Source organism: Hemiscyllium ocellatum, unplaced genomic scaffold (genome assembly GCF_020745735.1).
Source record: "Hemiscyllium ocellatum isolate sHemOce1 unplaced genomic scaffold, sHemOce1.pat.X.cur. scaffold_223_pat_ctg1, whole genome shotgun sequence".
NCBI lineage: Eukaryota > Metazoa > Chordata > Chondrichthyes > Orectolobiformes > Hemiscylliidae > Hemiscyllium > Hemiscyllium ocellatum.
This window is the reverse complement of record NW_026868018.1, coordinates 836,298-942,219: the sequence shown is the minus strand read 5'-3', so window position 1 is coordinate 942,219 and position 105,922 is coordinate 836,298. Positions and strand designations below refer to the sequence as shown.

The 105,922-nt window shown below is 46.2% G+C and overlaps 2 long non-coding RNA genes across 4 annotated transcripts; one reads left to right on the top strand and one right to left on the bottom strand.

The window, feature by feature from the left end:
- Window positions 1–7,129: 7,129 nt before the first annotated feature.
- On the bottom strand, window positions 7,130–35,856 carry LOC132811602 (uncharacterized). The gene is made up of 3 exons (XR_009643300.1): window positions 35,782–35,856; window positions 34,623–34,737; window positions 7,130–7,184 (listed from the first exon to the last, which is right to left on the bottom strand). It is a non-coding gene; the product is annotated as an uncharacterized LOC132811602 (long non-coding RNA).
- A 528-nt stretch (window positions 35,857–36,384) lies between these two features.
- Window positions 36,385–93,018, top strand: LOC132811604 (uncharacterized). 3 transcript variants are annotated; one of them, XR_009643303.1, is made up of 6 exons: window positions 36,385–36,514; window positions 47,217–47,325; window positions 52,331–52,437; window positions 80,131–80,171; window positions 81,381–81,498; window positions 92,799–93,018. It is a non-coding gene; the product is annotated as an uncharacterized LOC132811604 (long non-coding RNA). The 3 variants fall into 3 exon arrangements; XR_009643302.1 differs by lacking the exon at window positions 92,799–93,018 and adding an exon at window positions 86,272–86,398; XR_009643304.1 differs by lacking the exons at window positions 36,385–36,514; window positions 92,799–93,018 and adding exons at window positions 42,831–42,887; window positions 86,272–86,398.
- The last annotated feature ends 12,904 nt before the right edge of the window (window positions 93,019–105,922 follow it).

Sequence of the window (105,922 nt, the reverse complement as noted above, 5' to 3'; positions counted from 1 at the left end):
CTATACCTTTTTACACTGATCTGAGCTTATTACACAGTTTACCAAACAGAACATACAACACAGAACAGTACAGCACAGGACCCTTCGGCCATGAAGCCATGCCCATCTTTGACCCGACGGTAAGATCAAACTAACCTACATACCCTGCATTTTGCTACCATCCATGTGCCTATCCAAGAGTCTGGTAAAATATCTCATTCTACCCACCCGCCACTCTGTGTGTAAAGGACCTACATCTGAAATCTCCCCTTACACATCCTCCAATCACCTTATAATTATGCCCCCTGGTACCATGTATGTCGTGGGATAAAGTGGTCTCTCACTGTTCATTCTATCTTTGCCTCACACCATCTTGTTGACTTCTATCAAATCACAGCACACTCTTCTTCATTCCTATGAGAAAAGCCTTAGCTCCCTCAACCTTTCTTCATAAGACATGCTCTCCAGTACAGCAGCATCCTGGTAAATCTCCTCTTTACCCTCTCTAAAACTTCCACATCCTTCCTGTAATGAAGGGATCAAAACTGAACACAATATTCTAATTGGGATCTAAACAAGGCTGTATGGAGCTGCAGCATAACCGCATGGCTTTAAAAATCAATCCCCCAGCTAATGAAAGCCGATACAACATATTCTTTCTTAACAACACTCTCAGCTTGGTGGCAAATTTGATGGATCTCTGGTCATGAAACCCAAGATTGATCTGTTCCTCCACACTATCCAGTATTCTGCCTTTTTCCCTGTATTCTGCATTCAAGTCTCACCTTCCAAAATACACCACTTCACACTTTTCCAGATTTGACTTCATCTGCCACTCTCAGCCCAGCTCTACATACTGTCAATGTCCCATTGCAATCTCCAATAGACATCCACACTATTCACCACTCCACCAACCTTCATGTCATTGAGAAACTTACTAACCCAATCTTCCACTCACACATCCAAGTCATTCATAAAATTACCAAAAGCAGACGTCCTGTAACCTCTCCGTGCAGAAAACCACTGGTCACCGAGCTCCAGGCTGAATGCATCACCCTCTGTCTTCTATGGGCCAGGAATTCTGTATCCAGACAGACAGGTTTCCATATATCCCATGCATTGTTCTTTCTCAATGAGCCATACATGTGTTTTGTCACATTCTCAAAGGATGCAATAAGATTTGTGATCATGACCTGTCCCTTACAAATGCTGACTTTCTCTAATCAAACTATGGTTCTCCAAGGAATCATATATCCTGTATCTCAGAGTCTCCAATAATCTGCACATCACAGACAGAAGACTGACAGGTCTGTAGTTCCCAGGATTATCTCTATTCCCTTTCTTGAATAACACATGGCTGATTCACCTAACCTGCACATCTTTGGGCTGTGGGTGGAAACCGGAGCACCTGTTGGACACCCACACAGACATGGGGAGAATGTGCATAACTCCACACAGACAGTCGCCCGGGGCTGGAATTGTAATCGCGTCCCTGGTGCTATGAGGCAGCAGTGCTAACGACTAAGCCACCGTGCTGGCCCATGTAACTCTCTAGAGCCCTGCTTCTGATCCTTCGTTCCTCAAACTTCGGTTTAGCTTCATTCTTCATCTTGACGAGATGTGCTACATCCCTTGGAACCTTGTCAAATGCTTTGCTGAAGTCCACGTAGACAACGCTGACTGCTCTGCCTCATCTATCTCTTGGCCACCTCCTCGAAGAGTCAATCCAGTTGTGAAATACGGTTTCCCACTCACAACGCCATGCTGAGTATCTCTAATCAGCCCTTGCCTTTGCAAATTTATGTCGCTCCTTTCTCTCCGAATCTCCTCCAACAACTTAGCTAGCACTGGCTCACTGGGCTGTTATTCTCTGGTTTTTCCCTGCAGCCCTAAAGTGATGGAATAGCATTAGGCACCCTCCACTCTTCCGGTAACTCATTGTGTCTATTGATAATATAAATATCTCTGTTAGGGACACCACAATCTCTTCCCTAGCTTCCATGAATATTCAAGGATAGACTGAATGAGCTATTGAGGATTGATCTACCTTTATTTGCTTTAAGATTCCAGCACTTTCTCTTCTCTGTTGAGGATTCTTTCCAAGACATCACTATTCATTTCCTCAAGTTCACGAGATTCCATGTCTTTCTCCACACTAAATACTGACATCACTATTTTGTCTAATACCTCAACCACCTCAAGGTAAGGTGCCCTATTTTCTACCAAGTTACTCTTTAGCCTTTATTGAAACTTGTGTAAAGGTTTCTGAAAATTCAAATAAACCGTATCCTCGGTACAACGACCCCTACACCCGTATCTACTCTGCCATTTATACTCACGCCAATAAAAATACAATCCTACAGGCTTAAAGCCACATTCTCTTTTTATTATAAGTTTTTCTGGGGGTCCAGTTATTGTTCACTGACATATCCTTTCAAACATATTTTAGCTCCCGACCTACTGTCAGGCTAACACTGTTTGGTTTCAGACTGGCAGCAAAAGGGTTATGGGGGTTCGTGTTTAACAAACTGAAAAAGGGAGCTTACAGGTTCACCAGGTAATAGATGTTTTGGAAATAAGGAAGGTCATGGGGACTGAAGGACATTATAAAAATAGGGAGTGATGTGGGGACTGTATGAGGTTATGGAGATAGTGTGTGCAGTGGTGACTGAAGAACATCATGGAGATAGGGAGTGCTGTGGGGCCTGAAAGGGGACAAAGAGATCTGCATGGCTGTTGGGCCAGAAGGAAGTTGCACAGATCAGGAGGATCATGGGAATTGAAGGAGGTTACTCTGAATGGGAGCGTCGTCAGAAATGGATGAGATTATGGAGATTGGGAGGGTCGTAGGGCCTTTTGGAGTTTATGGAGTTAGGGAGGTTTGTGGGGAAGGATTCAGGTTACATGGATAGGAAGAGTCGTGGGGACTGAAGGAGTGTATGGAGATAGGGAGGGCTGTGGGTACTGAAGGAGGTGATATAGATAGTAAGTTTATAGAGAAGCACAGGAAAGAAGAGCATGTATCGACCATTTGAACACAGAGTCGGTCCCACCATTCAATATGATCAGGGCTGATAATCTAACCCAGTACAGTGTTCCTGCTTTCACACGTACTCTGATATTATAGTGACGATGGCATTTAGTGATACAGCGGGCTGTAGTAACTGGGACGGGGGTGGTATCTTACAGAGATAGGGAGGGTTGTGGAAGTTGGGACAGGTGACAGATACAGGGCGGGTTTTAGGAATTGGAGGACTTTACAGGGATTTGGAGGAATGCAGGGATGGGACGTGGTAACAATCACAGGGAGGATTTAGGGAGCTGGATCTGAGACAGGTACGGCTGAGAACAGAAGTGAGTCAAACAGTCAGGACTGGCAGGGACTAGGTAGAGCGAATAAATTAAACTGCATTTATTTCAATGCAACAAGCCTAACAGGGAAGGCAGATGAACTCAGGACATGGTTAGGAACGTGGGACTGGGATATCATAGCAATTACAGAAACATACCTCAGGGATGGGTAGGACTGGCAGCTTAATGTTTCAGGATACAAATGCTACAGGAAGGATAGAAAGGGAGGCAAGAGAGGAGGGGGAGTGGCATTTTTGATAAGGGATAGCATTACAGCCCTGCTGAGGGAGGATATTCCCAGAAATACATCCAGGGAGGTTATTTGGGTGGAACGGAGAAATAAGAAAGGGATGATCACCTTATTAGGATTGTATTATAGATCCCCCAATAGTCAGAGGGAAATTGAGAAACAAACTTGTAAGGAGATCTCAGCTATCTGTAAGAATAATAGGGTAGTGATGGTAGGGGATTTTAACTTTCCAAACATTGACAGTGACTGCCATAGTGTTAAAGGTTTAGGTGGAGATGAATTTCTTAAGTGTGTACAAGACAATTTTCTGATTCAGTATGTGGATGTACCTACTAGAGTAGGTGCAAAACCTGACCTACTCGTAGGAAATAAGGCAGGGCAGGTGACTGAGGTGTCAGTGGGGGAACACTTTGGGGCCAGCGACATAATTCTATTTGTTTTAAAATAGTGATGGAAAAGGATAGACCAGATCTAAAAGTTGATGTTCTAAATTGGAGAAAGGCCAATTTTGACGGTATTAGGCAAGAACGTTTGAAAGCTGATTGGAGGCAGATGTTCACAGCTAAAAGGACGGCTGGAAAATGGGAAGCCTTCAGAAATGAGATAACAAGAATCCAGAGAAAGTATATTCCTATCAGGGTGAAAGGGAAGGCTGGTAGTATAGGGAATTCTGGATGACTGAACAATTGAGCGTTTGGTTCAGAAAAAGAAGGAAGCACATGTCAGGCATAGACAGGAAAGTTCGAGGGAATCCTTAGAAGAGTATAAAGGAAGTAGGAGTATACTTAAGAGGGAAATCAGGAGGGCAAAATGCGTACATGAGATAGATCTGACAAATAGAATTAAGGAGAATGCAAAGGGTTTAACAAATATATTAAGGAAAAAAGGGTAACTAGGGAGAGGATAGGGCCCCACAAAGATCAGCAAGGCTACCCTTGTGTGGAGCCAAAGAAAATGGCAGAGATATTAAATGAATATTTTGCATCAGTATTTACTGTAGAAAAGGATATGGAAGATATAGACTATACGGAAATCGATGGTGACATCTTTCAAAATGTCCAGATTACAGAGGAGGAAGTGCTGGATGTCTACAAACGGTTAAAGGTGATTAAATCCCCAGGACCTGATCAGGTGTACCCGAGAAATCTGTGAGAAGCTAGAGAAGTGATTGCTGGGCCTCTTGCTGAAATATCTGTATCCTCGATAATCACAGGTGAGGTGCCGGAAGACTGGAGGTTGGCAAACGTGGTGCCACTGTTTAACAAGGGTGGTAAGGACAAGCCAGGGAACTATAGACCAGTGAGCCTGAACTCAGTGGTGGGCAAGTTGTTGGAGGGAATCCTGAGGGACAAGATGCACATGTATTTGCAAAGGCAAGGACTGGCTTGGCTTTGTGCGTGGGAAATCATCTAGAATCCGGAATTCCTGATGAAGGGCTTGTGCCCGAAACGTCAAATTTCCTGTTCCTTGGATGCTGCCTGACCTGCTGCGCTTTAACCAGCAACACATTTTCAGTATGGGAAATCATGTCTCATAAACTTGATTGAGTTTTTTGAAGAAGTAACAAAGAATATTGAGGAGGGCAGAGTGATAGATGTGATCTATGTAGACTTCAGTGAGGCATTCAACAAGGTTCCCTATGGGAGACTGATTAGCAAGGTTAGATCTCCTGGAATACAGGGAAAACTAGCCATTTGGATACAGAACTGGCTCGAAGGTAGAAGACAGAGAGTGGTGGTGGGGGTTGTTTTTTAGGACTGGAGGCCTGTGACCAGTGGAGTGCCACAAGGGTTGGTGCTGGGTCCTCTACTTTTGTCATTTACATAAATGATTTGGATGCGAGCATAAGAGGTACAGTTAGTAAGTTTGCAAATGACACCAAAATTGGAGGTCTAGTGTTCAGCGAAGAGGGTTACAACAGGATCTGGACCAGACGGGACAATGGGCTAACTGGCAGATGGAGTTCAATTCAGATAAATGCATGTGCTGCATTTTGAGAAACCAAGTTTGAGCAGGACTTATTCACGTAATGGTAAGGTCCTACGGAGTGTTGCTGACCAAAGAGACCTTGGAGTGCAGGTTCATAGCTCCTTGAAAGTAGAGTCGCAGGTAAATAGGATAGTGAAGGTGGCATTTGGTATGCTTTTCTTTATTGGTCAGAGTATTCAGTACAGGAGATGGAAGATCATATTGCGGCTGTACAGGACATTGGTTAGGGCACTGTTGGCATATTTTATGCAACTCCAGTCTCCTTCCTATCGGAAGAATTGTTGTGAAATTTGAAAGGGTTCAGAAAAGATTTATAAGGATGTTGCCAGGGTTGGAGGATTTGAGCTACAGGGAGAGGCTGAACAGGCTGGGGTGGTTTTCCCTGGAGCATCGGAGGCTGAGGGGTGACCTTACAGAGGGTTACAAAATTATGAGGGCATGGATAGGATAGGATAAAGAGACAAAGTCTTTTCTCTGGGGTCAGGGAGACAAGAACTCGAAAGCATAGGTTTAGTGTAAGAGGGCAAAGATATAAAAGAGACCTAAGGGGCAGCTTTTTCACACAGAGATATGGAACGAGCTGCCAGAGGATGTGGTGGAGGCTGGTACAATTGCAACATTTAAGAGGCATTTGGATGGGTATATGATTAGAAGGGTTTGGAGGGATATGGGCCGGGTGCTGGCAGGTGCGACTAGACTGGGTTGGGATAACTGGTCGGCATGGACGGGTTGGACCGAAGGGTCTGTTTCCATGCCGTACGTGTCTATGACTGTATCACTCATGGAGGTTATAGAAATAAACTGTATGGTTGCGTCTGGAGGAGATTAAAGGTATAAAGGTTTGTAGTTACTGAAGGAAATTACATCAATTGGGACCAGCAGAGTTCACAGAGACTGAGTGCGTTTCAGAGACAGGAAGAGCTCATAGTCATCATTAGAAATGCAGAAACTAATTTATGAGAGAAGCAGGGTCACTCTGCTTTGTGCCCAGAGATAAGGAGGAGTCTAACAGCTGGAGGAGGTTACTAAGGTACAGAGCTTTTTTGTTGTCATGACGGGGAAGGTTACTGAGATCATGAAAGCAGTAGGAGTTCAAAAAAGTCACAAAGACAGGGAGGTTTTTCAGGTCTGGAAAGGACTACACTGACAGGGATGGCTTAAGGAACTGAGGAGTTGTTTTTCTTCAGTTAAGGAGAGATGTGACAGAACCAAGGATTAAAGGCAAAGGCAGAAACTTGGAGAGTTTTACTGATATGAGGAGCTTACAGGGATAAGCAGGATTGTAGGGGCTGATAGAGATAGGGGAAGTGGTATCAATGAAACAGACAGTGGAGAAAATGACAGACATAGGGAGGGTTCTGTGGAACAGATGAATTTACAGAGAAGGTGGTGATAATGAAGCCTGAGATTTTTCTCATGTTCCTTGCCCAGCATTGTTCCTACATCATGCCCTCAGGGACTGAATTAATGCCCATGAACCCCTCCCTGTGCTGTTTACTGTGAGTGATCTTACCGGCTGCAGGATTTACTGAAGGATCCAGATCTCACTCTCCATCTCTCTCTGGCTGACCAACCGTCTTCAATGTGGTGATGGACGAGACAGGAATTGGGAATTCTGTTGAGTCAGGGACATCAGGAATACCTACAGGAGACAGAGAAGTAGACAGAATGGGAAATTAGACTAATGCAATGAAGGTTACCCATGGAGAATGTCACTGAGTCCCACAGAGATCTGGAAAATCCCAGTCTGCATCTATGGACTGTGCAGTTGCTTCCCTCTGGAGTGGAGAATGCTGTTGGCTCAGGATCTGGAGTAACTGCAAGAGTGAGAGACACTGACCGAGGCAGCAATTAGACCCACACAGTGAGGGATATCACATGGAGAGAGACTGAGTGATATCAGCAGAGTGCTGGAAGGTGTCAGGATCACACAATGCTATCATTAGAAGTGATTCTGACCAGTGAGCACTGCTCCCAGTACTCAGGGAGGACAGAGCTATTTTATTGGGATAGGCTCCTCTGGTACCAGGATTATGCAGTGTGCTATAAACGGACACAGATGAGGAGGGGGACAGGTCTGAGGTGAATGGAAATTCCCAAGACCAAAGAGAAAGGTTGAAATATTGGAACACCATGGAGATGTGGATGAAGACCAAAAGAAAGAAACAGTAAAGGACGGAGTTTAATTAAAATACGACATTATCAAACAGATTTGTGACAGGAAATTATTGGTTAAAATAAAGTAAATGCCATTTCCGCCCCTCAGCATTCCTCATACACCACAAGTGACATCACTTCCGCCCCTCACATCATCGCTGATGTCACACACTCAATGACTTCCGCGCCCCCCACTGCCGTGTTTGCCAACACTTCTGTCCCCACCAACACCACTCACCTGCATTCTGCTGACACCACCCCCAGGTCCCACTGTCACCATCCCTGCCCCCAGAACCCTGAAAGGAGCAACACCTCTGCTCATGACTCCATCCCCATCCCCCCTAACACAACAACCACTCCAGTTACAGGCTCCGTCCCCTCCCCCAGCTCCACACCTACGCCTGGTCCCAGCTCCCAGTCCTGCCGAGTTTTCACCATCCCCCTGACCTCCCCCTCACTGACGACGAATGATCAGTCCTCAGCAAAGGCCTCACCTTTATTCCCCTCCGTCCAAACATCAATTAATTTAATATACGCCGTGACATCGAACACTTCTCCCACCGCCTCCGCCTCAGAGCTTATTTTGATAATGAAAACTCCCGCCTATTTTCTGAGAACCCCTTTTCCGGCCTCCAACACACTCCATCCACCTGGACACCCCAAGCTGGCTTATTACCTGCCTTCGATCTCTTCATTTCCAACTTTCACCGAGACATTAACCGCCTCAACCTATCTACCCCCTCACCCACTCCAACCTCTCACCCTCACAACGTGCAGCCCTCCACTCCCTCTGCTCCAATCCCGACCTAACCATCAAACCAGCAGATAAAGGGGGTGCAGTGGGAGTCTGGCGCACTGACCTCTACACCACTGAAGCCATGATGCCAAGTCAAAGACACCTCCTCCGACCACCCCCTTTACCATGACCCACCTCCCATTACCAAACCGTCATCTCCCAGAGCATACAGAACCTCATCACCTCAGGAGGAGATCTCCCACCCACAGCTTCCAACCTGATTGTCCGGGATCCCCCACTGCCCGGTTCGACCTCCTTCCCACGATCCACAAGCCTGACCACCCTGGCCGACCCATTGTCTCAGCATGCTCCTACCCGACCGAACTCATGTCTACCTACCTCGACATTGTCCTATCCTCCAGTCCAGGAACTGTCCACATTCGTTCGCGACACCACCCACACCCTCCACTCCTCCAAGACTTCCGTTTCCCTGGCCCCCAACGCCTCATCTTCACAGTGGATATCCAATCCCTCTACATCTCCAACCACCATGACCAGGACCTCCAAAGCCCTCCGTTTCTTCATCTCCCGAAGTCCACAACAGTACCCTTCCACCGATACTCTCATTCGTTTGGCTGAACTGGTCCTCACCCTTAACAATGTTTCCTTCAAATCCTCCCACTTCCTCCAGACCAAAGGGGTAACCATGGGCACCCGCATGGGCCCCAGCTATGCCTGTCTCTTTGTTGGCTACGTAGAACAGTCCGTCTCCTGGAGTTACAATGGCAACATTTCCCACGTCTTCCTCCGCAACTTTGATGACTGCATTGGCGCCACCTCGTGCTCCCGCGAGGAGGTTGAGCAATTCATCAACTTCACCAATACATTCCACCCTGACCTTAAATTTACCTGGACCATCTCTGATACCTCCTTCCCCTTCCTGGCACTCTCCATCCCCTTATGAGAACTGACTTGACACCGACATTTTTTACAAACCTACCGACTCCCACAGATGCCTAGATTACATATCTTCCCACCCCACCGCCTGCAAAATTCCCAACCCCTATTCCCAATTCCTCCATCTCCGCCGTACCTGCTCCCATGTGGGCCAGTTCCACCACAGAACACACCAGATAGCCTCCTTCTTTAGAGATCGGAATTTCCCTTCCCACATGGTAAAAGATGCCCTCCAATGCATCTCGTCCACATCCCGCACCTCCGCCTTCAAACCCCATCCCTCCAACCGTAACAAGGACAGAATGCCCCTGGTGCTCACCTTCCACCCTACCTACCTTCGCATAAACCAAATCCTCCGCCGCCATTTCCGCCACCTCCAAACGGACCCCACCACCAGTGATATATTTCCCTCCCCAATCCTCTCCACTTTATGCAAAGACCATTCCCTCATTGACTACGTGGTTAGTTCCACGCCCCCCAAAACCCACCCTTCCTTCCTGGTACCTTCTCCTGCCACCGCAGGAACTGTAAAACCTGTGCCCACACTTCCTCTCTCACCTCTTTCCAAGGCCCCAAAAGGAGCCTTCCACATCCATCAAAGTTTTACCTGCACATCCACCAATATCATTTATTGTATCCGCTGCTCCCGATGCGGTCTCCTCTACATTGGGGAGACTGGACACCTCCTAGCAGAGCGCTTTAGGGAACATCTCTGGTACACCCATTCCAATCAACCCCACCACCCTGTGGCTCAACATTTCAACTCCCCCTCCCACTCTCCGAGGACATGCAGGTCCTGTGCCTCCTTCACCGCCGCTCCCTCACCACCCAACGCCTGGAGGAAGAACGCTTCACCTTCCGCCACGGAACACTTCAACCCCAGGGCATCAATATGGACTTCACCAGTTTCCTGATTTCCCCTTCCCCATCTCACCCCACCTCCAGCCTTCCAGCTCAGCACCGCCCTCATGACCTGTCCTAATGGCTTATTTCCCTTCCCACCTATCCACTCCATCCTCATCTCTGACCTATCACCCCCATCCTCACTCACATTCACCCACTGTACTCATTGCTACCTTCCCCCATCCTCCACTCTGACCTATCACCTTCTTCTGCACCCCATTCACCTATTGTAACACCCTCTCATTTATCTCCCCACTCTGCAGGCACCCTGCCTCTGTTCCTGATGAAGGGCTTTTCAAATACATTTCAAATATGTGGAGGGGCTATTGGGAAGAGAGGAGGTTACAGAGATAGGATCTGTTACAGGAATTAAAAATTATTGAAGACACTGGACCACAAGACATGCCATAGATACACTGTTGCAGAGTAGTGAGTTTTAATATAACAGAACTTATGTTGGGGCGGTGATTGAGCCTGGGAGTGGTGTGTGTGTGTGTGTACTGTGCTCCCCTCCAACACTGTGTCTATGTCATGTTGTGTTAACAGATGTTTGGAGTCCTCTCATTGTTCTTTGCTCTGTGCACTGTGGGTGACCTTACCTCGCTACAGGATTTATTGAAGGCTCCAGATCTCCCTGCCCTTTGTCTCTCTCTGGCAGACCAACTGCGTGCAATGTGGTGATGGACGATCCACCCAGCAGCTGGGAAGGCTATTGAGGCAGGACTTTCCTGAGTATCTACAGGAGACAGAGAAATGGACAGAATGGGAAATTAAACAGATGCAGTGAGGGTTACACATGGAGAATGGCACGAAGTCCCACAGAGATCTGGAAAATGGAGCGATATGAAGTAATAGTCCCAGATTGCTGGAAGATGCCAGGATCACACAGCCATGTTGGAAGAATGGGTTTAGCTTCATGATGCCCTTGTATCAGTGCTTAGGAATGAGCACCCAGTGAGAAGGTGAAGTGATGGCCTAGTGGTATTACTGTGAGAGAATGTATCCAAAACCTCAGCTAATGTTCAGGGGAGGCAGGATTGAATCCCACCATCTGAAAAGGAGACATTTGAAATCAATAATTTGAAAATTAATTATTAACAATCCACAATTAAGTATGAAACCATTACTGATGTATAACAAACCCAAACCCTTGTCCTTTCGAGAAGGACATCTGCCCATCCTGACGTGGTCTGCACGACATACCCACAGCAAAGTGTTTGCCTCTCACTGACCCTCTGAAATGGCCGAGCAAGTTACTCAGTTCAAGGGCTTCTAGGGTTGGGCAAGAAAGGCTGGTCAGCCAGAGAAACCCACATCCCACAGCTGATTTATAAAAAATAGCTATTAGGATGGTCCCCCTGGAACTGTGCTGGGACCTGTGTCCTAGCCAGTCATATCGGTAGGTTTATGGACAGGGCATTAAACTGACAGAGAGGATGCAGGTGAAAGGAGCTTTCCAAATACAAAGGGAAAAGGTGAAGTATGGGAGCAGTATGGGAATGTGGCTGAAGACAAGCAGAAAGGAACAGGATGGGACAGAGTTTTACTAAAATTGTACATCAGCAAATAGATTTGTGACAGAAAATTGTGGAAGACAGTATATCATTTTTTTTAATGGACAACGTTACTGCAATAAGGTCGATGGATTAGTGACACAGAGATAGAAGAGATTTAGACACCAGGGAGACATGGATAAAGGGTGAACAAAAATATTCAGTGGTTCGTAATCTCGTGAAAACTCAGGCAAAATGGGCAACGTTAACAATAATGGATAACAAAGGCATTACAGAGAAAGCATTTGGCATCAGATCATGAAGTAGAGTCAGTCTGAATGTAAATTCTGGCTACTACTTGCAGAGGACACAAGCAGCAGAACAGTTTTAGCCACCAAACAGTATTTCGTTGCTCATCACTGCATTAAACAGGAAATCATTGGAATTTTTTAACAAAGGCATTGTGATCATTTTGGAAATCTTCAATATTTGTATAATCTGGGACAATCACACTGACAACATTGACATTGAAAGAGGAGTACGGTTATTTTCTTTTCAGTGTTTCTTTGAAAAACACATTGTGCAACTGTTAAGGGACATAACTATCGCAGAGCGACCATGTAATGAAACTTAGTGAATGAGTAATGTCACCTGCAGAGATCCTTCAGGAAATTGTGATAAAGTGCAGTTTAAAGAAATATAAAGTTTTAAAGTGAATCACGAAAAGGACAAGCTACAACTAGAAACAAAAATAGCCAATGACATGAGTTTGAGAGGAGAACTGACCAAGGTAAACAAGCTAAACAGACTGAAATATGTGCCTGTAAATGAACAGTGGAAAACATTTGAAGGGACAATGCAAAACACTCAACAAAAGGACATTCAATTGAAACAGTAAAAACCTCAGCAAGAAATTCCCACTGATCCCTCACTCAGGACAAAATGGATCATACTAGATTATGAGGCTGAGAAGATCACCAAAAAGTACTTCAAATCCTGAAGTGAGAGAGTGTTTTAGGAGTAAATGTTAATGGATTGCAAAGGGTCTGCTCGCAGGAGGAGGGCTGTGGGAAGGGGAACATTGACACGATACGAACAGGGAGAGGTGAAGGTGCTGGAGATGGTGAGAGTGTTACAGAGAGTGGTCAGGGTGTTACAAAGCCAGTCTGAATTGCTGCAGCTGGAGGGGTTTGCAGAGATAGGGAGGGACATAGGTATTTTTATTTATTCATTCATGGAATGTGAGTGTCACTGCCTGGAACAACGTTCTTTGACCCCACTGCTAATTACCCAGAGGGCAGCTCAGAGTCAGCCATATTGCTGTGGGTCTGGAGTCCAATGTTAGCCAGACCAGGTTAGAATATTTGATGTCCTTCCCTAAAGGAGGTCAGTGAATCAGATGTGTTATTCCCACTGATCAACGATGCTTTTATAGTGGCCTGATTAATGTCTTGTACAGATACAACATGACGTCCCAACTATTACTCTTAATGCTCTGCGCAATGAAGGTAGACATCCCAAACGCCTGCTTCACCAGCCTGCCTCCCTGTGACACCACATTCAAAGAACTGTGTACCTGCATCCCTGGGTCACTGACTGACAACACTACCCAGGGCCCGAACATTAACTGTACAAGTCCCACCCTGGTTTGTTTCACAAAAATGGAACACTTCATATCTATCTAATTAAACTCCATCTGCTATTCTTCAGCCCACTCTCCCAGCAGTACTGTTCATCCTGTTGTATCACAGATAACCTTCTTCACTGTCCACTTTATCACCAATTTCAGTGTCACCCAAAACAATTACTTACAAGGAAACCAATATTCCCATCCAAACCATTTATCCAAATGACAAACAACAGGGGACCCACTTCCCCGCTGGTCACATGTCTCCAGTCAGAAAAACAACATGTCTCCCATCACCCTCTGTCAACTACCATCAAGCAAATTTTGTATTCAGTTCACTAGCTCCTCCTGAATGCCATATCCTTTTACACTGATCTGATCTTATCACCCAGTTTATCAGACAGAACATAGAACACAGATCAGTTCAGCCCAAGACCCTTCGGCCATGATTTCATGCCAATATTTTATCCAACTGTAAGATCAAAGTCAGCTACATTCCCTTCATTTTACTATTATCCATGTGTCTGTCCAAGAGTCTATTAAATGTCCCATATGTGTCTAATTTTACTACCACCATTGGCAGTCCATCCAACCACCTACCATTCTCTATCCTCTTATCCATCCTCCAATCACCTTAAAATTATGTCGCCCTGTAATAGCCATTTATTCCACCAGAGAAAAAGTCTCTGACTATTCACTCTCTCTGGGCCTCTTATCATCTTATTCACCTCCACAAAGTCGCCCCGCCCCCTTCTTCACTCCAATGAATAAAGTCTTAGCTCCCTCAATTTTTCTTCATAAGAAATTCCCTCCATTCCAGGCAGCATCCTGGTAAATCTCCTGTGTACGGTCTCTAAAACTTGCACAGCCTTCCTGTAAACAGGGGACCAGAACTGAACACAATATTCCAAGTGTGCTCTCACCAGGATGCTAAGGAATGTCAACACAACGTATGCCTTGTTAACAACCCTACCAACGTGCGTGGCGATTTTGAGGCATTTATGAACACGGACCCCATGATCTCTCTGTTCTTCCACACTGCCAAGTATTCTTTCACCCTGTATTCTGTATTCTGTATTCAAATTCAACCTTCCAGAATGAATCACTTCATACTTTTCCAGATTTAACTCCATCTGCCACTTCCAGCCCAGCTCTGTGTCCTGTCAATGTCCCATTGCAACCTACAACAGCCCTCCACATTCCCCACCACTCCACTAACCTTCATGTTATTGGCAAACTTACTAACCCACTCTCCAACATCCACATCCAAGTCATTTATAAAAATCACAAAGAGCAGAGTCCCAGAGCAGATTGTTACAGAACACCTCTGGTCACTGAGCTCCAGGCACAATACTGTCCATCTGCTGCCATACTCTGTCTTCTCTGGGTCATCCAATCCTGTATCCAGACAGACAGATTTCCCCTGTATCCCAATTTTCCTCCTTTTCTGAATGAGCCATGAACATATTCTGCATATCCTCAAAGAATTCAATAAGGTTTGTGAGGCATGACCTGCCCCACACAAACCCATACTGACTGTCTCTAATTTAACTATGGTTTTCCAAGTAGTCATAAATCCTGTCTTTAGAGTCCTCGTCAATAATCTGCACACCACAGACATTAGAGTAAATCTGTAATTCCCAGAATTCTACCTCCGTAACATAGCCCGGACTCTACAAATCTTCCCTCCCCTGCCATGTTCCCCAGAAGGGCACTGGAGGGTGGTGGGGGTTACAGAGGTAGGGAGGGATATCAGGACAGGATAATTTTGCAGACATTAGGAGTGCCAAAAGGAGGATACAGTAATTGTGAGGTTACATGGTGATGAAGGTAGTTGAGGAGGGAGGGAGGATTGTAGAGGTTTCACAGTTTAGGTATTTTGTTCGGGCTGCAAGTGGTTACTGAGTTGGGGAGGGTGTAAGCACTGGTGGGTATTACAGAAACATGTGGTTTTGGTTGCAATGCAGGAAGTGGGTGCAGGAAGCTGGAGAGTATGGGGTCGGACCGAGGTTACACAAATGGGAAGAGTTGTCAGTAGTGGAGGTGTTTACAGAGACAGCAATGGTCTGATCTGGAGCAAAGGACCCGATTGGGAGGGATATGGGGACTGGAGGTGGTTTCACAGGGAGGGAGGACCATAGGCCCACAGGAGGTTACAGAAATGTGGAGAGCTGTAGGGCTGACAGGTGTTCATGGAGTTGGGAATGTTGGGAGGGATAGAGAAGTTTACAGGGATAAGGATGATTATAGGACAGGGCTGGACTACACAGACAGGGACTGTTTTAGGGAGCTGAGCAGATTACAAAGATAAAGGGGTTTGTATCGACTGGAGGAACAAACAGAGATATGCAGGGTAGTCGTGACTGAAGATGTTTATAGACATAGGAAGGCTTAGGTTCTGGGGGTTACAGAGGCTGTGGAATCTGGATTTCTTTTCAGAGACTGGGAAAACAATTTTGGTCAGAAACAGATTCACAGATAAGGGAGCATAGCACAAACAAGAGGAAGGTGATGTTTAAACAGATAGTGGTGTAAGGGCTGGACACGGTTATGGAGATGGGTAGATGGTGGAGACACAGAAGAAGCCTACATTGACATGGGGGTGATAGTGACTGGACGGTGTTAAATAGATAGTGGGTTTTGTAGGGACTGGATTGGGAGAGGCACAGGCATGGAGTGAGTTCAACAGATCAGGAATACTGCAGAGACCTGAGAGGATGACACTGGTAGGGATGGTGGTCGGGTCTCCACAGACTGTTGGTGTTTAGGGAATGGAAGGGAATGGAAGAGATTTGGTAGATAGGGAGGGATGCAAGAGCTGCAGGAGCTTATGGAGAGTCGAAGAGTTGGAGCAATTTGCAGAGGTAGGTTTCTCAGACAGGAGTAGGTTATAGATAGTGAGGGTCGTGTGGTCTGAGTAAGTTAAAGAGAGGGGAGTTTTCGGGTCTGGAAGATATTACACTGACAGGAACAGTTGAAGAGACTGAAGCAAAAAAGCCTGGCGAAGGTTACACAGATATGGAAGTGAGTAGGGACTGAAGGTGAATACACAAACATGGAGGTTGTATTGTTAGATGGAGCTTAGAGGGATATGGACTGGTGTAGGGATTTACACAGATAGAGAAGGTTGTGTTCTTGGAGAAGGTTACAATGATACAGACAGTGTGAGGGAGTGTTTAATGGACTTACAGAGGAGCTCAGAGGGATTGAATTCTGGGGATTGGAGGAGATTACAGACACAGAGATGGCTGTCGGTTTGAAAAGAGCTTCTCCAGATCCTCGGTGGCGTAAAGCTGGAGGGAGGTTATAACAGTGAGTGTTGCCAAGACTTAATAACTTCACTGATATAGAGCAGGTCTCAGCACGTAACTGTCAAAGGGAAATTGCGACAGTCCAGATGAGTTTTCAGAGATACAAATGTTTTTTGGGAGTTTCAATAGGGAGCAATGATTGGGAGTGCTGTACCAATTGGTAATAGTTATAGGGAGGGTTCTAAAAGCAGGAAGAGGTGACAGACATATCGGTCTTTGCAAGGACTGGAGAAGCTTACATAGGCAAGGAGTGTTTTAGCGACTGGAGGAGATTACATTGTTAAGGAGAATATTGGGGATAAGGCAAGGTGTAAGAGACAGGGATGGTTGACAGGGCTGGACAATAACCTGAATAGAATCGCCATAGTGGGGAATCAGGCCATTCGGCCCAACCAGTCCATTCCAAATCTCTGAAGAGCATCCTACCCAGACCCACCCCTCTATCTGTCCATTAAACACTGCATTTCTCATGGTGAACTTAAACCACACATTCCTGAATACCACAGTCAATTTATGATGGCCAGTTCACTGATGGTGCAAATATTGGACACACACAGCAAGGGAGCGACACGCAAACACACACAGGGAGGGAGATACCCGCAGGCACACAGCGAGGGAGGGACACACACACATACAGCGAGGGAGGTACACGGACACACACAGCGAGGGGGGGATCATGCATCCGCGCACACACACATAGACAAAGCGAGGGAAGGACACTCACACATAGTGAGGGGTGGACATGCAGACACACACACACACGAGTGCGGGACACGCACACAGCGAGGGAGGGACAAGCACATACAGCGAGGGAGGGACACGCACACATACAGGAGGGAGGGACATGCACATACAGTGAGGGAGGAACACGCACACATACAGGAGGGAGGGACATGCACATACAGCGAGGGAGGGACACGGGCACACACCGAGGGAGGGACAAACACATACACAGCTAGGGAGGGGGACACGCACAGATATGCAGCGAAGGGACACACACACACATGCACGGGAGGGACACGCACACACAGCGAGGGAGGGACACACACAACACGGGGAAGGGACACGCACACACAACATGGGGAAGGGACACGCACACACACAGCGAGGGAAGGACACGCACAGACACGCAGCGAAGGGGGACTGACACACACACACACACACACACACACACACACACACACACAGAGGGAGGAAGGGACACGGACACACACAGCGAAGGGGGGAACATGCATCCGCACACACACACACAGACACAGCGAGGGAAGGACACACACACAGTGAGGGGAGGACATGCACACACACATACACACACACACACACACACACACAGCGAGGGGGGAACACGCACAAACACACACAGCGAGGGGGGGACACACACAGCGAGGGAAGGGGGCACACACACACACAGCGAGGGGGCGCGCAAACAGCAAGGGAGGGGGACACGCACACAGCAAGGGAGGGGGACACACACAGCGAGGGAGGGGTTGCGCACACAGCGAGGGAGGGGGACACACACACACGCACACACACACACACAGTGAGGGACGGACACACACACACACACACACACACACACAGAGCGAGGGAGGGGGACACGCACACACACAGCAGGGGGTGACACACACAGCGAGGGAGGGACACACGCAGCGAGGTGGGACACACAGCGAAGGTGGGGGACACACACACAGCGAGGTAGGGACACACACACACACACGCGAGGGGGTGGAGATACACACACATCGAGGGAGGGGACACGCACACAACGAGGGAGGGGGACGCGCACACACACACACACACGCACAGTGAGGGAGCGGGACACACACAGAGCAAGGGAGGGGGGACACACTCACGTGAGGGACGGACATGCACACATACGCAATGAGGGAGGGGGACACGCACACACAGCAGGGGGGACACACACACAGCGAGGGAGGGGGACACACACACAGCGAGGGAGGGGGACACACAAAAACACAGCGAGGGAGGGGGTCACACACAGTGAGGGAGGGGGTGCGCACACAGCGAGGGAGGGTCACACACACACAACGAGGGAGGGGGACACACACACAGCGACGGAAGGGGGCACACACACACACACACACACACAGAGCGAGGGAGGGACAAACACACACACAGCGAGGGAAGGACACGCACAGACAGCGAGGGGGCGCGCAAACAGCAAGGGAGGGGGACATACACAGCGAGGGAGGGGATGCGCAACAGCAAGGGAGGGGGACACGCACACGGCGAGGGAGGGGGTCACACGCACACACACAGTGAGGGGGGGCACGCGCGCGCACGCATACACACACACACACACACACACACACACACACACAGCGAGGGAGGGACACACACACACAGCGAGGGAGGGACACGCACACACAGAGAGGGAGGACACACACACACACACAAAGCGAGGAAGGGACACGCACACACAGCGAGGGAGGGACACGCACACACAGCGAGGGAGGGACACGCACACACACAACGAGGAAGGGGACACGCACATACACAACGAGGGGGTACACGCACACAGCGAGGGAAGTGGACACGCACACACAGCGGGGGGGACACGTACACACAGCGGGGGGGACACGCACACACAGCAGGAGGGGGAACACGCACACACAACGAGGGGGGACACGCACACACAACGAGGGGAGATACGCTCACAGCGAGGGGAGGGACACGCACACAGCGAGGGGGGGACACGCATACACAGCGAGGGGGACACGCACACAGCGAGGGATGGGGGACACACTCACAGCGAGGAAGGGGGACACAATCACACACACACACACACAGCGTGCGGGTGGGACACAAACAGTGAGGAGGACAGACACACACACAGCGAGGGAGGGACACACACGCACAGCGAGGGAGGGACACGGACACGCGCACACAGCGAGGGAGGGGGCACACACACACACACACACACACAGCGAGGGAGGGGGACACACACACAGCGATTGAGGGGGGACACACCCAGCGAGGGAGGGGGACACACACAGCGAGGGAAGTGGACACGCACACACAGCGGGGGGGACACGTACACACAGCGGGGGGGGACACGCACACACAGCAGGAGGGGGAACACGCACACACAACGAGGGGGGACACGCACACACAATGAGGGGGGACACGCACACACAGCGAGGGGGGACCCACACAGCGAGGGGGGACACACAGAGCAAGGGTGTGGGACGCACACACACAGCGAGGGAGGGGAACACACACACAGTGTGGGAGGGGGTGACACGTACTCACCGAGGGGGGGACACGCACACAGCGAGGGGGACATGCACACAGCGGGGGGGTACACGCACACACAGCGAGGGAGGGACACGCACACACACAACGAGGAAGGGGACACGCACATACACAACGAGGGGGGTACACGCACACAGCGAGGGAAGTGGACACGCACACACAGCGGGGGGGACACGTACACACAGCGGGGGGGACACGCACACACAGCAGGAGGGGGAACACGCACACACAACGAGGGGGGACACGCACACACAACGAGGGGGGACACGCACACACAACGAGGGGAGATACGCTCACAGCGAGGGGAGGGACACGCACACAGCGAGGGGGGGACACGCACACAGCGAGGGATGGGGGGACACACTCACAGCGAGGAAGGGGGACACACTCACACACACACACACACAGCGAGCGGGTGGGACACAAACAGTGAGGAGGACAGACACACGCACAGCGAGGGAGGGACACGGACACGCGCACACAGCGAGGGAGGGGGCACACACACACACACACACACAGAGCGAGGGAGGGGACACACACACAGCGAGTGAGGGGGGACACACCCAGCGAGGGAGGGGGACACACACAGCGAGGGAGGGGGACACACACAGCGAGGGACACACACACACAGCGCGGGAGGGACATGCGCACACACACAGCGAGGGAGGGACATGCGCACACACACACAGCTAGGAGGCGAGCACACACAGCGAGGGGGACACACACAGCGAGGGGGGACACACAGAGCGAGGGTGTGGGACGCACACACACAGCGAGGGAGGGGAACACACACACACAGTGTGGGAGGGGGGGACACGTACACACCGAGGGGGGGACACGCACACAGCGAGGGTTGGACATGCACACAGCGGGGGGGTACACGCACACAGCGAGGGGGGTACATGCACACGGAAAGCGAGAGATGGACCCGGACACGCACACACAGCGAGGGAGGGAGACACACACACACATACACACACACACACACACACACCCATACACAGCGAGGGATGGACACATGCACACAACGAGGGCAGACACACACACACACACACACACACACACACACACATACACAGCGAGGGATGGACACATGCACAAAGCGAGGGGAGACACACACACACACACACAGCTGGGGGGACACGCATACAGCGAGGGGGGGACACACTCACAGCGAAGGGGGGACACACTCACATACACACATACACACTCACAGCGAGGGAGGGGGGCACACACACAGCGAGTGGGGGGGACACACACACAGCGAGTGAGGAGGACACACCCAGCGAGGGAGGGGGACACACACAGCGCGGGAGGGGGACACACACAGCGAGGGACACACACACACAGCGAGGGAGGGACATGTGCACACACACAGCGAGGAAGGGACATGCACACACACACACAGCTAGGGGGCGGACACACACAGCGAGGGGGGGGACACACACAGCGAGGGGGGGACACACAGAGCGAGGGTGTGGGACGCACACACACAGCGAGGGAGGGGAACACACACACACACATAGTGTGGGAGGGGGGCACATGTACACACCGAGGGGTGGACACGCACACAGCGAGGGGGGGACATGCACACGGAAAGCGAGGGATGGACCCGGACACGCACACACAGCGAGGGAGGGAGACACACACACACACACACACACACACACACAGTGAGGGAGGGACACGCACACACACACAGTGATGGACGGGGATACTCACGCACACAGCGATGGGGGGTCACGAACAGCGTGGGAGGGGACATGCGCACACACAGCAAGGGAGGGGGACACGCACACACAGCGAGGGAAGGGGACACGCACACACACAGGGAAGGAGGGGAACATGCGCACACACAGCGAGGGAAGGTCACACCCACACACACACAGCGAGGGAGGGGACACACGCACACACACACACACAAAACAAGTGAGGGGGATACACACAGCGAGGGGGGGACAAACATCGAGGGGTTGGGACGCACACACAGCGAGGGAGGCACACGTGTACACACACAGCGTGGGAGGGGGGACACACACGCAGCTAGGGGGGACACGCACACAGCGAGGGGGTACACGCACACAACGAGGGAGGGGGATACTCACACACACAGCGAGGTGGGGGTCACGCACATCGAGGGAGGGGACACACGCACACACACAGCGAGGGAAGGACACGCATACAGCGAGGGAGGGACACGCACACACACAGCAAGAAAGGGGACACACACACAGCGAGGGAGGGGGACACACACAGCGAGGGAGGGGGACACACACAGCGAGTGAGGGGGGACACACTCAGCGAGGGGGGACACACAGCGAGGGGGGGGACACACAGCGAGTGGGGTGACACACACAGCGAGGGGGGACACACAGCGAGGGTGGGACACACACAGCGAGGGGGGACACACACAGCGAGGGGGGACACACACAGCGAGGGGGACACAGTCACACACAACGAGGGAGGGGGACACGCACACAGCGAGGGAGGGGGACACACAAAAACACAGCGAGAGAGGGTGACACACACAGTGAGGGAGGGTGTGCGCACACAGCGAGGGAGGGGGACACACACACACAACGAGGGAGGGGGACACACACACAGCGAGGGAAGGGGTCATACACACGCACACACAGCGAGGGAGGGACAAACACACACACAGCGAGGGAAGGACACGCACAGACAGGCAGTGAAGGGGGACAGACACACACACACACAGAGCGAGGAAGGGACACGGACACACACAGCGAAGGGGGGAACATGCATCCGCACACACACACACACACACAGCGAGGGAAGGACACTCACACACAGTCAGGGGAGGACATGCACACACACGCGCGCACACACACACACACACACACACACAGTGAGGGACACACACACAGCAGGGAGGGACACACACAGCGAGGGGGGACACATACGCACACACACACAGCAAAGGGGACACACACACACACGCACACACACAGCGAGGGAGGCACACGCACAAACACACACAGCGAGGGGGGGACACACACAGCAAGGGGGCACGCAAACAGCAAGGGAGGGGACACACACAGCGAGGGAGGGGGACACACACAGCGAGGGAGGGGGACACGCACACAGCGAGGGAGGTGGACACACGCACACAAACAGTGAGGGAGGGACACGCGCGCGCACGCATACACACACACGCACACAGCAAGGGAGGGACATGCGCACACACACAACAAGGAAGGGGGCATACACCCGCACACACACTACGAGGGATGGGGACACACACACGCACACACACACAGTGATGGAGGGGGATACTCACGCACACAGCGAGGGGGGGTCACGAACAGCGTGGGAGGGGACACGCGCACACACAGCGAGGGAGGGGGGACACGCACACACAGCGAGGGAGGGGGACACGCGCACACACTGCGAGGGAGGGGACACGCGCACACACAGAGCGAGGGAGGGGACACACGTACACACACAGTGAGGGAGGGGAACACGCACACGGCGAGGGAGGGGGAGACGCACACAGCGAGGGGGGGACACGCACAGCGAGGGGGGACACACACAGCGAGGGAGGGGGACAAGCACACGGCGAGAGAGGGGGACACGCACAAACAGCGAGGGAGGGGGACACGCGCACACACACAGCGAGGGAGGGGACACACGCACACACACAGCGAGGGTGGGGACACACGCACACACACACACAACATGTGAGGGGGATACACACAGCGAGGGGGGACACACACAGCGAGGGAGGCACACGTGCACACACACAGCGTGGGGGGACACACACGAAAAGAGGGGGGACACGCATACAACGAGGGAGGGGGATACTCACACACACAGCGAGGTGGGGGTCATGCACAACGAGGGAGGGGACACACGCACACACACAGCGAGGGAAGGACACGCATACAGCGAGGGAGGGACACGCGCACACACAGCGAGAAAGAGGACACACACACACACACACAGCGAGGGAGGGGACACACACAGGGAGGGAGGGGACACACATAGCGAGTGAGGGGGGACACACTCAGCGAGGGGGGACACACAGCGAGGGTGGGACACACACAGCGAGGGGGGACACACACAGCGAGGGGGGGACACACACACACAACGAGGGAGGGGGACACGAACACAGCGAGGGAGGGGGACACACAAAAACACAGCGAGGGAGGGGGACACACACAGAGAGGGAGGGGGTGCGCACACAGCGAGGGAGGGGGACACACACACACAACGAAGGAGGGGGACACACACAGCGAGGGAAGGGGGCATACACACACACACACAGCGAGGGAGGGACAAACACACACACAGCGAGGGAAGGACACGCACAGACAGGCAGCGAAGGGGGACAGACACACACACACACACACACACACACACACAGAGCGAGGAAGGGACACGGACACACACAGCGAAGGGGCGACACACACAGCGAGGGGGGACACACACAGCGAGGGGGGGGACACGCACACAGCAAGGGAGGGACACACACACACACATACACAGCGGTGGGGGACACGCACACAGCGAGGGGGACATGCACACAGCGATGGGGGGACACGCACACACACACACAGCGTGGGAGGGGGGACACGTACACACCGAGGGGGGGACACGCACACAGCGATGGGGGTACATGCACACAGCGAGGGGGGTACACGCACACGGAAAGCGAGGGAGGGACCGGACACGCACACCAAGCGAGGGAGGGAGGGAGACACACACACACACACACACAGCGAGGGGGGGACACGCACACAGCGAAGGGAGACACACACACACACAGCAAGGGATGGACACACACACGCACACACAGCTGGGATGGACACACACACGCACACACAGCTGGGGTGGACACGCACACAGTGAGGGGGGACACACTCACAGCGAAGGGGGGACACACTCACAGCGAGGGGGACACACTCACAGTGAGGGATGGGGACACACTCACAACGAGGGGGGACACACTCACAGCGAGGGGGGGACACGCAGAAAAGCGAGGGATGGGGGACACACTCACAGCAAGAAAGGGACACACACACACACACACACACACACACACATACACAGTGAGGGAGGGGGGACACGCACACACAGCGAGGGAGGGACACGCACACAGCGAGGGAGGGGGACACGCACACAGCGAGGGAGACACGCACACAACGAGGAGGGGACACGCAGACAGCGAGAGAGGGGGACACACACACAGCGAGGGACGGGAGCACACACACACACACACACACACACACACACACACACACACAGTGAGGGACGAACACGCACACATACACAGTGAGGGAGGGAAACGCACACAGCGAGGGAGGGACAAACACACACACAATGAGGGAGGGGGACACGTGCACACCGCGAGGGGACACACACACACACACACACACACTCACACATACACAGCGAGGGAGGGGGACACGCACACAGCAAGGAAGGGTGACACGCACACACAGCGGGGGGAGGAACACGCACACACAGCGGGGGAGGAACACGCACACACAGCGAGGGAGGGGGACACGCACACACGAGGGGGACACGCACACAGCGAGGGGACACACACACACAACGAGGGAGGGGACACGCACATACCCAGCGAGGGGGGTACACGCACACAGCGAGGGAGGGGGACACGCACACACAGCGGGAGGAGGAACACGCACACACATCGAGGGGGCGACACGCTCACAGCGAGGGGGGGACACGCACACAGCGAGGGGACACACACACACACAGCGAGGAATGGGGGGACACACTCACAGCGAGGAAGGGGGACACACTCACGCACACACACAGCGAGCGGGTGGGACACACAGTGAGGGGGAGGGACACACACACAGCGAGGGAGGGACACACACACACGCACAGCGAGGGAGGGACACGGACACGCACACGCAGCGAGGGATGGGGCACACACACACACACAGCGAGGGAGGGGGACACACACACAGCGAGTGAGGGGGTCACACCCAGCGAGGGAGGGGGACACACACAGTGAGGGAGGGGGACACACACAGCGAGGGACACACACACAGCGAGGGAGGGACATGCACACACACACACAGCTAGGGGGCGGACACACACAGCGAGGGGGACACACACAGCGAGAGGGGACACACAGAGCGTAGGGGTGGGATGCACACACACAGTGTGGGAAGGGGGGACACGTACACACCGAGGGGGGGACACGCACACAGCAAGGGGGGGACATGCACACAGCGGGGGTGGGTACACGCACACAGCGAGGGGGGTACACGCACACGGAAAGCGAGGGATGGACCCGGACACGCACACACAGCGAGGGAGGGAGACACACACACACACACACACATACACACACACACACATACACACACACACACATACACAGCGAGGGATGGACACACACACACAGCGGGGGGGACACGCACACAGGGAGGGGAGACACACACACACACACATACACAGCGAGGGATGGACACACACACACAGCGAGGGGGGGACACGCACACAGCGAGGGGAGACACACACACACACACACACACACATACACAGCGAGGGATGGACACACACACACAGCGAGGGGGGACACGCACACAGCGAGGGGAGACACACACACACACACAGCTGGGGGGGACACGCACACAGCGAGGGGGGGCACACTCACAGCGAAGGGGACACACACTCACAGCGAGGGGGACACACTCACAGCGAGGGGGGGTCACGCACACAGCGAGGGGGGTCACGCACACAGCGAGGGATGGGGGGACACACTCACAGCGAGGAAGGGGGACACACACACACACACACACACACAGCGAGCGGTTGGGACACACACACTGACGGGGAGGGACACACACACAGCGAGGGAGGGACACACACAGCGAGGGAGGGACACACACACACACGCACGCACAGCAAGGGAGGGACACGGACATGCGCACACAGCGAGGGAGGGGTCACACACACACACATACACAGCGAGGGAGGGGGACACACACACAGTGAGTGAGGGACACACACACACAGCGAGGGAGGGACATGCGCACACACACAACAAGGGAGGGGCACACATCCGCACACACACAGCGAGGGAGGGGGACACACACACAGTGAGTGGGGGGGACACACCCAGCGAGGGAGGGGGACACACAAAGCGAGGGACACACACACACAGCGAGGGAGGGGGACACACACAGCGAGGGAGGGGGACACACACACACACAGCGTGGGAGGGGGGACACGTACACACCGAGGGGGGGACATGCACACAGCGAGAGGGGTACACGCACAAAGAAAGCGAGGGAGGGACCGGACACGCACACACAGCGAGGGAGGGAAACACACACACACACACACACAGCGAGGGGGGGACACGCACACAGCGAGGGGAGACACACACACACACAGCGAGGCTTGGACGCACACACGCACACACAGCTAGGGTGGACACGCACACAGCGAGGGGGAACACACTCACAGCGAAGGGGGGACACACTCACCGCGAAGGGGCGACACACTCACAGTGAGGGATGGGGACACACTCACAGCGGGGGTGACACGCACAAAAGCGAGGAATGGGGGGACACACTCACAGCGAGAAAGGGACACACACACACACACACACAGCGAGGGATGGGGAACACGCACACACAGCGAGGGAGGGACACGCACACACAGCGAGGGAGGGGGACACGCGCACACACACAGCGAGGGAGGGGACACGCGCACACACACAGCGAGGGAGGGGACACGCGCACACAAAGCGAGGGGGGGACAAAAGTCGAGGGGGTGGGACGCACACACAGCGAGGGAGGCACACGTGCACATACACAGCGTGGGAGGGGGGACACACGCAGCGAGGAGGGACACGCACACAGCGAGGGGGGACACGCACACAGCGAGGGAGGGACACGCACACAGCGAGGGAGGGACACGCACACACACAGCGAGGAAGGGGACACACACACACAGCGAGGAAGGGGACACACGCGCACACACACACGGCGAGGGAGGGACACACACACAGCGAGGGAGGGGACACACACACACACACACACACACACAGCGAGGGAGGGGGACACACACACACACAGCGAGGGAGGGGACACACTCGCGCACACACACACAAACACACACACACAACGAGTGAGGGGGGATACACACAGTGAGGGGGGTGGACACACAGCGAGGCGGGGGACACACAGCGAGGGGGGGACAAACATCCCATTCCGCACTGCTCTCTTACAGGATCGCCGTTGTGCTTGGAAGACAGTGGGAAATAGGAGGATTAGACAGAGCAGAGGGTGTTACAGTGATTGAGGGAGCTGTAGGGCATGGAACAGGTTATCTGGGGTGCTAGGCAAACCTGCAGTAACTAAAGAGCGTTACTGGAAGACACAGCAAGAGTTGCAGACACTGAAGAAGGCAAAAGAAATAGAGAGATGGTGGCTTGTTCATGACGGAGCTTTGTAGAGTCTAAACGGCTTCAAAGTTTGGGAGAAGATTTGTAGCTCGGGTGCTCGTTGTTGTGTTCTGTTCGCCGAGTTGGGAATTTGTGTTGCAGACGTTTCGTCCCCTGTCTAGGTGACATCTTCAGTGCTTGGGAGCCTCCTGTGAAGCGCTTCTGTGATCTTTCCTCAAGCATTTATAGTGATTTGTCTCTGCCGCTTCCGGTTGTCAGTTGCTGTCCGCTGCATTGGTCGGTATATTGGGTCCAGGTCGATGTGTTTGTTGATTGAAACTGTGGATGAGTGCCATGCCTCTAGGAATTCCCTGGCTGTTCTCTGTTTGGCTTGTCCTAAAATAGTAATGTTGTCCCAGTCGAATTCATGTTGCTTGTCATTGGAGTGTGTGGCTACTAAGGATAGCTGGCCGTGTCGTTTCGTGGCTAAATGGTGTACTTGGGTGCGGATCGTTAGCTGTCTTCCTGGTTGTCCTATATAATGTTTTGTGCAGTCCTTGCATGGGATTTTGTACACTACGTTGGTTTTGCTCATGCTGGGTATCGGGTCCTTTGTCCTCGTGAGTTGTTGTCTGAGAGTGGCTGTTGGTTTGTGTGCTGTTATGAGTCCTAGTGGTCGCAGCAGTCTGGCTGTCATTTCGGAAATGTTCTTGATGTACGGTAGTGTGGCTAATCCTTTGGGTTGTGGCATGTCCTCGTTCCATTGTCTTTCCCTGAGGCATCTGTGGATGAAATTGCGTGGTGTTTGACCCCATCCCGCAGCTCACCAGTAGGATAAACAACACACTGAGAAACCTATATAAAAAAAAGACAGATAACCAGGTTTGACCTACAGATAATGAAACCGGAAAGCAACAACACCCTCAAATTCTATGGACTACCTAAAATGCACAAACCAGACACCCCAGTCAGACCCAGAGTATCACTACCAGGGACACCATCACACAAACTGGCTAAAGAACTACAACAGAAACTGAAACACCTGATCAGCGGATCCAGACACTCTATACAGTCAACACAGGAATTCTTGGACGTCATCAGAAACATAGACAAGGAAGAAACCATGGTCTCATTCAATGTAACGGCACTGTTCACCTCTCTCGCTGTATGTGTCCCCCAACCTGCTGGACATACAGAACAGACAACAAGACGGGGAACCTATCAACAAAGACTGCAGACTCAAACTACCGATCTGTACCTCACAACACACTTCACATTCAACAACCAAATATGTGAACAAATCAACAGCACACCCATGGGCTCACCCATCTCTGGACTCATCGCAGAAGTGGTAATGCAAAGGTTAGAACAAACAGTCTTACCGCAAATTCAACCCAAACTCTGGGTAAGATATGTGGATGACACCTTTGTAATCATTAAAAACACAGAAATACAGAACACACACCGGATCATCAATGCCACACTCACAGGAATCCGATTTAGTAGAGAGGTAGCAAAGAACAACCAACTCCCATTCCTAGACGTGATGGTACAGGGAACACTGAACGGAGAATTCACTACAAAGGTGTACAGGAAAGCCACACACACAGACCAAGTCCTGAACTACGAAAGCAACCACCCCAACGCACACAAAAGAAGTTGTATCAAGACACTGTTCAAAAGGGCCACAACACACTGCAGTACACCAGAACTGCAAAAAGAGGAAGAAGAACACCTCTACAATGTATTCGCCAAAAACGGATACCTGCGCAGTTTCATTCGGGATTGTCTGTATGGATCTGCTAGACGACTGTCCTCTGATATTGATGAGGACAGTGCAGATGATTTGGTTGATATGGAGTTAATTAAGGTCTTTGACAAGGTCCCACACAGAAGGCTGGTCCAAAAAGGGAGATCCCATGGGATCCAAAGTAAGTTTGGTAAATTGGCTCCACAATTGGTGGAGGGTTGGTTTTGTGATTGAAAGCCTTTGCCCAGTGGGTGGACCACAGGGAACTGTGCAAGAGCCATTGCTGGACATTATGGACATTAATCACTCGGATGGGAAAGCAGAAGATAACATTCGTAGGTTTGTAGATAACATGAAAGGTGAGGGTGTTGTCCATAGTGAGGGGGATGGACTCAGGCTGCGGTCTGATATCGATCAGATGATGAACTGAGCAGAGTAATGGCAGACAGAGTTTACTTCTGATCACTGTGAGGGAATGCACTGTGGGAAGTCTCATAAACGAATGATATACATCATGATCGGTAGGTCCTCCTGGAGTACTGAGGAACACAGGGACCTCGGTGGGCAAGTCCCTGGATGTCTGAAGGTGTCAGCACAGGTAGACAGGGTGGGGAATACACCTGAACTGCGAGCAGGAGGGGGACCCACATCCTGGTGGGGAATGTTGCTGGAGCTGCTCGAGAGGATTTAAACTCGTCTGGCAGGGCTGTGTGACCCCAAAGAGTCGTAAGGCCAGAAGGAAATTTGAGGCTGGTACAAATGATTAAGGGAGAAATATAAATAGACAAGGCAGGCACGAACATAGCAGACAGTGAGGGAAAACTGGTGGATTAAACTGCAGTTATTTCAATGCAAAGGGCCAGACAGATAAGGCAGATGAACCCAGAGTATGGATGGGAACATGGGACTGGGATGTTGTAGGTATTACAGAAACAAAGCTGAGGGAGCAACAGGACCAGCAGCTCAATGGTCCAGGGGACAGATGCTACAGGAAGGACAGAACAGGAGGCAAAACAGGAGGAGAGCTGGTGGTTTTGAGTGGGGGGAAAAATCCCAGCAGTACCTTGAGGGAGTATTCATGTAGGATCGCCCAGTTAAGCGATATTAGTGGAACTGAGAAATAAAAAATGGCCATTAGTTTTCTATGGTCGGACTACAGCGATAGGCAATGGTAGATGAAGGAGCAAATATGTCAGGAGATCTCAGATATCTCTTAGAATAATAGGGTTGTAATGATAGTGGATCCTAACTGTTCCAAACCTGGACTGGGATTGCTACTAAGTTAAGCATGTGGATGGAAGGAATTTGTTGAGTCTGTTCTGAAAACTCTCAGTCATTATGTCAATGGCCCAACTGGAGAATGGGGCTAAAGCTGACCTCCCCTTGGGAAACAAGGTCGGGAACGGGACTGAGCTGTTAGTGGGGGAGCACTTTGGAAAGTCACCACAATTGTATTAGTTTGAAATAGCGATGGAAATGGACAGGACTGGTTCACAAGTTCAAGTTATACAATGGAGCAAGATAGTATTGGACAGGAATTTTTGAAGTAGATCTGGGGAGGCTATTTGCAGGTATGTGGATGGGTGTATGACTAGCAAAGATTTAGAGGGATATTGGCAAAATTGTGGCAAATGCGACTAGAAACGTCATGCAGGAGTTGGTCTGAAGGGCCTGTTTCCGTGCTGTACATCTCTATGACTCAACGCCTTGAAATGAGTCCACATTATAGAAAAGGAGGTGCTGGAGGGTTTAAAACACAAAGGTAGATAAATCCCCAGGACTTGATCATATGTATGTCAGGACATTGTGGGAAGCTGGTGAAGAGATTGTAGGGCCCCTAGCAGAGATATTTGTACCATAGAGAGCTATGTGTGACAGGCTGATAGACTGGAGGGCGGCGTTGTGGACAGTGAAGAAGGTTTTCTGAGATTACAAAGGGATCCTGATGAAATGCGTGAACAGCTGAAAAACTGTAGATGGAGTTCAATGTGAATAAATGTGAGGGAATGCATTTGGTACAACAAACACGGGCAGGACTTATACAATTAATGGTAGGACCTTCAGTAGTGTTGTAGAACAGAGGGACCTCGGGGTTCAGGTACATAATTCTTTGAAATTTGCAACATGGAGAGACAGGATAGTTTAAAAAAAGGTGCTTGCCTCATTTTCTTTCATTGCTCAGTCCTTTGGATATAGGAGTTGGAAGTCACAGCGAGATTATACAGGCCACTGGTCAGTCCTCTTCTGGAATGCTGTGTCCAGTTTTGGTCGACCAGTTATAGGAAGGATATTATTAAGCAGGAAAGGGTTGGGAGGAGATTTACTGGGACGTTGCTGGGTATGAAAGGCTTCAGTATAAAGAAAGGCTGGATAGGTTGGTACTTTTCACTGAAATCTGAATGTTGACAGATGACCTCATAGATGTTTATAAAATCATGAGGAGGATAGATAGAGTTAATGGGAGTTGTCTTTTCCCATGGTCAGGGGAGTTCCAAGGCAAGGCATTACATTTTTAAGTTTAGAGGAGAGACATATAAAAAAAAAGACATGAGGAGCACATTGTTACACAGAGGATGGGTTGTGTGTGGAATGAACTTCCCAAGGAAGGGGTGAATGTGCGGAAAATTACAATGTTTAAAAGACATTTGGATTAGAGCAGGAATAGGAAAGGTTTGAAAGGATGTGATCCAGGAACAGGCAAGTGGGACGAGATCCGTTTTAGAGTATGGTTAGTGTGAACCGAACAGTGTGCTATGACTCTCTGACTATGATTATAATGTTGTGTCATTAATTAAGAAAGGCTGCAAGAGGAAGCCAGGGAACTACAGACTGATGAGCCAGACATCAGGGTGGGTCAGTTGTTGGAGGTCATTCTGAGAGGTAGGCCTTATTACAGACAGCCAGCATGGCTTTGTACATGGGGTAACATGTCTCACAAACTTGACTGGAGTTTCCTCAAGATGTGACCAAAAAGAGAGACGAAGGCAGAGTAACTGACGTTGTTTCTGGCTTCCGCAAACCCCTGTTCAGGGTGAAGCATGATCCATTGGTTAGTAGCGGTAGATAACAAAGGATCAGGGAGAGCTTGCCAACTGGATACAAAATGGGATGACAGTGGGAGACAGAGGGTGGTGGGAGAGGGTTGTTGTTTAAACTGGGGCCTCTGACCAGCAGTGTGCTGTAAGGATTGGTGCTGGGGCCACTGTTGTGCACCATTTACATAAACAATCTGAGTGAAAAGAGAGCAGTCCCTGTTAGTATGTTTGTGGATACCAAGATTAGTGGAAGAGTGGGCAGGGAATATAGATATCGAAGGGAATATTAATCAACTGGGCCAGTGGGCCAAGGAATGAAAGATAGAGTTTAATTCAGGTATTGGATTTAATCAGACAAACCAGTTAATGGTTGGGCCCTGGAGAGTGTTGTAGAAAAGGGAGAGACCAAGGGGTGCAGTTACATTGTTCCTTGGACTGGCATCACAGGGGGACAGGGTGTTGAAAGTGGTAATTGGCACACTTGTCTTCATTGGTCAGAGCATTGAGTACATGATTTGGAGATATTGGTAACACTGTCGTCAATATTTCTCCTGGGCAGAGGAGGCCACGGGGTGCCCTTATAAAGGTTTATGAAACAATGTAGGGCCTAAGTACGGTGAATAGCCAAGGGTAGGTGAGTCCAAAGCTAGAGGCATAAAGGTGGGGTGAGAGAGCAAGGATTTAAAGAGGGAGCTGAGGGGCAACATTATCCACAGAAGATGGTGCATAGACGGAATGGACTGCCAGAGGAAATGGTAAAATCAAGTACAATTACAACATGGAAACGACACTTGGGCAGGTACATGGAGAGGAGAAGGTTTGAAGGGATATGGGCCAAACACAGGCAAATGTGACTCATTCCATTTAGGAAACGTCGGCCGAAGAATCATGCCGCACAGAAACAGACCCTACGTCTGCAGTTTTTGGAGGAGGAGAAGACTATCGAGACAAGGCATGTTGTAGAGATTGAAGCAAGTTACAGCGATAAGGATGGTCATCTGGACTGGAGGTTTCAAATATGTGAAATAATTGGTGAGAGGGGAGGAGATGACAGAGATAGGAACTGTGATAGGAGTTAGAATGATTGAAGACACTGGTCCTCAATACAAGCCATAGATAGTGTTGGAGAGGGAATAGGGAACAGAAAGATCCCAGATTGCATTACCATCCTCTCATGGGAGGCCTGCTTTCCCCTCAGTTGTTCTGATGCTCCCTAAGAAAGCACAGGCCTGGACTGATAACTGGGAACTCCCGATGCTGTCTCATTACAACAAAACTTGCAGCAGGTATGGTGATTGAGCCTGGGTTGTGTTTGTACTGTGCTCCCCCTCCAGCACTTTCTCTATGTCCTGTTTTGTTTGCTGATGTTTGGATCCCTCTTACTACTTTCTGCTCTGTGCACTGGAATGATCTTACCTGGCAGCAGGATTGATTGATGACTCCGACCTCCCTGACTGTGTCTTTCCGGCTGACCAACCATCGTCCCAACCAGCAATTGGCAAGTCTATTGAGTCAGGAACTCCATGAGTACCTGTAGAAGACACAGAAAGGGGCAGAATGGGAAATTAGACTAATGCTTTGAGGGTGACACATATAGAATGGCACTGAGCCCCACATAGATCTGGAAAATCCCAGTCTCCATTCCTGACCTGTGCTGCCTCATCTCTCTGGAGCGGAGAATTCTGTTGGCTCATGATCTGGAGTAGCTTCAAAAGTGAGAGACGCTGACAGAAGCAGCAATTAGACCCCCACAGTGAGGGATACCAGACGGTGAGGTACTGAGTCACTACACCAGAGCGCCGGGTCAAACAATTGTGCAGGAAGAAAGGGTTTTGATTCATGTTGCACTGGGATATACAAACTGTGAACAGGTGAAGTGATGGCCTTGGGGCATTATTGTGTGACGATTTATCCAGAAACTCAGCAAGTGTTCTCTGGACACAAGTCCAAATCCCACCATTGCAAATGATTGAATGTGAAATAAATGCTTCAAAAATGATGTAATTAAAAACATGTAAGTGAGTATTAAACAATTGCTGAGGTTAAGAAAAATCCATCGGTTGCATCCCTGTCTTTAGTGAAGTAATCTAAGATGGGACTGGGATATCACAGGGATTACAGAACAACAGCTGAGGGAGGGACAGGACAGGCAGCTCAATGCCCCAGGGGACAGATGCTGCAGGAAGGACAGAAGGGGAGCTGAGAGAGGAGGAGAGCTGCTGGTTGTGATTGGGGTGAAACATCACAGCAGGGACTGAGAGAGGAGATTCCTGCGGGACCGCCCAGTGACGCTGTGTTCATGGAATTCATCAGTAACAATGGGGCTTCCCTTTCCTCTGATTGTTCTACAGACCCCGATAGCCCCGCCCTCCCGCACCATGACCTTCTCAAAATGGCGGCCCAGAGCGCTCCCTCTTCCCTCAAACAAATGGCGGCCGTGACCCTGAGCCGCTTCCCCGATCAGAGACCGCCACCTCCTTCCCCGGGCCTGGAGGGGCTTTTTGGTTTTTTTTAACTTCTATCCGAGATTTGTGAATTCTGTCCGCTCCTTTCTCCCAGCGACGCTCCCACACACCGGCTCTGAGCGCCGCTCTCTGAAGCCGATCGCAGCCGCTGCCGGAGAATTCAGCTCCGTGTCTCTCCCTCTCCCTGTCCCGATCAGTGTGACACTGCGCATGTGCCACATAGGAACCAAACTGCGCGTGCGTCTGAGGTTTCCGGTGAGTTTATACAGATTATTCATAACTGAAGAGAATCATGGGTGAAATATTTGTCATTAACAACAGTTCTGTCGACTTACAGATATAGAGTTGGCTAGTATGAGAGTAGATTGTTCGGTCCAACTCAACCATACTGGCCAAGTATGTAAATTACCAGTCGTTCTGAGTTTGAAAACAAGTTTCTTACTCAATTTGTGCAAATCGATTGAAAATATGTACGTTATCAGATTTACATCACAACTATTTCTTAAAATCTCACATTGATTTATGACAGAGGTTTAACACTCCACTATGTAGTGAAAACGATCAATCCTGCAAAACAGTTTGCATTCTGACCAATTCTGACGCGTTCACTCCCGAGAATGCTTTGGCCCCGCCCCTCACTCACTCTGGTTGGAGGACCGGCCGCTGCTTGGTCCTCCAGTTCCGCCCCTTCCTCCCATTTGCAGAGTTGATTCGGGCGTGACTCAGCAGCTAAGCACCAGAAACATTAAGGGACAAGGGAATTTAGAGTCGATGTCTTGTGATGCGGTGAAAATATCCCGAATCTTGACCGGGAGGCCTGGGTTCAATTCACAGCGAGTGCAGGTGTGTCTAATAACAACTTTAAACAGGTTCATTCGGAAAAACAAGGGAACCGAGTAAAAACAATAGAAAATGCATACAATGTGGTGGGGTTCTCAATGCTCAGATGATTTTAGTCTTTACCAAGTGTTTCAGGGCCCCAATGGGTCCCAGTACAGACTATTCCACTCCACCTAGTGCGCAGCCAGATACCAGGATTGTGGGGCAAATTGTTGTGGTGGGATCCAGAGGTGCTTTCCCTCTATTTTGGAGGTAAAAGTAGGTGAGAAGAAGCAGGGTTTTGTATGGAGTTACCTGCTCCCCTCCTGTTGCAGCAACTTATTATTGCCCTAACTTGACCTCGTACATTTTTGGTAGCGACCAGTGACATTTCGTAAGCCAACATACAAGATCTGTCACTCTGTTTAAGACAGCAGAAATCTCTTGTAGCACAATAGTCATAGAACAATACAGCGCAGAACAGGCCCTTCAGTCCTTGATGTCACGCTGACCTGTGAACTGATTCTCACCCCTACACTATCCCAAAATCACCCATGTCCTTATCTAAGGATTGTTTAAATCTTCCTGATGTGGCTGAGTTGTCTACATTAGCAGGTAGTACGTTACCCCTCTCTGAGTAAAGAACCTGCCTCTGACATCTGTCTTAAATCTATCACTCCTCATTTGTAGTTATGCCCCCTCGTGCATACTGACATCATCATCCTAGAAAAAGACTTCCACTGTCTACCCTATCTAAGCCTCTGATCATCTTGTATGTCTCTATCAAATCCCCTCTTAGCCTTCTTGCCAAGGAGAACAGGTTCAAGTCTCTCAGCCTTTCCTTGTAAGACCTTCCCTCCAGAGTAGGCAATATCCTGGTTAATCTCCTCTGCACCATTTCCAATTCCTCCTGTCCTTCCCCAAATATGGGCACCAGAACTGCACACAGTATTCCAAATATGGCTGCACCAGCTTTTTGTATCTTTGCAGCATGATATTGCGGCTCTGGAACTCAATTACTCTATGAATGAAACCTAACACACCATATGTCACCTTAACAGTACTACCCACCTGGGTGGCAACTTTCAGGGATCTATGTACATGGACTCCGACATCCCTCTGCACATCCACACTACCAAGAATCTTTCCATTGACCTAGTACTCTGCCTTCCTGTTATTCTTCTCAAAGTGCATCACCTCACATTTAGCTGCATTGAACTACATTTGCCACCTCTCAGCCCAATTCTGCAGTTTATCCAAGTCCCCCTGCAATCTGTAACACACTTCCACACTGTCCACTACTCCACCGACTTTAGTGTCATCAGCAAATTTACTAATCCATCTACCTATGCTTGCATCTAAGTCATTTCTAAAAATGACAAACAGCAGTGGTGGTCCCAAAACAGATTTTTGTAGCACACCACTAGTAACTGGACTCCAGTTGAATATTTTCTATCAACCACCACTCGCTGCCTTCCTTTAGAAAGCCAGTGTCTAATCCAAACTGCTAAATCACCCTCATTTCCATGCCTCTGCATTTTCTCCAACAGCCTACTATGTGGAACCTTATCAAAGGCTTTACTGAAGTCCATGTATACCACGTCAACTTCCCTACCCTCATCTACATGCTTGGTCACCTTCTCAAAAACCTCAATGAGGTTTGCGAGACATGACCTGCCTTAATGAAACCATGTTGATTATCTGAAATCAAATTGTTGTTTGCAAGATGATTATAAATCTCATCTCTTATAATCCTTCCCAAAACCTTTCCTACAACAGAAGTCAGGCTCACTGGTGTATAATTACCTGGGTCATCTCTACTGCCCTTGAACAAAGGCACAACATTTGCAATCCTCCAGTCCTCTGGTACCAAACGTGTAGACAATGATGACTCAAATATGAAAGCCAAATGCTCTGCTATCTCCTCCCTAGCTTCCCAGAGAATCCTTGGATAAATCCCATCCAACCCAGGGGACTTGTCTACTTTCACTCTTTCTAGAATTGATAACACCTGTTTCTAACTAATCACGATCCTTTCTAGTCTAATATCTCATACCACATTCTTCTCCTCTACAATATTCTCCTTTCCCTGAGTGAAAACCAATGAGAAATGTTCGTTAGCACCTCTCCGATCTCCACATGGTGCACACTCAACTTCCCATTCTGTCTTTGATTGGACCTGTTCCTACCGTAATCATCATTTTATTCCTCACATACCTATAGAAAACTTTAGGGTTCTCCTTTATTCTATTTGCTAAAGACTGCTCGTGTCCTCTCTTTGCTCTTCTTAACTCTCTCTTTAAATCCTCCCTATCTGATCTGTAACTCTCCATCTCCTCATCTGAACCATCTTGTCTCATCAACACATAAGCCTCCTTCTTCTTCTTAACAAGCGATGCAATTTCTGTAATAAACCACGGATCCCTTACCTTATCACTTCCTCCCTGCCTGACAGGGACATACCTATCAAGGACGTGCAATATCTGTCCCATAAACCAGCTTCACATTTTCATTCTCTGCATCCCCTGCATTTTGCTACGCTATTCTATGCATCCCAATTCCTGCGTAATTGCATTATAATTGTCCTTGCCCCATTGATAACTCTTGCCCTGTGGCATGTACCTGTCCCTTTCCAATGCTAAACTAAACATATCTGAATTATGGTCATTCTCTCCAAAGTGCTCACCTAAAACTAAATCAAACACCTGGCCTGGTTCATTACCAATCACCAGATCCAATGTGGCCTCCCCTCTTGTTGGCCTTCGACATACTGTATCAGGAACCCCTCCTGTACACACTGGACAAAAATTGATCACCCAACATATGAGAGTTATAGCATTCCCAGTCAATGTTGGGGAAGCTAAAGTCCCCCATAAGCTCTTCAGCCACGTTCTCAAACAGACTCGCTACCTCTCTGCACAAAAGCTAAAGTCCCCCATAATGCCCACCCTGGTACTTTTGCTCTTACCCAGAATAATTTTGCTAATCCTCTCTTCAACTTCCCTGGAACTCTGTGGAGGCCTATAAAAAAAACTCTAAGCAGTGTGACCTCTCCTCTCCTGTTTCTAACCTCAGCCCACACTACCTCAGTAATAGAGTCCTCATCAAAAGTACTCTCAGCCACCGTTATAATATCCTTGACTAACATGACTTGCATGGACCCATTGCAGTGCTTCAAACTCCATGAGGCAGCCATACTCTCTATGACAGACAGACTCAGTCTGGAACCTCCTCTGTCAGTATTATTGCCAGAGCCCGTAGCCTTTGCACTACTTAGCCATTTCTTGATGTTATCCAAACTGAATCAAACTGGCTTAAAACTCGCATCTGTGATGTTGGAAACCACTGCAGAAGGATGAGATGGATCATCCCACTTTGCACTTCTGGATACAGATAGCTGCAAATGCTGTTGTCGTATCTGGTGCATGGATGTGTGAGGCCCCTCCATCAGTAAAGGTGGGGATATCTGTGATGCTTCCTCAAGTGAGTTATTTAATTGTCCATCACCATTCACAACTGGGTGTAGCAGAACTGCAGAGTTCCGATCTGTTCCATTGGATGTAGGATCACTTAGCTCTGTGGCTTGGTGCTGATGCTGTTTGAAATGCAGATGGTCCTGTTTGGTAGCTTCACCAGGTTGGCACTTCATTTTTAGGTACACCTGGTGCTGCTCTTAGCATGCCCTCCTTTCCTGTCCATTGTGATGGGTGAGAGCAGGATTTACAAACCCATTAGATTACAGATTGTGCTGGAGTACAGTTCTGCTGCTGTTGATGTCCCACAGTGCCTCAGAGATCCAGTTTGAGATTCTACATCTCTTCAAAGTCTGTCCCATTTAGAACGGTGATAGTGTCACTCAACACAATGGAGGTTTTTCTCAACTTTCAGCCAAGACTTTGTCTCCAAGAGGAATGTGTCCTGTCCGATACCGTCATGGACAGATGTATCTGCAGCTGGTCAATTCATAACAATGAGATCAAGTATGTTTTTTCCCTCTTGGTTCCCTCACCACCCATTGCAGACTCAGTTGAACAGCTGTGTCCTTTAGGACCTGACCAGCTCAGTCAGTAATTCTGTTGCAGAGCTAGTCTCGATTGTGGACATTGAAATCCTGTACCCAGAGTACGTTTGACACCATTTTACTTCCTCAGTGCTTCCTCCAAATGGTGTTCAACATGAAGGAGAAGTGATTCATCAGCCAAGGGAGGATGGTACCTAGTAATCAACAGGAGCCATGAGACTTCCTGGTGTCCGGAGTCAATGCTGAGTACTCCGAGAGCAAATCCTCCCTGTCTGTGCCACCACCTCTTCCTGGTCTGTCCTGCTGGTGGGACAGGACATATTCAGAGATTTCAGGAGAAAGTGAAGACTGCAGATGCTGGAGATCAGAGTCGAGAGTGTGGTGCTGGAAAAGCGCAGCAGGTCAGGCTGATGAAGGGCTTAGGCTCGAAACGTCGATTCTGCTGCTCCTCGGATGCTGTCTGACCTGTTGTGCTTTTCCATCACCACAATCTCAATATCTTGGGATGGTGATGGTGGTGTCTGGTCATTGTCTGTAAGGGTTGATTTCATGAGTATGAGAATGTCAGGCTGTTCCTTGATTGGTCTGTGAGACAGCTCTGCACATTTTGGCACCAAACTCCAGATGTTAGTCTGGGGGACGTTGCACCATCCAGAGGGCTGATTCTGTGGCTGTATTTTCTGGTGCCTTGTTAGATACCGAGTGGTCCACCCAGTTTCATTCCTTTGTTGAGACTTTGCAGTGATTAATACAGTGAGTAGCTGGCTGGGCCACTGTCGGGTTGGCAGGATTGTTTTTGCCATTGACAATGGTTTCATGGAGATCAGGAGATTCCTAATTCCAGTTATTTTTTTCTTGAATTCAGATTCCACCATCTGCCAAGTTGGGATTCGAACCAGGACTTCAGTCATTTGTTTTAATATTTTGGATAAAAGTTAAATATATTAGGTTTGTTTAATCACTTTAAATATCACTTACCCAGGTTTTGTTTCTTTGTGAAACACTGTCCATCCTCCTGTCTCCTCCATCCTTCCCTCCAACAAGAAGAGTTTGGAGCACATGGCGTTTCTCTGTCACTAAGACTGAGATAATCCAATCTGCTGCTTCCCTCCCTCTCACTAGCCCACAGAGCCAAACTGCCTCACATGGTGTTCCTGGTTTTTGTCCTAAACTTACATCTTCTTCCAGTCTCTTGTCAAGCCTTATCAGAACTCATCTTGACCCTTTACCCTAATTTCACTAAACTATAGACTTTCCAACTCTCTTTCCTCCTCCTTCTCATCAGTCCCCCTCACTGATTCACCAATATTGTTCCTTGTTCTGTCTTTTCTGGTTTTATCCTTCTCTCCCAAAATCCTGCTCCATCTCCACTCTCTCCCTTTCCTTTCTGAGTTCCTTGCATTTGGTGTCCTTGGCCCCTCCTGTATCTCACATACATACTGCCAGGAGGTGCCATTGTGCAAAAGCACCATGTTAGGTTTCACATGTACACTGACGATGCCCAGCTCTCCCCCCCCATCATCCCTCTCCATTACTCCACTGTTACTCAGTTATCAAACTGCTTACCACATTCCCACTACTCGATTAGGTGCAGTTTCCTCCAATGAAACATTGTAATGGTTAAACCCATTGTCTGACAAATTCCTTTCCCTTACTGCTGAGCCTCTCCCTCTCACTGGGAACGATGCAGCAGAACTACACTCTTCACAATATTACAGTTGTATCTGATGTGAAGCTGACCTTCTGATCAGACATCTACACAATCCCAAACACCAGGAATTCCAATCTCTTAAATGTTGCTTGTCTCCTCACTCCAGATCCATTGCTACTGAAACCCCTTACCCGTGTTCCCTTAAACTTGATGAATCCGAAACAGAACCCTTGATTCTGTGACTGACTCAGAATCTGGTTTCAAACTCCCCCCTCTGTATTTACCCTCAGACACATCAGTATTTATTCTGTCAAACCCCTTAAGAATCTGGTGGTGCAGTCTGATTGTAGGTTGTGGAAACGGCAGAGGATGATGTGTTGTATCTGGGTGGAAGGTAAGGACTTGGTGGGGGGAGGGGGGGTGGTCTATCCTTGTTGCAGTTGGAGGTGTGGGTTTCAAAGGCAGAGGTGCAGGAAGTGGAGGAGATATAGTGGATGGTATTGACCACATGGGAGGGGAAATTGCAGTCCTTGAAATACGGGCCATTTGGTATGTTCTGGCCTCACTGGAACACTGCAGTAAGCATGAGACAGAGACGTTGGCCAGGGAACAGGCTCGTGTGTTAAAGTGGCAGGCAGCTGGAAGCTCGGGGTCTGTTTTTGCAGCAAAACGTAGATCATCAGTCGCCATTTCCGCCACCTCCACTGAGATGCTGCCAGACACAGGTTCCTGTCCCCTCCATTAACAGCTATGCACTCTCCCAATCAGATCATAATCCACTCCTTTGTCTTTCCAAATGTTCCTGTCTCTCTTTGGGTTCTGTCCCTGCCCATTATTTACTCTTTAACCCCTATCTCCTGCAGTACAAAGATCTGCAGGTTAGTTGAATTGGCCAAGCTAAATTTCCCATAATGCTCAGGGATGTGTAGGTGAGGTGCATTATTCAGGAGAAATATACAGTAATAGGGTAGGGGAATGGGTCTGGGTGGGATACTCTTCGGAGATACGCTGTGGACTTTTATGGCCGAATGGCCTGTTTCCACACTGTCAGGATTCTAATTTTCCCAGCTCCCATCGGTCCTGAGGAAGGGCCACTGGACAGATTCCTGTTCCCAGATGCTGCCAGACCTGCTGAGCTTTCCCAGCACCTCCTGCTTGTTGTTCCTGATTGACACCATCCATCCACCTTCCGGGTTTGATTCAGGCAGGGGGAGGATCCCACCACTGACCTCACAATGGGGTCCAGCTGATTGATGGCAGCTTCGGACCAATAGGAAAAGGGGGTGGGACTGGTGGACCAAGTGGAACCAGCTGGTCATCCAAACAATGGGAGTGAATGAGGGGCGTGGCCAGTGGGATGACACGTCACCAGTAACTCTCCCTGTGCAGTGCCACGTGACTCGGCCATTGGTGAATGTGGGAGACACAAACAGAGAAGGGGAGAATGGCCTCGGAGACAGGAGATAATGAGGCACTTTAGACTGGGAAGTCTTAATTACACTCTGTGCGGAACGTTAGTCTGAATTAGAAACTCTTTCCCACCTTTGCAGCAGATGGGAAAATGGCTGCGGCCCTCAGGCGGTGAAAGGTCCTGGGATATGGCCGCCATCTTTATTGGGGGCAAGGTACAATGAGGCACATGGACATGTCCCATTCCTAGGATGGGGGGGGGTGGTTGGGGGGGGCGGAGGTGGGGTGTCATTGCACATATCACTCGTCTGGCAGGAATAGCGTGTGATTTTAGGAGAGGCATTTACACATCAAGCACATACCAAGAGAAAAGTATGTCTTTATATTCTTCCTGTACTGACTGAGTTTTGTTTTGTGAATTCATTTCATAGGATATTAAATCAGAATAATTGAGGCTGGGATCTCAAAAGCAAGTTTTTACAGTCAGTGGAGTCATCAGGATCTGAATATCATTGGCATTTAACTGTGGAAGGAGAAAGGTTTGTCTGTTCTGTTTGTGGGAAAATATCTCCGATATTTTTGTTAAGCAGAAAGATGTACAAATTTGTGGTTGGATCACCCTTTGGGTGTGTGCTCTGTTCTGGGCCCTGCAGCTGAGGAAGGAGATATTGCCCTGAGAGGGAGCACAGATTTATCCAAATTACACCTCGTCTCTTTGTAAGAACCCTCAGATTTAGACCCAGGCACCCACTTCGTGATGTTAACCCGTAAACTTCATATTTTCAATTACCTGCAAACTTCCCATTAAATGTCCTTTTGGATTCAAATTCCAGTACCTTTTCAGGTGGAATGTTCCAGCTTCTGACAACTGACTGTTCATTCAGAAACTGCTAAGGTCCATGTTGACTCTGGGGTTACAAAGGGCTGAATTGAAAGATGAGATGCTGTCCCTGAGCTCCCATTGAGATACACTGGAACAGTACAGGAGGCTGAGGGCAGTGTAGGTGTGAGCAGGCAATGACAATGACAGGGCTGCACTGTGTGTGCTACTTGGCTCAATGAGTGTTTTGGAGTTAGATGAAAACAGAGCGAGGGGAGACAGGGAGAAGGTGAAACTGAAATTCATTTTTAGTTCAGGCCGTTCAGAAATTCACATGGTCCCAATGGGAACAGCCAGTTTTTAAGTGATACCTGCGGGGTATTTGTTAACAGTTTTTAAAGTAGTTTTCCTGAGGGCAGTTGAGAGTTAACCACATTGCTGTGGGTCTGGAGTCACATGTAGGCCAGACCAGGTGAGGATGACCGTTTCCATCCCTGCAGGACATGAGTGAACCAGATGGGTTTTCTAACAATCGACAATAGTTTCATGGTCATCATTCGCCTTTTCATTCTAGATTGTATTGAATTCCGATGCCGTCATCAGCCATGCTGGGATTCTAACCCTAATCCTCGGAACATTGCACATATCACTCGTCTGGCAGGAATAGCATTAAGCCATTGCCTCCCTTTTTAGCAATGTTTAAAAGAAAGTTCCATCATTCTACGCATACAATGTGAGATAAAGTACTGCAACCTCCATGTGTCAGCCTCTCCAAAAGGTCAATCAACGGAAATTTGTTTGGGGGTGAAATATTTCACTTTTTTTTGTGGGGGGGGCGGGTGGGTGGTGTTTATTAAACAAAAACGAATCCAAATAAAAATCTGATGCCACAGACGTGTAATTTCTGAAGCCGGAGGGGGATTACAGAGACAGGGAGGGTTGTGGGGCCAGAGGGGGACTGTTGTCCAAACATCACTGTGGTGTACATGGACTGCAGCATTTCAGGGAGGCGGTTAGCCACCACTTTCTCCAAGACAAGGAAAGGTGGCCAATAAATACTGGTCTGGGCAGCAAAGGCAACCCCCAGTGAATAAAACCAAGCAGTGACCTCTCTGAGCTGACTTGCTGTGAAGTTAAAAACCTCTGGAAATGGAGTAGGCAGAGAAGAGAAACAGTGACATTTCACAGCTGCCCTCGGAGAGACCTCACCCTTGGAAGTACTCAGAGCCGGGGATCAGCTCAGTGAGTTTCAGTCTCTTCAAACATCAATCTTAGTCAGTTTTATTTTATTAAATCTACAATAGTGAGTAAAGTGAGGATTTCTTTTTAATGTCTTACGGTCTCTTGATTAAATGTTTAAGATATAAAACATAAGTTATTCTCGGGCAGTATTTATCGAGCAGTAAGACTGTGCCTTTGCCTTGGTCTGTAGATTATTAAGGCAGAGTGATGGCCTGTTGTAGAGTGGCGTGCTGTTCCTGTTGGATGTGGGAAATTAGGGAGAGTTTCAATGATCCTGATGATTATGTCTGCAGGAAGTGTGATTACAAATTCAATTGGATCGCATGGATTGGTGGAGGAGTGATTAAAGGCAGTGAGGAATTGACAGGAGCCGGGGAGTGTGATAGGTGCAGTCTCAGGATTGCAGGATACTGCAGATACAGTCAGGTAGTTGGGTTACCCCCAGGAAAGCTAGGAGGGGTAGGTAGGTACTGCAGGAGTCTTCTGTGGCTATCTCCATCTCAGACAAGTGTACTGTTTTGGAAAATGTAGTTGGTAATAGACTTTCAGGGGAATGTAGCACTGACAGCCAAGTTACTGGGACTGAGACTGGCTTCTAACATAATGTGAGGTATATCCAGTTCCACACGATCGATGGTGATAGGGGACTCTCTAGTCAGGGGCACAGTCTGCCATTTCTGCACCTGACAGTGAGGCATCAGAATGGGGTGGTGCTGCCCTGGTGCCAGTGGCAAGGATGTCTCACAGAGGGAGCAGAATATTCTCAAAAGGGAAAATAACCAGTGGGAGGACATTGTACATTGGTACCAATGGCATAGGAAGGGGAAAGCATGGGCTCCTGACGAGCAGGGAGATTTGCTAGTGCCACTCGGGAGACGTTAAACCAGTGAGGGAGTCGGGGTAATCCTAAAGAGATAGTGAGAAAAGAGGTGAGTCTGAGGCTGGTACTGTTCACCGGTCAGACTGTCAAGGCTGGCAAGAGCAAGCTACAGAATGAGGTGGGACGGACCAGTTGCACTGCATTTATTTCAGTGCAAGAGACCTGACAGGTCAGGCAGGTGGGCTCAGGGTATGGTTTTGAACATGGTACTGGGATATTACAGCAATTACAGAGGCAGCACTCAGGGATGGATAGGACTAGCAGCTTAATGTTCCAGGTATAGATGCTATAGCAAGGGGACAACAGAGCAGGGGGAGAGGTGTTTTTGATTAGGGATAACATTATGGCTGGGCTTCGGGAGGATATTCCTGGGAATACCTCCAGGCAAGTTACTTGTGTAGTACTGAGAAATAAGAAAGGGATGACCATCTTACTGGGATTGTATTATAGACTCTCTCCCAATAGTCAGCAGGGAATTGAGACAGAATTTTACCAGGAGACCTCAGTTATCTGTAAGAATAATATAGTTGCAATGATAAGGGGCTTTAACTTTACCAACATAGCCTCGGAGTGCTGTAGTGTTAAGGGCTTGGATGGAAATGTATTTGTTCAGTGTGTACGAGAACATTTCTGATTCAGTTTGTAGGATGTACCTACTAGAGAAGGAACAAAACCTGACCTGTTTCCTTTATTCATTCACAGGATGAGGCTGTCACTGGCTCGGCCAGCATTTATTGCTGCGTTTACCCAGAGGGCAGTTAAGAATCAACCACGTTGCTATAGGTCTGGAGTCCCATGCAGACCAGACCAGGTAAGGATGGCATTTTCCTTCCCTAAAGGTCATGAGTGAACCACATGGGTTTTTTCAACAATTGACAATGGATTCCTTCTCGTCACTAGATTATTTTTTCCAGATATTTATTGAATTCACGTTCCAAAATCTGCCGTGATGGGATTCAAACCCAGGTCCCCAGAACGTTATCTGGGTCTCTGGATTAACTGTCTAGTGATAATTTCACTCCATCATCACTGCCTCTTAGGAAATGAGGCAGGGTGAGTGCCTGAGGTATCAGTGGGGCAGCACATCAGCACCAAAGATCCCACAGTATTGTGGCTCAGTGGTTAGCGCTGCTTCCTCAGCAACAGAGACCTGGGTTTGATACCAGCCTCAGGCAACTGTCTGTGTTGGAGTTGGCACATTCTCCCCAGTGTTTGTGAGGGTTTCCTTCGGATATTCAAATTTACTCCCACAGTCCAAAGATGTGTAGGTTAGTTGGATGAACCATGTTAAATTTCCCATAGTGTCCAGATGCAGTATATGAGGTTTTGGGATGTGCAGGCAAATCTCTGCCTGATGTGAAAAGATCGTTTTGAGGTCCTGGACAGAGCTCAGTGACGTGTGGCTGAACGTTTTACATTTCCCGTGGCGGTAAGGGAAGGTCAAAGGTGTGGAGCATGTGTTGGTGGGGGGGTGTGGACCTAACAAGGGAGGTGCAGAGGGAATGGTCTCTGTGGAACGCAGATAGCGGTGGGGAGGGAAATATGTCTATGGTGGGGTCTGACTTTAGGTAGCAGAAATAAGAGGTTAATGCGCTGTATCTGGAGATTAGTGGGGTGGAAGATGAAGCCCGCAGGGCTGTATTCTTTATTGTGGCTGGAGGGGTGGGGTAAAGGTGGAGGTGCGGGAAGTGGAGGGTATGTGTTGGAGGGCATTGTTGATCAAGTCGGAGGAAAGTTACGGTCCTTGAAGTAGGCCTTTCTGGGATGTCCTGGAATAGAATCCAAAGAGATTAAACGAATATATCACAGACAAAAGATTAACTGGACCAGAGAATAGGACCGCTTAAAGGTCAACAAGGCTGTCTATGGAATCACAGAGGGTGTGAAATATATGCAAATATTTTACGTCATTTTTACTGGAGAAGTATATGGAAGCTCGAGAGTTTGGAGAAATAAACAGTGATAACTTGAAAAGTGTCCATGTTACAGAGGAGGTGGGACTGGATATCTTATATCGCATCAAGGTGGATAAAGCCGTGGAACCTGATCAGGTGTATCCTGGAACTTTCCGGAAATCTAGGGAAGTGATTGTTGGGCCTCTCCTGTGATATTTGTATCCTTGATAGTGACAGGTGAGGTGGGTGCCATTATTTTAAAAAGGTGGTAAGGAGAGGCCATGGAACAAGAGAACAGTGAGCCTGAAGTCAGGCAGGCAAGTTGTTCGAATGGACAGGATATCCATCTATTTGGAAAGGTAAGGAATGATCAGGGAGAGTCACTGTGGCTTTGTACATGCACAGTTGGGTCTCACTAACTTGAGTGAGTGTTTTGAAGTGACAAAGAAAATTGATTAAGCCAGGCGGTGAATGCTGTTTATATGGACATTCAACAAGGTTCCACAAAGCAGACTGGGTAGCAGGGTTAGATCACATGGAATGCAGGGAGAGCAAGCCATTACAAAACTACCTTGAATGTAGGAGACAGAGAATGATGATGGAGGGTTGCTTTGCGGATTGGAGGCCTGTGAGCAGCAGTGTGCTGCAGGGATGGATATTGGGCCCTTAAATAAATGACTTGGATGTGAATATATGAGATATGGGCAGTAGGTTTACAGAAGACACCAAAATTGGAGGTGTAGTGGACAGTGAAGAAGGTTAGTTCAGAATACAACAGGATCTTGATCAGATGGGCCATTGGAGCAAGGAATTGCAGACTGAGTTCAAATTAGATAAATGTGAGCTGTTATATTTTGGAAAGGCAAATCAGGGCAGGACTTATGCACTTAATGGTAAAGTCCTGGGGAACATTGCTGAACAATGGGACCTTGGAGTGCAGGTTCATAGTTCCCTGAAAGTAGAGTCACAGGTAGGCAGGGGAGTGAATGCAGCATTTGGTACGCTCCCCGTTATTGGTCTGTTGTGATGTCATATTGTAGCTGGACAGGGCACTGATGAAGGCCCTTCTGGAATTCTGTTTTCAGTTCCAATCTCCCTGTTCTTGGAATAATGTTGAGAAACTTGAAAGGGTTCAGAAAACATTTGCAAGGACTTTCCTGGGGTTGGACGATTTGAGCTATTGGGAAAGGCTGAATAGGCTGGGACTATTTTCCCTGGAGATTTGGAGGCTGAGAGGTGATCTTATAAAGTCATGAAGGGCATGGATAAGGTGAGCAGTCAGGGACTTTTTCCCAAGTTCGGTGGCTCCAGAACGAGAGGGTACAGGCTTAAGGTGAGAGGGAAAAGATTTAAAGGGGATTTAAGGGGTATCGTGTTTAAGTTGAGGGCATTGCAAGTATGGAATGAGCTGCCAGAGGAAGGGGTGGAGGCTAGTACAATTGCAGCATTTAAAAGGCGTCTGACTGGGTACTTGAAGAGGGAGGTTTTAGAGGGATAAGGGTGAACCGCTGGCAAATGGGACTCCATTAACGCTCTCCGTTAATGGTCAATGCATTGAATACAGAAGCTGGGACGTCATATTGTGGCTGGACAGGACGTTGATTAAGCCACTTCTGGAATTCTGTTTTCAGTTTGAATTTCCCTGTTCTGGGAAGGATGTTGTGAAATTTGAAAAGGTTTGGACAAGATTTACAAAAACGTTACCAGGATTGGAGGATTTGGGCTACAGGGAGGGGCTGAATAGGCTGGGGCTATTTTCTCTGGAGAGTCAAAGACTGAGAGGTGACTTCATTGAGATTTATAAAATCACGAGGCGCGTGGATAAGGTGAGCAGCTGGCATCCTTTTTCCTCAGGTTAGGTGGGTCCAAAACTAGAGCACATGAGTTTAAGTTGAGAGGGCAAAGATTTAAAAGGGATCGAACTGGCAACATTTTCAAGCTGAGTGTGGTGTGTGTATGGGAGGGGCTACCAGATGAAGTAGTGGAGGCTGATAAAATCACAACATTTTTAAGGCTTCCAATTGGGTACATGAATAGGAAGGGTTTTGATGGATACAGGCCAATAGATGGTAAATGGGAATTCATTAGTTTAGGATTCCTTGTTGGCACAGACGAATTGGACTGGAGTTCTGTTTCTTTGATCTTAATAAATTAAGATGCATTCCTCTCTTTTGTGCAGAGCTAGCTGAAGCACAGATTATTATCCTTGGAGCTGAGAAGGTGAAGCAGTGATTTTGACCTGGTGCCGATTTTGTTCCAAGGTCTTGAATTTGCAAAGAGAGAGAGGAATTGTTAACCCTGTCACAATTTTTAGTAACTACTTTCAAGTAATTGGCAAATAATACAAGGTGAAAATGTGAACATTATTTTACTCAGTAAGTTCTGAGCATCTGGAACAGTCTGAACGACACAGATTCAGCAGGTATTTTGAAACAGACTTGGAATTTTACTTTTTAAGGAAAGATTTGGGGGTAGTTGGGACAGATTTGCACCATCTACAGAGGGAGAGAGGACAGCTCCAATGGGCTGAATAGCCCCCAGCCCCTGTGCTCTGTGATACTGCCCCATTCACTGTGAATGATGAAGCTCATCCCAAGGCAGAGAGAGGGAGGAGCTCACCTCTCAATCGGCGCCGGCTTGATTAACGGCAGCTCCAGACCAATAGGAGGAGAGTCTGTGTGGTCCTGCAGCCAATGGGAGTGAATGAGGGGTGTGGCCAGCAAGACGACACCTGTCCATGAGCTGTGCAGGTGCAGTGTCACTGGGTGGGGGTGGGAGAGACAGCAGGGACTGGGACAGAGGCTGTTGGACCTGAATTACAAACTCCCGGTAAATTAAAACCAAAAGAACTGCGGAAGATGTAAAACAGAAACAACAACCAGGAGGGTCTGGAGAAGCTCAGCAGGTCTGGCAGCATCTGTGACGAGAAATCAGAGTTAACGTTTCAGATCCGGTGTCCCTTCCACAGAACAGATGTTACTGAGTAAAAAAAGTCCGTTTATGTGCAGAAGATAGTGTGGGGGGATGGGGGCAAGATAAAAGGAGTAAAGGTGGGGATAGAGTGAGAAGAGCGGTTGGATAAAGGAGTGGATAACGATCTGACTGGGGGAGGGTGACTAGCTGTTAATGGAGACTATTAGTGGCTAACCATAGGTAGTGTGTAATGACAGGCTGTGACATGAGGTGGCTACGACATGAGGTTGTTAACCTGTGGTTAGCCACTAACTGTCTCCATTGTAAGCTGTTGCCCACCTATATCACTGCACGATTGGAGCTGCTGAGGACACACACCTTTGGAATATCCTCCCTCACCCCCTCTGTCCGCCTTAAAGATGTATCTAAAAATCGTTCTCTTTAATCAACGTTTCCATCATCCGGGAAGCATTTTAGGAGATTTGTCAATGTGAAAGGCTACATACAATGCAGGTAGTTGTTGTTATTGTCTGACATCAGGAGAAACAGGGATGAGCCCTCTCTCTCTCTTATACCTGATGAACAGCAGCAAAAGCAGGAAGCACTGAGCATGCTCCAGCCCACAATGGGCCTCGGATAATTGATGTCAGCGCAGGACCAATAAGAGTGGGGGGACGGGGACTCGAGGACCAGGATGTGCCAGTTGGTCCTTCAACCAATCGGAGTGAATGAGGGGCGGGACAATACTCAACCACGTGATAAGCTTCACTGACAGTACAGTGTTGTTGTGGCCAAGGCATTGGAGATGTGTGAAGGTGCAGGGCAGGGGAAAGGAAAGACATAGACCAGAAAGAGAAGGAAATTTTCATGGTATGGCATGAAAGGTTTTACAGAACTTAGTGCACATTGTGAATCACAAATTTGAAAATCCCAAATTCTGCCCCATTTTCCCTCCTTATAATGCATTTTGCACTCCCTGAAATAGCAACTGTGTTTCTCCCTCCACAGATCCCAGTGATCAGTGCCAAAGCCCCATTGCCTGTGGAGAGGGTGATGTTTGATTTCCCTGTCCAGCTGCAATTCGTGTGGTGAAGGTGCTCCCACAATGTGGTTGGGTAAGAGCTGTTATAGATTATTCACTCAGCAATATTGAAGAGTTGACAATGTATGTGCAAATCAGCAACAGTTTGTTTTTTTTAATCATGTTTATAATTTCACAGAAATACTATTGAAAAATTCTGGCATAAGGCCACAGATTGAGATACTAGGTCAAGTGATCAAAAGCATTGCCAAATGAGCAGGTTTTTGAGAACACCTTAAAAGAGGAAAGCAGGTCTGAGAGGGTTCAGGTGGGAATTCCAGACAGTGTTGCCTTGGCAACAGTAGAAACAGCCAGACAGGTGAAGCAATGAATAAACACAAATGAGTTGTCAAGGTCTTGCAGGGTGTGTGGTGCAGGGAGACAGGGATGTTCACAGGGTGAGAATTTTAAATTGTTGCCTGTAAATAGGAGCCTTTCGATGGATCAACTAGTTTTGGTACAAGTGAGCACTTGGGCAGGAGGGTTTAAGATACTCTTGAGATTACATGTAAGTTGAATGTGGGAGGCTGGCCAAGAGTGTTTGGATAATTAAGTCTGGAGATAAATACTCGTCCATCCCTGCATTCAGTAAATGAGCTGAGACTAGGGTGGAGTTGGGTGATGTCACCAATGAAGAAAGTGTGTTTTTGGAGTTGGGCTCTTCCTCCACATCACCCCCACCTCCCTCCCCTCACCAAATCACAGGTATTGTTCCTTGTTCTGTCTGTCTGTCTTTTCTGGTTATGTCCTTCTCTCCCATTCTGCTACGAAGTAATATTTTGACCTCACCGTTGTTGGAAAAACCTACTCCATCCCCACTCTCCCATTCCTTTCTAAATTCCTTGTATGTGGTGTCCCTCAAGGATCGATTCTTGGTCCCTCCTGTTTCTCACCCACATACTGTCAGGAGTTGACATCGTCCAAAAGCACCGTCTGAGGGTTCACATGTACACTGACAATGCCTAGCTCTCCCTCCCCATCATCCCTCGCCATTACTCAGTTATCAAACTGCTCATCACACTCCCACTACGCGATTGGCTGCAATTTCCTGCAACGGAACATTGAAATGGTTAAACCCATTGCCTTCAGTTGCTATTACAAATTCCTTTCCCTTACTGCTGAGCCCCTCCCTCTCCCTGGGAACTGTCTGAGGCAGAACTACACTCTTCACAATATTGCTCTCATATCTGTAACCCCAAGGTGACCTTCTGATCAGGTATCTACACAATCACAAACACCAGGAATTCCAATCTCTAAAACGTTGCTTCCCCCCGCCCCCTTCACCCCAGCTCCATTGCTACTGAAACCCCTGACCCGTGTTGATGTTGCCTTAAACTTGACGAATCTAAAACAGAACCCTTGATTCCGTGACTATCCGAGTATCTGATTCCAGATCCCTCATGATGGGAAACATCCTCTCAGTATTTACCCTGTCAATCTCCTTAAGAATCCTGCATGTTACAATGAGATCACCTCTCATTCTTCCCAAATCCAGTGAGTAGAGTCCCAACATTTTCAGCTTTTTCTTAAAAGATAATCCCTACAAGCCAGGGATCATCCCAGTTAATCTTTTCTGAAATGCCTCGGATGAAATTATGTATTCCCTTAAATAAAGGGACCAAAACTTCTGTCATTACTCCAGATGTGGTCTCACTCGCACTTTGTAAAGTTACTCTCAGGTATATACTCCAAACACTTACACTGAAAACTCCTTGTAATAAGAAACAGCGTTCCATTCCCCATCCTGATTCCCTGTTGTAACTGTGTTTCCTACGCAATTACCCCTGGTCCCTTTGTGGTGCAGCTTTCGACAGTTTCCACCATTTACATAGCACTCTGTTCTTTTATTATCTCCTCCAAAATGAGCAACTTCACAATTTCCCAAATTATGCTCCATTTGCTAACTTGTTGCCCACTTCTCCAATGAATCCCTCTCTGTAAACTGTTTATAATCCTTTTGGAACTTTACCGTTCTGCCTTTTCTCAGAGATTTCCCCGCTCATTCTTCTAAACATTTCCTGGAATCACTGGGCAGTGGGAAGCAGTTGTTACCTTTTCAGAGAGACTCTTTGGAATGACTGGGAGGAGCTTGCTGCTCATGGGTCAGAATGGAGACAACTTGCTCATCGAGCTGCATGAGCCTTTCACCCCCCCCGTGTCTAATTGATGAGGCACAGCAGCAGCACGGAAGGAAAGAAAAGGAAGCACACATCCTGCTCTCCACATCGCACTGACTCTTGAAACATTGTGTCCCATGTGTCAAAGATCTGCCCTGTTCAGTCACATGAAGACCCAGTGTGGAAACTCACAGAAACCCATACAGATTTCCCCCTGAACTAACTGCTGACCCCCACAAGGGGTAATGTGTCCAGTCATCCTGGGCCAGGAGGAGGGGGTGGTGAGAGTTTCTTAAATGAACTGACAGTGACAGTTTTATAAACGTGTATTACAGGTGGACATTCAGATGATAATCTCAGTAATTGTAACGCCAAACTGTGACAAAATTACTCAATTCATCAGGAGCTGGATATTCACATTGTGTGTGAGTATTGTATTCCAGCTCATTCCCATTTGCTGCATAAATGTCCTCTTTTGAATCACCCCACACTCTCAGTAGATCTCCCCCAAGTCTTCAATATGTGTCCTGTAATCCTTTTCTGATGAACTCATGAGTGTAAGGTGGATTATTCTAAATCTGTAAACCCCTCTGTCACAGGGCACCCGCAATTTCCTCTGCTACAAGGAGAACAATCTGTTTCCCCAAACCCCTGATTCCCCAATGTCTGTTTGCTCCCTATAAGGCACACATCAGGATTGTGTTGGAACATTCTCCACTTGCCTGCATCAGTGCAGACACCAACAATATTAAAGTGAACATCCTCCAGGACAAAGCACTGTGCCTGAGTGGTGTCCCATCCACCACCTTCAGCGTTCCCTCTCCCCATCCCTAGGGTACAGTGGCATCACTGTGTAAAAGGTAGTCAGCATTGTCTGACCAGACCATAGGGCTGCTGTCTCATTAGGGAGAAATGTCTGGTGGTGGGTTTAACCTGAAGGTTACCACAGCCCAGGCAAGGGGAGAGGTTGAGAACAAGTGTCCATCTATTGTAGATGGATATTCTTGATATGTATTAACAACACCCATGTCTCTGCAACTAAAATCCCCCATTCCTTGTACCATCCTGGTAAATCTCCTGTGCCCCCTCTCAGGGACCCTGCTATCCTTCCCAATGTGTGGGTGATCTCTGGTTTGCACAGACCCAGCTGCTCTGTGTTCCTGTGGGTGATGTAATCATAGAGCAACAGTTGCATTAAACCTCACTGTCTGTAAGGGTGGGAGACACAGAAATCCCGGTAGCATTTGAGATGTATTTAGTGTGCACTTGCAATGCCATGATAGATGAGACTTTTCCACAATTATTGGAAAATAGATGAGGACAGTTAGGTGGTAGTTTTCTTTGTCACAGACCCGATGTACTACCAGAGCCTTTTTCTGTTCTGTAGACCGCTAAGATGTTTATTATAGGAATATGACAAGCTCCATTGGACTTCAGGTCAGAAAGGGTGATACTAGAGTAGATGACAGATGATTGGCCGATGTTTTGGGAGGAAAAGGAGATTGAGAGGTTTAAGGAAGAATTCAGAAGCTCAGCACAGAATCGGAAAGGGCCGTCATCAAGTGAGAAATAAACATTGGGAATCCTGAAGGCTGGAAATAAAAAAGGCACATATAGCAGAGCTTTGAGAGACTGGAGGGGATTAGAGATAGGGAGAGTAATGAAGCTGGAGGAGATGAAAGTTGGAGAGGATTCTGAGGATTGAGGATGTTACAGAGATAGAGATATTTCTGATAGACTTTTTTGAGTTTTGAGGCTGGAGAGGATTTATCGAGATAAGGAAGAGTTGTAAGACTGGATGAGGTGGCATTGACGGAGAGTTCCGAGCATAGAGGAATTTACAGAGATAACGAGCGATAGAGCCAGAACGTTATACAGCACTGACACACACCCTGTGTTCCAACCAGTCCGTGTCAACCATAAATTCGAACTGAACTAATCGCATCTACCTCCACTTAGTCCAAATCCATCCAAGCATTCCCTATCGATATACAGGTCCAAATGCTTTTTCCTATTAGAATCCCATTCCCCTACCGTTTTACTCTACATTTACCCCTTACTAATTCACTAAACCCAATCATCCCTGAACACTATGGGCAATTGAGGACTGCCAGTTCACCTACCCTGTACATCTGTGGCTTGTGGGAAGAAACGGGAGCACCTGGAGGAACACACGCTGACACGGGGAAGCATATCCAAACTCCGCATGGACAGCCACCCAATGCAGGAATTGAACCTGTGTCCCTGGCAGCAGCGCTAACCATTGAGCCACTGTGCCACCCTTAAATTGTAATTGTATTCACAGCTACCACGTCCTCTGCTAGTTTATTCCACATGTGAATCACTCTCTGTACAAAACAAAAAGTAAAATCCGGAACGTCTTTTTAGGGTCTTCCTTTTCTCACCCACTCTTGAATCGCGCCCCCTCCTGGAAAGGGCACCTGCTGTTCACATTACCGATACTCTTCAGGATTTTATAAACCTCCAATAAGTTCACCCCTCAGCCTCCTACACCCCAGTGAAAGAAGTCCCAGCCTACCTAGCCTGTCCTTATAACCGAAAGCATCCGTTACCATCAACATCCTGGTAAATCTCTTCTGAACCCGCTCCGACTTAATAACATCTGTCCTATAACAGCACAACCTGAACTGAGCACAGTATTCCAGAAGAGGCCTCACCAACATCCTGTACAACCTCAATGTAATGTCCCAACTCTTATACTCAAAGGTGTGAGCAATGAAGGCAAGTGTGCTATACATCTTCTGAACAACCCTGTCTACATGTGACATAAACTGCAAAGATCTGAACCCCGAGGTCTCTTTGTTCTATATCACTATGCAAGGCCCGATCAGTGTAAGTCCTGCCCTTTTATCAAGATGAAATATTTGGCATTTATTCCAATCCAGAACATCCTTCTAGTATAAAGGCAATAGAAGTATACTTAAGAGGAAAATCAGTAAGGCAAAAAGGGGACAGGACACAGCTTTGGCGAATAGGGTAAGGACAATCCAAAGGGTTTTTATAAATACATTAAGAGCAAATGGGTTACTAGAGACAGAATAGGGCTCCTCAAGGATCAGCAAGGCAGCCTGTGTGTGGATCTGCAGGCGATGGGGTGGGGAGGGGATACTAAACAAGTATTTTGCATCAGCATTTACTGTGGAGAAGGATATGGAAGATATAGAATGTTGGAAATCGATGGTGACACCTTGAAAAATGTCCATATTACAGCAAAGGTGGTACTGGATGTCTTGGAACGCAGAAAGGTGGATAAATGCCCAGGATTTCATCAGGTGTGTCCTAAAATTCTGTAGGAAGCTAGGGAAGTGATTGCTGGGCCCCTTGCTGAGATTTTTGTATCAGCGATAGTCACAGCTGAGGTGCCAGAAGACTGGGGGTTGGTTAATATGATGATACTGTTTAATGAAGGCGGTTTGGACAAGCCCGGGAACTACAGACCTGTGAGCCTGATGTTGGTGCCAGACAAGTTGTTGGAGGGAACCCTGAGGGACTGGATTTGCATGTATTTGGAAAAGCAAAGACTGATTAGGGATAGTCAGCATGGCTTTGTGTGCGGGAAATCATGTCACTTACTTGACTGAGCTGTTTTATGAAGAAGTAAAAAAGTGGATTTTTGAGGGCAGAGCGGTAGATGGGATCTATATGGACTTCAGTAAGGCGTTCGACAAGGTTCGCCATGGAAGACTAGTTAGCAAGATGAGATCTCATCATACCAGGAGAACTAGCCATTTGGAATATAGAACTGCCTCAAAGGTAGAAGACAGAGGGTGGTGGTAGAAGGTTGTTTTTCGGACTGGAGGACTGTGACCACTGGAGTGCCACAAGGGTCGGTGCTGGGTCCACTACTTCTCATCATTTTCATAAATGATTTGGATGTGAACATAGGAGGTATTGTTAGTAAGTTTCCAGGTGACACCAAAATTGGAGGTGTAGTGGGCAGTGAAGAAGGGTACCTCAGGTTTCAATGGGATCTTGATCAGATGGGGAAATGGGCTGAGGAGTGGCAGATGGAGTTTAATTTAGATAAATGTGAGGTGCTGCTTTTTGGAAAAGCAAAGCCTAGCAGGACTGATAGACTTAATGGTCAGGTCCGAGGGAGTGTTACTGAGCAAAGTTTCCTTACAGTGCAGGTTCATAATTCCTTGAAAGTAGAGTCGCAGGTGGATAGGATAGCGAAGGTGATTGGTATGATTTACATTATTGGTCAGAGCAATGAGTACAGGAGTTGGGCAGTCATGTTGTGGCTGTACAGGACATTGGTTTGGCCACTCTTACAATATTGAGTGCAATTCTGTTCTCCACCTATCAGAAGGATGTTGTGGAACTTGAAAGGTTCAGAAAAGATTGGTGGCAGAATATTCTTTAAAGGGTAGAATAACCAGTGGGAGGTCATTGGACATTGGTACCAATGACACAGGAAGAGAAAAAGATAGGTCCTGATGACAGAATATAGCAAATTAGCCTGGAATATAAAAAAGTAGATACTCGGTCGTAATATCTGAATTACTCCCAGTGCTACATGCTAGTGAGAGTAGGAATAGCAGGATGGAGGAGATGAATGATTGGCTAAAGATCTGGTGTAGGGCAGAAGGATTCACATCTTTTGGTCATTGAGTTCTCCTCTGGAGTAGAAGTGACTTGAATAAGAAGGATGGATTGTCCCTGAATTGGAAGGTGACTAATATCCAGGCAGGGAGATTTGCTAGTACTACTCGGGAGGCATTAAACCAGTGAGGGAGTGGGGGTAAACCTAAAGAGATAGTGAGAAAGGAGGTAAGTCTGAGGCTGGTACAGTTCAGAAATCAAACAGTCAAGGCAGAACGCGGTAGAACCGAGCAGTTACACTGCATTTACTTCAATGCAAGAGGCCTGACAGGGAAGGCAGATGAGCTCAGGTTATGGTTTGAACATGGGACTGGGATATCATTGGTATTATAGAAATATGACTCAGGGATGGATGTGACTGGCAGCTGTATGTTCCAGGGTATAGATGCTATAGGAAGGATAGAAAGGGGGACAAGAGAGGAGGACGAGTGGTGTTTTTGGTTAGGGATAGCATTAGAGTTGTGCTTGGGGACGATATTCATGGGAGTAAGTTCAGTGAAATTATTTGGACGGAACTGGGAAATAAGAAAGGATTGATCACCTTATTGTTAATATCTGCGTGTGTTTCATCTGATTGCTCTGGTTTCCTCCCACTATGTAAAGATGTGCAGGTTAGGTGGATTATCCAGGCTGAATTACCCACAGTGTTCAGGGATGTGCAGGTTAGGTGGATTATCCAGGCTGAATTACCCACAGTGTTCAGGGATGTGCAGGTTGGGTGGATTATCCAGGCTGAATTACCCACAGTGTTCAGGGATGTGCAGGTTGGGTGGATTATCCATGGGAAAGGCAGCATTACATGGGTAGGATGGGAGTCTCTGAGGGTCAGTGCGGATGTGATGGGCTGAATGACCTGCTTCCCCACTGTCTGGATTCTCTGATAATTATAATAGTTTTAAAATAGTTCCAAAAAAAAATTGACCAGATCTAAAAGTTGCTGTTCTAAATTGGATAAAGGTGCATTGTGATTGAACAAGATAAAATCTTTCAATACTTCTTTGCTATTCCCAGGTAAAGGGACGGCTGAAAAGTGGGAACGTAACATAAGGAATAGGAGCAGGAGGAGGCCATCTGGCCCCTCCAGCCTGCTCTGCCATTCAATAAGATCAGGGCTGATCTCAGCTCCACTTTACTGCTCTCTCCCATAACCTTTAATTCCTTTCCTGTTCGTAAATCTACATTTTGACCTAAAGACATTCAAGATGAAAGCCTCAACTGTTTCAATCAGCTGGGAATTCCACAGATTCACAACCCTTTAGCTGAAGAAGTTTCTCCTGAACTCAGTCCTAAATCTGATACCCCCTTATTTTGTTGCTATGCACCATAGTTTGTCCAGTCCACAGTGGAAATGACCTCCCTGATTCTATCTTATCTACTCCTTTCATAATTTTATATTTTTCCTATACAATCTCCCATTATTCTAAATTCCAATGAGGATCATGCCAGTTTTGTCAATCTCTGCTCAGAAGGCAACCCTTTCAACTCCAGACTCAAATTAGTGACCCTGCTCTGCACCCCGTCCAGCGCCATTACATCCTTCCTGAAGTAGGGGACGAAAACCTGTACACAGTACTCCAGGTGTGGCCTCCCCAGCCCCCTGTACAGCTGCAGCATAACCATCCCTCTAGCAATGAAGGACAATATTCCCTTCACTGCCTTAATTACCTGCTGTACCTGCAAACCAACTTCCTGTGATTCATACACAAGGACACCCAGCTCCCTCTGCACAGCAGCCTGCTGCATGTTTTCACCATTTCATCATCCAGTTTGTTGTTAGTCCGACCAAAATGGATGACCTCACATTTCCCAACATTGTCCTCCATCTGCCAGACCCTTAACCACTCAATTAACCTCTCTGTATCCCTGTGCAGACTGACAGTGGCCTCTGCACACATTGCTCTACCACTCATCTTAGTGTCGTCCACTTTTCATGAATCCATGCTGTGTCTGCTCGATGAGACAATTTCTATCCACATAGCTCACTATTTCTTTCTTGAGAGATCAGACATTTCCCCCACTACGGAAGTTATGCTGACACGTCCATTTTAAAATATTGGCATCACATTTGCAGCTTTCCAATCTGTTAGAACCGTCCCAGAGTCAGCAAATTTTAGTGAATTATCACGAGTGTATTTGCTATTTACCCACTGCCATTCCTTACAGTCCCCGGGGATGCATTCCATCACGGCCAGGAGACCCATCTACCTTTCGGCTGGTATCTTTCCCAGCACTGCCTCTTTACTGAGAATGATTGATTGTTTCTCTGTCTTCATCTGCCATTGCCCCCATAGGCCTGCGACAATGAGTATATAGACAGTATGTTCCTGTTAAGGCCGAGGCTGGGAGGTGTAAGGAATGCTGCTGTCAAAAGGAATTGTGGCTCTGGTCAAGAAAATGAAGGAGGGATATGGCAGGTACAGACAGCTGGGTTTGTGTGAATACCTAGAGGTATATAGGGGCAGTAGGAGTATACTCGAGGGAAACTAAGAGGGCAAAAAGGGAACGAGAGAGCTTTGTGAAATGGGTTTGGGGAAAATCCAAAGAGATTCTAGAAATACACTAAGGACAAAAGAGTAACCAGGCAGACAATAGGGACCCTCAAAGATCAACAAAATTGTCTATGGATCTGCAGGAGGCAGGAGAGATACTATCTGCGTATTTCATGTCAGCTTTTACTGAAGGAGGATATGGAAGTGAGAGTTTGGAGAAATAAATAGGGATAACTTGACAAGTGTCCATATAAGTTATGAGGCACTGGAACTTGTATAATGCATCAAGATTGATAAATCCCTGATACATGATCAGGTGAATCCCAGAACTTTGTGGGAAGCTAGGGAAGTGATAGTTGGGTCCCTCGCTGAGATATTTGTATCACCGAGGTGCTGGAAGACTGGCGCCATTATTTGAGAAAGGTGATGAGGAAAAGTCAGGGAACAATACACTGGTGAGCCTGGAGTCAGGTAAGTTGTTGGAAGGGCTTCTCAGGGATAGGATTTAGATGTAATTGGAAAGGTAAGAAATGATTAGGGACAGTCAGCATGGCTTTGTGTATGGAAATCACTAACTTGGACTTCAGAAAGACATTCAAGGTGAAAGAACTAGCTATTTGGATATAAAATTGGCTGTAAGGTTGGAGACAGAGGGTAGTGGTGAAGGGTTGCCTTTCGGACTGGAAGCCTGTGATGAGCAATATGGTGTAAGGATCGGTGCAGGGTTCACTGCTTTTCATCATTTATATCAATGATTCCTATGCTTAGTGACTTTACATAGACACCAAATTGGATCTGGAGGAAGTGGATCGGGAAGAAGGTTACCTCAGAGTACAATGGGACTTCAATCAAATGGGCTGGGGAGTGGCAGGTGGAGTGAATTCAGATAAATGTGAGGTGCTGCATTTTGAAAAAACAAATCAGGGCAGGACTTATACATTTAATGGGAAGGTCCTGGGGAGTGTTGTTGAACAAAGAGACCTTGAGGTGCAGGTTGATAGTTCTTTGAAAGTGGAATCATGGATAGGCAGGGTAGTGAAGGAGGCGTTTGGTGTACTTGGTCAGTGCATTGAGTATTGGAGTTGGGACATTGTTTTGCAGCTCTACAGGACATTGATTCAGCCACATCTGGAATTCTGCTTTCAGTCCTGGTCTCCCTGCTGTAGGAGTGATATTACAGAACATGAAAGGATTCTGAAAAGATGTGCAAAAGTGTTGCCAGGGTTGAGGATTTGAGCTATAGGGAGAGGCTGAATAGGCTGGGGCTGTTTTCCCTGCATCATTGGATGCTGAGAGATGACCTTCGAGGTACATAAAATCGTGAAGGACATGGATAGGGTGAACAACCAGGGTCTTTTCCCAAGGTTAAGTGAGTACAAAACTAGAGGGCACAAGGCTAAGGTGTGAGGCAAGAGATTTTAAAGGGATCTTAGGGGCAATGTTTTCAAGCTGAATATGGAATGAGCTGCCAGAGGAAGTGTGGAGGCTGGTACAATTACAATATTTGAAAGGCATCTGACTTGGTACGTGATTCAGAAAAGTTTAGAAGGATATGGGCAAAGTGCTGGCAAATGGGACAAGATTAATTTGGGATAAATGGGTGGCATGGATGAGTTGGATTGAATGGTCTGTTTCTGTGCTGTACATCTCGGAATTTAACTATTTGAGGATAAATTTGGAGTGCTACGGGTAAATGGGAGGGGAGGAAGGGCAGATTGGCAGCATGTCCAGAGGGAGAGAGTATAGCCGCAATGGGCTGAATAGCCCCCAACCCCTGTGCTCTGTGATACTGCCCCATTCACTGTGAATGATGAAGCTCATCCCAGGGCAGAGCCACAGACATATACAGCACGGAAACAGACCCTTCAGTCGAACTCGTCCGTGCCGACCAGATATCCTATCCTAATCTAGTACGATATAGCAGCAGTTGGCTCATATGCCTCTACACCCTTCCTATTCATACACATCCAGATGCCTTTCAAATGGTGTAACTGTACTAGCTGCCACCACTTCCCCTGACAGTAGCTTCCATACACGCACCATCTCTACATGAAAAAAGTAGTCTCTTGGGTCCCTTTTATATCTTTCCCCTCTCACCTTAAACCTATGCTCTCTAGTTCTGGACTCCCCCACCCCAGGGAAAAGACCTTGTCTATTTATCTCATCAATGCCTCCCATGATTTTATAAACCTCTCTATGAGGTTACCCCTCAGCCTCCCACACTCCTGGGAGGATCCCACCACTCATGTCACAATGGGGCCTGGCTGATTGACGGCAGATTCAGAACAATAGGAGACTAGATGTAATCCTCCAGCCAATGGGAGTGAATGAGGGGTGTTGCCAACAGGCCAGCATGTGACCATGAGCTGTGCACGTGCAGTGTCACTGGGCAGGGGTTGGGAAGAGACCCAGTGAGTGTGAAGGGAGTGGGAGAGAAATGGAGTTAGTGTGGACTGGGAGGGTTTCTCAACTCATGATGTAGGCTGCTAGACCTGAATTAGAAACTCCCAGTAAATGAAAACCAAAAGAACTGTGGATACTTAAATCAGAAACAACAACCAGAAGGTACTGGAAAAGCTCAGCAGGTCTGGCAGCATCTGTGAAGAGAAATCAGAGTTAACATTTTGGATCCGCTGACACTTCCTCAGAACTGATGTCACTGAGAAAAAATGTCAGTTTATATACAGAAGGTAGGGGTTAAGGAGTAAATGATAGGTGGTGATATAGTCCAAAAAGAGATATAGCAGCAATTGGACAAAGGAATGAATAATGATCTGGCTGGTGGAGGGTTAATAGATGTTAATGGAGACTGTTAGTGACTAACCATAGGTAATGTGTAATGGCAGGCTATGTAATAACAAGGCCTGGTGTGTGGGGTGGGCCACTAGGGCGCAAGGACGTGGGAGACTTAGGACCTAAAATTAATGAATTCCGTTTTAAGGTCAGAGGCCTGAAGGGTCCCCCAAGTACAAAATGAGGTTTGTTCTTCCAGCTTACGTTAAAGTTTGGCGCAGGAGAAGTACAGCCGGTCAGACAGTATCCAAGGAGCAGGAGAATTGACATATTGGGCCTGAGCCCTTCAGCAGGATTCTGAGTGGGGAAGAGGGTTGACAGATAATAGGATGTGTGTGTGGGGCTGGCGAGAAGGTAGTTGGGAAGGCGATAGGAAGATGCTGGTGGAGGGTAATGGTGAGAGGGTGGAGTGGGTAATTAAGAAGGAAGATGGGCAGGTGGGACTGTTCGAGAGGGTGGTGCTGAGTTGGAGGGCTGGATCTGGGATATGGTGGGGGGAGGGGAAATGATGAAACATTGATTCTGTACTTAAAGGGTCCCAAGGTAGAAGATGAGGTATTCTTGCTCCAGGAGTCATGTAGCTAGGATTTTGTGGTGGAGGTGGCCCAGGACATGCATGTCCTTGGCAGAGTGAGAGGGTGGGTTGTAGAAACGGTTGACCACAGGACAGTGGGGTTGATTGGTGCACGTCTCCCAGAAAGGTTCCCTGAAACATTCTGCAAGTTGGCGTCCTGTCTCCCCATTGTAGAGAGCAATGAACACAATAGATGAGGTTATTCAATGTACAGGAAAATCTCTGCTGGATGTGGAAGGGACCTCTGGTGTCTTGGATGGAGGTGAGGGGAAGGTGTGGGCACAGGATTTACACCTCTTGCAATGGCAGGCAAAGGTGTTGGGAGTGGAGGATGGGTTGGTGGGGAGCATGGGTCTAATGCGGAAGTCACAGGGAATGGTCTCTGAGGAATGCTGAAAGGGGTGTGGAGGGAAAGATATCTCTGTTGGTGGGGTCTGATTGTCGGTGGTGGAAATGGCAGAGGATGATGTGTTGTATCTGACTGAAAAGCGAGGACTTGGGGGTTCTATCCTTGCTGCGGTTGGAGGGGTGGGGCTCAAGAGCAGAGGTGCAGGAAGTGGTGGAGATACACTGAAGGGTATTGTTGACCACATGGGAGGGGAAATTGCTGTCCTTGAAATACAGGGCCATTTGGTATGTTCTGGAGTGTTCTGCATCAAGCTTCCCTGGAACACTGCATTAAGAATGAGACAGATGTTGGCCAGGGAACAGGCTCGTGTGTTAAAGTGGCAGGCAACTGGAAGCTCAGAGTCTGTTTTGGTCTGAGGGGGAGCATAGATTTGTCCAGATTGCACTTCGTCTCTTTGTAGGGACTGTCAGATTTAGTCCCAATCACCCACTTCATGATGCTAACCTGTAAACTCCTTATTTTCAATTCCCTGCAGCTCCTTATAAACACACATTCCAGTACCGTTTTAGGCGGAATGTTCCAGATTCTAACAACTGTCTGTTCACCCAGAAACTGCTGAGGTCCATGTTGACTCTGGGGCTACAAAGGATTGAATTGAAAGATGAGATGCTTTTCCTGAGCTCCCATTGAGATGTATTGGAACAGTACAGGAGGCTGAGGGCAGTGTAGTTGTGAGCAGACAATGAAAATGACAGGGCTGCACTGAGAGGGCTGCTTGGCTCAATGAGTATTTTGGAGTTGGGTGTAAACAGAGCGAGGTGGGACAGGGAGAATGTGAAGCTGAAACTCCGTTTTGTTTCAGCCCATTCAGAAATGGTCCCAAAGGTAACAGCCAGTTTGTAAGCGATACCTGTGGAAATTTTGTAACGGTTTTTAAGGTATAACGTATCAACATAAGTAAAGAATACGGGATTTTGATTACAATGTTTGAAGGGTAGGAAGATTGCTCGCTCATTTAAATTCTCTAAATGGGAGTAACTAGCTGAATCTAGAGAGCCTGTGTGACAGGAGACCTCAGACCCATGGTGTTCTCCTCTTGTACAATGTGGGAAAATTAGGGATGTTTCCAGTGTCCCTGACAGGCTGTGTGTGCAGGAAATGTGCCCATCAGCAGCTACTGGGAAACTGCTTTTCAGACCTGGAGCTGTGAGTGGACTCACTGTGGAGCATCTGCAATACTGAGAATGTTATGAACAGCATGTTCAGTGAGTTAGTCACACTGCAGGTGAGGGTTACACAGGCAGAAAGGGAATGGGGGATCATCAGGTCAAGTAAAAGGCTCAGGAAGGAAGTGCAGGAGTTCCCAGTGGTTATTCCCTTCCCAAACAGATACTGTATACCGCTTGGGATTCGTGTGGGTGTGTGCGTATGTGTTGGTCTCAGAGGCAATCAGCAACAGCCAGGTTCATGACACCGTAGATAGCTCTGCTGCCCAAAACGGGAAGAAAGATAGTGACAGGGGATTCAATAGTCAGTGATACAGACAGGCACTTCTATGGCCACAGCCATGAATCCAGGATGGTATGTTATCTCCCTGGTGATAGGATCCGCGATATCCTGGTGCAGCTACAGAACATTCTGGAGCTGGAGGGTAAACAGCCCGTGGTTGGAGAACACATCAATACCAACGACAGCATGAAACAAAGGGATGAGTGTTTGAAAGCTGGATATTGGGAGAGCAGGGACACATTATAATGCAGCTCCTGAAATGAAATGATGTCAGACTTGCTCCCAGTGCCATGTGCTAGTGAGAGCAGGAATAAGAGGGTAGATCAGCCGGATATGTGGCTGGAGAAATGGTGTACCATGGAAGGGTTTAGATTGTTCAGGCATTGGGAGCGTTTCTGGGTTAGGTGGGAACTGTACCAGCCTGACCGGTTACCCCTGGGCAGAGCTGGGTCAAATCTCCTGGGGAGGGGGGGGGGGCGCTATTGCCAGTTCCATTGGTGAGGTATTAACTAGTCTGGCAGGGGGGTGGGAGCTAAAGTGTCAGGTTAGATGGGTCAGATTCAGGACAGAGAGTGGGAGGTAGAATATTAGTGATGTCGTCAGCGGCTCCGAAAACCGAAGGAAAGGAGGATTAAACGAGGATTGAGACCCTCTTCATCCATCAGTCCTGACATCCCAGGAATCAGAGTCAACAAAATCTGGCGCTGTACAGCTATCTGTCTCCAGTGCTTCAGCAAAATGGTGGGAATCTGCAACAAACCCAAGAAGTGCTGGAGATCCCCAGCAGGTCGGGCGGCATCTGAAATGGTGACACCTGCAGGAAACATTACAGCCTTGGTCATCTTTTTCACTGTCCACTAAACCTCCAATTTTGGCGTCATCTGCAAAATTACTAATACCTCCTATGTTTACATCCAAATCATTGATATAAATGATGAAAAATAGTGGATACACACCAGTCCCTGTGACACTCCACAGGCCTCCAGTCTGAAAAACATCCCTCCACCACCACTCTCTGTCTTCTACCTTTGAGCCAGTTCTGTACTCAGATAGCTGGTTTCTGCTTTATTCCATGCGATCTAAGCTTGCTAACCAGTCTCCCATGAGAAAGCTTGCCGAATGCCTTACTAAAGTCCACATTGATCATGTCGACCAGTCTGCTCTCATCAATCATTTTTGTTACTTCAAAAAACATTCTACCCCCTGGAAAACATAACAGTTACAGCATCAGAATAATCAGCCCACCGTGTCTGTGCAGGTCATGATGCCATTCTAAACTAATTCCATCTGCCTGTACATGATCCATATCCCTGATAACCTATGCCTGCTTATGTGTCTGTCCGAATGCCTGTTAAATTGTGATTGTTTCTGCCTTCCCCATCTCCCAGGAGAATACATTCTAGTCACTTATCAACTTCTGTACAAGACACTTGTCTGACACAACTCCCTTTAAACTTGCACAGATTTGTTGGAAACGCTGAGCAGGTCGTGCAGCATCTGGGAAGACAAATCAGTTAAAGTGTCTGGTCTGGTCTGGTCACCCTTCCTCACATACATTAACTCTAATTTCTTTTCACAGATGCTGCTAGACCTGCTGAGCTTTTCCAGAAACTTCTGATTCTCTTCCTGGTTTACAGAATCTGCAGTTGTTTCGGTTTTCATATCCTTTAAACTTTCCCCCTCTCCTCTAGAATTTGTCATTTCCACCTTTGGGAAAAAAAATCACATTATTCGTTTGGACTCCCCTACTCTGGGGGAAAAAAAGAAACCATGACTAGTCACCCTATCATTGCTCCTCATAATTTTATAAAGTTCGATAAAGCCACCTAAAGTGTCCAGTGCTGCAGGGAAATAGCCTCAGCCTATTCAGCCTCTCCCTATGATTCAAATGTTCCAATACTGGTAACACCCTCGTAAAACTTTTCTGAACTCTTGCAAATTTCCCAACATCTTTCCTCTAGCAGGGAAACTGGAATTGAAAGCAGTCTGGGCATTTCAAAAGTGGCCAAGCCAATAAACTGTGCAACTGAAACCTGATCTCCCAACTCCTATACTCAATGCACTGCCCAATAACAGCTAGCATACCAAACACCACCTTCACTGACCTGTCTACCTCAACCACACTTCCAAGGAACTATCAACCCACACTGCAAGAACCTGCTATTAAGAGGTTGAGTCCTATTCTGGTAACATCTTTCTGAAATCAGGGAGACTACAATTGAATGCAGTATTCTAACACTGGCCTCACCAATGCCCTACTCAGCCACAACGTGACCTCCTAACCCCCATACTCAGTGACAGAATCCCTACAGTGTGGAAGCAGGTCTTTTGGCCCAAGAGACCATACCAACCATCGGAACAGCATTCCACCCTAACCTACCATTCCCTAAAGCTAATCCAGCTAACCTGCATGATTTTGGATTTGTGGGAGGGAATTAAGAGCACCCAGAGGCAGCCCACGCAGAGACACAGGGAGAATGTGCAAACACCACACAGACAATGGAATCGAACTAGAGTCCATTTATTGATCAGCATGTTCCAAATGCCACGCTCAGCACCTGATCTCCCTGAAACTCACTTTCCAGAAACTATGCAGTTGTTCTGTGACGTTCAGACAGAATTAAGCTGAGGAGGAGAAAACAGGAACAGGGTTGAGTTGTAGATCTATAAAATAACTCTCCATCTTCCCCCCTCTCTATTCCCCTGTCTCCTCCCACTCTGTCTGCTCCCCCCTCTCTATCAGTCAGCCCTTTGTTGGTCACCACCACCCCTGTCGCCCCCCCCCCAATCGTTCTGTCCCCCTATCTGTCGGTCTGTTGCGCCCTCAGTCTTTCCCCCTCTCTGTCAGTCGCTCCCCCGTCAGTCGCACACCCATCTTCCCCCGCCCCCACGTCGGTTGCACCCCCCTCGGTCCGTTCCCCCTCTCTGTCGGTCCCCCCCCCAACCGTCAGTCACCCCCTCTGTTCCCCCCGTCTGTTCCCCTCCTCTCTAATCTCACTTTCTATCCTCAACCATTTCTGTCCCACCACTCTCGATCCACCCACCCTCTCTCTCCCTCCACCCACCCCCTCCCAGTCCCCGAGTTCTGTATTCCCCCCACCGCAGGGAAAATATCTTCTCTATTTACCCTATCTATGCCCGGCCTGATTTTAATAGTCTCTTTCCGCTCACCGTTCAGCCTCTGATGCTCCAGGGAAAACAGCCTATCCAGCCCTGGCAGCATCCTATAATTCTTTTCTGACCCCTTTCAAGTTTGAGAACATCCATCTGATCGGAAGGAGACCAGAACTGCAAGGAATATTACAAAAGTTGCTGAATCAATGTCCTGTACAGCCGCAATATGACCTCCCAACCACTGTACTCAATGCTCTGACCAATAAAGGCAAGCAGACCAACTGCCACCATCACTAATCTATCTACTTGCTACTCTACTTTCAAGGAACTATGAACCTGCGCTCCAAGGACTCTTTGTTGAGCAGCACTCTCCAGGAACTTACTATTAACTGTAAGTCCTGCTAAAGTTTGTTTTTCCAAAATGCAGCAGCTCGCAATTTTCTAAACTGAACCCCTCAGCCCATCACCCAGCTGATCCAGATCCTCTTGTACTCTGAGGTAATCTTTTTCCCTGTCGACCACACCTCCCATTTTGCTGTCATCCGCCAACTTATTTACAATACCTCTTATGTTCACATCCAAATCATGGATATAAATGATAAAACATAGTGGATCCAGCACCGATCCTTGTGACACTCCACTGGTCACAGGCCTCCAGCCTGTAAAGCACCCTCTGCCTTCTACCTTCGGGCCAGTTCTGTCCTCCATACGATCTAACCTTGCTGACCAGTCTCCCGTGAGGAACCTTGTCAAACGCCATACTGAAGTCCATGCTCTGACCTCAGCAATCTTCTTTGATCCTTGTTCAAAAAAACTGAGTCAGATTTATGAGACATGATTTCCCATGCACAAAGCTGTTATTAATATCCAGGATTTAACTCTGTACATCGGGGTCTGCGTTGCCCAGTTATAGGTGTTAATATTCGGGATGAAGTTCAAGTACGCCAGTATTTTGTTAGTGACTGTGTGTTGAGTCTTGTTAATATCGCCAACACAGGTTTTGCCCACGAGGAAATGGTGGCAGTGTCCTTACCTCTAGACCAGGAGGATTGAGCTCAGAGTTGAGGAACAGCATCTTTGAAGAGGATGATCAGAAAACCTGCCCAAGCCACCAGGCCATACTGTCTCCCAGCTGTCCCTGCCTCAGCCTCCAAACAGAACCTTCCTGTAGTTTCTCTCCTGTCAGACTCTCCCATTGCACAGTTTGTCCAGGATCCCCTCCTGCTGCTGCACTGATCCTGTCCCTCACTGACCTGTCCATCCCCAAGTGTCCTCCACATTCATTCATTGTTTACAATCTCATTACCCCAGTTCTCCAGCCCCACCCCTTCCCATCTATGGAGACGACTCAGTGGTTAGCATTGCTGCCTCACAGCACCAGGTACCCGGTTTTGATTCCGGCCAAACCCAGAGTTTATGCATTCTCCCCATGTCTGAGCGGGTTTCCTCCGGGTGCTCCAGTTTCCTCCCCCAATCCAAAGATGGGCAGGACAGGTGAATTGGCCATTCTAAATTGCCCCTCGTATTAGTTACATTAGTCAGGGGTAAATTTAGGGTAGGGGAATGGGTCTGTATAAGTTACTGTGTGGAGGGTCGGTATGGACTTGTTTGGCCGAAGGGCCAGTTTCCATACTGGAGGCATTCTGATATATTAGGCAGCAGCTGCTGTCAATCACCCGGACTCCTGTATGATCGGGAGCACGTGCTGTAGGAGGGGAGGCCAGTGTACGGGCACAGTGCTGGCCAATTGTGGGAGTATGCACAGTACGGGTCAGTGCCAGCGAGGGAGGCTGTGGGTGTGACGGATTAATCTGTCATTGGCAGCTTCCTCCCTCTGGGAGCAGGACCCAGGGGAATGGCCCCTTTCCTGGCCCCCCTGCCATGTGATCAGGCTATCAGTGGGGCAGCATTTTGTAGAAAGTTATCAGAACTCTTTTGTGAAGATTCAGGGTTTTTATGGAAAGGGACAAGGATGGGCCTGCAATTAGAGCTCTAATTCGGTTCATTTTAGTAAGACGGGTTTTGGCCAGAGTGTGCAGGAAACAGGTGTATGCAGGTTATGCAGGATGGTTGTCGTCCGAGGGTTTCCGAACAACACCCCCGCCTACCCCCCCCGGACTCAGAGCCAGATTCATTGATTTGTTTCTTAGTCCGCAGACAAGAGCTAGGAAACTGAATTCAAAGAGAGGAGAGAGTGTGAGAGAACTGGGTGTGGAGGGAAGGAGTGAGGAGGTTGGTTTGGATTTCAGTTCACAGAAGAAAGAAATTGTTAGACTGAGAGTTAAAACTTTGGGAAACATGAAACTACAATTTAATACTATAATTGTCTTATAAAGATCCATCCTGTATTAATGTGGTGAGTTGTTTTCTCAGGTGTAGGATACTGAAAGGGTGGATTTGCAGATGAGAAATTCAAATTGAACTTCATGTTCAGATCTGATAGTTACTTGATCCGTGCCGGTCTGGATATTCATTGGCCTTTTCATGTGGAAGGAAAGGTGTGTATTCTGTCCGTGGGCAAATATTCCAAATCTCAATGTGACTGGAAAAATACTGAGACACAGCCAAGTCCATGTTAGTGTGGTGACTGGGGAGAGTGACTTCATTTTATTTTTGAAAATCTGAAAAATCATGGCATGTTTCCCAGGAACAATTAAGCCACAGCTTTGCTTTGCAGAAGGACAAGTCTTTAATTAACCATACAACCAGAAAGACACAAGGATACCTGCACCATGGGAATACTATGAAAATGGGATTGTTGAAAAGGATTGTAATCCATTGGCATTCTCACGTCGGTTTCAGCGCCGTGGGGAAACACTGGAAATGTGCTGAATGCAGTGTAGGTTTCAGTTATTAAAGTGTAAAAAGTGCAGAACAATTTACAAGGATGTTGTCAGGGGTTTGAGTTATAGGGAGAGGTTGGACAAGCTAGGATTTTATTGTTTAGAGCAGAGGAAACTGAAGGGGGACTGTTCTAGAAGTGTATAAGAACATGAGGGGCACGGATGAGGTGAATGCACTGTGTTTTTTCCCAGGGAATCAAGGACTGGAGGGCATCAGTTGAAGGTTAGAGGGGAAAGAATAAAAGGGAAGCTGAGGGGCAACTGTTTTACACAGAGGGTGATATGTATATGGAATGAGCTGCCAGTGGAAGTGGTTGTGGTGGGTACACTCTCATAACAGGTAAAAGACATTTGGACAAATACATGGATAGGAAAGGGTCAGAAGCAGATGAGCCAAGTGCAGGGAAATGGGGTCAGTGTGGATGGACATTCTGGTCAGCATGGCCCAGTTTGGGCCAAAGGGCCTGTCTCTGCTGCAGGATGCTATTTCTCCCACTAACACTGTTGGTATCCTGGGATGTATTCCATCAGGGTAATGAGACTTGTGTACATTTAGCTCCATTAGCTTGCCCAGCTGTAACACTTTCATGATAATGGTTATTTCTAGGTCCTCCCCTTCCTCAGTCTCCTTATCAATTACTGGCATGTTCTTCATATCCTCCACTGTGAAGACTGACTGCTGTGTATTCATATTCCTGAACCCTGCTGGATAGCAATAATTAGGTACAGAACCCTGCGAGGTCTTCTTTGAGTTTTTATTGATGAGACATGGCAGTTACTTGGATAGTGTACATGCAAAACACCTCCAGGCCGCATCAGGTAACTCCCCATCTGTCCGGTGTACGGCTCCCATTCTTATACCTTTGTGGTTTGGGACTTTGAATAGAGACTGTCTCTCAGTATTTTCTCCATGGCAACGGTCAGTTAGAAAGTCTAGTTCAGTTTAGCATTTGTGGTTAAAACATACACCCCTCCCCCCACACCCCTGTGGCTCCCTCAAGTATCTGACAGGCGCTTCAGTTTCAGTGGGGTTGCCTATCAGGATTCTGATATGGAGGAGCTGGTGTTGGGATGGGGTAGACAAAGTTATAAATCACACATCACCAGGTTATAATCCAACAGGTTTATTTGGAAGTACAAGCTTTTGGAGTGTGCTGTGATTTTTAACTTGATCAGGATTATCTCTATGGTCACAGTTACAATTACAGAGGCCATATGTTCCCCACACAATAGGTTCCCCTCTAGCAGTGTAAACTGCTATTCTGGCCCTGAGGATAGCTACTCATCACTTTTCTCCCCCAGTCCCATCTAGCTTTCTGTTGATTGTTAAAGTTTTTTTCTCTTCTCCTAGTTTCTTCGTGGTCGTTGCCAATTTGTTTGCCTTCTATTTCAATTTGATAGACTCCCTTATTTCCTGAGCCACTCATGGCAGATTATACTTTTTCTGAGCACTTCGAAAAATTGCTTTGGTATTCCCCCACTGTCCGTCAACTTTCCCACCCTAAAGTCTTTGCTTCCAGTCTACATTAGCCAGCTCCTGTCTCAACCTATTGTAGTCTCCTTTGTTTAAGCACAGGATCTTGGGATTGGATCTAATCTTCCAGCTTTCCAGCTGTGTTCTAAGTTCAACCAGATTTATCAGAAGTCTTTTATCAGATTACGAGGTGAGGCGAAGTTTCCTGGGTACTTTGCGTTTCATTGTCAAAGACCTTAGATATGTAGTAAAGTATAGGATAGATATTCACAACAGAGTATTCTGGACGGTGTGAATGTACTACACAGTCTAAAAACCATAAATCACTGTCTCCCCTGAGTTTAAAATTGCAAAATCATTATCTCCCACTTGCTTCCTCACTATCTAGGTTTGGAACGCTAATCCACCTGACTATCCTGCTTTTTCCAAAATCTCCTTTGGTGAAGGTGGTGAGTTTTGGATTCAGCTTTCCAGTTATTACCGTAAGAAGATGAGCACTGGGCACAGGAGAGGCAATGCAGCCCTTCGAACCAGCCCCACCATTTAATACGGTGATGATTGAGCTCACCTCGGTCTCAGCTGGGTTTTCCCACCTGCTCTCTCTCTCCCTTCATCTCATTACAAATTCAACATCTGTATCTCTTCATTAAATCTGCTCATTGTCCTGGTATCCACCGTATTTTGAATAGGGAATTCCACAGATTCACAATACATTGAGATAGGTACATTCTTCTTCATGAGAATAGAATAGAGTCCCTACAGTGCAGAAACAGGTTATTCATCCAGCAAATCCACACCAACCTATGATGAGCATCCCATTCAGACCCACCCTGTCCCTGTAACCCTGCATTTCCCATGGCTAATGGCCTAACTGGCACATACATGGACACTGTGGGCAATTTAGCATAGGCAATCCACCTAACCTGCACATCTTTGGACTGTGGGAGGAAGCTCGAGCACCCTAGGAAACCCACACAGACATGGTGAGAATGTGTAAACTCCAGACAGTCGCATCTGGCTGAAATAAAACCCGGGTCCCTGACGCTGTGAGGCAGCAGTGCTAACCACTCAGCTACATCTGCTTAAAATCTGCTACCCCTTATTAACCACACCACCCCGCAATCTATGTTCCTTACGTCAGAAATCAGGTTGTGGAAGCGGATGTCTCAGTAAAATCCAGTGACAGTCCATGTGTCCTGTGTGTATGAATGGGGATCCAACCTCCAGCCCACACTTTTCATTCACTATCCAGAAACATGTCTCCAGTGGCTTCATGGGGGCTACAACTCCCACAATCCCTGAGGCAGGGACTACGCGTGTGAGGGGAAGCCCAGAACTGCACATGTACAGAATATGGGAAGATTTTGGAGCATGTGCTCTGGGGTAATTAGCGGAAAGCATTTGACATTGTGATTGGCTGGAGGAGGAAGAAATCCGCTTGTAGTATTGACAGGTTGGGGGTTCAAAGGGTCACCACACCCACATGGGCCCAAGTTCCATCCCCAACTTGTCATAATGCTGGGAATCGACCAATGGGAAACAGAAGGATCTGACTCATTCTCCCAGACTGAAGGTTCCTCTTCTGTCCAGGGTCTGCCACCTCCCTTTCTGTTTCCTTTTCTTTCATTCTGCTGTTACATTATTGACTTGCAGTAACTGAAGGGAAAGGAAGTGAACCCAGAAAGGGTGCAGAGTCTAACCAGGGACGGGAAGTGGTGGCATGGGTCTGTTTATCAGTAACTCCATGAGAATGGGGAGGGTGTACATTAGGGACAGCAGAGGCAGAATGGTGGGAGAGAGTAAGTGGGCTGGAGCGTTACAGCTTTTGCGGAAGAAAGGGGAAAAAGATATTATAGAGAAACTAGAATTGTCTGCCCTGAATTTCTAATCTGTACATATTTGTTTATTCAGGGTGCTCAATGGTGAAGATTCACAGCCTGAAATCTCAAACTCATGTGCAGATTGTGATTAAGTTAACCAGCATTTGAAGAACCAAAGATAGAGAATAACTTGGCCAAAATCCAGCAACACTCTCCTTCCCAACATTGTCTGTCTCTCTGCGCCAAATGGACTGTGAATGGTTCAAGACAGCAGCTCACTACCATCTTCTCAAGGGTAACTAGAGATGGGGAATAAATGCTGGCTGAGCCAGTGATGCCCATATCCTGGAAATGGTTTCTATCTCTAGTTGCTGAACCCCAGTTGATGTTACTGCAGGATGATGAGGGACGCTGAGTGCATCCCCCAGGAGGCAGCACCATCACATTACCCCTGCCTACACCCACACAGTAACACCGCAACATCACTGGAACAAAAGGCAGTGAAACCAAAGGAGGACTTGGATATAGTTCTTCAAGGTAAAGTCATGAAAGGGGATTGGAACCCAGCAGGAACAGGAGACTGAGCTGGATGGTCTGCTGTTTCCCATTGAATGGTGGAGCAGGATTGAAAGGCTGAATGGTCTCCTCCTGCTGCTATCTCCCAGGTATGTATATAGCCATGGAGCCCGGGAAGGAAGGAGTGGGCAGGGATTCTCCAGGAGATTGCACTTCCACAACAGTTTTCAGTGAGGGATGGTTTGATGGATTTTATTTAACATTTATCTTTAACACAAGGTTTGTAAATTTGCTTTTAAAATATTGTAGCTATTTATTCCACAATAAATAAAACTAAAAGAAATGAAACTATCTGAATGTAACAGTTTTTAAAATTTCAACGCCCTGTAAAACAAATCCTGTCTACTCCCGGACACCATCAGTTTCCAGTTACTCAAGCTCCAGGGAAATATTCCCTCCCTGTCTGAACCTTTGGTTTGATTTAACTGTTTTTCAGTTCTGGTTCTGTGAGCTGTGAAGTGTTCTTTATTCCCCATTTCTCTGACCCAGATGTGTTATCTCACACAGCTGAGCAACCTTCCCACCATCAACATCAACACCCTCCATTACACCATTTTGGTTCCCATATAATCACCAGCAGTAAACCACCCATGTAACCAATTGAATATTTATAAACAACGCCCCTTACAGGCAAAGCAAACCATTACAAATGACAAAGTGGGAAGAGACCAAATCAAAGTAGAGTTGGGGGTGAGGGGGCAGCGATGGAGATAAAGCACTGTATCACTGCGGTACCCACCTCTATCTAAAGACATTGGGAAAATTGAGATGCATTACATGCTCCTTCTCCAAGGACACCCTGTTGTGTCGACTTTATCCACAATCATATAATAGAATCCTGACAGTGTGGAAGGAGAGCATTGGCCCATCAAATCCCACCAACTATCCAAACAGCATCCCATCTGGAGCACTCCACCCCTGTAACACTGCATTGCCCATGGCTGATCCACCAAGTCTGCACAATCCTGGACACTGTGGACAATTTACCATGACTGATCCACCTAACCCACAAATCTTTGGACTGTGGGAGGAAATCAGAGCACCTGGAGTGGACCCACACTAGCCTGGGGAGAATGTGCAGACTCTACACAGGCTGTTGACCAAGGCTGGACTCCAACCTTGTACCTAGTGCTGTGAAGCAGCAGTGCTATAGAGCAATTTAAATCAAAATAAATGACCCCGGCTCATTGCTGTTTGTGGAGACTCATTGCCCAGAGAGACATCCTGAGATTCAGAAAGAGACAATATGAATTTAGTCAACTCCTGTCAAGTTAATGTGATTAACAACAACATCAATACTCCAACAGTGTCATCAGACCTCGTGCCTACTCTATCATTTACGATTTTTACCCCATGGGAAGTTTGTTACCAGCTTCAATGACAGCCGTAATGCTCTGACCACTTTGACAGAGCCAGTGCTAGTCAGTTCTAATAGTTATCAATAGATTGTATCTAAACAGGATGCCCCACAACAGGAAGTGCTCTGGCACTCAATGCCCGTAAGTCAAGGTCATTTTCCTAAAACCACTCACGACTGGCAATACCATTGAAGGTATTTTATACAGTTACCTTACAGTCTCAATTGCAAGTTCCAGTCCATGAAGCAGCCAGTAACATGCCCCAGTGAATTGAATTCTAACAGCAGCATTGCCCTGGCAGGAGAGATTGAGGAGCTTGAAGCTGTCTTCTCTGGAGTATCTAAACATGAAACACTTCAAATGAACAAAAATCTTCAAGAGCTCAAGAGGATAGATACAGGAAGGAAGTGCTCCCTGGCTGGTGTGCCTGGAATGAAATAAGCACTAACTACAGTATCTTTACCCAACATCCCCTTTAGCTGCATAAATGTTGAAGATTTATTTGCTGCTCTAATTCCACTCTCTTGATCACTCCAATTTTTAACTGCTGTAATGTTTGTACCAGCCACCGCCTTTCCTCTCACAGCTCATTCCGTGTGAGCCAAACACACTTTGTGAAAAAAGTTGCCCCTCAGATCCCTGTTAAATCGTTTCCCCTTACCTTAAATGTAATTTACACTGTAGAATCTTTATGACTGCAAAGTTATTAAAAGTTGAGAGGTACTTAGAAGCAGCATAATAACATTCATAGTTTAGTCAGTGAACGGAAGCAAATAAATTCAAGGTATTGTGAACATTACAATGAACAACAGACACAAGTTGATAAAATGTTGGTTTGAAAACAATTCAGTAGACACTTAGATATTTTCTAATCAACTCTGATGTGCTTTGACACATCTCTGTTGAAGGTTAGAATTGAATCCATACCGCCTGGTCTTTCAGTACAGACATTACCAGAGCCCTACATAATGTTCCTATGCAAGAAGGGCAGGACTATAATCACATACTTACTGTGTTTACTCACAGGGAAAACTGCTCAAATATTTTTGTGATAATCAGACTGGGTTGTATTCGACAATTCCAGTGTGTAATGGACAGATAAAAGGAATTAGTAGTTTCTAAAAATGTTGGAACGAAGCGACAATGATCTTAAACAAATATAAATCTCATGATAATCAAGTAATTAAATATGTTTGAAGCAGTTATTTATGTACTCAAAATTAAACTGCTTTGTAATGCTCATGACTTGGAAGTAAAGCATTAGTCATTCAATGTGACTATTAAGCGAAAGATAATTTCCCTCATTTTCACAAAATTGTGATTTCTAAGAATTCAAGATTTATTGTAAAAGAATAGAGCAAACATTTGTTAATTCTGGTTTGTATAGACAAGAAACACATGAAATTAACACAATGTTTAACATGAAAAATACTTAGCTCTATTGTAATAATCAGAAATATAGAAATGTTAGCGTTGAAATGAAATACAATCAATACTAGAACGCAAAAAACTGTGGATACTGGAAATCAGACACAAAAATAGCTGATAACAAATTTAAGAATGATGAGAAAACCCTTATTGCAATGTAATTGTGCAATATGTGGGAAAGAACTAAAATATTGATGTGAAAACTAGTTAGCCATCTCTTAATTGATAAGACTGATTAATAATCATTTAATTAAAATGAGAATTCAAATGAAAGAGAATGAGATAGTTACTATGAGTGTTGGGTGAGAAAACTTTGCTTGATTGCAGGTGTGTTGACCAGAAACGAGTGTAAATATTTCATCATGATACTGGCACTAAGAAATAATAGATTCAACTCTCATGATGGCGTGATAATTGAAATTACAATTAAAGAATAATTAATGTTAGAACTCAACACTTAAAATGATTCAATATTTTCAAAGCAGTTTGTACTAGATATTCAATAAGATCAGTAAACTGAGAATTAAAATATTGGGTTAATTTCAAAACAAAAATCACACCTTCAGAGATTATTCATCAGAATAGTTTTGTCATTGAAAGAAACCTCATTTATTCAAGAATTCTGCATTTTCCTCATTTTCTGTCTTTTTCCCACAGGGATCTGCACTGGAACCCTTCTGTTTGCAGGACAAATATATGTAAGTGACATGGATTAAAATCTAATTTGGTGAGTTAATAAGTTTGCAGATGATACAAAGTTCAGTGCAGTTGTGGATAATATAGAGGGTTGTCAAAGAATGCAGCAGGAAAAAGATAAATTGCAGGTATGGGCAGAGAAATTAAATGGGCAGAAAAACGTCGAATTTCCTGTTCCTAGGATGCTGCCTAACCTGCTGTGCTTTAACCAGGAACACATTTTCAGCTCTGATCTTCAGCATCTGTAGACCTCACTTTTCACTCAGAGAAATTAAAGGCAAAGTTTAATCCACACAACTGTGAGGTTTTTCACTTTGGGTGTTCAAATATTAAGGAAAAGTAGGTAATGGCAGGACTGAGAACAGCTTTGTTGTTCAAAGGGATCTTGGCATTCAAGACCATGGCTCCCTGAAAGTGACTATGTAAGTAGATACGGTGGTAAGGAAGGTAAATGGCATGCTTGCCTTTATTGATCAGGGAACTGGTTACAAGAGTCAGGATGGCATGTTGCAAATTTATAAGACTTTGGTTAAGGCATACTTAAAGTATTGTATTCACTTCTGCTCGCCACATTATAGGACGGGTATGGAGGCTTTGGAGAGGATACAGAGGGCGTTTACCAGGATGCTGCCTGGATTTGGAGACGTGAGAAAAACTCAGGTTGCTTTTTTGTGGAGTAGCGGAGGATGGAGGAAGAATTGATGCAAGTCTATACAATCAGGAGATACGGAAATAGGGTTGACAGTCAAACTGTTTTCCCAGAGTTGAAATGTCAAAAGTAAGTGACATGCGTTTAAGGTTAGGGAAGACAGTTCAAGGGGCATGTGATGGGTAATTTGTTTTTTTACAAAGGGAGTGGTAGGTGTCTGGAATGAAATTCCAGGGTTGGTGATAAAGGCAGATACATTAGGGCTTTTTAAATGTTCATTTAGATAATTTGGAAGGATATGGACCAAGGGTAGACAGAAGGGGTGAGTTTATTTTGCATTATGTTCCGCACAAAGTTATGGGCCAAAGGGCCCATTCCTGTGTTGCACAGATCTTTGAGAGAAAACTCATGTCTAACACATATGACATATAATCTAATCAATATTTAGTCACTGGTATCAAAAACAGGAATAAAATAAGTAGAGAATGAACTTGACTCTAATCTAAAGATATAGTTTGACATTTACACAGGTAATGCTTTGGTTTTTTTTCTGAATTATCAGATTTGATGAAGATGTGTTGAAAATGTTTGCAGTTACTGATCTGCTGAACGAAAATGACCACTTTTAAACTGATGATTGGACTAGAGACCTTTGAGAAAACTTGAAAATATTCATTAAGGTGAGATGCACATCATAATTTAGTCCTACATTTCTTATTGCCAATACTCCAATAAAACATTTTTTTCACATCTATACCAAAAAGAGTGATTTTCCATCCAATGCTCATTGGAAATATCTGAATGCCACTTATTTCAACAATCAAACTAACCATAGCCTCGTCGATTCAGAGATATCTAATGACATTTCACCAATAATTACTGTTTATTTCAGAACATTGTATGTTCAAACAGCAATGTGAGATTTCTCTTTAATATTCAGTTCACTGACAGCATATTAATAATTTAGTTATTGCTAATATCTAATAACTGATCAATCCAGTCAGGGATATAAAAGTGGAATTATAGCTCAGTACATCAACTGATGGAAAGATATTGCAGTGTTCACTCTCCCAATTATTGTGAATATCGATGTATATTTTGATTTGATTTGATTATATTTTTCTTCAACGTGAAGGTTTATTGTATTTCTGATCTCAGCAAGGGTTAAATATTTTAAAGGTAAAAAAATTCAAATATGTGACTTTTTTCGTAAACACGAGAAAAAAACGTACATGTGTTTGTTCTTCCCTTTATCAATCAGAGTACATTTTGAATTGTTGGAAGTTGTACATTTGTGTCAGGAAGAGGAGCTGCCTGCAGCTGAATAGTCACAGTGAAAGAATTTTTTTTGGTGATAAGCATTCTAATTATCTTTTCATTATCAGAAACATTGCTTTAAACATATTCAGCAGTTGTATTTTTCATGAATTTACAATAAGCGCATGATATATCTATTTATTTTTCCTTCAATTGTCACGATATTGATTGTTACGTAAGAGCCTATATACTTAGTACCATCATTATTGTGAATTACCATTTCATTCTCAGTCCATTGCATAGAAACAGTCGAATTAATTCCCAGCCCAATTATCGGAGTGGACACTGGTTAGTTTTCATTTAAGTAATCACAATTAATTATAATCCCACCCTTCCTTGGTGGGAACATTATGAAAGGAACCTGTGGAGCTCCAGTAGAGTGTCTCCCACGAGACCAGGAAGTGTGCGTTGAGTTCCCATCTTCAACAGAGATGCACCAAAACAGCTTAGAATGGTGATTAGAAAATATCTAAGCAGAGTTTGAATTGCTTTTCAATCCAATTTTGGATTTGCTCTGTCTGTTGTTCATTCCAATAATCACAGAATCTGCAATTTATTATCTTCAGGTCATTAATAAATGTATGTATCACATTACATTGTCTCTAAATTTTAGATTTGAGGACACTGTAGTTTTTCAAATTTAAAATATCTAACTAATGACATTCATTTTATTTAATCAAAATACCTTACTACTTCCACTTATCCCACTTTGTGTATGATGGCTTCAATGCATTTTGCTAAGCAATTCTACTCAACATAAAGATTTTATTGACTTTAAATAGTATCTTTAGCACTCGCTTATCAATCTATTCCTAAATCAAAGAATCATAGAGTCATAGAATCCCTACAGTGTTGTAACAGGATACTTGGCTCAACAAGTCCACACCGACCCACCGAAGAGTAACCCACCCAGACACATTCCCTTACTCTATTACTCGACATTTCCCCTGACTAATGCACCTAACCTACACATCCGTGAACACTATGGGCAATTTAGCATGGCCAACTCACCTAACCTGCAGACTTGTATACTATGACAATGTTATTGAAATTAATGCTCACACAAAACACTATTCATAAAGCCAGACAATGGTCTCATGATCATTTAATTACTGTTCAGTGGAATAATCTGAGTAACTGTCTTATTGTTCCTGAGATCAATCATCACAGTAAGCATCTGATTATCATTCCCTCCAGTAAATACAATGAGTGTGTTCTGAAATTTCTGTTCTGTAATTATCCAAGATACGTATTGCTCACAGCAGTGTTTATTCTTCATTACGAGTGGCCAAGGATTCTAACAGCCATTGATCTTGATCTTATTGTTACTGAGTGCAGTAACCACAGTAAACATTTGGTTATAATTCTTGCCAATAAATACAAGAGCTATCCTCTTACTTTGAAGCCCAGCAATTACACGTGATACTTGTTACTCAAAGTAGTATTTATTCTTTATTACGATTGGCCAAGAGCACTAACAGCAAGACTTGTCAATAGTCCTGATTTGTACATGTTTTCAAACAGGTTTTCAGTCCAATTATTTCAAAAAAAAGAGTCATTTGACTTAGTTCAAATGTAGATGTAAACATTTTCGGATCATTTCCATTCAAAGTATTGATTTGCTTATTCGGATCAAACTTGAATTTGCTTCTGTAAATTCAATTTACTGTGTTTTCCATTCATGGAAGCACTCGTTAATTGGTCCTCATTTTCATCTTAAATCTAATGCAAATTTGAAATACTGATTACAGTGAAAATTATATGAATTGTGGGTGGCATGGTGGCACTGCTGCCTCACAGCGCCAGGGACCCTGGTTCAAATTCCACCTCAGGCAACTGTCTGTGTGAAATTCGCACATTCTCCCCCGTGTCTGTGTGGGTTTCTTCCGGGTGCTCCGGTTTCCTCCCACAGTCCAAAAAAATGGACAGGTTAGGTGAATTGACCATACTAAATTGCCCGTAGTGAAGTGGTAAATGTAGGGAAATGAGTCTGGGTGGGTTGCTCTTCGGAGGGTCAGTGTGGACTTGTTGGGCCAAAGGGCCTGTTTCCACACTGTAAGTAATCTAATCTAATCTAATCTAATCTAATCTATAAATGTGTGGTCTCTAAACGAAAGCCATGGAAGGCTAGATAGAATTCTTGAACAGCCTGTATATTTGAATGAAAAAAACAATTCCTTCCAAAAAACAAAGTTAAATAATCACACAAAACCAGGTTATGGTCCAAGAGGTTTATTTGGAAGCGCTAGCTTTCGGAGTGCTGCTCCTTCAACCAACTGATGAAGGAGCAGCGCTCTGAAAGCTAGTTCTTCAAAATAAACCTGTTGGTTCATAACCTGGTGGTGCTTGATTTTTTTTAACTTTGTACAGCCCAATCTAACACTGGCACCACCAAATCATTCCAAAAACACTCTACATATGTACCTTTTAACAATTCAACAATCCTGCAACAGGATTACAATTCTCAGTTTATCTATTTTAATAAATATCTAATCAATATCTAACACCTACTGGAAAACATAAATCATTTTATGTTAAAACACAAGATTTAATTATCAATTCATTGTTATCACGGTATGTAAACTATATTTTCACTCTCCAGTGATGTGAGGTGACCCTTGGACAGAAATTATACATTCTAAATTCACCTACAGCCAGATAAATCGGGACAAACACAAAATTAATCAAATTAAGTCAAACAGCAGCGAGAATCAATCAGTTCCAGGATGACCCAAATTTTCTTACACCTTGACTTCCAGCCAATGCCTGAGCATTATATACCTCTCTTGAAAGTGTCAACAATGAAGGGTTTTTGCACCAACACATTGAATGCTTTGAATCCAGCTAATGACCACATTAGACATTTGTCACAAAACTATTGAACATTGGGTGGCACGGTGGCACAGTTGTTAGCACTGCTGCCTCACAGGGCCAAAGACCCGGGTGCAGTGCCCGCCTCAGGTGACTGACTGTGTGGAGCTTGCACATTCTCCCCGTGTCTGCGTGGGTTTCCTCTGGGTGCTCCACTTTTCTCCCACAATCCAAAAATGTGCAGGTTAGGTGAATTGGCCATGCTAAATTGCCCATAGTGTTAGGTGAAGGAGTAAATGTAGGGGAATGGGTCTGGGTGGGTTGCGCTTCAGTAGGTCCGTGTGGACTTGTTGGGCCAAAGGGCCTGTTTCCACAGTGTAAGTAATCTAATCACTTTCCAAATCATGGAAAATATATCAAAGGTCTTGAAATCAAAGTGATCACTGCACATAAAGCCATAAGATGGTCTTCAAGGCCACCTGATAATTGTTCAGTGAAAAACCTTTTGTCAGTATCATATTGTTCTCAGGATAAGTAAACACAGCAGGCAGCACGCTATCACATCATCCCAAAGATATGCAAGAGATACCTTCTTATAATTTACACACCACATGTTCCCATGCCAATAATCACACTTCATTATTTGTGACTGAGGATGCTGATAGTAACATGTATCGAGATGAAGGAATTCCTAAATATAGGCGAGTTTTCTGGTAAGTTCCCTCCAGTCATCATGTTAAGAAAATGTAATTGTGGCTAAGTACATTGTGAACAGATCCCCATTAAACCTTTTCACGTGTTTACTCAGAGACACTATTGAAACATTTCCTCTTTAAATGCTGTTGACTGTATTTCGCTATAATAACCATGTTCCTTATCGATTTATTTTCTTTGTAATGCTGACACAAATGACTGAATATTGATGACATGGAAAATTGAATGGATTATATATTGTATTTCCACAGAAGAAAAGCTGAGACAGCAAGTAAAGATTGCAGGAGTATCTGAGAATGTTGAATGACCAAACAGTTCTGATCAATAATCACTGCATATCGAATGTATTTTCCAAACCATCATGCCAGCATTCTAGTTCTCAGCTCACTGATACTAATTACTGTGTCATCGATATCAGAGCAAACTCGTTTGGAAATATTGAATCATTTAATGTGTCAGCATTCTAAAATAAATTACCAATTCATTGTTAGACCAACATCACACAATAATTCTGTTTAAGTTTAGTAACAAATATCATGAGATTCACATTTCAATTTAAACCATTATTTCGTCGTGCCAATTTTACACAGCAAAATGGATCTTTTTTCCAGGTCAACACAACCATGAACCAAGCAATGATTCCTCATCCAACACTCACAGGAAATATCTGATGCCTTCTCATTTGAATGTTCAGAGAAATCATTGGATTAATATTACAAATGAAGATACGTCTAATTGTTTTAGACTCCAATAATTAATGTTCATTTCTACATGTTACAGATAGCAATATGAAGTTTCTAATTATTTTAAGTTTGCAGTGACCTGTTTTAAGACAATTTTTTCTTTATATCTAATATTTAATCACTGATGAAATCCATTATATTTGGCTTTAAGTGTGGAATTAAGTCTCAGTGACGTAGGCATATTACACGGTATTGTTCCCTAATGGTAGCGAATGCAGATTTGTATTTTAATACTGAAATCCTGGTTGATTTGCTGTTGTAGGGGTGCCCTGCCCCATCTGGAATAGAATGGTCTATGTTGGCTCATACGAAATGTCTGACAAACAAAAAGACGCAACCTGCCCTAGAATTAAAACACAAGATGGTGGAGGAGAGATAAACTAACAGTCTGTTCCAATCTTGATGAAAGAAAATAATATTTTGTAAAATCCTACTCCAAATCCATCAGTATGCCAGTCCAGACAGTAATATTCCAGAGAGTAATAAGAACATGCCAGATACAGAAAAACGACCAACACTGACCTTCATTAATGAAAGAATAATTGTCCCAGTGAATGAATAAACACCAGCTGCAGCATACAGCCCAGTTAACTTTCACAGCAGCTATCAGGGCAACAGACAGGGTTCATTTGTCAGAAACAGTTACTATTTTAAAGTTGTTCAGAACATTAAAAATACTTCTAATTGCAGATTCTTGAGAATTGTGGACAAGGCAGAGTTTGAGGCTGGAAGGAGTGTAATAATTAACTTTGTAAACTGAAGAAATAAGATACATTGAGAGATACCAATGCCGGAAGATTTTAGGAGCTTTTAAACATCATGAAACAATAGGAAGCTGGGGCTATCCATAACAATGTCCATCTGAGATTAGGTGTTCTACAGGATCGGATGTCTGTATAAGGAGTGAAGGATTGTAACCACATTGCATGTGGCCATTGTAATACAGCAAGTGTGTACAATTACTGCTTTTACTGTACACGTTACAGTGTGTCATGGACCTACATTCTGAGATTGGCCTTGGGGGATGATCCCTGCAAGGCATTCAAAAAGGTCCCCCACAGTAGGCTATTGTACAAACTGCAGAGGAATGGGATTGTGGGAGATACAGCAGTTTGGAACAGTAATTGCCTTGCTGAAAGAAGACAGAGGGTGGTGGTTGATGGGAAATGTTCATCCTGGAGTCCAGTTACCAGTGGTGTACCGCAAGGGTCGGTGTTGGGTCCACTGGTGTTCGTCATTTTTATAAACGACCTGGATGAGGGCGTAGAAGGGTGGGTTAGTAAATTTGCAGACAACACTGAAGTCAGTGGAGTTGTGGCTAATGAGGAAGGATGTTGTACGTTACAGAGAGACATAGAAAAGCTGCAGAGCTGGGCAGAGAGGTGGCAAATGGAATTTAATATGGACAAGTGTGAGGTGATCCACTTCGGTTGGAATAACTGTAATGCAAAGTACTGGGCTAATGCTAAGATTCTTGGGAGTGTAAATGAGCAGAGAGATCTCAGTGTCCAGGTACACAGATCCTTGAAATTTGCCACCTCGGTTGACAGGCTTGTTAAGAAGGCATACAGTGTTTCAGCTTTTATTAATAGAGGGATCGAGTTCTGGAACCATGAGGTTATGCTGCAGCTGTACAAAACTCTGGTGCAGCCGCACTTGGAGTATTGTGTACAGTTCTGGTCACTGCATTATATGAAGGACGTAGAAGCTTTGGAAAGGGTGCAGAGGAGATTTACTAGGATGATATGGAGGGAAGGTCCTACAAGGAAAGGCTGAGGGACTTGAGGCAGTTTTCGTTGGAGAGAAGAAGGTTGAGAGGTGACAATAGAGACATATACGATAATCAGAGGGTGAGATAGGGTGGACAGGGAGAGCATTTTCCAAGATGGGGAGCACAAGGGGGCATAACTTTAAATTGAGGGGTGATAGATATAGAACAGATGTCAGTGGTAGTTTCTTTACTCAGAGCGTAGTAAGGGTATGGAATGCTTTTTTGCCAACTCCAAACGGACTCATCATAGGGATATATTTCCCTCCCCTCCCCTATCAGTGTTCCGAAAAGACCACTCCCTCCGTGACTCCCTCGTCAGGTCCACACCCCCTACCAACCCAACCTCCACTCCTGGCACCTTCCCCTGAAACCGCAAGAAATGCAAAACATGCGCACAAACCTCCTCCTTTACTTCCCTCCAAGGCCCCGAGGGATCATTCCATATCTGCCACAAATTCACCTCCACCTCCAGACACATCATTTATTGCATCCGCTGCACCCGATGTGGCCTCCTCTATAATGGGGAGACAGGCCGCTTACTTGCGGAATGTTTCAGAGGACACCCGGACCAACCAACCCAACCACCCCGTGACTCAACACTTCAAATCCCCCTCCCACTCCACCAAGGGCATGCAGGTCCTTTGACTCCTCCATCGCCAGACCATAGCAACACGACAGTTGGAGGAGGAGCGCCTCATCTCCCGCCTAGAAACCCTCCAACCACAAGGGATAAACTCAGATTTCTCCAGTTTCCTCATTTCACCTCCCCCACCTTGTCTCAGTCAAATCCCTCGAACTCAGCACCGCCTTCCTAATCTGCAATCTTTTCCTGACCTCTCCTCCCCACCCCATTCCAGCCTTATACCCTCAACTTGACCTCCTTCCACCTATCGCAATTTCAATGCCCCTCCCCCAAGTCCCTCCTCCTTACCTTTTATCTTAGCCTGCTGGACACACTTTCCTCATTCCTGAAGAAGGGCTTATGCCCAAAACATCAATACTCCTGTTCCTTGGATGCTGCCTGACCTGCTGCGCTTTTCCAGCAACACATTTGCAGCTCTGATCTCCAGTATCTGCAGTCCTCACTTACTCCTATGGAATGCTTTGCCTGGAACTGTAGTAGATTCCCCAACTTTAAGTACATTTAAGTTGTCATTGGACAAGCATATGGAGGTACATGGAATAGTGTAGGTTGGATGGGCTTCAGATTAGTATGACAGATCGGCACAACATCGAGGGCCGGAGGGCCTGTACTGCACTGTAATATTCTATGTTCTATGTTAACTGGTTGCAGCATAGGTAAACATCTTCCACTTCCCAGAGTTCTGTCTGCCTTCTGAGTCTTCATTCAGTGGAAACCACTCCTGCAGTTATGCTGACACTTCAATTCAATATAAACACTTACTTTGTGTGAAATTATTACTTTCAGAGCAAAATAATTTCCATGTTAAAATTGTTTTACTTTTTATGTGTGCAAAAAAACAATGTAGGTACATCCATTTGTTCTTTAGTTCAACTAACACTAAATTTTAATTTATTGGAAACACTACACTGGGGTGAAAAGAACGATTCTTCAGCTCAAATCTCACATTAAATGGCTGTTTCTATTTTTCAAATCCTATGACCTCCAAAACAATATTTATTTAATTTCATAAGCAGAAAAAGAAACTGCTTTTGAAATGTTGAGATCGTTTTTTTTTTCTTCCAACATTAGTTGTCAATGAAAAATAATCCCACAATTATCAGTCATTTGGTACGAAATGACTCCTGGGACCAAATGTCATTAACACTACCTTTCCTTCCCAATCATACTCACTTTCCTGGCCTAATTAGTCTGACCTGCTGTGCTTTAACTGGCAACACATTTTCAGCTCTGATTATTGTCTTCCTAATTCTGACATAAATGTCGAAACATTTGTCACGGTAAAAATGGCATTAATTAAATGGACATGACTCTACAAAAAAAATCGATTGTTGGTGAGTGTTTCTTAATTATTAAAGCCACCTTTTAATGTTAATTTTGAGTTTATTAGTATTAATGAATATACAATCGATATCAGAGCAAAGTGCATTCAAAATATTAAGTCAACTTATCTATCAGGATTTTAGAAACAATTATCAATTACAGTAATTACACAACATTTTAGCTTAGAATTTGTAACAAGCGTGTGATTGTCACCTTGCCCATTATGGTTGGGAAAGTTATGAAGGAGTCTTGTGCAGCTCTGTTATTGTCTCTGCTACCACACCAGTAGGCACAGTTTCAATTCCCACCTTGTACAGAATTCTGATTCGAAAATATCTAAAAATCAATTGAATTGCCTTCCAAATCAATATTCGATATGCTTCCATCTGTTGTTCATTCCAATAATCACAGTATTTGTTATTTACTTTTTTCAGGTCACTAATAACAGAATGTATCTAATTCCACTCAATCAATATTCCTTGGAAAATATTTGAGAATATTGCAGTCATAAAGATGAAATATACGAAGTAATTATATTCATTGATTTTGTTTTGTTCTGAAGAGCTTAGTTCGGACAACACATAGAACTTGATGCTCCAGTGCTACAAATATTAGAAAATAATATTGTTCTTCTTCAGTAAAATAAACAAATGCCACTTGCTATTATTTATCATTTTTTAGTTATTGATCTGTTTGTGAGTTGTGTGAAATGTTTAGTTTTCCACTCACCTATTTATGTTGAATGTAAGATTGAAATGCTGTGAAAATATCAGGGTGTGTTCGTTTGAAAATTGACTTTACATATTTCTCAATTACCTCATTTATTGCATGATGTCTTAAGTGTGTTTTGCTCAGCAATTCTAGTAAATATTTAAAAATGTCTAATCTTAAATAAGATCCTTCACACCCAAATATCAGTCTGTTCCTAATTCATGTAAATAACATTGATTTCAATAAAATTAAGGTAACACAAAACAGTGCACATAAAGCAACACAAAGTTCCTTATCACCACCTGATTACTGAGTAAATACCTTATTGTTCCTGAGACTAATAACAACAGTAAGCATTTGTCTACTATTCCCTGCAGTAAGTGCAATTGATATCTTATATTTCAGTCCAGTCATCAATGATGATTTATATTGTTTCAACCAATAATTCTACTTTATCCTGGACATTGACTGGAATACAAGAACATTGGGAACAAAAGTTTTGTCATTCTAACAATTTTTAAGCTTTTTGTTGTGTGCAACAGACAATTCAAATTATAGCCATTTTTGTTGCAATTCAACAAACGCTTCATTTCAAATTTGTGAAATTCCTACATTTTTGCAAAAAGGTATGTTTCATATTAAAGGACTGCTATTTCAAATCATGTGTGCTACAAAATGATTATTGCTTTCATTTCATTGTAAGAAAAGAACAGCTTTGATCAGGTCGATTGTTTTTTGCCATTTCTATTCTGACGTTATTCATCATTATACAATAATGACAAAATTATTAAAATTGCTTTATATACCACATGTTGTTGACTACATTGTTTGTTCAATTTCCTGTTCACTTTCATGATCTACTAATTCTCTTCCTAATTCTGACACAAATGTTTAAACAGTCATCATAATATTAATCATATAAATCAATGTAACACATCTCTACAAGGAGTTCAGTGGATGGAAATTCACGATTCTTGTAGAATGTATATTTTTGTGTTAAAAAGAAGAATCTTGTTCAATAATCACTGCATGGCCTCATTTTTTTTATCTTCAATCCATAAAACTAGGTACTATTCCTCAGTTTAGTGATCTTAATAAATATTCAATCAACATCACAGCAAAGTGCTTTTGAAATATTGAATCATTTTAATTCTTCATGTCCAACACTAATTAGCAAGACATTGTCATTACAATAATGGCACAATTTTTAAGAAAGCCTTTTGAACAAATATAGTAAGATTCACATTTAAATTTAATCCATTGTTGCTTAGTACTAATACTCCAGTGTGAAAATGCATTTATTTTGCAGGTCACCTATCCCACAACAGAACCAATGACTTCCCATCCAACATCATTGCAAATATCTGATGTTTGCTCATTAGAATGATCAGCCTTAATCTCAGCCTTAAAATACAGGGAACTGTAATTACTTTTCACTGAATTAATTCCAGTTCATTTCCAGACATCGCTCAGTCCCATAGCAAAATGAGGTTTCTCGTTATTACTTAATACAATGATAGACTTTGACGATTTAATTGTTGTTGTTATATAATAATTTTTAATACTCATTCAATCCAGTACATTGTGCAAATGTGGAATTACGGCACAGTACATGAACTACTGTAAAGATTTTGCAGGGTACAATGTCACAATCATTGTTAATATCAATTTTTATTTTACATGTGGAAACATAGTTGAATTCATTTAATTATATTTCACTTCAATGCTAAGATTTATCATGTTTGGAGCACAATAAGACTTAAGGATTTTTCATGCAACAAAGTCGAATGATAAAGAATTAACATCTCTTTATTGTTTCATTCAAAAATAACAATAAATTTTGGATTTTTGTAAGTTATATATTTTTGGAAAGAAGGAATGTTGTCTTCAGTCGAATGCTCACATGGAATCACTAATTCACAGTATCTGCTCTTTATTCTCTTCCAGTTCTCAACAAAAGAAATTAACTAGTTCTGCTGGTTCTAAATCCGTGGAAAATATTTGAGAATGTTGTGGTCTTAAAGGTGAAAGGGCTAAGTGATCGTAAGTGATCAGGTTTTTTTGTTCAAAAGAGCTTGATTCAAACATTTCGAACCCATACATTGTCATTCTGCAGTATTTCAAACGTGTAAAACAAGTCGCTTTCTTCATTTATAAAATAAATAAATGCCACTTCCAATTATTCATTAGTCAGCTAATTACCTACGTTTGTTATTAAAAAATTGCAATTCGTCCAAATGTTGTTATGGCCTTTGATCAAATTAAATTTCTAATTAATGTTCATTCGTGAATTTTCGTTTTTTATTATTTTCCATTCATCTATTCATATTGAATGTAAATTTGACATCCTTTGACAATATCGGAGTGTGTTCATTTGAAATATGTCTTTGCATATGTATCACTGACTTTACTTATAGCATATGGTTGCACGGTGGCTCAGTGGTTAGCATTGCGGCCTCACAGCACCAGAGACCTCAGTTTGATTCCATTCTCGGGTGACTGCCTGTGTGGAATTTTCATGTTATCCCCATGTCGACATGACTTTGCTGTGGTTTCCTCCCACTATCCAAAGATGTGTAGGTTCGGTGATCTGGCCATGCTAAATTGCACATTGTGTTCAGGGATGTGTGTAATTAGTCAGCAGGAAATGTAGAGGAATATGATCGGGAAATGTGTTTGGCTGGGTTACTCTTTGGAGGGTCATTTTCTTTTCGACCAAATGGCCTGTTACCACACTGTGCTAACAGGAATTCTACAATCGTTTAGTTGTGTTTCTCTAAGCAATTCTAACATTTTGTCAAAATTTGACGTCAGTTAATATGTTTAATACTTGATTACCAATGTGTTCCTAAATCTTTTAAAATATCTCAATGTGTTTTGAAATCAATGCTCACACAAAACGCTAAACATGAGGTCACACAAAGGTCCCCATGACCAGCTAATTACTGTTCAGGGGAATAATCAGAGTAATTATCTGATTGTTCCTGAGATCAATCCCCACATGCCACAGTAAGGATCTGTTATTATTCCCTCCAATAAATGCAATAGCTGTCCTCTGGTATTTCAGTTCAGTAATTACACACGATACTGGTTGTTCAGAGCAGTGGTTATTCTTTATTATGAATGGCCAAGGATTTTAATAGAAGAGATGTTCATATGTCCTGATGTGTTGCATGGTCACAAACAGGTTTTCAGTCCAAATATTGCAAAAAGAAAGTGTAAATTTAGTTTTGTTCAACTGCCGAGGCTAACCTTTCCTATTCATGTCCATTACAAATACTTGGAGAAAGTGAGGGAAAGCAGATGCTGGAGATCAGAGACAAGCATGTGGTGCTGGAATAGCACAATATGTCAGGCAGCATCTGAGGAGCAGCAGAAACCACGTTTCAGGCATAAGCCTTCATCGTCTTATTGAATTCTTTGAGGAGGTGACCAAGCATGTGGATGAGGGTAGAGCAGTGGATGTAGTGTACATGGATTTTAGTAAGTCATTTGATAAGGTTCCCCATGGTAGGCTTATGTAGAAAGTCAGGAGGCATGGGATAGAGGGAAATTTGGCCAGTTGGATAGAAAACTGGCTAACTGGTTGAAGTCAGAGAGTGGTAGTAGATGGTAAATATTCAGCCTGGAGCCCAGTTACAAGTGGAGTTCCCAGATCAGTCCTGGGTCCTCTGCTGTTTGTAATTTTTATTAATGACTTGGAAGAGGTAGTCAAAAGGTGAGTCAGTAAATTTGCAGATGATACGAAGATTGTGGAGCTGTGGATAGTGAGGAGGGCTGTTGTCAGCTGCAACAGATATGATGCAGAGCTGGGCTGAGGAGTGGCAGATGGAGTTCAACCCTGTCAAGTGTAAGGTTGTCCATTTTGGAAGAACAAATAAGAATGCGGAATACAGAGTTAACAGTCGGGTTCTTAGTCAGGTGGAGGAACAGAGGGATCTTGGGGTCTATGTACATAGATCTTTGAAAGTTGCCACTCAGGTGGATAGAGCTTGTAAGAAGGCCTATGTTGTATTAGCGTTCATTAGCAGAGGGATTGAATTCAAGAGTCGTGAAGTGATGTTGCAGCTGTACAGGACTTTGGTTAGGCCACATTTGGAGTACTGTGTGCAGTTCTGGTCGCCTCACATTAGGAAAGATGTGGAAGCTTTGGAGAGGGTGCAGAGAAGATTTACCAGGACGTTGCCTGGAATGGAGAATAGGTCGTACGAGGATAGGTTGAGAGTTCTCGGCCTTTTCTCGTTGGAATGGCGAAGGATGAGGGGTGACTTGATAGAGGTTTATAAGATGATCAGAGGAATAGATAGAGTAGACAGTCAGAGACTTTTTCCCCAGGTACAACAGAGTGTTACAAGGGACATAAATTTAAGGTGAAGGGGGGAAGGTATGGGGGGATGTCAGGGATAGGTTCTTCACCCAGAGAGTGGTGGGGGCATGGAATGCGCTGCCTGTGGGAGTGGCAGAGTCAGAATCATTGGTGACCTTTAAGCGGCAATTGGATAGGTACATGGATGGGTGCTTAATCTAGGGGAAATGTTTAGCACAACATCGTGGGCTGAAGGGCCTGTTCTGTGCTGTATTGTTCTATGTTCTATGTTCTATCGTGAATCCCCGGCTCCATGGATGCTGCCTGGTCGGCTCTCTTTTCCACCACCACACTTTCGATATAAAAAAATATTTGTCTGCTTATTTGGAGCAAATACTCTGTTTCCTCGGTAATATAAATTTACTGTGCTTTCTATTCACTCAAGTTCTCATTTTAATAGCTCCACGTTTTCTTCTTAATCCGATACAAATCTCAAAACTCCGGGCACAATAAAAGCGATATGAATTATAAATTAGCGTCTGGACAAGAGAACCAATGAACAGCTACATAGCCCTCTTGAACATCCGAGATATTTGAATGAAAAAGCAATGCCTTCCAAAAAAATCTCTGCACGTCTGTCTCCTTTATCAATTCAATAATCCTGCAAACAGCTTATAATTGCCAGCTGATCTCTCTTAATGAGTATCTAATCAATGTCATTGTAAACCACTGAGCTGAGCTTCTGAATTTCATCTTAAAACACTCCGTCTCACTTACCTCCCAAAAACATCGACCAACCATGTGCCATCTACTCTAGTATCACCTTTTCTGACCTGATGTCCAATGGAGCCTGTCATATTCCTATTATAAACATCTCAGCTGTATACAGAACAGAAAAAGGCTCTGGTGATCCATCTGTGAGAAAGAAAACTACCACCGAACTATCCTGATCTACTTTCCAGTACTTGTGGAAAAGTCTCATCTATCATGGCATCGCAAGTGCACACTAAATACATCTCAAATGTTTTCGGGATTTCTGTGTCTCCCACCCTTACAGACAGTGAGGTTTAGTGCAACTGTTGCTCTATGATGACATCACCCACAGGAACACAGAGCAGCTGGGTCTGTGTAAACCAGAGATCGCCCATACATTGGGAAGGATGTCAGGGTCCCTGAGAGGGGGTACAGGAGATTTACCAGGATGGTACAAGGAATGGGGGATTTTAGTTGCAGGGACATGGGTGTTAATGGTACAGGTCAAGAATATCCATCTACAATAGATGGACTCTCCTTTCTAACCTCTCCCCTTGCCTGGGCTGTGGTAACCTTCAGGTTAAACACACCACCAGCCATCTCTCCCTAATGAGAGAGCAGCCCTATGGTCTGGGAGGACAATGCTGCCTTTCCCTTTTACACAGTGATGCCACTGTACCCCGGGGATGGGGAGAGGGAATGCTGAAGGTGGGGGATGGGACACCACTCAGGCACAGTGCTTTGTCCTGGAGGATGTTCACTTTCTTTAATATTGTTGGGGGCTGCACTGATGCAGGCAAGTGGAGAATGTTCCAACACAATCCTGATGTGTACCTTATAGAGAGCAAACAGACATTGGGGAATCAGGGGTTTGGGGAAACAGATTGTTCTCCTTGTAGCAGAGGAAATTGTGGGTGCCCTGTGACAGAGGGGTTTACAGAAATTATACATTAGAATAATCAACCTTACACTCATCAGCTCATCATAAACTGTTGACAAGACATATATGAAAGACTTGGAGGGAGATCTATTGACAGGATGGTTTGATTCAAAGGAGAACTTTTATGCATCAAATAGGAATGAGCTGGAACACAATACTCACAACTAAATGCAAATATCCAGGTCCTGATGAATTGAGTAATTCTGTCAGAGTGTGGTGTTACAAATACTGAGGTTACCATCTGAATGCCCAAAGGTATTACAAGTTTATAAAACCGTCACTGTCAGATCAGGTTAGAAACTCTCATCATCCCCTCCTCCTGGCCCAGGATGACTGGACACATTACCCCTTGTGGAGGTCAGCTGTCATTCAGGGGAAATCTACGTGGGTTTCTATTAGTTTCCATTTTGGGACTTCATGTGACTAAACAGGGCAGATCTTTGACACATGGGAGAGAATGTTCCAAGTTTTAGTGAGATGTGGAGAGCAGGTTTTGCTGCTGCTTCTTCCCTTCTGTGCTGCCGCTGTGCCTCAGCAATAAGACATGGCGGGGTGGGAGGGGGGGGGGGTGAAAGGCTCATGCAGCTTCAGGGGCAAGTAGTCACCATTCTGACCAGATAGGCAGCAAGCTCCTCCCAGTCATTCCATAGAGTATCCCTTAAAAGACAGTAACTCTGCATGCTTCCCACTGCCCAGTGTTCCCAGGAAATGTTTAGAAGAATGATGGGGAAAATCTCCTAGGAAAGGCATAACAGTAAAGTTCCAAAAGGATTATAAATAGTTTACAGAGAGGGATCCATTGGAGAAGTGGGCAACAAGTTGGCAAATGGAGTATCACTTGGGAAAATGTGAAGTTGTTCATTTTGGAGGAGATAATAAAAGAACAGAGGACTATTTAATTGGTGGAAACTGTAGAAAGCTGCTCCACAAAGGGAGCAAGAGGTAAATGTGCAGGAAACAAAGCAAGCTAGCACAAAGTTACACCAGGTCATCAGGAAGGGGAATGGAATATTGCTCCTGATTTCAAGGGATTTGCAGTATAAGAGTTTGAAGTATATACCTGAGAACAACTTTATACAGTGCAAGTGAGACCACATCTGGGGTAATGAGAGAAGTTCTGGTCCCTTTATTTAAGGTATTACATCACTTCATCGGAGGCATTCAGAGAAGATTGACTGGGATGATCCTTGCTTTGAAGGGATTCTCTTTTAAGAAAAGGCTGAAGAAGTCCGGACTCTACTCACTCGATTTGGGAAGAATGAGAAGTGAACTCTTTCAAACATATCGGCTTCCTCAGGGGTTTGACAAGGTAAAGACTGACAGGATGTGTCCCAGCATGAGGGCACCTAGAACCAGGCTCTGGGTCAGTCGCAGAATCAAGGGTTCTGTTTTAGTTTTGTCAACTTTAATGCAACACCAACACGGGTAAGGGGTTTCAGTAGCAATGGAGCTGGGGCGAGGGGGAGACAAGCAACATTTTACAGATTGGAATTCCTGGTGCTGGTGATTGTGTAGATGTCTGATCAGAAGGTCACCTTGGCGTCAGAATAGGAGAGCAATATTGTGAAGAGTGTAGTTCTGCCTCAGTTCCCAGTGAGAGAGAGGGGCTCAGCAGTAAGGGAAAGGAATTTGTAACAGCAACTGAAGGCAATGGGTTTAACCATTGCAATGTTTCATTGGAGGAAATTGCAGCTAATCGAGTAGTGGGAGCATGGTTAGCAGTTTGATAACAGAATAACAGTGGAGTAATGGAGAGGGATGATGGGGAGGTAGAGCTGGACATTGTCAGTGTACATGTGAAACCTAACAGTGCTTTTGGACGATGTCACTTCCTGGCAGTATGTAGGTGAGAAACTGGAGGGATCAAGGATAGATGCTTGAGGGACACCGAATACAAGGACTTCAGAAAGGAAAGGGAGAGTGGAGATGGAGAAGGATTTTCCAACAACCTTGAAGTAAAATATGAGTTGGTAGCAGAATGTGTGAGCAGGAAATAACCAGAAAAGACAGACAGAACAAGGAACAATATCTGTGAATCGGTGAGGGGGAGTGATGATGATGATGATGATGAGGAGGAGCCTGACTCTACATTCTATTTCTCCATTCGTGAGATCACCCAACCCCACCCTAGTCTCAGCTCATTTACTGAAATACTTGCTCCATCCCTGTGTTATCTCCAGACTTCATTATCCAAACACACTCCTGGCCAGCCTCCCACATTCAACTTACATATAATCTCAAGAATATCTAAAACTCTATTGCCCAAGTGCTCACTTGTTCTATAAGTTGTTGATCCAACAAAAGGCTCCCGTTTACAAGCAACTTAAAATTCTCTCCCTTGATGTAATTCCTGGCTGTGAACATCCCTGTCTCCCTGCACCACACAACCTGTGAGACCTCAACAACTCATTTTCTGTCAGACTCCCAACGATGTCTTTATTCATTGCTTCACCAGATTGGCTGTTTCTACTGTTGCCAAGGCAACACGGTCTGGAATTCCTATCCTAATCCTTTCATATCTGTTTTTCTCCTTTAAGGTATCCCCGAAAACCTGCTTATTTGGCAATTCTTTTGATCACCTGACCTAATATACCCATCTGTTGCCTAATGTCAGAAATTATCAATAGTATTTGTGAAATTATAAAAATGATAAAAATACAAACAGTTATTGATTTGCACATACATTGTCAACTTTTCTCTGTCGCTGAGTGAATAATCTGTAATGTCTCTTACCCAACCACATTGTAGGAGCACCTTCACCACACAAACTGCAGCTGTACAAGAAAGTCAAACATCACCCTCTCCCCAGGCAATGGGGCTTTGGTATTAATCACTGGGATCTGTGGAAGGAGAAACACAGTTGATATTTCAGGGAGTGCTAAATGTATTACAGGGAATGAAAATGTTGCAGAATTTGATGCTCAGAAATGGAAGGAAAATGCCCTCTTTTGTTGTAAAAAGGAATTATTCACTGGCAAAGTGATTGTGGAAAATTCAGTCCGTTTAGAGAGCAGCACGTTGTCAGGGGTTGGGCAGCAGAGGAAAATTAACTTACAAAAGGTCTGTGAAAGTAACAGTAAAACACTGAACAACCCAAACACCCTGTTTCCCAACACTTTAACTCCCCTTCCCGCTCCACCAAGGACATGCAGGTCCTGGGCCACCTCCACCGCCAAATCCCTGGCATCTTGATGCCTGGAGGAAGACCACCTCATCTTCTGTGTTCGGATCCTCCAACCACATGGGATCAGTGTGGATTTCACCAGTTTCCTCATTTCCACTCCCTCCACCTTATCCCAGATCCAGCCTTCCAACTCTACACCACATTCTTGTCCATCTTCCTTCCCACCGATTGGCTGCTGCTGACCTGCTGTGCTTTTCCAGCATCACACTCTGACATCGAAAATACCCTGACTCTGACACTCTAAACCCTGCCCTATTACTCCCTGCCAGGCAAAGCTGTGCATGTGTCCCCCTGCAGCTTGCCCCTCACAAAGTTGGCTGCCACACTCATGTCCCATGAACCACTGCCCCCAATAAAGATGGTGGCGCTCACTCGCAACATTCACCATTTGAAGCATTTTCCAGTTTGCCACAAACACGGTCCTGGGATTTTCAGATTGGTGTTTTCCGATGTGCACTAAGTTCTGTAAAACGTCTCAGCCCGTTCCATTAAAATGTCCTTCCCTTCCTGGTCAATATGTCTTTCCTTAACCGTGCCCTGCACCTTCACACATTTCCAATGCCTTGGTCACAACACACACTGTGCTGCCAGTGAAGCTGATCACGTGGTTGCTTATAGCCACGCCCCTCATTCACTCCGATTGGTTGGAGGACCGACAGGCACTGCCTGGTCTTCCAGTCCCAGCCCCATCTCCTCATAAGAGGTATAAGAGTGAGGGTTCATTCCTGTTTCTCCTGATGTCAGACATTAACAACAACTACCTGCATTTTATGGAGCCTTTCACACTGACAATTCTCCAAAAATGTTTCACGAATGCTGGAAACATTGATTAAAGAGAACAACTTTAAGATACATATTAAAGGAGGACAGGGGGGGTTAGGAAAGATATGCAAGAGGTTTTTTTTAGATTAGATTACTTACAGTGTGGAAACAGGCCCTTTGGTCCAACAAGCCCACACCAACCCTCTAAGAGCAACCCACCCAGACCCAATCCCCTACATCCAACACTACGGGCAATTTAGCATGGCCAATTCACCAAATCTGCACACTTTTGGACTGTGGGAGGAAACCGGAGCACCCGGATGAAACCCACACAGACATGGGGAGAATGTGCAAACTCCACACAGACAGTTGCCTGAAGTGGGAATTGAACGCGGGTCTCTGGTGCTGTGATGCAACAGTGCTAACCACTGTGCTACCCATCTGCAGCTCCAATCGTGGAGTGATGCACGTGGGGAACAACTTACAATGGAGACAGTTAGTGGTTAACCACAGCTTAACAACCCCACGTCCTAGCCCCCTACCCCACACACTAGGCCTTGTTCTCACAACCTCTCATTACACACTACCTATGGTTAGCCACTAATAGTCTCCATTAACAGCTAATCACCCTCCCCCAGCCAGATCGTTATCTACTCCTTTATCCAACCGTTCTTCTCGCTCTATCCCTACCTATCCTTTACTCCTTACATCCTCCCCTAAACCCTACCTTCTGCATATAAACCAACATTTGTTCTCACAGTAACATCAGCTGTGAGGCAGGGACACCGGATCTGAAACGTTAACTCTGATTTCTCGTCACAGATGCTGCCAGACCTGCTGAGCTTCTCCAGACCCTCCTGGTTGTTGTTTCTGATTTACAGCATCCACAGTTCTTTTGGTTTTAATTTACCGGAGTTTGTAATTCAGGTCCAACAGCCTCTGTCCCAGTCCCTGCTGTCTCTCCCACCCCCACCCAGTGACACTGCACCTGCACAGCTCATGGACAGGTGTCGTCTTGCTGGCCACACCCCTCATTCACTCCCATTGGCTGCAGGACCACACAGACTATCCTCCCATTGGTCTGGAGCTGCCGTCAATCAAGCCATCCCCCATTGTGAGGCGAGTGGTGGGCTCCTCGCTCTCTCTGCCTTGGGATGAGCTTCATCATTCATAGTGAATGGGACAGTATCACAGAGCACAGGGGCTGGGGGCTATTCAGCCCATTGAGGCTGTGTGCTCTCCCTCTGGGGATGCTGCAAATCCGTCCCAACTCCCCTCGCATTTACCCACAGCCTCCCAATCTTTCCATAAAAAGTAAAATTGCAAATCTGTTTGAGAACACCTGCTGAATCTGTGTCCACCCGCTGTTCAGACTGTTCCAGATGCTCAGAATGTACTCAGTAAAATATAGGTCACATATTCACATTATTTTCCATTTAACTTCAAGTAGTTACTCATATTGTGACATTGTTAACAAATCCCCTCTCTGCAAATTGAAATATCCTAGAAACAAATCTCCCCTTTGTCGAAATCACTGCTTAACCTCTCAGATCCAAGAATTATCTGTGCTGAGATGTACAGCTCAGAAACAATGGACCAATTCGCCCATGCCAACTAGGAATCCTAAACTAACGGAGTCCCACTTGCCGGATATTGGTCTGAATTCCTCAAAACCCTTCCTAATCACTTACCCAATTGGATGCCTTTTAAATGTTGTAATTGTATCAGTCTCCACTACTTCATCTGGCAGCTCATTCCATCCACACACCACACTCAGCTTGAAAACGTTGCCCCTTAGATCCCTTTTAAATCTTTGCCCTCTCAACTTAAACCCACGTGGTCTTTTTTTGGACTCACCTAACCTGGGGGAAAAAAAACCCAGCTGTTCACCATATCAACGCCCCTCATGAATTTATAAATCTCCCAAACGTCACCTCTCATTCTTTGATTCTCAAGAGAATTTCACCCCAGCCTATTTAGCCTCTGTGTTGCCCAAATCCTCCGACTGTAGCAAATCTTTGTAAATCTTGTCTGAACCATTTCAAGTTTCACAACATCCTTCTCAGAACAGGAACATTCTAACTGAAAACGGAATCCTGAAATGGCTTTATCATAGAACAAGGAACATAGAAAAATACAGCGCAATACAGGCCCTTTGACCCTCGATGTTGCGCCGACCCAAGCCCACCTAACCTACACGAGCCCACTATCCTCCATTTGCCTATCCAATGCCCATTTAAATGCCCATAAAAAGGAGAGTCCACCACTGCTACTGGCAGGGCATTCCATGAACTCACGACTCGCTGAGTAAAGAATCTACCCCTAACATCAGTCCTATACATACCTCCCCTTAATTTAAAGCTATGCCCCTCGTAATAGCTGACTCCATACATGGAAAAAGGTTCTCATTGTCAAGTGTCCTATCCAGCCACAATATAACGTCCCAGCTTCTGTATTCAATGCATTGACCAATAGATATAAGCATACCAAACACCACCTTCACTACCTGCCGACCTGCGACTCTACATTCAAGGAACAATGTACCTCTTTTTTCAGCAACACTCCCCAGGAACTTACCATTAAATACATTAAGTCCTGTCCTGATTTGCCTTACCAAAGTGCAGCAGCTCACATTTGTCTAAATTGAACTCCATCTGCCATTCCTCACTCGAATGGCCCATCTGATCAAGATCCTGTTGTATTCTAAACTAACCTTCTTCACTGTCCACTACACCTACAATTTTGTATTTCTGTAAACCTACCTCATATATTCACATCCAAGTCATTTATTTAAGGACCCAATATCCATTCCTGCAGCACACTGCTTTTCAGAGACTTCCAGTCCACAAAGCAACCCTTCATCACCACCCACTGTCTCCTACCTTCAAGCCTGTTTTGTATCCAAATAGATAGTTCTCCCTGCATTCATGTTATCTAACCTTGCTAACTCTGTGGAACCTTGTTCAATGCCCATATAGACAATGTTCACAGTCTGTCTTCATCAATCTGCCTAGCACTTCTTCAAAAAAAACCTCAATCAGGTTAGAGTGACAATTTCCCATACACAAAGCTATGCTGACTCTCTAATCATTCTTGTCTTTCCAAATACATGTAAATCCTATCCCTCAGAATCCCTTCCAACAACTTGCCTGCCTCTGCCTTCAGGCACACTGTTCTCGTGTTCCTTGGCATTTTGTTACCACCTTTTTATAAAAAAAATGGCACCCGTCTTCCAGCACCTCACCTGTCACGAACGATAATACCAATATGTCAGGGAGGGGCCCAGCAATCACTTCCCGAGCTTCCCACAAATTTCTGGAATACACCTGATCAGGTCCCAAGGCTTTATCCACCTTGATGCAATTTAAGACATCCTGAAACTCCTCCTCTGTAACAGAGGCTTTTCAAGTTATCACTATTCATTTATCCAAACTCTCTAGCTTCCACATCCGTCTCCAGTGAAAAAAAGACATGGAATATTAGAGGTGCGAGGTAGGAGCGAAGGACTTCTGGGAAGGTGAGTCTAACTCAGTAGCTGATAGAGTAGCTCAGACTGAGCTGTCTCAGTCCTCAAGGACATAACTGTTCAAATGGGGTTTGCAGCAGGTGGTGAGGGAACCAGCAAGAGGGAAAAAGATACTACACCTTATCGTTATGAATCTACCAGCTGCAAATGCATCTGTCCATGACAGTATCGGTAAGAGCGACCATCCACAGTCCTTTTGGAGACAAAGCCACGCCATAAAGTTGAGAAAACCCTCCGTTGTGTTGAGTGGTACTATCACTGTGCTAAACGGGACACATGTAGGAACTCAAACTGGATATCTCTGAGGCACTGTGGGATAACAGCAGCAGCAGAACTGTACTCCAGCACAATCTGTAATCTCATGGGTTTGTACATCCCGCACTCACCCATCACAATGGACAGGAAAGGAGGGCATGCCATGAGCAGCACCAGGCATACCTAAAAATGAAGTGCAACCTGGTGAAGCTACCAAACAGGACCATCTGCATTTCAAAAGCATCAGCGGCAAGCAACAGAGCTAAGTGATCCCACAATCAATGGAGTGGATCAGGGCTCTGCAGTTCTGCCACACCCAGTTGTGAATGGTAATGGACAGTTAAACAACTCGTTGCAGGAAGCATTACAGATATCCCCACCCTTACTGACGGACAATTGCATTTGCAGCAATTTTCAGCCAGATGCAAAGTGGGATGATCCATCTCAGCCTTCTCCAGTGGTTCCTAACATCACAGATGTGAGCTTTAAGCCAGTTCAATTTAGTTTGAATAATATCAACAAGATCGTTTAGTAGTGTAAAGGCTCTGGGTCCTGCTAACATTCTGGCAATAATACTGATAGCTTGTGCTCCATAACTTGCCACCCACCAAGCCACGTACCGCTCCAGCACTGGCATCTACTGACAATGTGGAACATTGCCTAGGCATGTTCAACACAAAAACACAGGGCAAATCCAACCCAGGAAATTTTCCTCTGTCAGTCCACACTCGATCAGCAGTAAAGTGATGGAAGTAGTCATTAGCAGGACGACCAAGCAGCAGCTGCTCAGTAACAGCCAGCTGAGTGACACACATTTTAGGCTCCACCATGGCCACAGCTCCCGATTGTGTTACCGCCCTGATTCACAACCTGACAACCAGCTGAATCCTAGAGGTGAGGTGAGAGTGACAGCCCAGTCCCACTTCAACACCACTATTTCTAGCTGATTCCACCCTTATCTCAGCTCATATACTGAATCTCTCATCCATGGTGTGTTATCTCCAGACTGAATTATCCAAACACACTCCTAGCCAGCCTCCCAAATTCAACCTCCTGTAATCTCAAGAAAAATTGAAAACTATCGCCTATGTGCTCACTTCTCCACAAACATGTTGATCCATCAAAAGGCTCCTATTCATAAGCAACAATTTAGAAAACTCACTCTTCATATAATTCCTGGCTGTGATCAACCCTAGCTCCCTGCACCACACATCCTTTGAGATCTCGACAACCCATTTTCTTCGAGACTCCCACTGATTTGTTAATTCATTACTTCAACATGTGTGGCTGACTCGACAGTTGCTAAGCAACATGGTCTGAAATTTGCAGTCAAAACCTCACAGGT